Below are 144179 nucleotides of genomic sequence, written 5' to 3'. Positions count from 1 at the left end.
TAAACCTGGCAACCGTGTCAGCCCGGCCCGCCACAGGAGTCGCTAGTACGCAATGGGATGAGGACATGCCTGCCGGCCAAACCCTCCCCTAACCCGGACAACGCTGTGCCAATTGTGCGCCGCCCCGTGGGTCTCCCGGTTGCGGCCGGCTGCGACAGAGCCTGGGCTCGAACTCAGAATCTCTATTGGCCTTAGACCACTGCGCCACTCGGGAGGCCCTCAGCCTTGTAATCACACTTTCCTCCCTTCTCTCGACCTGATGACCTCCCTGCCCCCACTTTTTCCTGGATCTTATACAGGTGTCTTCCCTTTCCCTCCCTGTTGCACAACTGTTGCTATTTGTTTTTAAGCACAGTTTTTATCAACCTCTTGGCTTCTGCTTTTCTGATTGACATTTCCATTTCAACATTAGGATGTTTAAGAACCTGCTTGGCGATAACATCCACCTCCTCATTCCCCTCTACTCCCACATGAGCTGGTACACAGAGGAACATCACAAATACCCCCATCTGTCTCACCCTACAAGCACTGCAAAATCTCATACAAAACATCCTGTCCGCTCCGATACACAAATGAATTTAAGCTCATCAGTACTGCACAGGAGTCAGAGCAGATGTCTGGCCTCACATCCTCCACCTACTCTGCAAAAAAGATTATGGCCAGCAACTCCATTTTGTAAACAGATAAATGATTCGTTGCTCTTGTTGTCACTGCCACCTTAAACTCAGGAACACTAAAAGCTGCACCTGTCCTCCCTGTTTTAGGGTTCTTGGATCCATCAGTGAATATATTCCAGACAGCATAGTACTGAGTTCTTAAATGTTTACTTACAATATTTACTATATCTACTCCTTCTTCACCAGCTCTTACCCTGTCAAGCATGCAGCGTTGCCACTGGGAAGGTCCTGACTGTTCGACTACATATTCTTAGAGCTTGAGCCTGGATTACATCTAGCTTTTTTTAAAGATGTCGGAGCTGCTGATCCATATGCTACACTTCCATAGTCCAGTGATGACCTTGATAGCGCTATATAACGCTTTTAATGGCATTCTTCCCGCCACTCCATTCTCCCCGCCATTCCATTCTTCCTGCCACTCCATTCTCCCCGCCACTCCATTCTCCCCACCACTCCATTCTCCCCGCTACTCCATTCTTCCCGCCACTCCATCCTCCCCGCTACTCCATTCTTCCCGCCACTCCATCCTCCCCGCCACTCCATTCTCCCCACCACTCCATTCTCCCCGCTACTCCATTCTTCCCGCCACTCCATTCTCCCCGCTACTTCATTCTTCCCGCCACTCCATCCTCCCCGCTACTCCATTCTTCCCGCCACTCCATCCTCCCCGCCACTCCATTCTCCCCACCACTCCATTCTCCCCGCTACTCCATTCTTCCCGCCACTCCATCCTCCCCGCTACTTCATTCTTCCCGCCACTCCATTCTTCCCGCCACTCCATTCTTCCCGCCACTCCATTCTTCCCGCCACTCCATTCTCCCCGCCACTCCATTCTCCCCGCCACTCCATTCTCCCCGCCACTCCATTCTTCCCGCCACTCCATTCTTCCCGCCACTCCATTCTCCCCGCCACTCCATTCCTGACAGGCAATGCATTACATTCAATATGTTCTGTCCTTTGATAACTACTTTGTTAATATGTTCTGTCTTTTGTAATTTGTCAAACCAGAACCCCCAGAACCTAAACACTCACACCCTCTCCAGATTCCTCCCGTACAGCTTCAGGCATATTTCCTCCCCAAACCTACCTTCACTTCTTGAACTCTCCCGGCTGTATGGGGAATATTTCTCGCTCTCTTTCACAGCGCCCCTTCATCCAAAAACAATGACCTCCCAATATCTGGTCAGTCATAATAGAGAATAACAAAGGCCTAATCACACTTCCCTGGAGGGTACCATTCTCTACCTCATAACACTTCCCAGGAGGGTACCATTCTCTACCTCATAACACTTCCCTGGAGGGTACCATTCTCTTCCTAATCACACTTCCCTGGAGGGTACCATTCTCTTCCTCGTAACGTTTTGACATGGAGCTCCTCACCCTCACTTGTATTGATTGTCCAAAAAGTCCTTCATCCAGTTAAAAAAAGCCTTCCTCCAGGCCCCATGCTTTCCAGTTTGATATGCGGGCCCTCTTTCCACATATCATAGGCCTTTTCTACATCAAAGAAAATGGCTACCACCACCTCCTTATTTGCCTGTGCCTCCCATATAACTGACTAGAGTACAGGATCTATCGTTCCCCTGCCCAGGAGCTGTCGTTTCCCTGCCCAGGAGCTGTCGTTTCCCTGCCCAGGAGCTGTCGTTTCCCTGCCCAGGAGCTGTCGTTTCCCTGCCCAGGAGCTGTCGTTTCCCTGCCCAGGATCTGTCGTTCCCCTGCCCAGGAGCTGTCGTTCCCCTGCCCAGGATCTATCGTTCCTGAACCCATTTGAATTGGTGACATTAGGCCTCTGCTCTCCAGAAAGTATGTCAGCCTTTCTGTTATCATCCTTTCTATAAGTTTACAGACATGAGGTGTCAATGCTATTGGCCTATAACTTGATGGATTAGTAGGATTTTTCCCAGGTTTCCGTTTCGGCACCCCTACTGCCTGCTTCCAACTGTCAGGCAGCTTCCCTTCCTGCCACACCCTATTGTAAAAGCCTAATACTTTTGTCATTGCGGTGTCACTGAGATGAGCCATCATGATGTAACACATCTAATCCTTTCCAGTAAATGTTACCCCAGCTTTAGCTATCACTTTCAACATCTCATCCAATGTAAAAGGGGCATTGAATGCATCCTCCACCACCTCTCTCTGATCCAGAATCCCTGGACGCTCCCCTCTGACACTCTCTTGTGCACGCTGTCACTCTGTCAGATTATTTGAGCTGTCCATCTTCACAAATGCCTGGGGTAACGTCTTTGCCTTCTCCATGTCTCTCACTGCAACGGTCTCTACACTTTTCAGCACAGGGATATCCCAATCTCGTATGACCCCACTCATCCTCTCAATCATCCCCCATACCTCTCCCACAAGAGTAATCCTGCCTGTTTCCACAGAACCGACACCAATACTCCCTCTTTGCTGTCCTAATGGTTCTACTTAATTCTGCGTGAGCTTTTTTATACTGTATCAATTGCTGGTAGCTATCGGACCTTTTCAACATCTTGAAAGCCCTGTTCCTACTCTTCACAGCTTCTCTGCACTTCAGTCCACTAGGGAACTGCCTTCCTCCTTCTCCCCCTGTACCCATGGGTATCACCTGCCTTTCTCCTTCTCCCCCCTGTACCCATGGGTATCATCTTGCAGCCTTGCAGCCCCTACTATCGCTTCTTACTGCATCATTCACTGTTTCTATATCTGCACTGAGATCCACCTGCAGCAGCTCCTGTTCACTCAACTCCTGAAACTGACCCCATTCCGCTTTCCCAAAAATCCATCTCCTCATTTTTTTATTTTTTTTTTATTTCACCTTTATTTAACCAGGAAGGCTAGTTGAGAACAAGTTCTCATTTGCAACTGCGACCTGGCCAAGATAAGGCATAGCAGTGTGAACAGACAACACAGAGTTACACATGGAGTAAACAATTAACAAGTCAATAACACAGTAGAAAAAAAGGGGAGTCTATATATACATTGTGTGCAAAAGGCATGAGGTAGGCAAATAATTACAATTATGCAGATTAACACTGGAGTGATAAATGATCAGATGGTTATGTACAGGTAGAGATATTGGTGTGCAAAAGAGCAGAAAAATAAAAATAAATAAATAAAAACAGTATGGGGATGAGGTAGGTGAAAATGGGTGGGCTATTTACCAATAGACTATGTACAGCTGCAGCGATCGGTTAGCTGCTCAGATAGCAGATGTTTGAAGTTGGTGAGGGAGATAAAAGTCTCCAACTTCAGCGATTTTTGCAATTCGTTCCAGTCACAGGCAGCAGAGAACTGGAACGAAAGGCGGCCAAATGAGGTGTTGGCTTTAGGGATGATCAGTGAGATACACCTGCTGGAGCGCGTGCTACGGATGGGTGTTGCCATCGTAACCAGTGAACTGAGATAAGGCGGAGCTTTACCTAGCATGGACTTGTAGATGACCTGGAGCCAGTGGGTCTGGCGACGAATATGTAGCGAGGGCCAGCCGACTAGAGCATACAAGTCGCAGTGGTGGGTGGTATAAGGTGCTTTAGTGACAAAACGGATGGCACTGTGATAAACTGCATCCAGTTTGCTGAGTAGAGTGTTGGAAGCAATTTTGTAGATGACGTCGCCGAAGTCGAGGATCGGTAGGATAGTCAGTTTTACTAGGGTAAGTTTGGCGGCGTGAGTGAAGGAGGCTTTGTTGCGGAATAGAAAGCCGACTCTTGATTTGATTTTCGATTGGAGATGTTTGATATGGGTCTGGAAGGAGAGTTTAGAGTCTAGCCAGACACCTAGGTACTTATAGATGTCCACATATTCAAGGTCGGAACCATCCAGGGTGGTGATGCTGGTCAGGCGTGCGGGTGCAGGCAGCGAACGGTTGAAAAGCATGCATTTGGTTTTACTAGCGTTTAAGAGCAGTTGGAGGCCACGGAAGGAGTGCTGTATGGCATTGAAGCTCGTTTGGAGGTTAGATAGCACAGTGTCCAAGGACGGGCCGGAAGTATATAGAATGGTGTCGTCTGCGTAGAGGTGGATCAGGGAATCGCCCGCAGCATGAGAAACATCATTGATATATACAGAGAAAAGAGTCGGCCCGAGAATTGAACCCTGTGGCACCCCCATAGAGACTGCCAGAGGACCGGACAGCATGCCCTCCGATTTGACACACTGAACTCTGTCTGCAAAGTAATTGGTGAACCAGGCAAGGCAGTCATCCGAAAAACCGAGGCTACTGAGTCTGCCGATAAGAATACGGTGATTGACAGAGTCGAAAGCCTTGGCAAGGTCTATGAAGACGGCTGCACAGTACTGTCTTTTATCGATGGCGGTTATGATATCGTTTAGTACCTTGAGCATGGCTGAGGTACACCCGTGACCGGCTCGGAAACCAGATTGCACAGCGGAGAAGGTACGGTGGGATTCAAGATGGTCAGTGACCTGTTTGTTGACTTGGCTTTCGAAGACCTTAGATAGGCAGGGCAGGATGGATATAGGTCTGTAACAGTTTGGGTCCAGGGTGTCGCCCCCTTTGAAGAGGGGGATGACTGCGGCAGCTTTCCAATCCTTGGGGATCTCAGACGATATGAAAGAGAGGTTGAACAGGCTGGTAATAGGGGTTGCGACAATGGCGGCGGATAGTTTCAGGAATAGAGGGTCCAGATTGTCCAGCCCAGCTGATTTGTACGGGTCCAGGTTTTGCAGCTCTTTCAGGACATCTGCTATCTGGATTTGGGTAAAGGAGAACCTGGAGAGGCTTGGGCGAGTAGCTGCGGGGGGGGGGGAGCTGTTGTCCGAGGTTGGAGTAGCCAGGCGGAAGGCATGGCCAGCCGTTGAGAAATGCTTGTTGAAGTTTTCGATAATCATGGATTTATCGGTGGTGACCATGTTACCTAGTCTCAGTGCAGTGGGCAGCTGGGAGGAGGTGCTCTTGTTCTCCATGGACTTCACAGTGTCCCAGAACTTTTTGGAGTTGGAGCTACAGGATGCAAACTTCTGCCTGAAGAAGTTGGCTTTAGCTTTCCTGACTGACTGTGTGTATTGGTTCCTGACTTCCCTGAACAGTTGCATATCGCGGGGACTATTCGATGTTAGCGCAGTCCGCCACAGGATGTTTTTGTGCTGGTCGAGGGCAGTCAGGTCTGGAGTGAACCAGGGGCTATATCTGTTCTTAGTTCTGCATTTTTTGAACGGAGCATGCTTATCTAAAATGGTGAGGAAGTTACTTTTAAAGAAAGACCAGGCATCCTCAACTGACGGGATGAGGTCAATGTCCTTCCAGGATACCCGGGCCAGGTCGATTAGAAAGGCCTGCTCACAGAAGTGTTTTAGGGAGCGTTTGACAGTGATGAGGGGTGGTCGTTTGACTGCGGCTCCGTAGCGGATACAGGCAATGAGGCAGTGATCGCTGAGATCCTGGTTGTAGACAGCGGAGGTGTATTTGGAGGGCCAGTTGGTCAGGATGACGTCAATGAGGGTGCCCTTGTTTACAGAGTTAGGGTTGTACCTGGTGGGTTCCTTGATGATTTGAGTGAGATTGAGGGCATCTAGCTTAGATTGTAGGACTGCCGGGGTGTTAAGCATATCCCAGTTTAGGTCACCTAACAGAACAAACTCTGAAGCTAGATGGGGGGCGATCAATTCACAAATGGTGTCCAGGGCACAGCTGGGAGCTGAGGGGGGTCGGTAGCAGGCGGCAACAGTGAGAGACTTATTTCTGGAGAGAGTAATTTTCAAAATTAGTAGTTCGAACTGTTTGGGTATGGACCTGGAGAGTATGACATTACTTTGCAGGCTATCTCTGCAGTAGACTGCAACTCCTCCCCCTTTGGCAGTTCTATCTTGACGGAAGATGTTATAGTTGGGTATGGAAATCTCAGAATTTTTGGTGGCCTTCCTGAGCCAGGATTCAGACACGGCAAGGACATCAGGGTTAGCAGAGTGTGCTAGAGCAGTGAGTAAGACACACTTAGGGAGGAGGCTTCTGATGTTGACATGCATGAAACCAAGGCTTTTTCGATCACAGAAGTCAACAAATGAGGGTGCCTGGGGACATGCAGGGCCTGGGTTTACCTCCACATCACCCGCGGAACAGAGAAGGAGTAGTATGAGGGTGCGGCTGAAGGCTATCAAAACTGGTCGCCTAGGGCGTTGGGGACAGAGAATAAGAGGAGCAGGTTTCTGGGCATGGTAGAATATATTCAGGGCATAATGCGCAGACAGGGGTATGGTGGGGTGCGGGTACAGCGGAGGTAAGCCCAGGCACTGGGTGATGATGAGAGAGGTTGTATCTCTGGACATGCTGGTTGTAATGGGTGAGGTCACCGCATGTGTGGGGGGTGGGACAAAGGAGGTATCAGGGGTATAAAGAGTGGAACTAGGGGCTCCATTGTAAACTAAAACAATGATAACTAACCTGCACAACAGTATACAAGGCATATTGACATTTGAGAGAGACATACAGCAAGGCATACAGTAATCACAGGTGTTGAATTGGGAGAGCTAGCTAAAACAGTAGGTGAGACAACAACAGCTAATCAGCTAGCACAACAACAGCAGGTAGAATGGCGATTGATTAGGCAGAGAGGGTCGGATTAACTACACACAGAGCCTAAATGCGGCTGGGGCCGACAGATAAAACATAAACAAGCAGAATGGATTACCGTGAATTAATGGACAGTCCAGCATGCATCAGCTATGTAGCCAAGTGATCAGTGTCCAAGGGGCAGCGGTGGATGGGGCAGGGAAGCTGGACTGGCGAGTGTTATCCAGGTTAGAAAACTAACAATGACTAAATAGCTTGTAGCCAGTTAGCTGGTTAGCTTCTGAAGGTTCTTGAGTGTGTTCTAAAAATGTAAAGATAATAGCGGTTCCGTATCACATTGGGTGAGGCAGGTTACCGGAAGGTATAAACAAATAAAAAATCGAAAAGGGATAGAAAGTAAATATGGGTTCAGTGAGTGTTTGGGACGCGGCGATTCAGATGGTTAGCAGGCCTGTGCTAACAAGCTAACAGTTAGTAGACGGTGCTAAACACGGTAGCAGTTAGCGGACCGGGCTAAACAAGCTAGCAGTTAGCAGGCCGAATTTGCAAGCAAGGAGATAGCAAGGGCTAGAGAGTTAGCCTTTGGGGACGTCGCGATGGGGGGAGTCTGTTTATTCCTCTTCATGCGGTGACATCAATGGACCGGTCGTGGGTCTGGATATTGTAGCCCAGGAGCTCAAAATGTTCCGTTTGCGATGGGAATCCGGGGGTGAAAAATAAAAATAAAATAATAGATAGGTCCGTTATGCTCTGGTTAGAGTCGCGTTGTTCGAACTGGCGAGAGCTTTCCGAGCTAAAGGTTAGCTGATGACCGGTTAGCTGACCGGTTAGCTGAAGACCGCTAGCAATGTTTTGCTGAAGCTGGTAGTTAGTTTGCTAGTTGGCTAGCTTCAGTTGAGGGGTTCCAGATCCGAAGTAAATATAAATACTTTAGGAAAAAAAGCTACGTTGGGTGAGGCGGGTTGCAGGAGAGTATTTAGAAGAAGTTGAGGTTCAGCAAAAAGTTTTAAAGATATGTGAAGAAAACGAAACGAAAACAAACGATATATACAAGGAACACGACAACACGTCCTACTGCTACGCCATCTTGGAACGTCTCCTCCTCCTCATCCCATTTCCTGTTGTATCTTCCACCCTCATTGCCACAGTACACGTGTCACATTCTTGATAATGGACAGACCAAGGCAAAGCGTGTGTAGAGTTCCACATCTTTTTTTACAGTGAAAACTTCAAACAGAAAACTATCAACGAACAACGAAAACGTGACATCAGTGGTGCAACAAGCACAAACACAATATCCCACAAAGCAGGTGGGAGAAAGGGCTTCCCCCCCAAAGGTGTGGACTCTGGCCGCAAAACCTGAAACCAAATGGGGAGGGTAGGGGGGGATGACTAGTATCGGTGGCGGCTCCGGTGCGGGTCGTAGCCCCGCTTCCTCGGCACCGGCGCCGAGGAAGGCTCCGGCCATGGAGCTGGGTTGGTCGCCGTGCCTGGACTGGGCACCGGCGCAGATGAAGGCTCCGGCTGTAGAGCTGGGTTGGTCGCCGTGCCTGGACTGGGCACCGGCGCAGATGAAGGCTCCGGCTATAGAGCTGGGTTGGCCGCCGTGCCTGGACTGGGCACCGGCGCAGAGGAAGGCTCCGGCCATGGAGCGGGACTAGACGCCGTGCCTGGACTGGGCACCAGCGCAGAGGAAGGCTCCGGCCTAGGAGCGGGATTGGGGAGGCGCACTGGAGGCCTGGTGCGTGGAGCCGGCACAGGTGCCACCAGACTGGTGACACGCACTTCAGGGCGAGTGCGGGGAGCTGGCACAGGACGTAAAGGAATGGGGAGGAGCACTGGAGGCCAGATGCGTGGAGCCGGCACAGACTTCACCAGACTGCTGACAGGCTCTTCAGGTTGAATGTTGAGCAGAACACACCTGCAAAACATCTCTCTCCACTCTCTCTCAACTTCTCCATCGCCTCCCTGACGGTCTCTGGCTCTTCAGGGCGAATGCAAGGACCTGGCACAGATGGCACCGGACTGATGACCAGCTCTTCAGCACACCTACTACTCGCTAACTCTTCTCTCCGGTATCCCTCATTGCACTCCTCCATCGACTCCCATTCGGGCTCTGGCACTCTCCACTGCTCAGCCGGCCACTCCATGTGCCCCCACCCCAAAAAAATATTGGGGTTTCTGTGGCCGCAGCCCCCGGCGTCGTCACTGTCCTTCCCGATTACTCTGAGACTCCCGCCAAGGAAGTGTCTCGCAACCTCCCATTACCTCTTCCCAGGTCCAACTCACTTTTCCCTCCTTTGTACGCTGCTTGGTTCTTTCGTGGTGGGATATTCTGTCACATTCTTGATAATGGACGGACCAAGGCGCAGCGTGTGTAGAGTTCCACATCTTTATTAAGGTGAAAACTTCAAACAAAAAACAATAAACCAACAACGAAAACGTGACATCAGTAGTGCAACAAGCACAAACACAAACACAATATCCCACAAAGCAGGTGGGAGAAAGGGATTCCTAAATATGATCCCGAATTAGAGGCAACGATCAGGGCGTGACAACATGATTGGTTAGTGATCCCTACCAGTAGATTCCTCCCATACCTCCCAACTACAGTGCCTTGCAAAAGTATTAATCTCCCTTGGCATTTTTCCTATTTTGTTGCATTACAACCTGTAATATAAATATATTTTTATTTGGATTTCATGTAATGGACATACACAAAATAGTCCAAATTGGTGAAGTTAAATGAAAAAATAAATCTTGTTTCAAAAATGTTAAAAAGATACAAAACGGAAAAGTGGTGTGTGCACAGTCCGGAAACCTCCGATGATCCACAGTCCGGAACCTCCTACGACGGTCCACAGTCCAGAACCTCCTGAGATGGTCCATGTCCCGGACCCTCCTGAGACGTCCACGGTCCGGAACCTCCTGAGACGTCCACGGTCTGGAACCTCCTGAGACGTCCACGGTCCGGAACGGTCCGGAACCTCCTGAGACGTCCACGGTCCGGAACCTCCTGAGACGTCCACGGTCCGGAACCTCCTGAGACGTCCACGGTCCGGAACCTCCTGAGACGTCCACGGTCCGGAACGGTCCGGAACCTCCTGAGACGTCCACGGTCCGGAACCTCCTGAGACGTCCACGGTCCGGAACCTCCTACGACGGTCCACAGTCCAGAACCTCCTGAGATGGTCCACGGCTCGGACCCTCCTGAGACGTCCACGGTCCGGAACCTCCTGAGACGGTCCACGGTCCGGAACCTCCTGAGACGGTCCACGGTCCGGCAGAACCTCCTGAGACGGTCCACGGTCCGGCAGAACCTCCTGAGACGGTCCACAGAACCTCCTGAGACGGTCCACATAACCTCCTGAGACGGTCCACGGTCCGGCAGAACCTCCTGAGACGGTCCACAGTCCGGCAGAACCTCCTGAGACGGTCCACGCTCCGGCAGAACCTCCTGAGACGGTCCATGGTCCGGCAGAACCTCCTGAGACGGTCCACGGTCCGGCAGAACCTCCTGAGACGGTCCACGCTCCGGCAGAACCTCCTGAGACGGTCCATGGTCCGGCAGAACCTCCTGAGACGGTCCACGGTCCGGCAGAACCTCCTGAGACGGTCCACAGTCCCGGAACCACCATCAACGGTCCACAGGTCTGGAACCACCAGCGACGGTCGGCAGTCCAGAACCTCCAGCGACGGTCTGCGGTCCAGAGCCTTCGGGGGGGGGTTCCCAGTCCAGAGCCTCCTGCGAGGGTTCCCAGTCCTGAAACCTTCGGCGACGATCTACGGCCCGGTTCCTCCGGTGACGATCCACGGTCCGGCGCCTCTGGCGACAATCCACAGTCCAGTGCCTCCGGCGATGATCCACGGTCCGGTTCCTCCGGCGACAATCCACGGTCCGGTTCCTCTGGCGACGATCCACGGTCCGGTTCCTCCGGTGACGAGCCACGGTCCGGAGCTTCCGGAGACGATCCCCGCACCAGAGCCGCCATGGAAGTTGATGTATCTGCGAGCGGAGTGGGTACTTCGCCCCGCACCAGAGCTGCCCCCGACGGTAGATGCTCACCCGGACCCTCCTCTATTGAGTGAGGTTTTGCCGTCGGAGTCCGCACCTTTGGGGGGGGGTACTGTCACGCCCTGACCATAGAGAGCTGTTTATTCTCTATGTTTGTTGGGGCGTGACAGTGACTAGTGTGGGTTATCTAGGTGATTAATGATCTATGTTGGCCTGGTATGGTTCCCAATCAGAGGCAGCTGTTTATCGTTGTCTCTGATTGGGGATCATATTTAGACAGCCATTTCCCCATTGTGCTTTGTGGGATCTTGACTATGTATAGTTGGCTGTGAGGACTATTGCAGCTTTACGTTTCATTTTGCATTTATTGTTTTCAATGAGTTTTACTTCAAGGTAAAGAGGATGGAATCATACCAGGCTGCATCTTGGTCCACTCATTATAACGATCGTGGCAAAAGGTAACACTGCTCCCACTGCCAACCTATCTCTACAAACTGCAACGTAACCTTGTAATACAAAATCTAGAGTAGGTTTAAGCCATGTGTCCTGGAGACATATCACATCAGGCTTAGCTGGTAAATCCTCAAGAAACTGTTTATTGTTTCTTTCAACAATGACAAGCCACCAGGGTCTGAAAACTTGGATGAAAAAATTACTGAAGATAATAGTGGACAATATTGCTACCCCTATTTGCCATATCTTCAATCTAAGCCTACTAGAAAGTGTGTGCACTCAGACTTGGAGGGAAGCTAAAGTAATTCCGCTACCAAATTATAGTATAGCCCCCTTTACAGGCTCAAATAGCCAACCAGTCAGTCAGCCTGTTATCAACCCTTAGTAAACTTTTGGAAAAAATTGTGTTGGACCAGATACATGCTATTTTACTGTAAACAAATTGACAACAGACTTTCAGCACGCTTATAAGGACAATTCAACAAGCACATCACTTACACAAATGACTGATGATTGGCGAGACAATTATGATAAAAAGATTGTGGGAGCTGTTTTGTTAGACTTCAGTCCTGCTTTTTACATTATTTTTGGAAAAACGTATGTGTTATGACTTTACGCCCCCTGCTATATTGCAGATAAAGAGTTACCTGTCTAACAGAACACAGGGGGTGCTCTTAAATGGAAGCCTTTCCAAAAAAAACTCCAGGTAGAATCAGGAATTCCCCCAGGCAGCTGTCTAGGCCCCTTACTTTCTTCAATCTTTACTAATGACATGCCACTGACCTTGAGTAAAGCCAGTGTGGCTATGTATGCAGATAACTCAACACTATACACATCAGCTAGTGAAATCACTGCAACACTGAACAAAGAGCTGTAGTTACTTTCTTCAATCACATTCTGAAACTAAGGGGCCTAGACAGCTGCCTGGGGGAATTCCTGATTCTACCTGGAGTTTTTTTGTGGCAAGGAATAAGTTAGTCCAAAACATTTCAGAAACTAATAGCATTGTATTTGGGACAAATCATTCACTAAACCATAAACCTCAACTAAAACTTGTAATAAATAATGTGGTAATTGAGCAAGTTGAGGTTACTAAAGTGCTTGGAGTAACTATTGTTCAGTCGTGTGGTCAGGTGCCACAAAAAGGACCTCTGAAAATTACAACTGGCTCGGAAGAGGGCAGCACGGCTGGCCCTTAAATGTACACAGAGAGGTAACGTTAATCATATGCACATACTGTACATTTGTGGATCAAAGTGGAGGAGAGATTGACTTTATCATTACTTGTTTTTGTTAGAAGTGTTGACAAGCTGAATGTACCGAGGTGTCTGTTCAAACTATTAGCACACAGCTCGGACACCCATGCATACACCACAAGACATGCCACCAGAGGTCAAGAACAGACTATGGGAGGCTCACAGTACTACATAGAGCCATGGCTACATGTAACTCTATTCCACATAAGGTAACTGATGCAAGCAGTGGAATCGGAATTAAAAAAAAACATATATAAAAATACACCTTCTGGAACAGCATGGACTGTGAAGAGACACCCACAGGCACAGACACACATGCAAATGATAAAACACATACTCTACACACATGTACACATGGATGTTGTATTGTAAATAAGTGGTGGTGGAGTGGTGGTCTGAGGGAACACACTGAATGTGCTGGATAAGGTGTTATGGCATGTAATGCAAGTAGTATTTTAAACTGTATTTAACTGTCTTATGTTGCTGGACCCTGGGAAGAGTAGCTGTTGACAGTGTCGCGGTAGGGGATTTTGCTTTAGGACCGTTAAGGTACCCCCGTCGAGAGTGATACAAGTCGCCTCACTCAAGTTCTTATGTCACCCGGCTAACTGTTGACTCACAGATCCGCCGGACTGGCCTGGTTATGTATCCTGCCCTTTTATTCGGAGATTAGCCTTTGTGGTGCCGTTAGGCGTGTTTCGGGATCTTAGATAATATCAATCAGACCTCTTCCCTGTGGTACCTTTACCAGGCATCTTTAGTTCCCAAAGAGTAGACTCTTCAACTCGCCATTGTTCTATAGGATTCCCAAAGACTCTTGTATCTAGACAAACGATTTACGATTTAATGCCTATTTACCCTTTATAGAGTAGGCTCTTCAACTCGCCGTTGCTCTTATAGGGTTCCCAAAGAGTAGACTCTTCAACACGCTGTTGCTCTTATAGGGTTCCCAAAGAGTAGACTCTTCAACCCGCCGTTGCTCTATAGGGTTCCCAATCACTCTAGTATCTAGACAAACGATTTACGATTTAATGCCTAAACCCGTCGGTTAGTACTGCTTGAATATTAATACAGAGTAACTTTGCTTTTTACAATATAAATGAGTTGGCTGTTCAATCCTTTAAATTGTCTTTTGTGTAGAAACTAGACTTGTTCCACTAGAACGGGCGTGTCAGAGGCGTTCTCTCCCCTAGGGTTTTGGGTCTAGTTTCTACTTTTTATTCAATGTTTGCAAGTCACACAGTTTCTTCTTTGTCCTTAATCTATAACATCAACAATCATCAAAACACTTACTACTATTAATGTATTACAACAAGCGGTTAATTACCTTAGCGCAGGTTGACCTGGTTGGTCCCCAAAGAGTATGTTCTTCCACTCACAAATTCTCCAGAGGCTTATCCAATCACTCAGTATCTGTTTCTCCTACTAGAAGTTTGTACTATGATTTACTGATTAGTGAAGAGAACGGTTCTAGACAAAAAAAACTTATAACACCACTGTTGCTATTCATCCACTTCAGTTAGGAGGTGGATTTATTCCACACGAGGAGTGTGGAGGGTAGTTGTCTCAGTATGTCTCGTTCAGAAATCAGAAGTCAAGAGATACAATTGTTCTAGAGTATGAAAGTCAGATATGACCTTTTAGGTTGATGACAGTTGAAGTATCACGAGCTGCTTGAGTTTGAGAGCCTTCTCATGCTGTTTAGCATCACCACCACCAAACTTCCATCACAAAAACTCTTGGCAGACACAACTTCTCCTACTTTACTCTTCAAATCACAAGCCAATGCAATCAGACTTACCGCTGTGACTCCACCATTGTCCTTAAACTTCACCGACACCTTGAACTCCACGTCTCTCCATACAACACTGTGAACCAAACCTCCCTCATCACTACTCTCCCCTGAACAAAAGCTCCTCGGTCTTCCTCTTCTTCATATCTATTTGCCCTACTCTTCCTCCACCTTTTTCCCCTCCACCGCTACACTGCATCCAATCCTCCTCAACCCCTAACCCCTCCTAACTTTCCATCCATCTCTGCTACAGTCAAAGCCCGGTGTTACTCAACCGCGTCAACATTTAAAAAACCTGTGGTTTTCCAATCCGAATCATACACTGTTGATTCACAAACCTGACACCAATGTGATTTGTTGATTGCTTGCTTGCTAATAATCTTGTAGACCAGACACTTCCAGCCATGCACAATTAGGGGAGAAGGGTGCAATTGCAGCCCGCAATTCGGGGCACGCCTGCATTCCGGCATCTGAAGAACCTCTCTTTAAACTTCTATTGGTCGGGCCTCCTGGGTGGCGCAGTGGTTAAGGGCGCTGTACTGCAGCACCAGCTGTGCCACCAGAGACTCTGGGTTTGCGACCGGGAGGTTCGTGGGGCGACGCACAATTGGCCTAGCGTCGTCTGGGTTAGGGAGGGTTTGGCCGGTAGGGATATTGTCACGACTTCTACCGAAGTCGTTGCCTCTCCTTGTTCGGGCGGTGCTCGGTGTTCGACGTCACCGGTCTTCTAGCCATCATTGATCTATTTTTCATTTTCCATTGGTTTTGTCTTGTCTTCCCACACACCTGTTTTCAAACCCATTCATTAACTGTTGTGTATTTAACCCTCTGTTTCCCCTCATGTCTTTGTCAGAGATTGTTTTATTGTCAGTGTTGTTTATTTGTTATATTGGTGCGCGACGGGTCCTCGTACCCATGTTTTTTCATGTCTGTACTATTTAGTGTTATGGAGCATGTTCTGTGGACAGTTATTAAAAGACTCCATTTACACTCTATTTCGACTCTCCTGCGCCTGACTTCCTTGACACCTATACACACGGCGTTGACAGATATCATTGTCTCATCGCGCACCAGCAACTCCTGTGGCGGACCGGGCGCTGTGCACGCCAACCAAGGTTGCCAGGTGCACAGTGTTGCTTCAGTCTACTGTGTACTAGAGTAGCTAGCCGGAGGCGGTGGTGACTGGTAGACCGTGTCCTTCGGCCCCGCCTGTCGGGCACTGTTTTCCCGCAGTTCTGTTAACAGGTGAGAATGGCGCTGGAATGTATAGCGGATGTTTCAATTCAGCTATTTTGTGTATTTTTGTCCACCTTTCTGCCATTGTTTCCTATGACCAAAAATTGTTTTTGGACATCAGAGCATCACTAACCTCGATTTGGATGAAGATTTCTACTTCAATGAGTTGGCGGGACAGGACATACTCTCACCCCGGACCAGGCCTTAATCCCTGACACGTGGAAGAGAAAGAGATGGTGATATAGAAGCCGACGTGGGGGTACCCTGATGAAACTACGGAGGCAAGTAAATAATTTGCCTCCACCCTATTCTATTGGCGAATGTACAATCACAGGAGAACAAACTGAATGAGCTCCTTTTGAGAATGTCCTATCAACGGGACCTGAAGAACCACAATATCCTGAACAAGGACATGGATATTATTCTAGCTGGTTTTTCTATGCATCAGAAAGACTGAACGGCAGCGTCAGGTAAGCTCAAGGGTGGAGGTGTGTGTCTCTTTGGAACAGCTGGTGCGCAATCACTAATATTAAGGAAGTCTTGAGGTTCTGCTCGCTGCGTTAGAGTACCTTATGATAAGTTGTAACCATACTATTTACAAAGAGAGATGTCCTCCATATTTTTGTAGCTGTTTATTTACCATCAAAAAAGATGCTGGCACTAAGATCGCACTCAATGAGCTGTTTAGGACCATAAACAAACAAGACAATGCTCATCCAGAGGCGGCGCTCCTAGTGGCTGGTGAATTTAATGCAGGAAAACTGAAATCCGTCTTACCTCATTTCTACCAGCATGCCATGTGCAACTAGAGGTGAAAAAGCTCTATATCACCTTTTCTCTACACACAGAAATGCATAAAAAGCTCTCCCTCACCCTTCATTTGGCAAATATGACCGTAACTCTATCTTTCTGATTGCTGCTTACAAGCAAAACTCATACATGAAGTACCAGCGGTCAACACGGAAGTGATCAGATGAAGCCAAAGCTACAGGACCGTTTCGCTAGCACAGACTGGAATATGTTCGGGGACTCACTTGATGGCATTGAGGAGTTTACCACATCAGTCACCGACTTATTAATGAGTCCCCTCAGTGACCATACATACATATCCCAACCAGAAGCCATGGATTACGGGCGGCATCAGCGCTGTCGAGCGGGACACTAACCCGGACGCTTTTAAGAAATCCTGCTACGCCCTCCTACGAACCATCAAACAGGCAAAGCATCAATACAGGACTAAGATCGAATTCTACTACACTGGCTCTGACAATCGCCGGACGTGGCAGCGCTGGCAAACTATCACAGATTACAAAGGGAAACCCAGCCTCAAGCTTCCCAGTGACGCATGCCTACCGGATGAGCTAAATGCCTTCTATGCCCGCTTTGAAGGCAAGCAACACTGAACTTACATTTTTTATTTCACCTTTATTTACCAGGTAGGCCAGTTGAGAACAAGTTCTCATTTACAACTGTGATCTGGCCAAGATAAAGCAAAGCAGTGCGACAAATACAACAACACAGAGTTACACATGAACAAACATACAGTCAATAACACAACAGAGAAGAAAAAATAGAAACATCTATGTACAGTGTGTGAAAATGTAAAAGAGTATGGAGGTATGCAAAAAAAAGGCCATATAGGCGAAATAATTACAATTTAGCATTAATACTGGAGTGATAGATGTGCAGATGATGATGTGCAAGTAGAGATACTGGGGTGCAAAAGGGCAAGAGGGTAAGTAATAATATGGGGATGAGGTAGTTGGATGTGCTATTTACAGATTGGCTGTGTACAGGTACAGTGATCGGTAAAAAGCTCTGACAGCTGATGATTAAAGTTAGAGAGGGAGATATGATTCTCCAGCTTCAGTGATTTTTGCAATTCGTTCCAGTCATTGGCAGCAGAGAACTGGAAGGAAAGGCGGCCAAAGTAAATGTTGGCTTTGGGGATGACAAGTGCAATACACCTGCTAGAGCGTGTGCTACGGGTGAGTGTTGCTATGGTGACCAGTGAGCTGAGGTAAGACTAGCAAAGCTAGCTAGCAAAGACTTATAGATGACCTGGAGCCAGTGGGTTTGGCGACGGATATGTAGTGAGGGATAGCCAACGAGAGCATACAGGTAGCAGTGGTGGGTAGTATATGGGGCTTTGGTGACAAAACAGATGTCACTGTGATATACTACATCCAGTTTGCTGAGTAGAGTGTTGGGGGCTATTTTGTAAATTACATCGCCGAAGTAAAGGATCAGTAGGATAGTCAGTTTTACGACTGTATGTTTGGCAGCATGAGTGAAGGATGCTTTGTTGCGAAATAGGAAGCAGATTCTAGATTTAATTTTGGATTGGAGATGCTTAATATGAGTCTGGAAGGAGAATTTACAGTCTAACCAGACACCTAGATATTTGTAGCTGTCCACATATTCTAGGTCAGAACCGTCCAGAGTTGTGATGCTAGTCGGGCGGGAGGGTGCAGGCAGCACTCGGTTGAAGAGCATGCACTTAGTTTTACTAGCATTTAAAAGCAGTTGGAGGCCACGGAATGAGTGTTGTATGGTGTTGATGCTCATTTGGACCATGCATGAGAACACCAGCCATTCCTGACGACTGTGTGACCACGCTCCCTGTAGCCAATGTGAGTAATACAGTTGAAGTTTACATACACCTTAGCCAATTACATTTAAACTCAATTTTTCACAATTCCTGACATTTAATCGTAGTAAACATTTACTGTCTTAGGTCAGTTAGGGTCACCACTTTATTTTAAGAATGTGAAATAATACTAGTAGAGAGTGATTTTATTTAAGCTTTTATTTCTTTCATCACATAGGTCAGAAGTTTACATACACTCAATTAGTATTTGGTAGCATTGCCTTTAAATTAGTTAACTTGGGTCAAACGTTTCGGGTAGTCTTCCTTTTGGCACATTCCTCCTGACAGAGCTGGTGTAACTGAGTCAGGTTTGTAGGCCTCATTGCTCGCACACTCTGTTTCAGTTCTGCCCACACATTTTCTATAGGATTGAGGTCAGGGATTTGTGATGGCCACTCCAATACCTTGACTTTGTTGTCCTTAAGCCATTTTGCCACAACTTTGGAAGTATGCTTGGGGTCCTTGTCCATTTGGAAGACCCATTTGCGACCAAGCTTTAACTTCCTGACTGATGTCTTGGGATGTTGCTTCAATATATCCACATAATTTTCCTGCCTCATGATGCCATCTCTTTTCTGAAGTGCACCAGTCCCTCCTGCAGCAAAGCACCCCCACAACAAGATGCTGTCACCCCCGTGGTTCACGGTTGGGATGGTGTTCTTCAGCTTGCAAGCGTCCCCCTTTTTCATCCAAACATAACAATGGTAATTTTGGCCTAACAGTTCTATTTTTGTTTCATCAGACCAGAGAACATTTCTCCAAAAAGTACGATCTTTGTCCGCATGTGCAGTTACAAACCGTAGTCTGGCTTTTTTATGTCGGTTTTGGAGCAGTGGCTTCTTCCTTGCTGAGCGGCCTTTCAGGTTATGTCGATATTGGACTTGTTTTACTGTGGATATAGATAATTTTGTACCTGTTTCCTCCAGCATCTTCACAAGGTCATTTGCTGTTGTCCTGGGATTGATTTGCACTTTTCGCACCAAAGTACGTTCATCTCTAGGAGACAGAACGCATCTCCTTCCTGAGCGGTATGACGGCTGCGTGGTCCCAAGCTTCCAAAGCCATGACATCATTTTATAGAATTTTCCAAGTTTTTTAAAGGCACAGTCAACTTAGTGAATGTCAACTTCTGACCCACTGGAATTGTGATACAGTGAATTATAAGTGAAATAATCCTGTTGGAAAAATGTACTGGTCATGCACAAAGTAGATGTCCTAACCGACTTCCCAAATCTATAGTTTGTTAACACGAAATGTGTGCAGTGGTTGAAAAACGAGTTTTAAGTGTATGTATGACGACTTCAACTCTACCTTTAAACAGGTTAACATTCACAAGGCCGCAAGGCCAGACGGATTACCAGGACAGGTACTTAGAGTATGCGCCGACCAGCTTGCAAGCTTCCAAACCACCATAGATCCACAGATGACACAATCTCTATTGCACTCTAAGCGGCCTTTCCCACTTGGACAAAAGGAACACGACTTCAAAACCATTATTAAGTTTGCAGATGACACGGCGGTGGTAGGCCTGATCATCGATTACGATGAGACAGCCTATAGGGATGCGGTCAGAGACCTGGTGGTGCGGCGCCAGGACAACAACCTCTCCCTCAACGTCAGCAAGACAAAGGAGCTGATCGTGCACTATAGGACAAGGCTGTAGTGGAGCGGGTTGATAGCTTCAAGTTCCTCAGTGCCCACATCACTAAGGATCTATCATAGTCCTAAAACAGCAACACAGTCATGGAGAGGGCACGAAAATGCCTCTTCCCCCTCACGAGACTGAAAAGATTTGGCCTGGGCCCTCAGATCCTCAAAGATCTACATCCGATTGAGAGTATGTTGACTGCTGCATCACTGCTTGGTATGGCAAGAGCTTGCCATGCGACCGCAAGTCTCTACAGACGGTAGTGCGAACGAGCTCCCTGCCTACCAGGACCTCTATACCCGGTGGTGTTTGAGGAAGGCCCTAAAAATTGTCAAAGACTCCTGTCACCCAAGTCATAGACTGTTCTCTCTGCTATCGCATGGCAAGCGGTACTGATGCACCAAGTCTGGAACCAACAGGACCTTGAATAGATTCTGCCCCTCAAGCCATAAGACTGATAAATAGTTAGTCCGGGTAGCTATGTGTTTAACTATTTAACTAAACACAGCAAAAAAAGAAACATCTCTTTTTCAGGACCCCGTCTTTCAAAAATAATGTGTACAATTCCAAAGAACTTTACAGATCTTCATTGTAAAGGGTTTAAACACTGTATCCCATGTTTGTTCAATGAACCATAGACAATTAATGAACATGCACCTGTGGAATGGTCGTAAAGACACTAACAGCTTACAGACGGTAGGCATTTAAGGTCACAGTTATGAAAACTTAGGACACTAAAGAGGCCTTTCTACTAACTCAAAAGAAAGATGCCCAGTGTTCCTGCTCATCTGTGTGAACGTGCCTTAGGCATGCTGCAAGGAGGCATGAGAACTGCAGATGTGACCAGGGCAATAAATTGCAATGTCCATTCTGTGAGATGCCTAAGACAGGGCTACAGGGAGTTGGGACATACAGCTGATCGTCCTCGCAGTGGCAGACCACGTGTAACACCTGCACAGGATCGGTACATCCGAACATCACACCTGCGGGATAGGTACAGGATGGCAACAACAACTTCCCGAGTTACACCATGAATGCACAATCCCTCCATCAGTGCACAGACTGTCCACAATAGTCTGAGAGAGGCTGGACTGAGGGCTTGTAGGCCTGTTGTAAGGCAGGTCCTCACCGGACATCACCGGCAACAACGTTGCCTGTGGGCACAAACCCACCGTCGCTGGATCAGACAGGACTGGCAAAAAGTGCTCTTCACTGACGAGTCGTGGTTTTGTCTCACCAGGGTGATGGTCGGATTCGCGTTTATCGTCGAAGGAATGAACGTTACACCGAGGCCTGTACCGAGGCCTGTACGGGATCGATTTGGAGGTGGAGGGTCCGTCATGGTCTGGGGCGGTGTGTCACAGCATCATCGGATTGAGCTTGTTGTCATTGCAGGCAATCTCAACACTGTGCGTTACAGGGAAGACATCATCCTCCCTCATGTGGTACACTTCCTGCAGGCTCATCCTGACATGACCCTCCAGCATGACAATGCCACCAGCCATACTGCTTGTTATATGCGTGATTTCCTGCAAGACAGGAATGTCAGTTTTCTGCCATAGCCAGCGAAGAGCCCGGATCTCAATCCCATTGAGCCCATCTGGGACCTGTTGGATCGGAGGGTGAGGGCTAGGGCCATTCCCCCCAGAAATGTCCGGGAACTTGCAGGTGCCTTGTTGGAAGAGTGGGGTAACATCTCGCAGAAAGAACTGACAAATCTGGTGCAATCCACGAGGAGTACTCAATGTAGCTGGTGGCCGCACTGACTATTACTTTTCATTTTGACCCCCCCCCCCCCCTTTGTTCAGGGACACAGTATTCAATTTCTGTTAGTCACATGTCTGTGGAACTTGTTCAGTTTGTCTCAGTTGTTGAATCTTATGTTCATACAAATATTTACACATGTTAAGTTTGCTGAAAATAAACTCAGTTGACAGTGAGAGGACGTTTCTTTTTTTGCTGCGTTTATTTGCATTGACTCTTTTTGTACTAACTAAACTCATCACGTACGCTGCTGCTACTGTTTACTCTCTGTTACTAATACTAAGTATTCAGGACCCTTGACTTTTTCAGATTTTTGTTACGTTACAGCCTCATTCTAAAGCCTTATTCCTTGTCAATCTACACACAATACCCCAAAATGACACTGCGAAAACCTGTTTTTAGAAAATACAGAAATACCTTATTTACAAAAGTATTCAGACCTTTTGCTATGAGATCGAAATTGAGCTCAGGTGCATCCTGTTTCCATTGATCATCCTTGATGTTTCAACAACTTGATTGGAGTCCACCTGTCGTAAATTCAATTGATTGGACATGATTTCGAAAGGCACAAATCTGTCTATATAAGGTCCCACAGTTGACAGTGCATGTCAGAGCAAAAACCAAGCCATGAGGTCGAAGGAATTGTCCGTAGAGCTCCAAGACAGGATTGTGTTGAGGCACAGATCTGGAGAAGGGTACACAAAGATTTCTGCAGTATTGAATGTCCCCAAGAACACAGTGACCTCCATCATTCTTAAATGTAAGTGGTTTGGAACCACCAAGACTCTTCCTAGAGCTGGCCGCCCGGCCAAACTGAGCAATCAGGCGAGAAGGGCCTTGGTCAGGGAGGTGACCAAGAACCCGATGGTCACTCTGACAAAGCTCTAGAGTTCCTCTGTGGAGATGGGAGAACCTGTCAGAAGGACAACCATCTCTGCAGCACTACACCAATCAGGCCTTTACAGTAAAAGGTACATTGACAGCCTGCTTGGAGTTTGCCAAAAGGCACCTGAAGACTCTCAGACCATGTAAAACAAGATTCTCTGGTTTGATGAAACCAAGGTTTAACTCTTTGGCCTGAATGCCAATTGTCATGTCTGGAGGAAACCTGGCACCATCCCTACGGTGAAGCATGGTGGTGGCAGCATGTGGGAATGTTTTCCAGTGGCAGAGACTGGTAGACCAGTCGAGGGAAAGATGATTGGAGCAAAGTACAAGAGATCCTTGAGGAAAACCTTCTCCAGAGTGCTCAGGACCTCAGACTGGGGTGAGGATAACAACCCTAAGCACTCAGCCAAGACAACGCAGGAGTGGCTTTGAGACAAGTCTCTGAATGTCCTTGAGTGGCCCAGCCAGAGACCAGACTTGAACCTGATTGAACATCTCTGGAGAGACCTGAAAATAACTGTACAGCGACGCTCCCCATCCAACCTGACAGAGCTTGAATACACCCAAATACATGTGTGCCAAGCATGTAGTGTCATACCCAAGATGACTCCAGGCTGTAATTGCTGCCAAAGGTGCTTCAACAAAGTCCTGAGTTAAGGGTCTGAATATTTACGTAAATGTGATATTTCAGTTTTGTATATATTTTAAATTTGCAAAAATGTATGGGGTATTGTGTGTAGATTGATGAGGGATTTAATACATTTTAGAGTAAGGCTGTTGCGTAACAAAATGTGGAAAGAGTCAAGTGGTCTGAATCCTTTCCGAATGCCCTGTATCAATTACCTCGTATGTGCTCATCAACTCGGACTGGTACCCTTTGTATATAGCTAAGTTATGTTACACATGGTGTATCTATTAATCCTTGTCATTATTACGTGTCATTGCTTTTATATTATCTCTCTCTGCGTTGTTGGGAACGGACCGTAAGTAAGCATTTCACTGTTAGTCCACACCTGTTTTTACGAAGCATATGACGAAGAAAATTGGATCAAATGTTATTTTTATTTGACGGAGAGGGCAGGTATTCGGCAGAGGGGAGCGAAGGACACTGTGCTGTCCCTGTTGAGGACACCGGTACATGGGAGGCGGGGGCGAAAAAGTCTGCTAATACTTTTATTGAATCTTTTGACCAACAGGAATCACCGTATGCAGGAATGCCCCGAATTGCAGGCCACAATCACACACTATTGGATTAGGGGGGAAGAGACTTTAAGGACACTGCCGACCTGCAAAACAACTAACCAACATCGAGCTTTAGCCAAACCTTAACCAAGCTCCTAACCCGTGGCAGGTAGCCTAGCGGTTAAGAGCCCTGGGCCAGTAACTGAAAGGTCTCTCATTTTAATCCCTGAGTGCACTAGTTGAAAATAATAATATGTTGATGTGCCCTTGAGTAAGGCCCTTAACCCTAATTGCTACTGTAAGCCGCTCTGGATAAGCACGTCTGCTAAATAGCCTAAAATGGGACACTAACCTAATTTTATACAATTCTGAAATGAAATATCGGTTTGCAGGTCACGAGTGTCCATATATCATTTTCCAATTAGGGGACCAGGTTAGTTTAACGATGATGATGCTACACCCGGACACCATTTGGGGGACGGTACAAGATGGCTGTGTGAGTGGTCGCATTAAACAGAGCTCCTGAAAACCTTTTGTTTTTAAACAAGCCCTAATTTGATTTGATAACCTGGAAAAATAACAAATAAACTCCCTGTAATGTTTTCAAATACAACCAGCAGATGGTGCAATTGTTAAAGCAATTTGTTACGCTGCGACGTAAGGGACCTTGAGGAGTGATGCCTCCATAAAGCTGCCTCCGCTGATTTCAGTACAGTGTATATTTGGGAAACAGCAGGTGCCTACTTGCTATCAGAGTTTCCCACCAAAGTAAGTACAGGAAAGCTTTACCACATACAGAAGACTGAATAAACCTACTGCACAATAGTCCATGGTTTGTATTTCAATTACCATTATTGTTTTTTAAATTGAATAATTTTTGGGCTTAACCTATTGATATCATTTTTCTAATCTGATGTGACTAAATCAGATCAATTGCAAATATGATGAAAAAAAAGCTTAATTTACAGGGCTAGGTGTTTGTCCACCAGAGTGTGCTATTTACTTAGATTTGGAAGTGGGGTATTGTATTGATATTGGCATTTCTGAAGACAACTGTAGACTTATCTTATTCTATGTTTTGTTGTGTTTTGGAGTCAAGTGTTTTTTGTTGGTTAGTTTGGTTTTTAGAAAGCGATAGAGAGGTTATACAGGAGTAGTGGAGTGGAGGGGGACTAAGCGGACCAATGATTTTATGGGAGGAGGAGCTGTGTAGTCGGGGGAGGAACTGTGTAGTCAGGGAAGAGGAGTGGTAGAGCTTTAGGGAAAAAAAGAAAAGAGGCTGAGTTTGAGGAGGAGAAATGTGAGGAGTAAAATCACAATGTGCAATTACATTTTTTGAAAAATCTATATTTTTAATAACTATACAATTGGTTGGGCAATAGAAACATGGTTTTCAAACAGCAGCTTGTTTTCATTTATCTCTGCCTAACAGGATGCTGTTACTACATTTACAGCTAGGGTAACTGAGCTCTGTTTCCTGACTTTCTTTTTTTTCACCAAGATAATTAGTGTGTGTGTGTGTGTGTGTGTGTGTGTGTGTTACGGAGAGAGAGTGAGAGACAGTTCATGGAATGCTGTGATGTCATCAGCTCAGTCATACACAAAGGCAAGGAGGAGGACACACAAGCACACTCGCTCGAATAGTTACTCTGCTGTGGAGCATCTGCACCCCCACTGTGAGTACATCCTACTTAAATAACATATCCGTTCTCTCACACATTCTGCTGAATTGTCTATTACAGAATGCCTCTCCTTTTTTCCCCCCACTAAGCGTTGAGTAGAAAGAAACCAATGTGTTTGCCAGCAGTGACAGTTCTCAGTCTCCGGCTACCTTTGTCTCCCTCCAAATGTTGCTTATGCTGTTTCCATTGTTAATATGACCACCATGCCTAGTGAAGTACATTCAGCCCCTCTGCTACAACAGCGTTCTGCTCATGCTGTCCTGGGATGTGACCCTGTAGTTTGGTTACAGCCCAATAACGGCCATGTTGAAATGGAGCAGCTGTCTCTTGGGAGTTTGAAAAAAAGGAAGGGGGGTTGGAAAGGGATGTGTGTGAAGGAGGAGGAAAAAACCCACCCATTCCTTTGGAATCGGTTCCCACCCAGAGTCAGACACTCTCAGAGCCCTGACATGGCTTGAGTGAGGAAACCAGGGTTTGATGGAGGGAAAAATGGATAACTGAGATTACTAAGAAATGAAAAAGAAGACAGTAAGTAGTGACATCTTAAGAGGAGAACAGATAAAGAAAACCAAGGCAAGAAAAACTGTCTAGGATAACTAAAGATAGCAGTAGGATTAGCATACAGTAGGGACTAGGCAGTGCCAATCATCTGCAGTGCAGACAGATGTGATGTAGCATTTTCCCTGAAGCAGAGTCTCCCAGTGATGGCTGCCTGACGAGGGCTGACGACGAATGACGTGTGAGTGTCGAGGGAGGAGGAAGTGTCAGCTCAGAGGACGACAGAGGAAGCAGTCTTCAGCTTGTGTGTGTGTGTGTGTGTGTGTGTTTGTGACAGACGAGCCCCGATCTTCTTCTTCTCCTCATGAGGCTCGTTTAGAAACCAACTCATCTTCAGGAAACTGTTGGCTTAAGGAGTCAGGACAGTACCCCTCCACCTCCAGCCCACCACCGCCGCCACCATGCTGCAGCAGATCTTAAAGGACATGTACATTGACCCAGATGTGTTGGAGGCCCTAAATGAGGACCAGAAAAAGACCCTGTTCCTGAAGATGAGAGAGGAGCAGGTGCGGCGCTGGACAGAACGTGAGGAGAAAGAAGCGGACCATAGGCCAAAGTCAAAGACAGGTACCAGCTCCTCTCACTCACTCCTCTCTACCTTTTCTACTACATCTTCACATACTGGGGCTGACAGGAGCCATAGTACCTATGTGCCAGAAAGTATCATTACCTGCTTCTGAAATAAGCCTACAAACATGTTCCATTGAAACCTACCCACCTGGTCTTTCTGAAGCCAAGTACATTAGACAAGTCTTAGATACAGTGGGGAGAACAAGTATTTGATACACTGCCGATTTTGCAGGTTTTTCTACTTACAAAGCATGTAGAGGTCTGTAATTTTTACCATAGGTACACTTCAACTGTGAGAGACGGAATCTAAAACAGAAATCCAGAAAATCACATTGTATGATTTTAAGTAATTAATTAGCATGTCATTGCATGACATAGTATTTGATCACCTACCAACCAGTAAGAATTCCGGCTCTCACAGACCTGTTAGTTGTTCTTTAAGAAGCCATCCTGTTCTCCACTCATTACCTGTTTGAACTCATTACCTGTATAAAAGTCTTCCAGCATGACAACGACCCGAAACACACAGCCAGGGTAACTAAGGAGTGGCTCCGTAAGAAGCATCTCAAGGTCCTGGAGTGGCCTAACCAGTCTCCAGACCTGAACCCAATAGAAAATCTTTGGAGGGAGCTGAAAGTCCGTATTGCCCAGCGACAGCCCCGAAACCTGAAGGATCTGGAGAAGGTCTGTATGGAGGAGTGGGCCAAAATCCCTGCTGCAGTGTGTGCAAACCTGGTCAAAAACTACAGGAAACGTATGATCTCTGTAATTGCAAACAAAGGTTTCTGTACCAAATATTAAGTTCTGCTTTTCTGATGTATCAAATACTTATGTCATGCAATAAAATGCTAATTAATTACTTAAAAATCATACAATGTGATTTTATGGATTTTGGTTTTAGATTCCGTCTCTCACAGTTGAAGTGTACCTATGATAAAAATGACAGACCTCTACATGCTTTGTAGGTGGGAAAACCTGCAAAATCGGCAGTGTATCAAATACTTGTTCTCCCCACTGTATGTTGGTGTATTTTCTGCTGTGAGCTGCAAGCATGTGGTTTACCTCTGACAGACATCCTGTGATGATGCGTCTACTGAAAACGTTGTCAGTATCAACTGCTGCTTTTTGCAGGCCCTCTGTGTGGGTGTCTGCCTGCAAGGTTATGCACTTTGTTTCAATCAGATGGCATTACCTGTTTTATATTATGCTAAGCAGGCCTGAGAGTAGGTAATGGCTAAAAAGGCTACTTGTGTATTTTGTCAAATGACTACCTGCAGTTACCAGGGTTACCATTTACTGTCATAATAGGAACACTGGAGGCTATGAGGAAGTAGCCCTGCCTTGTGTAGCATCACTGGGGTGAGAGAAAGGAGGAGGTCTTCAACTCGGGTTTCTAGTCATTTCCAGTAACTATTTCTGAAAGAGTAGTCCTACTGCCAGATCAGGATGTGGCCCTGCTATCTCGTTTGAGGAAATTACATACTTACAGCTGACTCGCACACAATTGATTGAATCATTGGTTCAATAATCAATTGTTTTTAAAGGGGCCTTATCAGTGAACATAAAGCCCGTCTTAGTGTAAGACAACAAACATCCGAAACAGGTGCCATGCAGATCTGATACTCAACAACAACAACAACAGAGCAGAATGTCTAATCAGAATATGTCTGATCGTGTGTGTGTGTGTGTGTGTGTGTGTCTGTACAGGGCTTTGCTTTAGATTATTGTGTTCCCAGTGAAGGGAGAGGCCTGATGTCTGGAATGTGTGTGTGTCGGGAAAAGAAAGATAACAGAACAGAGGAACATGCGATAGACAGAAATAGTGGCAGCTAGTGTTTCACAGAGAGTAGACTGTTACTTTCTATGTTAGAGAGGAACTCAACTGTTCTTCTATTGTGTATTTCAGCTGCAATGAAAGGGTCATTACGCACACCGCTACAAACGTAGGCAGGCTGTAATTCTATCCTGAAACTGGTTTAGTGTAAGGCAAAATCTTGCCCGTCTGCATTTTCTTGGTTGCAAGTAGCCAGTCCCTGAGTGGGGAATTTGTGTGGTAATGATGACTCGGTTCACAATGTGCTTTACCTTGACATTCCACAGAAGGAATCTGAGATCACAAGACAAAGCTTATCATGAGAAGATTGAGAGAGAAAGAGAGAGAGACACGCAACAGTGGAGGAAAATGAGTCCATGATGGCTGGCTGTAGGTCACTGTAGCACATGCCAGTTTTTGCATTCATTCTGCTTGACGTGTGAATAGGATCAGGGGAAGTCTGGCTTTGGTGGCAATAGACATTTGACAACAAAGCACTGATTATCGAGCGTCTGAATGTCAGACAGGGAGGAGGGAGAACAGAGGCCTCTATATCGGCTAACAACCATGGCAGCTATTACGACAAGTCAATGGTCCCCCGATACACACTGGGTCGTTCCATGTCACCATCTCAGAATGTTCTGAAATCATTTCTATAGAAACAGATAAGATTAGCATTCCTGCATCATAATATTTTTGAAATATAGTTTGATCACTGCTGTGTAAACACACACACACACACCCTGATACACAGTGCAGTGTTACACACACCACTGGACCATAGGGTTAGAGACATGGAGTTTGGTTGTTATTGGTGTGAAGCAGAAGAAAATATGGGCCTGTTAAAGCGCCGGACCCAGGTGTCTGTGCAAAGCAGGAAGTGACTCCAGGCCCACTGGTCCATGCCTTCCAACAATGAAGTGTGAGCAGAGAAGGAAGCCTGCAGGAGGCATAAGGCCATGTGTGTTAATGGTTTAGTGTTATTCATCTGTTCAGTTATATTTAGGTCATTTAGTTTGGGGTGTATGTAGTTAGTGTGTTGCTGAATGTTTGTCCCTACATTTCTGTAGCATGTGTACATGCGTAATTTGTAACATGTAGGCTTTACAACTGGTATGACAGCTTTGCAGTACATGTTTTGGTGCTCATTCCGAGAGCACAGAGCGTGACAGACTGGTGACGTTTGCTAATGGCAGATGATAGAATGTAGTGCAGGTCGGGCCACCTTATTGCCACAGTAACTAAACCTGTCCTTCCATGAAGGTGCCACAGTATACCGGTTACGGTGCTGTATGTACTACATCGGAAATGGCACTGTTGGCTTTTCAATCTGTTCAATATGTGGAGGAATATGATTGAGGCCTGGCGTTTATGAGGGTCTTTAGAGAGGGGTGTGGTCAGAGTCAAGGGGTGATGTAACAGGAGTATTGTGACAAGGACATGGTTCCGAGAGTCAAGAGGGACACACCCACAAGTCCCACATGCCATTCATGTAAATGTCTTGCGTGTTGAGAAAATTGTCTGGTTTCAAATAAAATACAGTTAAATCAAATGTAATGGTATTTGTCACATGCACCGGATACAACAGGTGTAGACTTCACTGTGAAATACTTACTTAAGAGCCCCTTCCCAACAATGCTGAGTTAAGAAGTATGAACAAGAAATGTCAAATGAAATAGTAAAACAATAAAATAATGGGACTATATACAAGGAGTACGGGTACTGAGTCACTGTGCAGGGGTACGAGGAAGTAGAGGTAATTGAAGTAATATGTACATGTAGTTCAGGGCTTGTCGTCTGGGTTTGCCCCAGGCGGAATGCGGTGCCGTTGCCACAGGATGGGCTGGCAGAACCAGTTAACTGGTCTGCTCTGGAAGGGTGCCTCTCCTTGTTTTCAACCCAAACCCTCAGTTCAGATTCAGAAAACGTTTGTCAATGAGCCAATACATTTTTGCAGCAATCACAATACATACAGTACATACGAAAAACACATCTTTATAAACAACGAGAGAACAGCGAAGGGTATTTACAGTTAAGTAGGCTGAATACGTGCCTCTACTGGTCCTCGACTCTGTGTGTGTGTGTGTGTGTGCGTGTGCGTGTGTGTGCGCTGCTTTATTCCCATGAAGGAACATTTCTCAGCCTTTACCCAAAATGTTGCCATGTCATGCTATTTAAGGATGTGGTGACTTTTCTATTTTTTCCCCATCTCTTCCACTGCAGCCCATAAAAGGAGCCCAGCAATGTCTGTTTACCACAGAAACATAAATATAACAAATCATTGATTTTACTAGTTTGGCAAGAATGTCTCTTCTCTGTTGCTTCCAGTAATATAATTCCAGTGTGTTTTCGTCTCCTGTAGCCAACAGTAAGAAAGTGAGCTGGTTGCTGGGCAGGGACGGCGATGTGGCGGTCATGACGATTGGAGAGGTGGATGAGCTGAAGACCTCCAAACTCATCTGCACTGGGCCTGCGGAAAGAAGAGCACCACCAAGCCTGCACAATAACACACTGTACGGACACCTCAGCACCACAAGCAGGGATTTTACCTACAATTCTGTGGAGCTGTGATAATGGTATCAAATTGAGTGAGAGGTTAGTTTTTGAGTTTGACATTTTCGATCATTCCTTTTTGTTTTTCCTGTCTGTCTCTGCCTGGTCCTGTCTGGTCCTGCCTGGTCCTGCCTGGTCCTGTCTGGTCCTGTCTGTTCCTGCCTGGTCCTGTCTGGTCCTGTCTGGTCCTGTCTGCTCCTGCCTGGTCCTGTCTGGTCCTGCCTGGTCCTGCCTGTTCCTGCCTGTTCCTGCCTGGTCCTGTCTGTTCCTGCCTGGTCCTGTCTGGTCCTGCCTGGTCCTGTCTGTTCCTGCCTGGTCCTGTCTGTCTCTGCAGCCACCAGACAACTTCCCTGAAGAGCAACCTGGTAAACAGACCAGCCTCAGAACCTGTCAGAACTCGGAGAGAGGATCTGCCTCCCAAAACACAGTCAGGGATACAACTCAATTTAAAGGTGAGAGAGAGAGAGAGAGTGTGTGTGTGTGTGTGTGTGTGTGTGTGTGTGTGTGTGTGTGTGGAGGTGACCTTCTTGTTGCTGTCATTAATCTCGGGCACAGGCGAGGGCCAGTGAGACGCACGTTCTCCAGGGAGAGTCATCGCTCAGTGGCCAAATAAATCACACCTAGCTCTCCCTCTCCGGACTCTGATATCCCTTCATCTCTTTTTCCTTTTACTCTTCCTTATTGCCTTCAACAACAGCAAAGACCCTCTCCCTTGATCTTCTCTTTCCAACTCAACCACATCCTATCCATCCTTTCAATCACACCCTCCTCTCTTCTCTCCCTCTATCCCGTCTTTTCAATCACACCCTCCTCTCTTCTCTCCCCCTGTCCTTTCAATCAGACCCTCCTCTCTTCCCTCCCTCTATCCCATCCTTTCAATCACACCCTCCTCTCTTCTCTCCCCCTGTCCTTTCAATCAGACCCTCCTCTCTTCCCTCCCTCTATCCCATCCTTTCAATCACATCCTCCTCTCTTCTCTCCCTCTATCCCGTCTTTTCAATCACACCCTCCTCTCTTCCCTCCGTCTATCCCGTCCTTTCAATCACATTCTCCTCTCTTCCCTCCCTCTATCCCGTCCTTTCAATCACATTCTCCTCTCTTCTCTCCCTCTATCCCGTCCTTTCAATCACACCCTCCTCTCTTCTCTCCCTCTGTCCTTTCAATCACACCCTCCTCTCTTCCCTTCGTCTATCCCGTCCTTTCAATCACATTCTCCTCTCTTCTCTCCCTCTATCCCGTCCTTTCGATCACACCCTCCTCTCTTCTCTCCCTCTGTCCTTTCAATCACACCCTCCTCTCTTCCCTCCGTCTATCCCGTCATTTCAATCACACCCTCGTCTCTTCTCTCCCTCTGTCCTTTCAATCACACCCTCCTCTCTTCCCTCCGTCTATCCCGTCCTTTCAATCACGTTCTCCTCTTCTCTCCCTCTATCCCGTCCTTTCAATCACACCCTCCTCTCTTCTCTCCCTCTGTCCTTTCAATCACACCCTCCACTCTTCCCTCCGTCTATCCCGTCCTTTCAATCACACCCTCCTCTCTTCTCTCCCTCTATCCCATCCTTTCAATCATATTCTCCTCTCTTCTCTCCCTCTATCCTGTCCTTTCAATCACATCCTCCTCTCTTCTCTCCCTCTATCCCGTCCTTTCAATCACATCCTCCTCTCTTCTCTCCCTCTATCCTGTCTTTTCAATCACACCCTCCTCTCTTCCCTCCGTCTAACCCGTCCTTTCAATCACATCCTCGTCTCTTCTCTCCCTCTATCCCGTCCTTTCAATCACATCCTCCTCTCTTCTCTCCCTCTATCCCGTCCTTTCAATCACATCCTCCTCTCTTCTCTCCCTCTGTCCTTTCAATCACATCCTCCTCTCTTCTCTCCCTCTGTCCTTTCAATCACATCCTCGTCTCTTCTCTCCCTCTATCCCGTCCTTTCAATCACACCCTCCTCTCTTCTCTCCCTCTATCCTGTCCTTTCAATCACATCCTCCTCTCTTCTCTCCCTCTATCCCGTCCTTTCAATCACACCCTCCTCTCTTCCCTCCGTCTAACCCGTCCTTTCAATCACATCCTCGTCTCTTCTCTCCCTCTATCCCGTCCTTTCAATCACACCCTCCTCTCTTCCCTCCGTCTAACCCGTCCTTTCAATCACATCCTCGTCTCTTCTCTCCCTCTATCCCGTCCTTTCAATCACATCCTCCTCTCTTCTCTCCCTCTATCCCGTCCTTTCAATCACATCCTCCTCTCTTCTCTCCCTCTGTCCTTTCAATCACATCCTCGTCTCTTCTCTCCCTCTATCCCGTCCTTTCAATCACACCCTCCTCTCTTCTCTCCCTTTATCCCGTCCTTTCAATCACACCCTCCTCTCTTCTCTCCCTCTGTCCTTTCAATCAGACCCTCCTCTCTTCTCTCCCTCTGTCCTTTCAATCACATCCTCGTCTCTTCTCTCCCTTTATCCCGTCCTTTCCATTCTCTCCACTTTTTTGGTCCAATTCTTGTTAATCTCGCTGTCTCGCTCTCTCGCTGCCTCGCTCTCTCCCTGTCTCACTCTCTCGCTGTCTCGCTCTCTCGCTGTCTCGCTCTCTCGCTGTCTCGCTCTCTCGCTCTGTCACGCTCTGTCACGCTCTGTCTGTGTGAGTGTTGTCTGTCTGTCTGTCTGTCTGTCTGTCTGTCTGTCTGTCTGTCTGTCTGTCTGTCTGTGTGTCTGTGTGTCTGTGTGTCTGTGTGTCTGTGTCTCTGTGTCTCTGTGTCTCTGTGAGTCATTCATGTGTGTATATGCCAATTTGTATGTATAAATGAGCTGTTTTAATTAAATGTGTAGGAGGTAGAGGGATTTATTTCATTTTGTGTTATAAATTGAGAAGTGTGGTTGTCACATGTTTTGTGCACAAGTGTGTGTGAAGGAGGGGTTGTTGTTGTGGATGTGGGGGGGTTAACTCCGTTTTCACGCTATCTTAAAAAGAGGGAGAAGATTTCCTGCATTGTCATGGCAACCCTGTGCACATAGCAAGTGCGAGCCAGGGTGGACACTGTCTCACCTGCCCCTGATCCTCCACTCTGTAGAGCACAGTATTGACCATGATCCTCCACTCAGTAGAGCACAGTATAGACCATGATCCTCCACTCTGTAGAGCACAGTATTGACCCTGATCCTCCACTCTGTAGAGCACAGTATTGACCATGATCCTCCACTCTGTAGAGCATAGTATAGACCATGATCCTCCACTCTGTAGAGCACAGTATTGACCCTGATCCTCCACTCTGTAGAGCACAGTATTGACCCTGATCCTCCATTCTGTAGAGCACAGTATTGACCCTGATCCTCCATTCTGTAGAGCACAGTATTGACCATGATCCTCCACTCTGTAGAGCACAGTATTGACCATGATCCTCCACTCTGTAGAGCACAGTATTGACCATGATCCTCCGCTCTGTAGAGCACAGTATTGACCCTGATCCTCCGCTCTGTAGAGCACAGTATTGACCCTGATCCTCCACTCTGTAGAGCACAGTATTGACCATGATCCTCCACTCTGTAGAGCACAGTATTGACCATGACCCTCCACTCTGAGCACAGCATTGACCACTCAGATGTGGCTCCTTCCAGGAACCCACGGCTGATCCTTCAAACATAAGTTCACAAATGTTTATATACTGAACAAAAATATAAACGCAACATGCAACAATTTCAAAGATTTAACTGAGTTACAGTTCATATAAAGAAATCAGTCAGTAATATAAAAACAAATCATTAGGCCCTAATCATGGATTTCACACGCCTGGGAATACAGATGTACATCTGTTGGTCACAGATATATAAAACAAAGAGAAGAAGCTAGTTGCATGGAACAGGAAACCAGTCAGTATCTGGTGTGACCACCATATCACTCATGCAGCGCGACACATCTCCTTCTCATAAAGTTGATCAGGCTGTCGAGTCTGGCCTGTGGAAGGTTGTCCCACGCCTCTTCAATGGCTGTGAGAAGTTGCTGGATATTGGCGGAAACTGGAGCACGAGATCATGCACGTCGATCCATAGCATCCCAAACATGCTCAATGGGTGACATGTCTTGTGAGTATGCAGGACATGGAGGAACCGGGACATTTTCAGCTTCCAGGAATTGTCTACAGGTCCTTGCGACATCGGTATGTGTATTATCATGCTGAAACATGAGGTGATGGTTGCGGATGAATGGCACGACAATGGGCCTCAGGATCTTGTCACGATATGTCTGTGCATTCAAATTGCTGTCAAAAAAATGCAATTGTGTTGATTGTCCATATTTTGTGCCTGCCCATACCATAACCCCACCGCCACCATGGGGCACTCTGTTCACAACGTTGACACCAACAAACCACTCACCCACAAGACGCCATACACATGGTCTGCGGTTGTGAGGCTGGTTGGATGTCCTGACAAATTCTCAAAAACGATGTTGGAGGTGGCTTATGGTAGAGAAATAACATTTATATTCTATGGCACCAGCTCTGGTGGACATTCCTGCAGTCAGTATGCCAACTGCACACTCCCTCAAAACTTGAGACATCTGTGGCATTGTGTTGTGTGACAAAACGGAACATTTTTGAATGGCCTTTTATTGTCCACAGCACAAGGTGCACTTGTGTAATGATCATGCTGTTTTAATGATTATCCTGGCAAAGGAGAAATGCTCGCTAACAGGGATGTAAATACATTTGTGCACATTTTTGAGAATGTTTTGGGGCATACGTACAATTTCTGGGATCTGTTATTACAGTGAAACATGGGAGCAACACTTTACATGTTGCGTATATACGTGTTTTTGTTCTGTGTAGAATAGCCTGAATAAGCACATAAGAAATGAATCTAAATTAAATATGCCTATGTGGTCTTCAGCGTGCTTACATTTTTCTAAGTAAGAATACTGATTCAAAAAATGTCAAACACCTAGCAGGTTCTTGTCAGAAAATGTAAAGTGTGTTTTGAATCTGGCAGCTCAACTGACATGTTCCTGCTTTTCCAACAGGAGAACAGTGAGGAAGTGAAGACATTGCCCCCTCTACAGGTATGTTTGTGTACTGCACGTTACTGTCTGTGTCTTGGCTCTCTCTGTAATGCCTGTGTTTGTGTGTTCAACCCACAGGGGGCAGTGAGAGAGCAGCAGCCACCTGCAGCAGTGGAAAAAGTAAGTATTAGAACGGATTTCTAAGTTTGGGTTCTGTAAAGGGTTTATCTTATACTATTACATTATGAGGGCATTTGTTTTTATGATTCACTTTCTTTTAAAAGTTAGATATACTAGTGTGGTACCTCTTATGATGATTGCATAAACATACATGCTACATTAATTTAACACAGAGTTAAAGGGCCTATCCGGAGTTCAATAACAAGGTGGTCATTCCAGGACTTGTTTTAGTAAACAGCTGAGTGATGGGGCTTGAGACATATAACCACAAATTCATAGACAGAGCTATGGATAGAAGGACTGACCATCCATGATATCAAAATGATAGTTTTAGTCATGTTTTGAGTCTATAAAGTGTTTGTTTACAATAGATTTACTTGGTTTACAAACATTGGAGTAAAATAAGCTTATATTTTGGGCTCCGACAGTTTAAAAAAAAAAGTGTTATTGTCACACAGCGGATAGGTGCAGTGATCTGTGTTGTTTTTACAGGGTCAGCCATAGTAGGCATTTACAGTGGGGCGAAAAAGTATTTAGTCAGCCACCAATTGTGCAAGTTCTCCCACTTAAAAAGATGAGAGAGGCCTGTTATTTTCATCATAGGTACACTTCAACTATGACCTACAAAATTAGAAAAAAAAATCCAGAAAATCACATTGTAGGATTTTTAATGAATTTATTTGTAAATTATGGTGGAAAATAAGTATTTGGTCAATAACAAAAGTTTATCTCAATACTTTGTTGTATACCCTTTGTTGGCAATGACAGAGGTCAAATGTTTTCTGTAAGTCTTCACAAGGTTTTCATACACTGTTGCTGGTATTTTGGCCCATTCCTCCATGCAGATCTCCTCTAGAGCAGTGATGTTTTGGGGCTGTTGCTGGGCAACACGGACTTTCAACTCCCTCCAAAGATTTTCTATGAGGTTGAGATCTGGAGACTGGCTAGGCCACTCCAGGACCTTGAAATGCTTCTTACGAAGCCACTCCTTCGTTGCCCGGGCAGTGTGTTTGGGATCATTGTCGTACTGAAAGACCCAGCCACGTTTCATCTTCAATGCCCTTGCTGATGGAAGGAGGTTTTCACTCAAAATCTCACGATACATGGCCCCATTCATTCTTTCCTTTACACGGATCAGTCGTCCTGGTCCCTTTGCAGAAAAACAGCCCCAAAGCATGATGTTTCCACCCCCATGCTTCACAGTAGGTATGGTGTTCTTTGGATGCAACTCAGCATTGTTTGTCCTCCAAACAAGACGAGTTGAGTTTTTACCAAAAAATAATATTTTGGTTTCATCTGACCATATGACATTCTCCCAATCTTCTTCTGGATCATCCGAATGCTCTCTAGCAAACTTCAGACGGGCCTGGACATGTACTGGCTTAAGCAGGGGGACACGTCTGGCACTGCAGGATTTGAGTCCCTGGCGGCGTAGTGTGTTACTGATGGTAGGCTTTGTTACTTTGGTCCCAGCTCTCTGCAGGTCATTCACTAGGTCCCCCTCGTGTGGTTCTGGGATTTTTGCTCACCGTTCTTGTGATCATTTTGACCCCACGGGGTGAGATCTTGCGTGGAGCCCCAGATCGAGGGAGATTATCAGTGGTCTTGTATGTCTTCCATTTCCTAATAATTGCTCCCACAGTTGATTTCTTCAAACCAAGCTGCTTACCTATTGCAGATTCAGTCTTCCCAGCCTGGTGCAGGTCTACAATTTTGTTTCTGGTGTCCTTTGACAGCTCTTTGGTCTTGGCCATAGTGGAGTTTGGAGTGTGACTGTTTGAGGTTGTGGACAGGTGTCTTTTATACTGATAACAAGTTCAAACAGGTGCCATTAATACAGGTAACGAGGACAGAGGAGCCTCTTAAAGAAGTTGTTACAGGTCTGTGAGAGCCAGAAATCTTGCTTGTTTGTAGGTGACCAAATACTTATTTTCCACCATAATTTGGAAATAAATTCATTAAAAATTATACAATGTGATTTTCTGGATTTTTTTTCTCATTTTGTCTGTCATAGTTGAAGTGTACCTATGATGAAAATTACAGGCCTCTCTCATCTTTTTAAGTGGGAGAACACAATTGGTGGCTGACTAAATACTTTTTTGCCCCACTGTATATGTTATATTCTTCAAGAATATCATTCATTTAGAATTCATTTAGAAGTCCAAAAATGTATGTTGCAACTGAAGATTGCCCCTTTAAGGTATAACGAACGCTATGCACAGTTTCTGAGTAAGGTTGAGTTAGTGCCTGGAAAGGTATTTTATTGTCACTTCCTGAACAGTGATAATCATATCATCTGTGGCATACGATCAATTGTCATGTAAACAGGAAAGCACAATGTTAAACTCCTAGTATTTCTCGCCAGATATGGGGTTGAGAAAGTAACACATTACGGGCTACAGGTAGCCTAGTGGTTAGAGCATTGGGCCAGTAACCAAAAGGTTGCTGGTTCAATTCCCCAAGCCGACAAGGTGAAACATCTGTTGAACTGCCCTTGAGCAAGGCACTTTAATGTAATTTGCTCCAGGGGGGAGGTACTGCTATGGCCGACCCTGTAAAACTGCACATGAACAGTATGTGTGACGACAAATAAAAAGTAGTGGCAGGTTACAGCTTGAAAAGCTATCACGCATTGCTTCTGGACAGTGGCACCGGCCCTCTCTCTAACCTCTCTCTGCCTTTTCTACTGCCTCTCTCTAACCTCTCTCTGCCTTTTCTACTGCCTCTCTCTAACCTCTCTCTGCCTTTTGTACTGCCTCTCTCTAACCGCTCTCTGTCTTTTGTACTGCCTCTCTCTAACCTCTCTCTGCCTTTTGTACTGCCTCTCTCTAACCTCTCTCTCCCTTTTGTACTGCCTCTCTCTAACCTCTCTCTCCTGTCTCTCTAACATCTCTCTCCTGTCTCTCTAACCTCTCTCTCCTGTCTCTCTAACCTGTATCTCTAACCTCTCTCTCCTCACTCTCTAACCTGTATCTCTAACCACTCTCTCCTGTCTCTCTAACCTCTCTCCTGTGTCTCTAACCTCTCTCTACTGTCTCTCTAACCTCTCTAACCTCTCTCTCCTGTCTCTAACCTCTCTAACCCCTCTCTCCTGTCTCTTTAACCTCTCTCTCCTGTCTCTCTAACCTCTCTCTCCTGTCTCTCTAACCTCTCTAACCCCTCTCTCCTGTCTCTCTAACCTCTCTCTCCTGTCTCTCTAACCTCTCTCTCCTGTCTCTCTAACCTCTCTCTCATTGCTCTCTAACCTCTCTCTCCTTGCTCTCTAACCTCTCTCTCCTTTCTCTCTAACCTCTCTCTCCTTTCTCTCTAACCTCTCTCTCCTGTCTCTCTAACCTCTCTAACCCCTCTCTCCTGTCTCTCTAACCTCTCTCTCCTGTCTCTCTAACCTCTCTCTCCTGTCTCTCTAACCTCTCTCTCCTGTCTCTCTAACCTCTCTAACCCTCTCTCCTGTCTCTCTAACCTCTCTCTCCTGTCTCTCCAACCTCTCTCTCATTTCTCTCTAACCTCTCTCTCCTTTCTCTCTAACCTCTCTCTCCTTGCTCTCTAACCTCTCTCTCCTTGCTCTCTAACCTCTCTCTCCTTGCTCTCTAACCTCTCTCTCCTTGCTCTCTAACCTCTCTCTCCTGTCTCTCTAACCTCTCTAACCGCTCTCTCCTGTCTCTATAACCCCTCTCTCCTGTCTCTATAACCTCTCTTTCCTGTCTCTCTAACCTCTCTCTCCTGTCTCTCTAACCTCTCTCTCCTGTCTCTCTAACCTCTCTAACCTCTCTCCCCTGTCTCTCTGTTCAAGCCGTGCCTGGCCTCTCCGTCTCATCCCTATTTCTTTGTCTGTTTGGGGGAGCAGCTGAACTGTAGCGGCCCTCCAGTATGTCCGTCATCACTCTCTACCACAGGTTGCAATGGGACTGGGGTGGGACTGGGGAAAGGGGTTATTTTTAGTGTGTGTGTGTCTGTGTGTGTGTGTGTGTGTGTGTGTGTGTGTGTGTGTGTGTGTGTGTGTGTGTGTGTGTGTGTGTGTGTGTGTGTGTGTGTGTGTGTGTGTGTGTGTGTGTGTGTGTGTGTGTGTGTGTGAACTTACACACACTCCCCTGGAGCAGATGGTTATTAAACTTGATCAGGGAACTGAAACACCAGAGACGAGGAGTGCGTCAGTCACAGATGGATGGGATTGTGGGATTGTCTCCTGAGGTTTGGGCAGGGGAGCTCTCCTTTCCTCTCTTCTCCTAATTCAGCCAAGCTGAACCGCAGGACAAAACTCTCCCTCTATCACTTCATCCTTACCCAAGACTCATCGCAAACATGCCACTGCACGTCTCTGCCCAACCCATGTCAATGTCCCAATGCACAACCCCACACTTTTATTTCATCTGGTTGGACCAAGAGACAGAGATTCTATGTTTTAACAGATTATTTGTTTTGTAGAATTAAGGATTCAGAATTCTTAACATACAACGTAACGTACAAATAGCTCAGTGACTCAGACGTCTGGCAGTGGTTATTTGTGATTGATATTTGTTTGTGAGATCAGGAGAGTGGACTGATTAGGTACTGCTGATGTAGTTGTATTTGGTGCTGTTGCTACAGTGGGGGGGGGGTGTTGATGTCACTGTATATGTCCTGGAAGCATCCCATCAAACCTTCCAGTAACACAAAGACATTTGTTTCAGGTAGAAGAAGTGTTATATATATAAAATGATGCATATGAATCTGACTGTTCTTTCCTGTTCCCCCAGCAGGCTGAGTTGGAGCAGGATGTAGAAGTAGGTGGTCCACAGGAAAATCCAGTCCTCCTGTCCTACAGACCTCACCCCAGAGCTGGCCCTTCCAACCTGAGGCTGGGTACCACACTGTCCTCTATCCCCAAGACCATCACACCGTCCTCTGTACCAAGCTCCACTCCATCCCCTGTCCCCACTGACACACCGTCTCATGTCCCCAAGACCATAACCCCTGTCCCTACCATCACACCGTTTTCTGTCCCCAAAACCATCACACCGCCTGCTTTCCCTAGCATCATAACACCATCCCCTGTAACCAACAGTGTCATACCATCTCCTGTCCCCAGCAGCAGTGTCACACCGTCTCCTGTCCCCAGCAGCAGTGTCATACCATCTCCTGTCCCCAGCAGCAGTGTCACACCATCTCCTGTCCCCAGCAGCAGTGTCATACCGTCTCCTATCCCCAGCAGTAATGCCATCAGAGCTGCTCTAGAAAAGAGCACTGCCAAATCACACGCTTCAGAGAAGACCGTCACACTGTCCCCTGTCCCTAGTTCCATCACACTGTCCCCTGTCCCTAGCCCCATCACACTGTCCCCTGTCCCTAGCCCCATCACACTGTCCTCTGTCCCAAGCAGTGTCAAAACATCTCCTGTCCCCAGTGTCTCACCCTCCCCTGTCCCCAGTACCACTTGGTCCCCTGTCCCCAGTACCACTCGGTCCCCTGTCCCCAGTACCACTCGGTCCCCTGTCCCCAGTACCACTCGGTCCCCTGTCCCCAGTACCACTCGGTCCCCTGTCCCCAGTACCACTCGGTCCCCTGTCCCCAGTACCACTCGGTCCCCTGTCCCTAGCATCTATACACCATCCCCTTTCCACAGGACCGTCACTCCATCCCCTGTGGCTAGCAGCACGGCCATAAGAGAGGCTCTAAAGAAGAGCACCACCAAAACACATGCTCCAGAGAAGAACACTGTCGCACCGCTGTCCGCTTCAACCAGACTCCACCCCCAGGAGACGCCCAGCAGCAGAGGTAAGATAGTAGAGCAGCATGGGTGATTGAGTCCCCTCACATTACAACACTGAGCTGAATATATTGAGATTGTTGTGAATGATTATGGTGGGAGAAACAGATTCTGGCCTCAGAATCCGGAAGCATGTAGACACCAGGGCACCGGCACAGTTTTACTTCACACTTTCATACAATGTTAATGAAGTCATGACAGGCAGTTCTCTTCCCTGCCACCTGGGGGTTATGTGAGAATGGTTATCTGTCTTTGAAGCACTTTCACCTGGTGTGTTGTATAATGGACAGTTCATGGTTCGGCTGCAGACCCTTTCAGTGTAGGTTCTTACTGTGGTTAGTGAGGTGGGTTTATTTCCCAGCCCAGTGTCCTAGCCAACCATTGCCTCAACCCACTGGAGTCTTTATGAACTGGCAGACTAAAAGCAGGCCAGCCTTAGGGGGAGGAAACCAGTGTGATTGTGTCATGGTCACACAGACCCTCCTCTTTCTCCCTCTCCAACATCTCACTCTGTCTCTCCCTCCCTCTCCAACATATCTCTCTCCCTCCCTCCCTCCCTCCCTCCCTCCCTCCCTCCCTCCCTCCCTCCCTCCCTCCCTCCCTCCCTCCCTCCCCTTGTCTAGTTTTCCACAGTCCCTATAACATGACTTGTATCAGTGTATGATTGTGATAAGATATCTAATGTCTCTGCCCCTCACATATAGTTTTCATGGCTTTGCCCTTGTAGCTTAACTATGTTTCTTGTTGCAAGAAATGAGTTCATCTGATCAGGAAAAGGCTCGTAGTTTTGATAAGCTGCCCGCATCCCTGGCCCAGTTCACAAACCAGACCGACAGACAGGGGAGCTAGACCAGCACCACCCAGTGGAAGACTGATCACACTGCAGCCAGTCCTCCACCGGACATAGTAGGGGGAAAAAGTCAGCATCTATAGTCTCCCCGGGCTGGATATATACTAACCTTACAACGAGGTGAATGATTGTGTTTATTTGTCTTGGCTGAGGTACCTGTAATTCAGGTAATTCAGTACTTACCAGCATTTGTAACTTGAGTATGGCTCGTGCCATGAAGTGCTTTGAAAGGCTGGTCATGGCTCAAATCAACACCATTATCCCAGAAACCATAGACCCACTCCAATCTGCATACCGCCCCAACAGATCCACAAATTATGCAATCTCTATTGCACTCCACACTGCCCTTTCACACCTGGACAAAAGGAACACTTATGTGAGAATGCTATTAATTGACTACAGCTCAGCGTTCAATACCATAGTGCCCTCAAAGCTCATCAATAAACTAAGGACCCTGGGACTAAACACCTCCCTCTGCTACTGGATCCTGAACTTCCTGACAACATATACGCCACGCTGATCCTCAACACAGGGGCCCCTCAGGGGTGCGTGCTCAGCCCCCTCCAGTAATCTCTGTTCACTCATGACTGCACGGCCAGGCACGACTCCAACAACATCATTAAATTTGCCGATGACACAACAGTGGTTGGCCTGATCACCGACAACAACGAGACAGCCTATAGGGAGGAGGTCAAAGACCTGGCCGTGTGGTGCCAGGACAACAACCTCTCCCTCAACGTGATCAAGACAAAGGAGATGATTGTGGACTACAGGAAAAAGAGGACTGAGCATGAACCCATTCTCATCGATGGAGCTGCAGTGGAGCAGGTTGAGAGCTTCAAGTTCCTTGGTGTCCACATCACCAACAAACTAACATGGTCCAAGCACACCAAGACAGTTGTGAAGCGGGCATGACAAAACCTATTCGCCATCAGGACAATAAAAATATTTGTCATGGGGTCCTCAGAAGGTTCTACAGCTGCACCATCGAGAGCATCCTGGTTGCATCACTGCCTGGTATGGCAACTGCTCGGCCTCCGACCACAAGGCACTACAGAGGGTAGTGCGAATGGCCCAGTACATCACTGGGGCCATTCAAGCTTCCTGCCATCCAGGACCTCTATACCAGGCGGTGTCAGAGGAAGGACCTAAAAATTGTCATACTCCTGCCAGCCTAGTCTTAGACTATTCTCTCTGCTACCGCACAGCAAGCGGTACTGGAGTGCCAAGGCCAGGTCCAAGAGGCTTCTAAACAGCTTCTAACCCCAAGCCAAACGACTCCTGAACATCTAGTAAAATGGCTACACAGACTATTAGCATTTCCCCCCCCCCCTCTCCACACCACTCTCTCTTGTCATCTATGCATACTCACTTTAATAACTCTACCTAGCTTTACAGCTGAAGTCAGAAGTTTACATACACCTTAGCCAAATACATTTAAACAAAGTTTTTCACAATTCCTGACATTTCATCCTAGTAAAAATACCCTGTCTTAGGTCAGTTAGGATCACCACTTTATTTTAAGAATGTGAAATGTCAGAATAATAGTAGAGAGAATGATTTATTTCAGCTTTTATTTCTTCCATCACATTCCCAGTGAGTTAGAAGTTTACATACACTCAATTAGTATTTGGGTGCATTGCCTTTAAATTGTTTAACTTGGGTCAAACATTTCGGATAGCCTTCCACAAGCTTCCCACAATAAGTTTGGTGAATTTTGGCCCACTCCTCCTGACAGTGCTGGTGTAACTGAGTCAGGCTTGTAGGCCTCCTTGCTCGCACACACCTTCTCAGTTCTGACCACACATTTTCTATAGGATTGAGGTCAGGGCTTTATCATGGCCACTCCAATACCTTGACTTTGTTGACCTTAAGCCATTTTGCAACAACTTTGGAAGTATGCTTGGGGTCATTGTCCATTTGGAAGACCCATTTGCGACCAAGTTTAACTTCCTGACTGATGTCTTGAGATGTTGCTTGAATATATCCACATCATTTTCCGCCCTCATGATGCCATCTATTTTCTGAAGTGTACCAGTCACTCCTGCAGCAAAACACCCCCACAACATGATGCTGCCACCCCCGTGCTTCATGGTTGGGATGGTGTTCTTTGGCTTGCAAGCCTCACCCTTTTTCCTCCAAACATAACGATGGTCATTATAGCCAAAAAGTTATATTTTTGTTTCATCAGACCAGAGGTAATTTCTCCAAAAAGTACGATCTTTGTCCCCATGTGCAGTTGCAAACCGTAGTCTGGCTTTTTTATGGCGGTTTTGGAGCAGTGGCTTCTTCCTTGCCTTTCAGGTTCTGTTGATATAGGACTCTTTTTAGTGTGGATATAGATCATTTTGTACCTGTTTCCTCCAGCATCTTCACAAGGTCCTTTGCTGTTGTTCTGGGATTGATTTTCAGTTTTCGCACCAAAGTATGTCCATCTCTAGGAGACAGAACGCGTCTCCTTCCTGAGTGGTTTGACGGCTGTTTGTCCCATGGTGTTTATACCTGCGTACTATTGTTTGTACAGATGAACATGGTACCTTCAAGCATTTGGAAATTGCTCCCAAGGATGAATCAGAATCTACCAAAAAAAATTCTGAGGTCTAGGCTGATTTCTTTTGATTTTCACATGATGTCAAGCAAAGAGGCACTGAGTTTGAAGGTAGGCCTTGAAATACATCCACAGGTACACCTCCAATTGACTCAAATTAAATCAATTATCCTATCAGAAGCTTCTAAAGCCATCATTTTCTGGAATTTTCCAAGCTGTTTAAAGGCACCATCAACTTAGTCTATGTAAACTTCTGACCCACTGGAATTGTGATGAAGTGAAATAATCTGTCTGTAAACAATTGTTGGAAACATTACTTGTGTCATGCACACAGTAGATGTCCTAACCGACTTGCCAAAACTCTAGTTTGTTAACAAGAAATTTGTGGAGTGGTTGAAAAACAAGTATTAATGACTCCAATCTAAGTGTATGTAAACTTCCGACTTCAACTGTACATACTACCTCAACCAACCGGTGCACGCACATTGACTCTGTACCGGCACCCCCCTGTATATATTGCAATTTTTTTCACTGCTGCTCTTTAATTACTTGTTACTTTCATCTCGTATTCTTATCCGCATTTATTTTTAACTGCACTGTTGGTTAGGGGCTCGTAAGTAAGATTTTCACTGTAAGGCCTACACATGTAGTACTCGACGCAAGTGACTATAAAAATTGGATTTGATAATTATCTGTACAAAACAGTTCATACTTGTGGAATATAAAAATACTTACTTGATATGTTTTACAGTTTCTTGAAATACTTGGCAAATGCAACTTATTTCTATGTATGTTGTATTTATTATGGATCGCCATTAACTGCTGCCAAGGCACCAGCTACTCTTCCTGGGGTCCGGACAAAGTAAGGCAGTTCTAAATGTATTGTAATGTTTTTAAAATTGTATAACAGATTTCACAACACACTGTGTGCCCTCAGGCCCCTCTACTCCACTACCACATAACTCGTACACATAAAATCCATGTGTACGTATGTGTATAAAGCATATGTTACATGTGTGTGTATGTGTCTGTGCTAATGTTTGTGTTGCTTCACAGTCCCCACTGTTCCATGAGGTGTTGTTTTTTTAAATCTGATTCTACTGCTGCCATCAGTTACCTGATGTGGAATAGAGTTCCGTGTAGTCATGGCTCTATGTAGTACTGTGCACCTCCCATAGTCTGTTCTGGATTTGGAGACTGTTAAGAGACCTCTGGTGGCATGGCTTGTGTGGTATGCATGGGTGTCTGAGCTATGTGCTAACTGCTGCTCTTTGTTAAGTGTTGCAGTCATTTCAGTCACTGTGGTAGCTGACGTGTATAGTGTTGAGTCATCCGCATACATAGACACACTGGCTTTACTCAAAGACAGTGGCATGTCGTTAGTAAAGATTGAAAAAAGTAAGGGGCATAGACAGCTGCCCTGGGGAATTCCTGATTCTACCTGGATTATGTTGGAGAGTCTTCCATTTTAAGAACACCCTCTGTGTTCTGGTAGATGGGTAACTCTTTATCCACAGTATAGCAGGGGGTGTAAAGCCATAACACATGTTTTTCCAGCAGCAGACAGAAGGCAAAAGGCCTCCTGCGGGAACAGGGGCTCGGATTATAAATAACTATATTGGACAAACACGCATCACGACCAGAGAGAGACCACAACACTACATAAAGAGGGACCTAAGACAACAACATAGCATGGCAGCAACACATGATAACACAGCATGGTAGCAACAACACATGACAACAACATGGTAGCAACACAACATGGCTGCAGCACAAGATGCTAGCAGCACAAAACATGGTACAAACATTATTGGGCACAGACGACAGCACAAAGGCAAGATGGTAGAAACAACAAAACATCACGCAAAGCAGCCACAACTGTCAGATATAGTTACCCTTGAGTATGGTAGTCACTCTAATCACCTACTATGAAGCTCTGCTGTGCCCAGATATTTGTGTTCAAAATACACTTTTGTGGTAGAGTTTCTGTTACTGACATCAACCCAAATGGGTTATAAGATTGGTGAAATCCTTTTGCAAGCTGCTTGAACACACAGGCTTAAAATTAAAGCCATGGACTTTAAGTTGGAAGCATTTGTGGAAAACCCTACATGGGAGATGCTAGCTAAAAGTACAAAGGCGAATCTGCATGGCGTTTCAAAGCATTATGATATCAAGGTGGCACCTGGCGATCCAAAAGCAGTAGTCAGAGTTGATTGGTACTGCTTTGGTGGAGGAGGAAATCCTTCCACAGAGGGAGGTTGATGGAAAGGGTCCTACGGGGGGTAGAGTACACCCCTTAGACGTGCAACTGAGAGAGGTAGAACTAAAGGCAAAATTTAAGCAAAATAAATGAGCTTGAGCACAGGGAAAAACATCAGGAACGTGAGCATGCCATTCGCCTACAAGAGATACAGTGGATTCGGAAAGTATTCAGACCCCTTGACTTTTATACATTTTGTTACAGCCTTATTATAAAACTGATTAAATTACTTTTACACACAATACCACATAATGACAAAGCAAATGCAAGTTTAGAAATGTTTGCTAAGTTATAAAAAATATAAAACAGAAATTTAAGAATTCAAGACCCTGTATTATGTACTTTGCTGAAGCACCTTTGGCAGTGATTACAGCCTTGAGTCTTGTGTATGACGCTAGATTATCATAATTGTTTTAATCAATTTTATAATAAGGCTGTAACGTAGCAAAATGTGGAAACAGTCAAGGGGTCTGAATACTTCCCGAATGCACTGTAGATCTGGAAACAACAGCCGGTCGCAACAGTCGGCTTGTACCGCCTTTCAATGAAAAAGAGGTGGATGTATATTTTACTTTGAGCGAATTGCCACATGCCTAAAATGTCTGCGAGATAGTTGGTCACTGCTCCTCCGAAGTGTTCTTTTTGAGAAAGGTTCAGACAGTGTGCGGCGCTTTATCTCTTGAACAGAGTTCCGATTATGACACTGTTAAAGCTGCTATCCTTCAGGCTATCCTTCAGCCTATCCTTCAGCCTATCCTTCAGCCTATCCTTCAGCCTATCCTTCAGGCTTATGAGTTGGTCCCAGAGGCATTCAGACAACAGTTCTGTAAAATACAAAAGACAATCACAGAGCATGTTGAATTTGAAGGGAACAAGCATGGCTTTTTGATCGGTGGTGTGGTTCTCAAGAGGTCATGGACCTTGAGGATTTAAAGACACTCATAATTCTCAAGCAGTTAAGAAATTCCCTTCACGAAAGGGTGCAACCTACATTTATGTGCACAAGGATCTCACTCTTGAGAAAGCTGCAGTTCTCGCAGATTAGTTAAATGTTCAAACTACCTTCACTTACAACACATCCAGTAGTTATCCTTACACACAAACCAATCCAGAGAAGTCACCTCCTACTGCGAGGTTTCAGTCCATTTCTACAGTGCCCAAAGATAAAGATCGGCAGAAAACTGGATTTTCGTATCCGCCAGTTAGTCATTACAACCATGAGAAAGGACACATTGTCTCTGTGTCCTAAGTTGAAGCCAAAAAATGAGAGAGAAAAAGCCGTTTCTTCTTGTGGGAGCACTCCAGCCCATTAAGTCTCTGGTTGGGAGCAGTGTAACTCCTAAACAAGATTTTAGATCAGATGAACCCTTTGTTTCAAACGGGTTTGTGTCTCTGCAGAGTGGCGATGCTGTTAAGCAGCCAGTGAGAATCCTTCATTTTGGAGGGTGTTTTGCCTTTGTCTGACACTTCAGCAAATGGCTACAGTGTGTTAGTACAAGCATGGAGATAAGTTGCATGGAAGTTATTTTGTATAATATGGAACTCAAGTCTGATCTTTTTTCTGGTTCCGTTGAAGCCTAGCCTACCGATGAAGGGGTCTCATTAATTTTGGGAAACATTTTGGCTGGAGGGAAGGTCGTGCAAAATCCTGTCGTTTTGTAAGGAACCCAGAGAAGAGGAATTAGGTTATCAGTAAAGTACCCTAGAGTGTTCCCAACGTGTGCTGTTACACATGCTTTTTCTAAGAAAGTCGCCAGGATCAAGTCTATTGTTGAGGAGGATGTCAGCAATCTCACCATGGTCGAGCTGTCTAAGATATTTATGGGCCATCCTGATTTTGCTAAACCTGGGTTGACCTCTCCTTTGAAAACCCAAAAGATGTGTGAGTTTGTAGTACCGCTGAAGGAAGAGAGGGTGCCTAAAGTGGAAACTTCGATGTCTAGGATGCAGCTGATTGCGGAACAGTTTAAAGATGTTTCCCTCTCCCCTGTATTTGCTGAGATGCGCCCAGAGGAGGTGTTTGATAAAGTTTGTGTGGGTTAGTTTGACAGAGATGGCGTTCTCGCGCCACTTCTGGGCAAGACGATTGGCCCAGTGTATCTCAAATTGTCGTTCCAGTTACGCTCCAACTAGAGATACTGATGTTGGCTCACGATAGTAGTATGGCAGGCCATCTTAGTAGTATGGCAGGACAACCCCACCTGTTTTGTTTGGTTGTTGTCAGTGACTCTTTGGTAATTCCGGATTTTGTTTGAAATTCCATTTTTGCTGGGGAACATAAAAAAACTGAAATGGTCTCTTCATTCATTTTCCAATTTAGTAGACATTTATCCAGAGCAACTTACAGAAGTTTGCATTCATTTGTAATACTTTTTTGAACTGGTCCCCTATGGGAATTGAACCCACAACCCTAGCATTGCAAGCACCATGCTCTACCAACTGGGCTACATCATCACAAATCACTTGATGTCTCAATTAACTCAGTTACTGTGTTGTGCATTGTTTTTCTCCATGGTACATCTAGGTACAAACCTAGATGACCAGCCTATGTACAATACAGCAATGTACATTTACAGTGGCTTGCGAAAGTATTCACCCACCTTGGCATTTTTCTTATTTAGTTTCCTTACAACCTGGAATTAAAATAGATTTTTGGGGTGGTTGTATCATTTGATTTACACAACATGCCTACCACTTTGAAGATGCAAAATATTTTTTATTGTGAAACAAACAAGAAATAAGACAAAAAAAAAACAGAAAACTTGAGGGTGCATAACTATTCACCCCCCCAAAGTCAATACTTTGTAGAGCCACCTTTTGCAGAAATTACAGCTGCAAGTCTCTTGGGGTATGTCTCTATAAGCTTGGCACATCTAGCCACTGGGATTTTTGCCCATTCTTGAAGGCAAAACTGCTCCAGATCCTTCAAGTTGGATGGGTTCTGCTGGTGTACAGCAATCATTAAGTCATACCACATATTCTCAATTGGATTGACGTCTGGGCTTTGACTAGGCCAATCCAAGACATTTAAATGTTTCCCCTTAAACCACTCAAGTGTTGTTTTAGCAGTATGCTTAGGGTCATTGTCTTGCTGGAAGGTGAACCTCCGTCCCAGTCTCAAATCTCTGGAAGACTGAAACAGGTTTCCCTCAAGGATTTCCCTGTATTTAGCACCATCCATCATTTCTTCAATTCTGACCAGTTTCTCAGTCCCTGCCGATGAAAAGCATCCCCACAGTATGATGCCACCACCATGCTTCACTGTGGGGATGGTGTTCTCAGAGTGATGAGCGGTGTTGGGTTTGCGCCAGACATAGCATTTTTCTTGATGGCCAAATAGCTACATTTTAGTCTCATCTGACCAGAGTACCTTCTTCCATATGTTTGGGGAGTCTCCCACATGCCTTTTGGCGAACACCAAACGTTTTTTCTGGCCACTCTTCCGTAAAGTCCAGCTTTGTGGAGTGTACGGCTTAAAGTGGTCCTATGGACAGATACTCCAATCTCCGCTGTGGAGCTTTTCAGCTCCTTCAGGGTTATCTTTGGTCTCTTTGTTGTCTCTCTGATTAATGCCCTCTTTGCTTGGTCCATGAGTTTTGGTGGGCGGCCCTCTCTTGGCAGGTTTGTTGTGGTACCATATTCTTTCCATTTGTTAATAATGGATTTAATAGTGCTCCGGGTGCTGTTCAAATATATTTTTTTATAACCCAACCCTGATCTGTACTTCTCCATATCTTTGTCCCTGACCTGTTTGGAGAGCTCCTTGGTCTTCATGGTGCCACTTGCTTAGAGGTGTTGCAGAATCTGGGGCCTTTCAGAACAGGTGTGTGTATATATACTGAGATCATGTGACACTTAAATTGCACACAGGTGGATTTTATTTAACTAATTATGTGACTTCTGAAAGTAATTGGTTGCACCAGATCTTATTTAGTGTCACAGCCGTCTGAAGAAGAGGACCAAAGTGCAGAGTGGTGAGGGTACATATTCCTTTTTTTTAAATGACGCCGACAAAACAATAAACAATACAAAACAACCGTGAAGCTTAAGGGCTATGTGCCACAAACAAAGACAACTTCCCACACAGAAAGGAGGGAAAAGGGCTACCTACGTATGGTTCCCAATCAGAGATGACGATAGACAGCTGTCCCTGATTGAGAACCATATCCGGCCAAAACATAGAAACACAAAATCATAGAAAACAAAACATAGAATGCCCACCCCAAATCACACCCTGACCAAACCAAATAGATACATGAAAAGGCTCTCATTTAGGGGCTTCATAGAAAAGGGGTTGAATACATATGCACGCACCACTTTTCATTTTATTATTATTTTTGAATATTTTTTGAAACAAGTTATTTTTTCATTTCACTTCACCCCTTTGCTATTTTGTGTATGTCCATTACATGAAATCTAAATAAAAATCCATTTAAATTACAGGTTTTAATGCAACAAAATAGGAAAATTGCCAAGGGGGTGAATACTTTTGCAAGGCACTAAGTGGTTTGTAAGGATGGTAAATTAATACTTCACATAAAATGGTTGTTTTCCATGTTATTTGTTCAAGAAAAAATATTTAATTTGATGTTGGCTTGTCTTTGCCCATAACTTTATCTTTTGATGTAAATGTTTGAGTACACGGTTTTGTTCTTTCTGGAATCCATTAGAATGACAATCACAGAGAAAAGGAACAGCGTAACTCTAACAATTCCAGCTATTGAATCCTGCCAGATACTGTTCTTAACCCTTTAGAACCCAATAGAATTGTAGAATGCTGCTGTATATAACTGAGATATATAACTGATATAAAGCTAATTTTCTCACACATTTCAAACCCCAAATAACTTGCAATAGTAATTTGTTCTTGAGCTAACTTAGTTTTAAAGAGCACAATCTCTTCTTTAATATAACACCACATCCATGTCAACAGGAATAACCGTCTTTGTGTCTTCCGTTGTGTGAAGACACAGAAAAACTATTAAAACTTAACTAAAAGTATTTCAATTGTGGTAAATTTCACTAAATTACCCACCTAAAATGTACGAAGTATAACATATTATTATTTACATATAAATACAATTATCCAAAATGTGACCAGAAGACAATATTCAGAAAGTATTTCAAGTCCCACATAAGGTAAGCTATTTGACGAACAATGATTCTTACTTCTGTAAAAATGCAAACAAATATTCAGAGACTATTTTTAAAAAAAATTTAAAATTGTAAGACAAATTCCTATTTCACACTGTCACTTTAGTGTTTGCATTTAGCCTACAACATGTCATGGAACTTCTAAAAGCACGGCCCCATCTTGAAAAGGGGCACAGAACATGTCGAAGCACCCAAAGGAGGTTTCTACACATCTCCCACCCTTTCCCTGCGTCCACTCCAGATGCACACCACACACCCTCTCTTGCACCCTTCAAACTTCACCTGCTTTCAAATGAGTTCAAACTTGGTCACATGCCCTGGTGCCACACTCTTGGGAAGGGGCATCTGCAGGGTCCCCCACACAATGTACACATTTATGATGACAATGTTGAGCATCCCCCAAAACACACACTTCCACCATTTTCTGCCTGTGCGTCCAACATTGTAATTGCTCCTCAGTTGGTCAAGATGGTTACTTGGTGTGATCCATTACTAGTTCTGGAAAGGGTATAAGTTCCTACCACTTTTAAAAACAACCCCAAACCCCCTGCCATTGTCACTTTAGGCCCAGGTTGTGTGGTACAATGGTGAATGATGGGACTTAGGGCAGACACAAGCCATGGAAACATAGGCTCCCCTGTCGGGTGGGCTCTCCCTCTTCCCTCCCTCTTCCTCCTCTCCCTCTGCTTTCTCCTCTCGCTCTCTATTCTCCCTCCTCTTTCTCTCTCCCTCCATTCTCCTCTCTCCACTCCACATCTCTTTCCCTCCAATCATCTCTAACTCCTTTTCCTCTCTGCCTTTTGCTGCTGAGCCCTGATTCTCCACATCACTTCCTTTTCTTTCACTGACCTAGAGTAACAGAGGGAGAGGAGAGGAAAAACACATAGGATACAATTGTAGTCAGGAACATTCTCTCGCTCACTGTCTCTCTCACTGTCTCTCCCTCTCACTGTCTCTCTCCCACTGTCTCTCTTCCTTTCTCTCTTTCTTTTTCTCAACCATACACATACTCTTTTCCTAATGAGTGGTTTCCATAATAAATTGTGTGATAGTTACACGCCTCCCAATTACACGCACGCACACACTCACTCTCTCTCTCCTCCAATAAACTCTTCCTTTCTTGCCTGACAGACTAACTAAAGAGTTTGCCAATGTAAGCTGATTAGTTACGAAGCTGGGACAGATTAATTGCATCGGTAGAAACAGGACAAAACAAGTAACTTGTTAGCTGGCTATGTAAACAAATATCCAACTCATCATATGAGCTACATTGCATGGGCCTCTACTACCCTAACACGACAGCTAAGCTGTCAAACAAGAAGAAAACACGAGCTCTCGCCAAATTTGCTGCTAAACACAACTTTTTCTTGCCTAACAGACTGACTAGTTAACTAACAAGCTACAGCAAGCAGCCTGGGCCATTTCCATAGAAATGACATCAGTATAAACAAGACTAAACAACCAACCAGTTAGCTGCATATATACAGCTAAACACTACAACTATTTCCCTGAGACAGAGAACAATCATTCTAACTCCACCACTGATGTGCTTGCCTGTACCAAGCAAGTAATCATGACAGGACTTGCTAATCTGTGAGCTATTCCCCAAGTGTTACAGCATCAAACATTGACAACAACAAACATATAGTATCTGTTGTTTACTTATTTCACTTATTTCACTCGTGTCCGTATCACCAACCAGCATAGATAAAGCCTCTTTCACAGTGAAGTGATGTCTTCGGTGCTGTCATTTTTAGTAATGAATTGAAAAAAAATCTAATTCATTATACAACTACTTTTCCTGCCGAAGCAGATATGCTGAAACATTTTTTTGCCTGGGCTAAGTACAGTACATCTACAATGCATTTAGAAAGACCCCTTGACTTTCTCCATTTTGTTACGTTACAGCCTTATTCTAAAATGGACTAAATATTTTTTTCCCTCATCAATCTACACACAATACCCCATAATGATGAAGTAAAAACAGGTTTTTCTTAACTTTAAAACCACATTTACATAAGTATTCAGACCCTTTACTCAGTATTTTGTTGAGGCATCTTTGGAAGCAGTTACAGCTTCGAGCCTTCTTGGGTATGACGCTACAAGCTTGGCACAGCTATATTTGGGGAGTTTCTCACATTCTTCTGTGCAAATCCTCTCAAGCGCTGTCAGGTTGGATGGGGAGCGTCGCTGCACAGCTATTTTTAGGTCTCTCCAGAGATGTTGGATCTGGTTAAAACATCTTCGGGATCGTTATCCCTTCCACGGGACTGTTGAGCTAACGAAGACCAATGCGATTAGCATGCGGTTGTAAGTAACAAGAACATTTCCCAGGACATAGACATATCTGATATGGGCAGAAAGCTTAAATTCTTGTTAATCTCCCTGCACTGTCCAATTTACAGTAGCTATTTTTGTGAAATAATACCATGCTATTGTTTGAGGAGAGTGCACAATTTTAAACATGAAGAGTTATTAATAAACAAAATAGGCACATTTGGGCAGTCTTGATACAATATTTTGAACAGAAATGCAATGGTTGATTGGAACAGTCTAAAACTTTGCACATACACTACTTTGCACATCTAAATTGCACCTGGGCTGGAATAATACAATATGGCATTTCTCTTGCATTTCAAAGATGATGGTACAAAAAAATATACACAAGAACGTTGTTGTTTTTTCTTCTTTTGTATTATCTTTTACCAGATCTATTGTGTTATATTCTCCTACATTCCTTTCACATTTCCACAAACGGCAAAGTGTTTCCTTTCAAATGGTAGCAAGAATATGCATATCCTTGCTTCATTCAGGGCCTGAGCTACAGGCATTTCAATTTGGGTATGTCATTTTAGACGAAAATTGAAAAAATGGGGCATTCTCTGGCTGGGCCACTCAAGGAAATTCAGAGACTTGTCCCGATGCCACTCCTGCATTGTGTTGGCTGTGTGCTTAGGTTCATTGTCCTGTTCGAAAGTGAACCTTCGCCCCAGTCTGAGGTCCTGAGCGCTCTGGAGCAGGTTTTCATCAAGGATCTCTCTGTACTTTGCTCCAATCATCTTTCTATCGATTCTGGCCAGTCTCACAGTCCCTGCCCCTGAGAATCATCCCCACAGCATGATGCTGCCACCACCATGCTTCACCGTAGTGATGGTGCCAGGATTCCTCCAGACATGACGCTTGGCATTCAGGCCAAAGAGTTCAATCTTGGTTTCATCAGACCAGAGAATCTTGTTTCTCAACGTCTGAGAGTCCTTTAGGTGCCTTTCGGCAAACTCCAAGCGGGCTGTCGTGTGCCTTTACTGAGGAGTGGCTTTCGTCTGGCCATTGGTGGAGTGCGGCAGACATGGTTGTCCTTCTGGAAGGTTCTCCCATCGCCACAGAGGAACTCTAGAGCTCTATCAGAGTGATCATTGGGTTCTTTGTCACCTCCCTGACCAAGGCCCTTCTCCCCTGAATGCTCAGTTTGGTCAGGTGGCCAGCTCTAGGAAGAGTCTTGGTGGTTCTACACTTCTTACATTTAAGAATGATGGAGGCCACTGTGTTCTTGGGGACCTTCAATGCTTCCCTTCAGTTTACCCTTCCCCAGATCTGTGACTCGACACAATCGTGTCTTTGGAGCGCTACGGACAATTCCTTCGACCTCAGGGCTTGGTTTTTGCTCTGACATCAACTGTGGGACCTTATATAGACAGGTGTGCCTTACCAAGTCATGTCCAATCATTTGAATTTACCACAGGTGGACTCCAATCAAGTTGTAGAAACAACTCAATGATCAATGGAAACAAGATGCACCTGAGCTCAATTTCAAGTCCCATAGCAAAGGGTCTGAATACTTTTAAGTAGTTATGACTTTTAAATACTTATGAATACTTTTAAATACTTGTTAATTCTTTTCAATATATTTGCAAAAATGTCCAATCCTGTTTTCACTTTTCTTAATTTTTACTATTTTCTATATTGTAGATTAATAGTGAAGACATAACCTATGAAATAACACACATGGAATCAAATAGTAACCACAAAAGTGTTAAACAAATAAAAATATATTTTATATTTGAGATTCTTCAAAGTAGCCACCCTTTGCCTTGATCACAGCTGTGCGCATTCTCTCAAACCAGCTTCATGGGGTAGTCACAGTCTTCCACAGAGTTCCCACATATGCTGAGCACTTGTTGGCTGCTTTTCCTTCACTCTGCGGTCCGACTCATCCCAAACCATCTCAATTGGCTTGAAGTCAAGTGATTGTGGAGGCCAGGTCATCTGATGCAGCAATCCATCACTCTCCGTCTTGGTAAAATAGTCCTTACACAGCCTGGAGGTGTGTTGGGTCATTGTCCCGTTGAAAAACAAATGATAGTCCCACTAAGAGCAGACCAGATGTAATGGCGTATCGCTGCAGAATGCTGTGGTAGCCATGCTGGTTAAGTGTGCCTTGATTTCTAAATAAATCACCAGCAAAGCACCATCACACCATCACACCTCCTCCATGCTTCACGGTGGGAACCACACATGCGGAGATCATCCGTTCACCTATTCTGCAATTCACAAAGACACGGCGGTTGGAACCAAAAATCTCAAATTTGGACTCATCACAGCAAAGGACAGATTTCCACTGGTCTAATGTCCATTTCTCGTGTTTTTTGGCCCAAACAAGTCTCTTATTATTATTGGTATCCTTTAGTAGTGGTTTCTTTGCAGCAATTCGATTATGAAGGCCTGATTCACGCAGTCTCTTCTGAACAGGTGATGTTGCGATGTGTCTGTTACTTGAACTCTGTGAAGCATTTATTCATTTATCCTCTGTAGCAGAGGTAACTTGGGGACTTCCTTTCCTGTGGCGGTCCTCATGAGAGCCAGTTTCATCATAGTGCTTGATGGTTTTTGCGACTGCACTTGAAGAAACGTTCAAAGTTCTTGAAATTGTCCAGATTGACTGACCTTCATGTCTTAAAGTAATGATGGACTGTCCTTTCTCTTTGCTTATTTGAGCTGTTCTTTCCATAGTATGGACTTGGTCTTTTACCAAATAGGGCTATCTTCTGTATACCATCCCTACCTTGGCACAACACAACTGATTAGCTCAAGCGCATAAGAAGGAAAGAAATTCCACAAATTAACTTTAACAAGGCACACCTGTTAATTGAAATGCATTCCAGGTGACTACCTTATGAAGCTGGTTGAGAGAATGCCAAGCGTGTGCAAAGCTGTCATCAAGGCAAAGGGTGGCTACTTTGAAGAATCAGAAATTTAAAATATGTTGATTTTAACATTTGTGGGGGGTTACTACATAACTCCATGTGTTATTTCATAGTTATGATGTCTTCACTACATTGTGGAATAATAGTGACAATGTCAAAACTATGAAATAACACATATGGAATCATGTAGTAACCAAAAAAGCATATATTCAACTGTTCTCCAATGAGAGCTGGGCAAACAGAGAGAGACAGCTAGGGTTTAGTCTCTGTGTACATGCTGTGTTTATTTGGGGTTGTATTTACTATGACTGTGATATGTGGTTGTCCCACCTTGCTATCTTCAGATGAATGCCCTAATTGTAAGTCAGTCTTGATAAGAGCGTCTGCTAAATTACTAAAATGTCAAATGCTGTACATGTAGGTGCCCATGTTTTATGTATGGGATTTTACTGTATGTGTTTCCACAGGTTTTATTTGTGGGATTAATATGTGTTGATGTGTAAGATATGAGTGTGTTAATGAGTATATTGAGCTAGAGTCATGCCCGTCAATGGTGGGGGGGTTGGGATAGTTCATGCTAGTTCATACTTGTTCATACTCGTGCATGCTAGTGTATCAGTCTCCTGCAGCTGTTGGCTCGTGGAGTGTGGCTTTTTGTGCTCTTCTCCCTCGGCTTTCCTCTCCTCTCTTCACCTTCAGAGGGAAGGACACACATTCCAGTGCTACTTCCCGATTCTGGCCCTGGGCGACTGGCCCTGGGTGACGTTCGGCCGGAGCTGATAAGTTATGGGGCCCCCAGCCTCCACACAGCGCCATGCCGTACACCCTCCTCCTTCCCCCACCATCCCCCCTCCTCCTCCTCCTGACCCTGCCCCCCCCCCCCCCCCCCCCCCCCCCCCGCGGCCTGGCTCATTGCACAGACGAGCCACTCCGGAATTCTACCCTGTGCCCCACTTCTGCCCCGTCCCTCCCTGCCAGAAAGGAGGAGGTATTTAAAGAGATAGGCCTGCTTATATTTTGGTGCTGATGGGTGACAATGCAGCCCCCCTTCTCCTCCTACTCTTTGTATTGGTTGGGGTGGGCTGGGGTGTGAAGAGTGGCAGCGACCTGTCTCAGTGGTCACAGTGAGACAGACACAGTCACCGTTGTATTGACCAGTGGCTTGAGAGCAGAAGGAAAGTCATGCAACTGTGATCAGGTGTTGCCAAGGTTTTCTACAAATGGCTGCACAGTTAGTTAACCCGCGGAGCCGACTGCTTTCTTCCGCTCCGTTTGCATTGACAGAGCTGAGAGTTCACCGGCTTGATGTTTGGCTTTGGGTTTCAGGCAGAATATTTGGCCTGGGTTGGGGCAGTTTTTGGTTTGTTAAGACAGGTTAGTCTGGTGTTTAATTTCTACCTCCAGAGAGGTATCAGGTTAACCTTCCTCACATGGATATATACCCAGAGGGATGAAAATATAAATGAAAAAATAAAACATTTCAGCACATTGAACACTGGCACTCTCAAACACGTGCAAGTGCGCGTACACACACACACATATACTGTACATGTACTCCTTGCATTAAGCTTTCCACTCAGAACCAGTACCAAAACCCCAAGTGCAAAAAAGCCTCTGACCATGAATGTGTGTTACCCTGTGCCTGTGTGTGTATGCGAGCGTGTTTGTGTGTGCGTGCGTGTATGTGTGTCCGCCTCAATTGCTGGAGCCTATCCAGGGTTTCCGTGGCGACCACACAACACAGCGAGACAATCAGAAGCAGGCCCACGCAGCGCGGCGAGAGGACATTAACACAGGAACCGCGGGTCAGGGGGCTGAGGGAGAGGGGGAGAGACGGAGAGGAAGGGAGGGCGGCAGAGGAAGGCTGAGGGAGGGGGGAGTGAGAGAGGGCAAGCGAAGGAAAGTAGAAAAAACAACAAACGAAAAGGAAAACCTTTAAAGCTCGTTTAGGCCTCTCTCTTTCATGCCACACCGCTATCAAGTGTTCACTTCAAATCTTCTTTGGCCATAGAACTGACTGGCTGTCCTGGGCTGCATACAGAACTTCTACACGTGTGTCTGACTTTATGAGGTGGGGTTAGTCAGAGACGGGCGCATGCCTGACTGAGTCTGTGTGTGTGTGTGGTTATGCGTTTGTTGGAGAGAATGTGGTGTGAGCGACCATGTGTCTGACCAATCTATATGTGTTGTAAAATGAACGTGTGTGTGTGTATGTGTGTGTGTATGTGTGTGTGAGTGTGTATGTGTGTGTATGTGTGAGTGTGTGTGTGTGTGAGTGTGTATGTGTGTATGTGTGAGTGTGTATGTGTGAGTGTGTATATGTGTGAGTGTGTATGTGTGTGTGTATATGTGTGAGTGTGTATGTGTGTACACATCTGTGTTCCCCGGGGACGGCGCTAAAAATACTCTGCTCCTCAAGCCTTGTGGTGTCTGTCTGCTCTCCATCGTTGTCCCTGCAGCCCTCCTCCTCTCCTCTGCTCCTCAAGCCTTCTGGTGTCTGTCTGCTCTCCATCGTTGTCCCTGCAGCCCTCCTCCTCTTCTCTGCTCCTCAAGCCTTGTGGTGTCTGTCTGCTCTCCATCGTTGTCCCTGCAGCCCTCCTCCTCTTCTCTGCTCCTCAAGCCTTGTGGTGTCTGTCTGCTCTCCATCATTGTCCCTACAGCCCTCATCCTCTCCTCTGCTCCTCTGCTCCTCAAGCCTTGTGGTGTCTGTCTGCTCTCCATCGTTGTCCCTGCAGCCCTCCTCCTCTCCTCTGCTCCTCAAGCCTTGTGGTATCTGTCTGCTCTCCATCGTTGTCCCTGCAGCCCTCCTCCTCTCCTCTGCTCCTCAGCTCCCATCCCGCCATCCCTCAATTACACCCCCTCACAAACACTGTGGCCTCTCTCTCACAAACGCACACACTACACCCAGCTGCGTCCCTGCTCCACTTCCTCTGAGGATGGCCTCCAGTCTGGCAGACCACAGCCCAGAAAGAACGAGTTGGAGAGAAAGGGAGAACAGGAAAAGTGGGAGGAAGAGGGGTAGAGAGAAGGGAGAACAGGAAAAGAGGGAGGAAGAGGGGTAGAGAGAACAGGAGAAAGGGAGAGCAGGAAAAGAGGGAGGAAGAAGGGTAGAGAGAACGGGAGAAAGGGAGAACAGGAAAAGAGGGAGGAAGAGGGGTAGAGAGAACGGGAGAAAGGGAGAACAGGAAAAGAGGGAGGAAGAGGGGTAGAGAGAACGGGAGAAAGGGAGAACAGGAAAAGAGGGAGGTTGAGGGGTAGAGAGCGGGAGAAAGGGAGAGCAGGAAAAGAGGGAGGAAGAGGGGTAGAGAGAAGGGGAGAAAGGGAAAGCACAGAAATAGGTGGAGATGGAATCAGGGAGAATATTCCATGAATAATAGGTGAGGAGATGGAATCAGGGAGAATATTCTGTGAATAATAGGTGAGGAGATGGATTCAGGGAGAATATTTTGTGAATAATAGGAGAGGAGATGGAATCAGGGAGAATATTCTGTGAAAAATAGGTGAGGAGATGGAATCAGGGAGAATATTCTGTGAAAAATAGGTGAGGAGATGGAATCAGGGAGAATATTCTGTGAATAATAGGTGAGGAATAGGTGAGGAGATGGAATCAGGGACAATATTCTGTGAATAATAAGTGAGGAGATGGAATCAGGGAGAATATTATGTGAAAAATAGGTGAGGAGATGGAATCAGGGAGAATATTCTGTGAATAATAGGTGAGGAATAGGTGAGGAGATGGAATCAGGGACAATATTCTGTGAATAATAGGTGAGGAGATGGAATCAGGGAGAATATTCTGTGAATAAAAGGTGAGGAGATGGATTAAGGGAGAATATTCTGTGAATAATAGGTGAGGAGATGGAATCAGGGAGAATATTCTGTGAATAATAGGTGAGGAGATGGAATCAGGGAGAATATTCTGTGAATAATAGGTGAGGAGATGGAATCAGGGAAAATATTCTGTGAATAATAGGTGAGGAGATGGAGTCAGGGCCAATATTCTGTGAATAATAGGTGAGGAGATGGAATCAGGGAGAATATTCTGTGAATAATAGGTGAGGAGATGGAATCAGGGACAATATTCTGTGAATAATAGGTGAGGAGATGGAATCAGGGACAATGTTCTGTGAATAATAGGTGAGGAGATGGAATCAGGGACAATGTTCTGTGAATAATAGGTGAGGAGATGGAATCAGGGACAATATTCTGTGAATAATAGGTGAGGAGATGGAATCAGGGACAATGTTCTGTGAATAATAGGTGAGGAGATGGAATCAGGGACAATGTTCTGTGAATAATAGGTGAGGAGATGGAATCAGGGAGAATATTCTGTGAATAATAGGTGAGGAGATGGAATCAGGGACAATGTTCTGTGAATAATAGGTGAGGAGATGGAATCAGGGACAATGTTCTGTGAATAATAGGTGAGGAGATGGAATCAGGGAGAATATTCTGTGAATAATAGGTGAGGAGATGGAATCAGGGACAATGTTCTGTGAATAATAGGTGAGGAGATGGAATCAGGGACAATGTTCTGTGAATAATAGGTGAGGTTGATGGAATCAGGGAGAATATTCTGTGAATAATAGGTGAGGAGATGGAATCAGGGACAATGTTCTGTGAATAATAGGTGAGGAGATGGAATCAGGGAGAATATTCTGTGAATAATAGGTGAGGTTGATGGAATCAGGGACAATATTCTGTGAATAATAGGTGAGGTTGATGGAATCAGGGACAATATTCTGTGAATAATAGGTGAGGAGATGGAATCAGGGACAATGTTCTGTGAATAATAGATGAGGAGATGGAATCAGGGACAATATTCTGCGAACAATAGGTGAGGAGATGGAATCAGGGAGAATATTCTGTGAATAATAGGTGAGGAGATGGAATCAGGGAGAATATTCTGTGAATAATAGGTGAGGAGATGGAATCAGGGAGAATATTCTGTGAATAATAGGTGAGGTTGATGGAATCAGGAAGAATATTCTGCGAACAATAGGTGAGGTTGATGGAATCAGGGACATTGTTCTGTGAAAAATAGGTGAGGAGATGGAATCAGGGACAATGTTCTGTGAATAATAGGTGAGGAGATGGAATCAGGGACAATATTCTGTGAAAAATAGGTGAGGAGATGGAATCAGGGACAATATTCTGCGAACAATAGGTGAGGAGATGGAATCAGGGAGAATATTCTGTGAAAAATAGGTGAGGTTGATGGAATCAGGGACAATATTCTGCGAACAATAGGTGAGGAGATGGAATCAGGGACAATATTTTGTGATAAAAAGGTGAGGAGATGGAATCAGGAAGAATATTCTGTGAAAAATAGGTGAGGAGATGGAATCAGGGAGAATATTCTGTGAATAATAGGTGAGGTTGATGGAATCAGGGACAATGTTCTGCAAACAATAGGTGAGGTTGATGGAATCAGGGACAATATTCTGCGAACAATAGGTGAGGTTGATGGAATCAGGGACAATATTCTGCGAACAATAGGTGAGGTTGATGGAATCAGGGAGAATATTCTGTGAATAATAGGTGAGGAGATGGAATCAGGGACAATATTCTGCGAACAATAGGTGAGGAGATGGAATCAGGGACAATGTTCTGTGAAATTAGGTGAGGAGATGGAATCAGGGACAATGTTCTGTGAATAATAGGTGAGGAGATGGAATCAGGGAGAATATTCTGTGAGAAATAGGTGGATATGGAATCAGGGAGAATATTCTGTGAATAATAGGTGAGGAGATGGAATCAGGGACAATGTTCTGTGAAAAATAGGTGGAGATGGAATCAGGGAGAATATTCTGTGAATAATAGGTGAGGAGATGGAATCAGGGAGAATATTCTGTGAAAAATAGGTGAGGTTGATGGAATCAGGGAGAATATTCTGTGATAAATAGGTGAGGAGATGGAATCAGGGACAATATTCTGTGAAAAATAGGTGAGGATGATGGAATCAGGGACAATGTTCTGTGAATAATAGGTGAGGAGATGGAATCAGGGACAATATTCTGCGAACAATAGGTGAGGAGATGGAATCAGGGAGAGTATTCTGTGAATAATAGGTGAGGTTGATGGAATCAGGGACAATATTCTGTGAATAATAGGTGAGGAGATGGAATCAGGGACAATATTCTGCGAACAATAGGTGAGGAGATGGAATCAGGGAGAATATTATGTGAATAATAGTTGAGGAGATTGAATCAGGGAGAATATTCTGTGAATAATAGGTGAGGAGATGGAATAAGGGGCAATGTTCTGTGAATAATAGGTGAAGAGATGGAATCAGGGACAATGTTCTGTGAATAATAGATGAGGAGATGGAATCAGGGACAATATTCTGCGAACAATAGGTGAGGAGATGGAATCAGGGAGAATATTCTGTGAATAATAGGTGAGGAGATGGAATCAGGGAGAATATTCTGTGAATAATAGGTGAGGAGATGGAATCAGGGAGAATATTCTGTGAATAATAGGTGAGGTTGATGGAATCAGGAAGAATATTCTGCGAACAATAGGTGAGGTTGATGGAATCAGGGACAATGTTCTGTGAAAAATAGGTGAGGAGATGGAATCAGGGACAATGTTCTGTGAATAATAGGTGAGGAGATGGAATCAGGGACAATATTCTGTGAAAAATAGGTGAGGAGATGGAATCAGGGAGAATATTCTGTGAAAAATAGGTGAGGTTGATGGAATCAGGGACAATGTTCTGTGAAAAATAGGTGAGGAGATGGAATCAGGGACAATGTTCTGTGAATAATAGGTGAGGAGATGGAATCAGGGACAATATTCTGTGAAAAATAGGTGAGGAGATGGAATCAGGGACAATATTCTGCGAACAATAGGTGAGGAGATGGAATCAGGGAGAATATTCTGTGAAAAATAGGTGAGGTTGATGGAATCAGGGACAATATTCTGCGAACAATAGGTGAGGAGATGGAATCAGGGACAATATTTTGTGATAAAAAGGTGAGGAGATGGAATCAGGAAGAATATTCTGTGAAAAATAGGTGAGGAGATGGAATCAGGGAGAATATTCTGTGAATAATAGGTGAGGTTGATGGAATCAGGGACAATGTTCTGCAAACAATAGGTGAGGTTGATGGAATCAGGGACAATATTCTGCGAACAATAGGTGAGGTTGATGGAATCAGGGACAATATTCTGCGAACAATAGGTGAGGTTGATGGAATCAGGGAGAATATTCTGTGAATAATAGGTGAGGAGATGGAATCAGGGACAATATTCTGCGAACAATAGGTGAGGAGATGGAATCAGGGACAATGTTCTGTGAAATTAGGTGAGGAGATGGAATCAGGGACAATGTTCTGTGAATAATAGGTGAGGAGATGGAATCAGGGAGAATATTCTGTGAGAAATAGGTGGATATGGAATCAGGGAGAATATTCTGTGAATAATAGGTGAGGAGATGGAATCAGGGACAATGTTCTGTGAAAAATAGGTGGAGATGGAATCAGGGAGAATATTCTGTGAATAACAGGTGAGGAGATGGAATCAGGGACAATGTTCTGTGAAAAATAGGTGGAGATGGAATCAGGGAGAATATTCTGTGAATAACAGGTGAGGAGATGGAATCAGGGACAATGTTCTGTGAAAAAAAGGTGAGGAGATGGAATCAGGGACAATATTCTGTGAATAATAGGTGAGGTTGATGGAATCAGGGACAATATTCTGTGAAAAATAGGTGAGGAGATGGAATCAGGGACAATGTTCTGTGAATAATAGGTGAGGTTGATGGAATCAGGGACAATATTCTGTGAAAAATAGGTGAGGAGATGGAATCAGGGACAATGTTCTGTGAATAATAGGTGAGGTTGATGGAATCAGGGTCAATGTTCTGTGAAAAATAGGTGAGGAGATGGAATCAGGGACAATGTTCTGTGAATAATAGGTGAGGTTGATGGAATCAGGAAGAATATTCTGCGAACAATAGATGAGATGGAATCAGGGAGAATATTCTGTGAAAAATAGGTGAGGAGATGGAATCAGGGAGAATATTCTGTGATAAATAGGTGAGGAGATGGAATCAGGGAGAATATTCTGTGAATAATAGGTGAGGAGATGGAATCAGGGAGAATATTCTGTGAAAAATAGGTGAGGTTGATGGAATCAGGGAGAATATTCTGTGAAAAATAGGTGAGGAGATGGAATCAGGGAGAATATTCTGTGAAAAATAGGTGAGGTTGATGGAATCAGGGAGAATATTCTGTGATAAATAGGTGAGGAGATGGAATCAGGGACAATATTCTGTGATAAAAAGGTGAGGAGATGGAATCAGGAAGAATATTCTGCGAACAATAGGTGAGGTTGATGGAATCAGGGACAATATTCTGTGAATAATAGGTGAGGAGATGGAATCAGGGACAATATTCTGTGAATAATAGGTGAGGAGATGGAATCAGGGACAATGTTCTGTGAAAAATCAGTGAGGTTGATGGAATCAGGGAGAATATTCTGTGATAAATAGGTGAGGAGATGGAATCAGGGACAATGTTCTGTGAATAATAGGTGAGGAGATGGAATCAGGGACAATATTCTGTGAAAAATAGGTGAGGAGATGGAATCAGGGACAATATTCTGCGAACAATAGGTGAGGAGATGGAATCAGGGAGAATATTCTGTGAAAAATAGGTGAGGTTGATGGAATCAGGGACAATATTCTGCGAACAATAGGTGAGGAGATGGAATCAGGGACAATATTTTGTGATAAAAAGGTGAGGAGATGGAATCAGGAAGAATATTCTGTGAAAAATAGGTGAGGAGATGAAATCAGGGAGAATATTCTGTGAATAATAGGTGAGGTTGATGGAATCAGGGACAATGTTCTGCAAACAATAGGTGAGGTTGATGGAATCAGGGACAATATTCTGCGAACAATAGGTGAGGTTGATGGAATCAGGGACAATATTCTGCGAACAATAGGTGAGGTTGATGGAATCAGGGAGAATATTCTGTGAATAATAGGTGAGGAGATGGAATCAGGGACAATATTCTGCGAACAATAGGTGAGGAGATGGAATCAGGGACAATGTTCTGTGAAATTAGGTGAGGAGATGGAATCAGGGACAATGTTCTGTGAATAATAGGTGAGGAGATGGAATCAGGGACAATATTCTGTGAAAAATAGGTGAGGAGATGGAATCAGGGACATTATTCTGTGAAAAATAGGTGAGGAGATGGAATCAGGGACAATATTCTGTGAATAATAGGTGGAGATGGAATCAGGGAGAACATTCTGTGAGAAATAGGTGGATATGGAATCAGGGAGAATATTATGTGAATAATAGGTGAGGAGATGGAATCAGGGACAATGTTCTGTGAAAAATAGGTGGAGATGGAATCAGGGAGAATATTCTGTGAATAACAGGTGAGGAGATGGAATCAGGGACAATGTTCTGTGAGAAATAGGTGGATATGGAATCAGGGAGAATATTCTGTGAATAATAGGTGAGGAGATGGAATCAGGGACAATGTTCTGTGAAAAATAGGTGGAGATGGAATCAGGGAGAATATTCTGTGAATAACAGGTGAGGAGATGGAATCAGGGACAATGTTCTGTGAAAAAAAAGGTGAGGAGATGGAATCAGGGACAATATTCTGTGAATAATAGGTGAGGTTGATGGAATCAGGGACAATATTCTGTGAAAAATAGGTGAGGAGATGGAATCAGGGACAATGTTCTGTGAATAATAGGTGAGGTTGATGGAATCAGGGACAATATTCTGTGAAAAATAGGTGAGGAGATGGAATCAGGGACAATGTTCTGTGAATAATAGGTGAGGTTGATGGAATCAGGGTCAATGTTCTGTGAAAAATAGGTGAGGAGATGGAATCAGGGACAATGTTCTGTGAATAATAGGTGAGGTTGATGGAATCAGGAAGAATATTCTGCGAACAATAGATGAGGAGATGGAATCAGGGAGAATATTCTGTGAAAAATAGGTGAGGAGATGGAATCAGGGAGAATATTCTGTGAAAAATAGGTGAGGTTGATGGAATCAGGGAGAATATTCTGTGATAAATAGGTGAGGAGATGGAATCAGGGACAATATTCTGTGATAAAAAGGTGAGGAGATGGAATCAGGAAGAATATTCTGCGAACAATAGGTGAGGTTGATGGAATCAGGGACAATATTCTGTGAATAATAGGTGAGGAGATGGAATCAGGGACAATATTCTGTGAATAATAGGTGAGGAGATGGAATCAGGGACAATGTTCTGTGAAAAATCAGTGAGGTTGATGGAATCAGGGAGAATATTCTGTGATAAATAGGTGAGGAGATGGAATCAGGGACAATGTTCTGTGAATAATAGGTGAGGAGATGGAATCAGGGACAATATTCTGTGAAAAATAGGTGAGGAGATGGAATCAGGGACAATATTCTGCGAACAATAGGTGAGGAGATGGAATCAGGGAGAATATTCTGTGAAAAATAGGTGAGGTTGATGGAATCAGGGACAATATTCTGCGAACAATAGGTGAGGAGATGGAATCAGGGACAATATTTTGTGATAAAAAGGTGAGGAGATGGAATCAGGAAGAATATTCTGTGAAAAATAGGTGAGGAGATGAAATCAGGGAGAATATTCTGTGAATAATAGGTGAGGTTGATGGAATCAGGGACAATGTTCTGCAAACAATAGGTGAGGTTGATGGAATCAGGGACAATATTCTGCGAACAATAGGTGAGGTTGATGGAATCAGGGACAATATTCTGCGAACAATAGGTGAGGTTGATGGAATCAGGGAGAATATTCTGTGAATAATAGGTGAGGAGATGGAATCAGGGACAATATTCTGCGAACAATAGGTGAGGAGATGGAATCAGGGACAATGTTCTGTGAAATTAGGTGAGGAGATGGAATCAGGGACAATGTTCTGTGAATAATAGGTGAGGAGATGGAATCAGGGACAATATTCTGCGAACAATAGGTGAGGAGATGGAATCAGGGACAATGTTCTGTGAAATTAGGTGAGGAGATGGAATCAGGGACAATGTTCTGTGAATAATAGGTGAGGAGATGGAATCAGGGACAATATTCTGTGAAAAATAGGTGAGGAGATGGAATCAGGGACATTATTCTGTGAAAAATAGGTGAGGAGATGGAATCAGGGACAATATTCTGTGAATAATAGGTGGAGATGGAATCAGGGAGAACATTCTGTGAGAAATAGGTGGATATGGAATCAGGGAGAATATTATGTGAATAATAGGTGAGGAGATGGAATCAGGGACAATGTTCTGTGAAAAATAGGTGGAGATGGAATCAGGGAGAATATTCTGTGAATAACAGGTGAGGAGATGGAATCAGGGACAATGTTCTGTGAGAAATAGGTGGATATGGAATCAGGGAGAATATTCTGTGAATAATAGGTGAGGAGATGGAATCAGGGACAATGTTCTGTGAAAAATAGGTGGAGATGGAATCAGGGAGAATATTCTGTGAATAACAGGTGAGGAGATGGAATCAGGGACAATGTTCTGTGAAAAATAGGTGGAGATGGAATCAGGGAGAATATTCTGTGAATAACAGGTGAGGAGATGGAATCAGGGACAATGTTCTGTGAGAAATAGGTGGATATGGAATCAGGGAGAATATTCTGTGAATAATAGGTGAGGAGATGGAATCAGGGACAATGTTCTGTGAAAAATAGGTGGAGATGGAATCAGGGAGAATATTCTGTGAATAACAGGTGAGGAGATGGAATCAGGGACAATGTTCTGTGAAAAAAAAGGTGAGGAGATGGAATCAGGGACAATATTCTGTGAATAATAGGTGAGGTTGATGGAATCAGGGACAATATTCTGTGAAAAATAGGTGAGGAGATGGAATCAGGGACAATGTTCTGTGAATAATAGGTGAGGTTGATGGAATCAGGGACAATATTCTGTGAAAAATAGGTGAGGAGATGGAATCAGGGACAATGTTCTGTGAATAATAGGTGAGGTTGATGGAATCAGGGTCAATGTTCTGTGAAAAATAGGTGAGGAGATGGAATCAGGGACAATGTTCTGTGAATAATAGGTGAGGTTGATGGAATCAGGAAGAATATTCTGCGAACAATAGATGAGGAGATGGAATCAGGGAGAATATTCTGTGAAAAATAGGTGAGGAGATGGAATCAGGGAGAATATTCTGTGATAAATAGGTGAGGAGATGGAATCAGGGAGAATATTCTGTGAATAATAGGTGAGGAGATGGAATCAGGGAGAATATTCTGTGAAAAATAGGTGAGGAGATGGAATCAGGGACAATATTCTGTGATAAATAGGTGAGGAGATGGAATCAGGGAGAATATTCTGTGAATAATAGGTGAGGAGATGGAATCAGGGAGAATATTCTGTGAAAAATAGGTGAGGTTGATGGAATCAGGGAGAATATTCTGTGAAAAATAGGTGAGGAGATGGAATCAGGGAGAATATTCTGTGAAAAATAGGTGAGGTTGATGGAATCAGGGAGAATATTCTGTGATAAATAGGTGAGGAGATGGAATCAGGGACAATATTCTGTGATAAAAAGGTGAGGAGATGGAATCAGGAAGAATATTCTGCGAACAATAGGTGAGGTTGATGGAATCAGGGACAATATTCTGTGAATAATAGGTGAGGAGATGGAATCAGGGACAATATTCTGTGAATAATAGGTGAGGAGATGGAATCAGGGACAATGTTCTGTGAAAAATCAGTGAGGTTGATGGAATCAGGGAGAATATTCTGTGATAAATAGGTGAGGAGATGGAATCAGGGACAATGTTCTGTGAATAATAGGTGAGGAGATGGAATCAGGGACAATATTCTGTGAAAAATAGGTGAGGAGATGGAATCAGGGACAATATTCTGCGAACAATAGGTGAGGAGATGGAATCAGGGAGAATATTCTGTGAAAAATAGGTGAGGTTGATGGAATCAGGGACAATATTCTGCGAACAATAGGTGAGGAGATGGAATCAGGGACAATATTTTGTGATAAAAAGGTGAGGAGATGGAATCAGGAAGAATATTCTGTGAAAAATAGGTGAGGAGATGAAATCAGGGAGAATATTCTGTGAATAATAGGTGAGGTTGATGGAATCAGGGACAATGTTCTGCAAACAATAGGTGAGGTTGATGGAATCAGGGACAATATTCTGCGAACAATAGGTGAGGTTGATGGAATCAGGGACAATATTCTGCGAACAATAGGTGAGGTTGATGGAATCAGGGAGAATATTCTGTGAATAATAGGTGAGGAGATGGAATCAGGGACAATATTCTGCGAACAATAGGTGAGGAGATGGAATCAGGGACAATGTTCTGTGAAATTAGGTGAGGAGATGGAATCAGGGATAATGTTCTGTGAATAATAGGTGAGGAGATGGAATCAGGGACAATATTCTGTGAAAAATAGGTGAGGAGATGGAATCAGGGACATTATTCTGTGAAAAATAGGTGAGGAGATGGAATCAGGGACAATATTCTGTGAATAATAGGTGGAGATGGAATCAGGGAGAACATTCTGTGAGAAATAGGTGGATATGGAATCAGGGAGAATATTATGTGAATAATAGGTGAGGAGATGGAATCAGGGACAATGTTCTGTGAAAAATAGGTGGAGATGGAATCAGGGAGAATATTCTGTGAATAACAGGTGAGGAGATGGAATCAGGGACAATGTTCTGTGAGAAATAGGTGGATATGGAATCAGGGAGAATATTCTGTGAATAATAGGTGAGGAGATGGAATCAGGGACAATGTTCTGTGAAAAATAGGTGGAGATGGAATCAGGGACAATGTTCTGTGAATAATAGGTGAGGTTGATGGAATCAGGGACAATATTCTGTGAAAAATAGGTGAGGAGATGGAATCAGGGACAATGTTCTGTGAATAATAGGTGAGGTTGATGGAATCAGGGTCAATGTTCTGTGAAAAATAGGTGAGGAGATGGAATCAGGGACAATGTTCTGTGAAAAAAAAGGTGAGGAGATGGAATCAGGGACAATATTCTGTGAATAATAGGTGAGGTTGATGGAATCAGGGACAATATTCTGTGAAAAATAGGTGAGGAGATGGAATCAGGGACAATGTTCTGTGAATAATAGGTGAGGTTGATGGAATCAGGGACAATATTCTGTGAAAAATAGGTGAGGAGATGGAATCAGGGACAATGTTCTGTGAATAATAGGTGAGGTTGATGGAATCAGGAAGAATATTCTGCGAACAATAGATGAGGAGATGGAATCAGGGAGAATATTCTGTGAAAAATAGGTGAGGAGATGGAATCAGGGAGAATATTCTGTGATAAATAGGTGAGGAGATGGAATCAGGGAGAATATTCTGTGAATAATAGGTGAGGAGATGGAATCAGGGAGAATATTCTGTGAAAAATAGGTGAGGAGATGGAATCAGGGACAATATTCTGTGAATAATAGGTGAGGAGATGGAATCAGGGAGAATATTCTGTGAAAAATAGGTGAGGTTGATGGAATCAGGGAGAATATTCTGTGATAAATAGGTGAGGAGATGGAATCAGGGACAATATTCTGTGATAAAAAAGTGAGGAGATGGAATCAGGAAGAATATTCTGCGAACAATAGGTGAGGTTGATGGAATCAGGGACAATATTCTGCGAACAATAGGTGAGGTTGATGGAATCAGGGACAATATTCTGTGAATAATAGGTGAGGAGATGGAATCAGGGACAATATTCTGTGAATAATAGGTGAGGAGATGGAATCAGGGACAATGTTCTGTGAAAAATCAGTGAGGTTGATGGAATCAGGGAGAATATTCTGTGATAAATAGGTGAGGAGATGGAATCAGGGACAATGTTCTGTGAATAATAGGTGAGGAGATGGAATCAGGGACAATGTTCTGTGAATAATAGGCGAGGAGATGGAATCAGGGACAATATTCTGTGAAAAATAGGTGAGGAGATGGAATCAGGGACAATATTCTGTGAAAAATAGGTGAGGAGATGGAATCAGGGAAAATGTTCTGTGAATAATAGGTGAGGAGATGGAATCAGGGACAATATTCTGTGAAAAATAGGTGAGGAGATGGAATCAGGGACAATATTCTGCGAACAATAGGTGAGGTTGATGGAATCAGGGACAATGTTCTGTGAATAGTAGGTGAGGAGATGGAATCAGGGACAATGTTCTGTGAAATTAGGTGAGGAGATGGAATCAGGGACAATGTTCAGTGAATAATAGGTGAGGAGATGGAATCAGGGACAATATTCTGTGAAAAATAGGTGGAGATGGAATCAGGGAGAATATTCTGTGAAAAATAGGTGAGGAGATGGAATCAGGGATAATGTTCTGTGAATAATAGGTGAGGAGATGGAATCAGGGAGAATATTCTGTGAATAATAGGTGAGGAGATGGAATCTGGGAGAATATTCTGTGAAAAATAGGTGAGGTTGATGGAATCAGGGAGAATATTATGTGATAAACAGGTGAGGAGATGGAATCAGGGAGAATATTCTGTGAATAATAGGTGAGGAGATGGAATCAGGGACAATATTCTGTGAATAATAGGTGAGGAGATGGAATCAGGGACAATATTCTATGAATAATAGGTGAGGTTGATGGAATCAGGGAGAATATTCTGTGAATAATAGGTGAGGAGATGTAATCAGGGACAATATTCTGTGAAAAATAGGTGAGGTTGATGGAATCAGGGAGAATATTATGTGATAAATAGGTGAGGAGATGGAATCAGGGACAATATTCTGCGAACAATAGGTGAGGTTGATGGAATCAGGGACAATATTCTGTGAATAATAGGTGAGGAGATGGAATCAGGGACAATATTCAGCGAACAAAAGGTGAGGAGATGGAATCAGGGAGAATATTCTGTGAAAAATAGGTGAGGTTGATGGAATCAGGGAGAATATTCTGTGAATAATAGGTGAGGAGATGGAATCAGGGACAATGTTCTGTGAAAAATAGGTGAGGAGATGGAATCAGGGAGAATATTCTGTGATAAAAAAGTGAGGAGATGGAATCAGGAAGAATATTCTGCGAACAATAGGTGAGGTTGATGGAATCAGGGACAATATTATGTGAATAATAGGTGAGGAGATGGAATCAGGGAGAATATTCTGTGAAAAAAAGGTGAGGAGATGGAATCAGGGACAATGTTCTGTGAATAATAGGTGAGGAGATGGAATCAGGGACAATATTCTGTGAAAAATAGGTGAGGAGATGGAATCAGGGACAATATTCTGTGAAAAATAGGTGAGGAGATGGAATCAGGGAGAATATTCTGTGCATAATAGGTGAGGAGATGGAATCAGGGACAATATTCTGTGAATAATAGGTGAGGTTGATGGAATCAGGGACAATATTCTGTGAATAATAGGTGAGGAGATGGAATCAGGGACAATATTCTGTGAATAATAGGTGAGGAGATGGAATCAGGGAGAATATTCTTTGAAAAATAGGTGAGGAGATGGAATCAGGGACAATGTTCTGTGAATAATAGGTGAGGAGATGGAATCAGGGACAATATTCTGTGAATAATAGGTGAGGAGATGGAATCAGGGAGAATATTCTGTGAAAAATAGGTGAGGAGATGGAATCAGGGACAATGTTCAGTGAATAATAGGTGAGGAGATGGAATCAGGGACAATATTCTGCGAACAATAGGTGAGGAGATGGAATCAGGGACAATATTCTGCGAACAATAGGTGAGGAGATGGAATCAGGGACAATATTCTGTGAAAAATAGGTGAGGAGATGGAATCAGGGACAATATTCTGTGAAAAATAGGTGAGGAGATGGAATCAGGGACAATATTCTGTGAAAAATAGGTGAGGAGATGGAATCAGGGATAATATTCTGTGAATAATAGGTGAGGAGATGGAATCAGGGAGAATATTCTGTGAATAATAGGTGAGGAGATGGAATCAGGGAGAATATTCTGTGAAAAATAGGTGAGGTTGATGGAATCAGGGACAATGTTTTGTGAAAAATAGGTGAGGAGATGGAATCAGGGACAATGTTCTGTGAAAAAATAGGTGAGGTTGATGGAATCAGGGAGAATATTCTGTGAATAATAGGTGAGGAGATGGAATCAGGGAGAATATTCTGTGAAAAATAGGTGAGGAGATGGAATCAGGGAGAATATTCTGTGAATAATAGGTGAGGTGATGGAATCAGGAAGAATATTCTGTGAATAATAGGTGAGGAGATGGAATCAGGGACAATATTCTGTGAAAAATAGGTGGAGATGGAATCAGGGAGAACATTCTGTGAGAAATACGTGGAGATGGAATCAGGGAGAATATTCTGTGAATAATAGGTGAGGAGATGGAATCAGGGACAGTGTTCTGTGAAAAATAGGTGAGAAGATGGAATCAGGGACAATGTTCTGTGAATAATAGGTGAGGAGATGGAATCAGGGACAATGTTCTGTGAAAAATCGGTGAGGAGATGGAATCAGGGACAATATTCTGTGAATAATAGGTGAGGAGATGGAATCAGGGAGAATATTCTGTGAAAAATAGGTGAGGAGATGGAATCAGGGACAATATTCTGTGAATAATAGGTGAGGAGATGGAATCAGGGACAATATTCTGCGAACAATAGGTGAGGAGATGGAATCAGGGACAATGTTCTGTGAAAAATAGGTGAGGAAATGGAATCAGGGACAATGTTCTTTGAATAATAGGTGAGGTTGATGGAATCAGGGACAATGTTCTGTGAAAAATATGTGAGGAGATGGAATCAGGGACAATATTCTGTGAATAATAGGTGAGGAGATGGAATCAGGGAGAATATTCTGTGAATAATAGGTGAGGAGATGGAATCAGGGAGAATATTCTGTGAATAATAGGTGAGGAGATGGAATCAGGGACAATGTTCTGTGAAAAATAGGTGAGGAGATGGAATCAGGGAGAATATTCTGTGATAAAAAAGTGAGGAGATGGAATCAGGAAGAATATTCTGCGAACAATAGGTGAGGTTGATGGAATCAGGGACAATATTATGTGAATAATAGGTGAGGAGATGGAATCAGGGACAATATTCTGTGAAAAATAGGTGAGGAGATGGAATCAGGGACAATATTCTGTGAAAAAATAGGTGGAGATGGAATCAGGGACAATATTCTGTGAAAAATAGGTGAGGAGATGGAATCAGGGACAATGTTCTGTGAATAATAGGTGAGGAGATGGAATCAGGGACAATATTCTGTGAAAAATAGGTGAGGAGATGGAATCAGGGACAATATTCTGTGAAAAATAGGTGAGGAGATGGAATCAGGGAGAATATTCTGTGCATAATAGGTGAGGAGATGGAATCAGGGAGAATATTCTGTGAATAATAGGTGAGGAGTTGGAATCAGGGAGAATATTCTGTGAAAAATAGGTGAGGAGATGGAATCAGGGACAATGTTCTGTGAATAATAGGTGAGGAGATGGAATCAGGGACAATATTCTGTGAATAATAGGTGAGGAGATGGAATCAGGGAGAATATTCTGTGAAAAATAGGTGAGGAGATGGAATCAGGGACAATGATCAGTGAATAATAGGTGAGGAGATGGAATCAGGGACAATATTCTGCGAACAATAGGTGAGGAGATGGAATCAGGGACAATATTCTGCGAACAATAGGTGAGGAGATGGAATCAGGGACAATATTCTGTGAAAAATAGGTGAGGAGATGGAATCAGGGACAATATTCTGTGAAAAATAAGTGAGGAGATGGAATCAGGGACAATATTCTGTGAAAAATAGGTGAGGAGATGGAATCAGGGAGAATATTCTGTGAATAATAGGTGAGGAGATGGAATCAGGGAGAATATTCTGTGAAAAATAGGTGAGGTGATGGAATCAGGGACAATGTTCTGTGAATAATAGGTGAGGAGATGGAATCAGGGACAATATTCTGTGAATAATAGGTGAGGAGATGGAATCAGGGAGAATATTCTGTGAAAAATAGGTGAGGAGATGGAATCAGGGACAATGTTCTGTGAATAATAGGTGAGGAGATGGAATCAGGGACAATGTTCTGTGAAAAATAGGTGAGGAGATGGAGTCAGGGACAATATTCTGTGAAAAAAAAGGTGAGGAGATGGAATCAGGAAGAATATTCTGCGAACAATAGGTGAGGTTGATGGAATCAGGGACAATGTTCTGTGAATATTAGGTGAGGAGATGGAATCAGGGGCAATGTTCTGTGAATAATAGGTGAGGAGATGGAATCAGGGACAATCTTCTGTGAATAATAGGTGAGGAGATGGAATCAGGGAGAATATTCTGTGAAAAATAGGTGAGGAGATGGAATCAGGGACAATGTTCTGTGAATAATAGGTGAGGAGATGGAATCAGGGACAATGTTCTGTGAAAAATAGCTGAGGGGATGGAGTCAGGGACAATATTCTGTGAAAAAAAGGTGAGGAGATGGAATCAGGGACAATATTCTGTGAAAAAAAAGGTGAGGAGATGGAATCAGGAAGAATATTCTGCGAACAATAGGTGAGGTTGATGGAATCAGGGACAATGTTCTGTGAATATTAGGCGAGGAGATGGAATCAGGGACAATATTCTGTGAATAATAGGTGAGGAGATGGAATCAGGGACAATATTCTGCGAACAATAGGTGAGGTTGATGGAATCAGGGACAATGTTCTGTGAATAATAGGTGAGGTTGATGGAATCAGGGACAATGTTCTGTGAATAATAGGTGAGGAGATGGAATCAGGGACAATGTTCTGTGAAAAATAGGTGAGGAGATGGAGTCAGGGACAATATTCTGTGTAAAAAAGGTGAGGAGATGGAATCAGGGACAATATTCTGTGAAAAAAAGGTGAGGAGATGGAATCAGGAAGAATATTCTGTGAACAATAGGTGAGGTTGATGGAATCAGGGACAATATTCTGTGAAAAATAGGTGAGGAGATGGAATCAGGGACAATATTCTGTGAAAAATAGGTGAGGAGATGGAATCAGAGACAATATTCTGTGAAAAAAAGGTGAGGAGATGGAATCGGACAATATTATGTGAAAAAAAGGTGAGGAGATGGAATCAGGAAGAATATTCTGCGAACAATAGGTGAGGTTGATGGAATCAGGGACAATGTTCTGTGAATAATAGGTGAGGAGATGGAATCAGGGACAATATTCTGTGAATAATAGGTGAGGAGATGGAATCAGGGAGAATATTCTGTGAAAAATAGGTGAGGAGATGGAATCAGGGACAATGTTCTGTGAATAATAGGTGAGGAGATGGAATCAGGGACAATGTTCTGTGAAAAATAGGTGAGGAGATGGAGTCAGGGACAATATTCTGTGAAAAAAAAGGTGAGGAGATGGAATCAGGAAGAATATTCTGTGAATAATAGGTGAGGAGATGGAATCAGGAAGAATGTTCTGCGAACAATAGGTGAGGTTGATGGAATCAGGGAGAATATTCTGTGAATAATAGGTGAGGAGATGGAATCAGGGAGAATATTCTGTGAATAATAGGTGAGGAGTTGGAATCAGGGAGAATGTTCTGTGAATAATAGGTGAGGAGATGGAATCAGGGACAATGTTCTGTAAAAATAGGTGAGGAGATGGAGTCAGGGACAATATTCTGTGAAAAAAAAGGTGAGGAGATGGAATCAGGAAGAATATTCTGCGAACAATAGGTGAGGTTGATGGAATCAGGGACAATGTTCTGTGAATATTAGGTGAGGAGATGGAATCAGGGGCAATGTTCTGTGAATAATAGGTGAGGAGATGGAATCAGGGACAATCTTCTGTGAATAATAGGTGAGGAGATGGAATCAGGGAGAATATTCTGTGAAAAATAGGTGAGGAGATGGAATCAGGGACAATGTTCTGTGAATAATAGGTGAGGAGATGGAATCAGGGACAATGTTCTGTGAAAAATAGCTGAGGGGATGGAGTCAGGGACAATATTCTGTGAAAAAAAGGTGAGGAGATGGAATCAGGGACAATATTCTGTGAAAAAAAGGTGAGGAGATGGAATCAGGAAGAATATTCTGCGAACAATAGGTGAGGTTGATGGAATCAGGGACAATGTTCTGTGAATATTAGGCGAGGAGATGGAATCAGGGACAATATTCTGTGAATAATAGGTGAGGAGATGGAATCAGGGACAATATTCTGCGAACAATAGGTGAGGTTGATGGAATCAGGGACAATGTTCTGTGAATAATAGGTGAGGTTGATGGAATCAGGGACAATGTTCTGTGAATAATAGGTGAGGAGATGGAATCAGGGACAATGTTCTGTGAAAAATAGGTGAGGAGATGGAATCAGGGACAATGTTCTGTGAAAAAAAGGTGAGGAGATGGAATCGGACAATATTATGTGAAAAAAAGGTGAGGAGATGGAATCAGGAAGAATATTCTGCGAACAATAGGTGAGGTTGATGGAATCAGGGAGAATATTCTGTGAAAAATAGGTGAGGAGATGGAATCAGGGACATTGTTCTGTGAATAATAGGTGAGGAGATGGAATCAGGGACAATGTTCTGTGAATAATATTTGAGGAGATGGAATAAGGGACAATGTTATGTGAAAAATAGGTGAGGAGATGGAATCAGGGAGAATATTCTGTGAATAATAGGTGAGGAGATGGAATCAGGGACAATGTTCTGTGAATAATATTTGAGGAGATGGAATCAGGGACAATGTTATGTGAAAAATAGGTGAGGAGATGGAATCAGGGAGAATATTCTGTGAATAAAAGGTGAGGAGATGGAATCAGGAAGAATATTCTGCGAACAATAGGTGAGGTTGATGGAATCAGGGACAATGTTCTGTGAATAATAGGCGAGGAGATGGAATCAGGGAGAACATTCTGTGAAAAATAGGTGAGGAGATGGAATCAGGGACAATGTTCTGTGAGTAATAGGTGAGGAGATGGAATCAGGGACAATATTCTGTGAAAAATAGGTGAGGAGATGGAATCAGGGACAATATTCTGTGAAAAATAGGTGAGGAGATGGAATCAGGGACAATATTCTGTGAAAAAAAAAGTGAGGAGATGGAATCAGGGACAATGTTCTGTGAAAAAAAGGTGAGGAGATGGAATCAGGGACAATGTTCTATGAAAAAAAGGTGAGGAGATGGAATCAAGTACAATATTCTTTGAAAAAAAGGTGAGATGGAATCAGGAAGAATATTCTGTGAATAATAGGTTAGGAGATGGAATCAGGAAGAATGTTCTGCGAACAATAGGTGAGGTTGATGGAATCAGGGAGAATATTCTGTGAAAAATATGTGAGGAGATGGAATCAGGGACAATATTCTGTGAATAATAGGTGAGGAGATGGAATCAGGGACAATGTACTGTGAATAATATTTGAGGAGATGGAATCAGGGACAATGTTATGTGAAAAATAGGTGAGGAGATGGAATCAGGGAGAATATTCTGTGAATAGAAGGTGAGGAGATGGAATCAGGAAGAATATTCTGCGAACAATAGGTGAGGTTGATGGAATCAGGGAGAATATTCTGTGAAAAATAGGTGAGGAGATGGAATCAGGGACAATATTCTGTGAATAATAGGTGAGGAGATGGAATCAGGGACATTGTTCTGTGAAAAAAAGGTGAGGAGATGGAATCAGGGAGAATATTCTGTGAATAAAAGGTGAGGAGATGGAATCAGGAAGAATATTCTGCGAACAATAGGTGAGGTTGATGGAATCAGGGACAATGTTCTGTGAATAATAGGCGAGGAGATGGAATCAGGGAGAACATTCTGTGAAAAATAGGTGAGGAGATGGAATCAGGGACAATGTTCTGTGAGTAATAGGTGAGGAGATGGAATCAGGGACAATATTCTGTGAAAAATAGGTGAGGAGATGGAATCAGGGACAATATTCTGTGAAAAATAGGTGAGGAGATGGAATCAGGGACAATATTCTGTGAAAAAAAAAGTGAGGAGATGGAATCAGGGACAATGTTCTGTGAAAAAAAGGTGAGGAGATGGAATCAGGGACAATGTTCTATGAAAAAAAGGTGAGGAGATGGAATCAAGTACAATATTCTTTGAAAAAAAGGTGAGATGGAATCAGGAAGAATATTCTGTGAATAATAGGTTAGGAGATGGAATCAGGAAGAATGTTCTGCGAACAATAGGTGAGGTTGATGGAATCAGGGAGAATATTCTGTGAAAAATATGTGAGGAGATGGAATCAGGGACAATATTCTGTGAATAATAGGTGAGGAGATGGAATCAGGGACAATGTACTGTGAATAATATTTGAGGAGATGGAATCAGGGACAATGTTATGTGAAAAATAGGTGAGGAGATGGAATCAGGGAGAATATTCTGTGAATAGAAGGTGAGGAGATGGAATCAGGAAGAATATTCTGCGAACAATAGGTGAGGTTGATGGAATCAGGGAGAATATTCTGTGAAAAATAGGTGAGGAGATGGAATCAGGGACAATATTCTGTGAATAATAGGTGAGGAGATGGAATCAGGGACATTGTTCTGTGAAAAAAAGGTGAGGAGATGGAATCAGGGACAATGTTCTGTGAAAAATAGGTGAGGAGATGGAATCAGGGACAATGTACTGTGAAAAAAAGGTGAGGAGATGGAATCAAGTACAATATTCTGTGAAAAAAAGGTGAGATGGAATCAGGAAGAATATTCTGTGAAAAAAAGGTGAGATGGAATCAGGAAGAATATTCTGTGAATAATAGGTGAGGAGATGGAATCAGGAAGAATATTCTGCGAACAATAGGTGAGGTTGATGGAATCAGGGAGAATATTCTGTGAAAAATAGGTGAGGAGATGGAATCAGGGACAATATTCTGTGAATAATAGGTGAGGAGATGGAATCAGGGACAATGTTCTGTGAATAATATTTGAGGAGATGGAATCAGGGACAATGTTATGTGAAAAATAGGTGAGGAGATGGAATCAGGAAGAATATTCTGCGAACAATAGGTGAGGAGATGGAATCAGGGACATTGTTCTGTGAAAAATAGGTGAGGAGATGGAATCAGGGACAATGTTCTGTGAATAATAGGTGAGGAGATGGAATCAGGGACATTGTTCTGTGAAAAATAGGTGAGGAGATGGAATCAGGGACAATGTTCTGTGAATAATAGGCGAGGAGATGGAATCAGGGAGAACATTCTGTGAAAAATAGGTGAGGAGATGGAATCAGGGACAATGTTCTGTGAGTAATAGGTGAGGAGATGGAATCAGGGACAATATTCTGTGAAAAATAGGTGAGGAGATGGAATCAGGGACAATATTCTGTGAAAAATAGGTGAGGAGATGGAATCAGGGACAATATTCTGTGAAAAAAAGGTGAGGAGATGGAATCAGGGACAATATTCTGTGAAAAAAAGGTGAGGAGATGTAATCAGGGACAATGTTCTGTGAAAAATAGGTGAGGAGATGGAATCAGGGACAATGTTCTGTGAAAAAAAGGTGAGGAGATGGAATCAGTGACAATATTCTGTGAAAAAACGGTGAGGAGATGGAATCAGGAAGAATATTCTGCGAACAATAGGTGAGGTTGATGGAATCAGGGAGAATATTCTGTGAAAAATAGGTGAGGAGATGGAATCAGGGACAATGTTCTCTGAATAATAGTTGAGGAGATGGAATCAGGGACAATGTTCTGTGAAAAATAGGTGAGGAGATGGAATCAGGGAGAATATTCTGTGAATAATAGGTGAGGAGATGGAATCAGGGAGAATATTCTGTGAAAAATAGGTGAGGAGATGGAATCAGGGAGAATATTCTGTGAAAAATAGGTGAGGAGATGGAATCAGGGAGAATATTCTGTGAAAAAAAGGTGAGGAGATGGAATCAGGGACAATATTCTGTGAAAAAAAGGTGAGGAGATGGAATCAGGGACAATGTTCTGTGAAAAATAGGTGAGGAGATGGAATCAGGGACAATGTTCTGTGAAAAAAAGGTGAGGAGATGGAATCAGGGACAATATTCTGTGAAAAAAAGGTGAGGAGATGGAATCAGGAAGAATATTCTGTGAAAAATAGGTGAGGAGATGGAATCAGGGACAATATTCTGTGAAAGAAAGGTGAGGAGATGGAATCAGGGACAATGTTCTGTGAAAAATAGGTGAGGAGATGGAATCAGGGACAATATTCTGTGAAAGAAAGGTGAGGAGATGGAATCAGGGACAATATTCTGTGAAAAAAAGGTGAGGAGATGGAATCAGGGACAATGTTCTGTGAAAAATAGGTGAGGTTGATGGAATCAGGGACAATGTTCTGTGAATAATAGGTGAGGAGATGGAATCAGGGAGAATATTCTGTGAAAAATAGGTGGAGATGGAATCAGGGAGAATATTCTGTGAGTAATAGGTGAGGAGATGGAATCAGGGATATTGTTCTGTGAAAAATAGGTGAGGAGATGGAATCAGGGACAATATTCTGTGAATAATAGGTGAGGAGATGGAATCAGGGACAATATTCTGTGAAAAATAGGTGAGGAGATGGAATCAGGGACAATGTTCTGTGGAAAAAAAGGTGAGGAGATGGAATCAGGGACAATATTCTGTGAAAAAAAGGTGAGGAGTAGGAATCAGGAAGAATATTCTGCGAACAATAGGTGAGGTTGATGGAATCAGGGAGAATATTCTGTGAAACATAGGTTAGGAGATGGAATCAGGGACAATATTCTGTGAATAGTAGGTGAGGAGATGGAATCAGGGAGAATATTCTGTGAAAAATTGGTGAGGAGATGAAACCAGGGAGAATGTTCTGTGAAAAATAGGTGAGGAGATGGAATCAGGGACAATGTTCTGTGAATAATAGGTGAGGAGATGGAATCAGGGACAATGTTCTGTGAATAATCAGACTTCTATCATTAGCATTCACCAGTTACAGGGTGGCTTTGCAACTGACTAAGACATAGTAACTAACACACCAAGACATAGTAACTAACAAACCAAGACATAGTAACTAACACACCAAGACGTAGTAACTAACAAACCAAGACATAGTAACTAACACACCAAGACGTAGTAACTAACACACCAAGACGTAGTAACTAACACACCAAGACGTAGTAACCAACACACCAAGATGTAGTAACCAACACACCAAGACGTAGTAACCAACACACCAAGACGTAGTAACTAACACACCAAGATATAGTAACCAACACACCAAGATATAGTAACCAACACACCAATATATATAAACCAAGACATAGTAACCAACACACCAAGACGTAGTAACCAACACACCAATACATATAAACCAAGACATAGTAACCAACACACCAAGACGTAGTAACCAACACACCAAGACGTAGTAACCTAAACACCAAGATGTAGTAACCAACACCCCAAAATGTAGTAACCAACACACCAAGAAGTAGTAACCAACACACCAAGATATAGTAACCAACACACCAAGACATAGTAACCAAGACATAGTAACCAACACACCAAGACGTAGTAACCTACACACCAAGACGTAGTAACCAACACACCAAGACGTAGTAACCAACACACCAAGACGTAGTAACCAAGACAAAGTAACCAACACAACAAGACATAGCAACCAAGACATAGTAACCTACACACCAAGACATAGTAACCAACACACCAAGACGTAGTAACCACCACACCAAGACATAGCAACCAAGACATAGCAACCAAGACATAGTAACCAACACACCAATACATAGTAACCAACACACCAAGACATAGCAACCAAGACATAGCAACCAAGACATAGTAACCAACACACCAATACATAGTAACCAACACACCAATACATAGTAACCAAGACATAGTAACCAACTCACCAAGACATAATAATCAACACACCAAGACATAGCAACCAAGACGTAGTAACTAACACACCAAGACGTAGTAACCAAGACATAGCAACCAAGACGTAGTAACCAACACACCAAGACATAGTAACCAAGACATAGTAACCAAGACATAGTAACCAACACACCAAGACATAGTAACCAACACACCAAGACATAGTAACCAACACACCAAAACGTAGTAACCAACACACCAAGACGTAGTAACCAAGACATAGTAACCAACACACCAAGACGTAGTAACCAAGACATAGTAACCAACACACCAAGACGCAGTAACCAACAAACCAAGACGTAGTAACCAACACACCAAGACGTAGTAACCAACACACCAAAATATAGTAACCAACACACCAAGACGTAGTAACCAACACACCAAGACGTAGTAACCAACACACCAAGACATAGTAACCAACACACCAAGACATAGTAACCAACACACCAAGACATAGTAACCAAGACATAGTAACCAACACACCAAGATATAGTAACCAACACACCAAGACGTAGTAACCAACACACCAAGACGCAGTAACAAACACACCAAGACGTAGTAACCAACACACCAAGACGTAGTAACCAACACACCAAGACGTAGTAACCAACACACCAAGACGTAGTAACCAACACACCAAGACGTAGTAACCAACACACCAAGACGTAGTAACCAACACACCAAGACGTAGTAACCAACACACCAAGACGTAGTAAACAAGACATAGTAACCAACACACCAAGACGTAGTAACCAACACACCAAGACGTAGTAAACAAGACGTAGTAACCAACACACCAAGACGTAGTAACCAACACACCAAGACGTAGTAAACAAGACGTAGTAACCAACACATCAAGACGTAGTAACCAACACACCAAGACGTAGTAACCAACACACCAAGACGTAGTAAACAAGACATAGTAACAAACAGACCAAGACGTAGTAACCAACACACCAAGACGTAGTAACCAACACACCAAGACGTAGTTACCAACACACCAAGACATAGTAACCAACACACCAAGACGTAGTAACCAACACACCAATACATATAAACCAAGACGTAGTAACCAACACACCAAGACGTAGTAACCATAGTCCGCTTCAGCTCTATTAGTTGATGCAAGACACCTCTAACCGTTCATCTGTTTCTCTCTCTTTTTCTGTTTTTCTCTTTCCCTCTCTGTCTCCCCCCTGTCTCCCCGCCTGTCTGTCTCCCCCCCCCCTGTCTGTCTGTCTGTGTCTTTCTCTCTTTCTTTCTTTCTGTCTCTTTCTTTCTGTCAATCTCTCTTTCTTTCTTTTTTCTTCCTCTCTCTTTCTGTCTCTGTCTACCTCTCCCAGATATCCGTGTGATGGCAGCCTCTCGTAGGACCATGTCTGAGGATGTGGTGTCTGATGGGGGCGGGGACACCTGTACAGGGCGTGGCCGGGTGGCTCAGCTCATGAAGACCTTCAGTGTGACATGCCCCACCCCCTCCACACAGACCCCTCTCCCCCACGGCAACAAGCCCTCCATCCCCACCAAACCCAGCCACCTGCGTCTCGTTGCCAGCCCCTCACTCAGGTAATCCACAGGACAGGACCAGACAACCAGGCCCACCCCCTGTCCCCCATTCCATCCCCACCCAGGCCCCACTGGACATTGCTGGACATCCAGCCTGGGGCCTCAGCCACTGGGGACAGGCATGCAGGCCACATGAGTCTCTCAGGAACACAACCAAACGTTTGACTCGATTGCTATTACTCCAAAAGCAATGCAATGGTATAGAGATTTTAAAATGTTTACTTTTGTTTACTTTTTAAAAATGTTTACCATGTTTTATTTTAAATTGTACAGTACTGTAAATTCTCTCTGTGGGAAAGGCAAACCAATAGCGTTGATCGTAAACAGCATCTTCCTTTGTATCCTGCTTTTGCCTTTTTATATTCACAAAGGTATTGGGTGGTTCCACTAATTAGATGCCTTTTGAGTAGTGTAACTACATTTTAGAATTATATGTCACCTCATTTTAACATTCGGTCAATGTTCAACTTAATAAAAAACATGTTTTCCCATCTCAAGAGGTAAAAGAAAATGACTATAGTAAGGCCTATTAAGTGCTGAATAAAGTAACAGGGTTGACGACTTCATCTTAAATCAGCCATAACTCCCCTTGTGACAGAGGAATGGAAGCTGTTTGTGTGCAACAGGGACGGCCAATTGAATGCAAGCTTCACAATTTTATATTTTTTGTTGCCGTCCAATGCAGCTGTTTTTAATCTCAATATCAAATCATTTCTGGGTAACAGTGAAGTACCTTAATGTGATATATTTCAATTGAAATGGTCAACAAGGAAACAAAAATAGCTTCTTAGCAAAGAACAATTTCTCAAGCAAGAATTTTGCTAGGACTGTCTGGGAGTGGTCTGAGTAGGCTGGGGAGAATGTAAACCTAGCCGCAGAGAGGTTTGGAACTCTCTTTCTTATTGGTCTATTAACAAATTTACCGGTGATGTCACCAGGCAGGCCAGAACGCCATTCCACCAAAACAGGCAGACATTTTAGGTGTTTTTTTTTTTTCTTCAAACATTTCTTATACTAAAATGGCACTTATCATCTTTTTCACGGTTTCACAGTATTATTCCATCCTCAAAGTGTGGAAATATAAATAACATCACGTTTTGGACTGCACCAGGCCTCTAAAATATTTAGAGCCTGTCTGTCTATAGGTAACAGGGTTGATGCTCGACCTGCTCAGTTCTCCACCACAAAACACCAGAAAATGGCCAATGACCATTAGATTTTCAAAGTTTCTAAAACAATTTTTTTTTTTAAAGAATAGTTTTAGCATATTAAAATGAGATTTCAGTTCATGTAACAGACTTGACCTTAAAATGGACAGGTTTTCTTGACCTTTTAAAATGAATAACTAATCACATGAAATAAATAATAATCTTTAGAAATGACTTTATCAAAGCAACAAAATAACTAGGGCTTAGGGTTACGTGGGTTAAAGTCTAGAAGTTACAATCAAAGCAAGCAATGCAGATGTAGAAGCACAGTGGCTAGAGGGTGCATAGAGAGACATGTCAAAATGCAGAATGCAGAGAGCAATTTAGCAAGTCTTTTATTCATATTGGATTTATTGACTTTTCCATGTGGTCTATATTAAAAGGCACATCATTTAATATAACCGGCTTTTAAAGTTCATTATTTGTGCACAATTCCTTAAAATATCCCTTATTTCATGGAACAACCCTATCATTGACCATATCATACCATGTATTCATTCACCTGTTGATATTGTTTCTGAAATATTATCATGTACAAATCCTACTTCATTGATACACTTATCATACAATACATTCACAAAGCCTGTACAATGCTATCAAGGTCATAACCTGTACTTGTGATCCCCAAAAGGTATGACAAATGTAAACTTGAATGACATAGTACATGCAGTAATATTTGTTTCTTCGTTATGAGGTGTTGGCTACTATATAGAGAGAAACTGTGCTCATGTTGACAGGGCCAAATAGCTCATACATAGCTGTCATGACCAAGGAGATGGGTGGATTACAGTATGGACAGACCGGTAGAACAGGATCAGTGAGGTGGTTCCTCCTTGATCCCTGGGAAGAGCCCTCTCCGCTCGTTTACTGCCACTTCTCCCATGACTTTAACCTGGCCAAAGCAGCACGGTGTGCGACTTACCTACCTGAGATGGAACAATGACTGTGTCAAATGCCTCCTCTCTGTGTCCCAGTGGACCAAACACTGGCAAGCCACACGGGCCATGCCAAATAATACTCCTCAGTTCTGGCAAGCCACACGGTCCATGCCAAATAATAATCCTCAGATCTTTGTTATTATTCTCTCAGTTTTCTGATTGGTTGCACTCTTTGTTGTTTTTTTACTGTGTTTATGGGGATGATCTATGTTGTCTTGTGTGATGAGTGTTGTCCTACATGGTGTGTGCTGCACTTTGTGTGTGATCTCAGGCCTGTGTGGCACAATCACAGCAGAACAATAAAATCATTTGACTCATCCAGGCGCTGGTGATGTATGTTTTCTCAGAAAATGTGTGTGTGTGTGTGTACTACAGAATTCTCTCTCTTCATCCACTTTATAACCACCATTTTTTGGTGGCACAGAAATATCCACCCAGTAAACTTTTGTTCCTTTTAGATTCCAAAAGTGAAATTCAGAGCCAGAGTAGAGGAGAAACTCCCTATAGGCTTTCCCTCACAGCTCCCTATTTTGGTAGTTAATATAAAACATAACTTGCCTCATTTAACCTCTCTTGGCTGCCCCCTGCTTGCCAGTCAAAGCAAAGCATTATACCTCTGAGGAGACGCAGTGCCCGCCAGAGAGGAAAAGAGTAGCTTTAGGACAGAGAGGAGGAGAGGGACACGGGCAGAGAGGAGAATATGGACATGTACATAGAGGAGAGGGACACGGACAGAGAGGAGGAGAGGGACACGGACAGAGAGGAGGAGAGTAGCTTTAGGACATAGAGGAGGAGAGTAGCTTTAGGACAGAGAGGATGAGAGTAGCTTTAGGACAGAGAGGAGGAGAGGGACACGGACAGAGAGGAGGAGAGGGACACGGACCGAGAAGAGGAGAGGGACACGGACAGAGAGGAGGAGAGGGACACGGACCGAGAAGAGGAGAGGGACATGGACCGAGAAGAGGAGAGGGACACAGAGAGAGAGGAGGAGAGTAAATGAGTCTGTAACCTCAGTGTGGTAAATGAGTCTGTAACCTCAGTGTGGTAAATGAGCCTGTAACCTCAGTGTGGTAAATGAGCCTGTAACCTAGGTGTGGTAAATGAGCCTGTAACCTCAGTGTGGTAAATGAGCCTGTAACCTCAGTGTGGTAAATGAGCCTGTAACCTCAGTGTGGTAAATTAGTCTGTAACCTCAGTGTGGTAAATGAGTCTGTAACCTCAGTGTGGTAAATGAGCCTGTAACCTCAGTGTGGTAAATGAGCCTGTAACCTCAGTGTGGTAAATGAGCCTGTAACCTCAGTGTGGTAAATGAGCCTGTAACCTCAGTGTGGTAAATGAGCCTGTAACCTCAGTGTGGTAAATTAGTCTGTAACCTCAGTGTGGTAAATGAGCCTGTAACCTCAGTGTGGTAAATGAGCCTGTAACCTCAGTGTGGTAAATGAGCCTGTAACCTCAGTGTGGTAAATGAGCCTGTAACCTCAGTGTGGTAAATGAGCCTGTAACCTCAGTGTGGTAAATGAGCCTGTAACCTCAGTGTGGTCCTTCTTCTTCAGACCCAAGTGTTTGATTACTCATCCAGACAGAGTGGAGGTAGTTCTATTGTTAGGGAGGATGAGGAGGAGTGATGTCAATTTTTACGAGGAGGCAGCACGGCCTTGTGATGTCACGCAAGGTTTGATCTCGACACAGTCAGGGGGATGAGGCTCTTTGGAAGTCCACACATCAGCCTTGTGGAGAATGTTCACACATCCCACGCACACACATTCACATAGTAAAACACGCTTGTGCACACACGGACACTCACACTGAAACACACACACACATACTGACACAGCCATGCATGCAGACACTCACACACAGAGAGACACACAACTATGAGACGGCACCTAACTAGATCTCTCTCCCTGTGAGCGTAACAATGGCTGTTCTCTGACGCACAGAGACGTCGCTGAGCAATTTCCAGGCGAGTGCAGAAGCCCCCCCCCCCCCCCCCCCACACACTCACACACACACAATTCTCATCCCACCCCCCACCATCAGGGCCCTCGATGAGAGATAAAAAAAAAGGGACTGTTGTTGTTGACAGGAGAGATGGACGCCTCTGTTTTCCTCCTCCTCTGCCTCAATCTCCTGATGCCCACAGAATGAGAAGTTAAAGATTAAAAGGTGAGGAAGAAAAGCACTGCGTTATGAAGGCGTTCCCCTGATCTCTACCTCCCTCTTCCCCTGACCTCTACCTCCCTCTTCCCCTACCAGCCCCGCTACCACCCCCCTCTTCCCCTACCAGCCCCTCTACCACCTCCCTCTTCCTCTACCAGCCCCTCTACCACCCCCCTCTTCCTCTACCAGCCCCTCTACCACCTCCCTCTTCCCCTACCAGCCCCTCCACCACCCCCCTCTTCCCCTACCAGCCCCTCTACCACCTCCCTCTTCCTCTACCAGCCCCTCTACCACCCCCCTCTTCCTCTACCAGCCCCTCTACCACCTCCCTCTTCCCCTTCCAGCCCCTCTACCACCTCCCTCTTCCTCTTCCACCTCCCTCTTCCTCTACCAGCCCCTCTACCACCTCCCTCCTCCCCTACCAGCCCCTCTACCACCTCCCTCTTCCCCTACCAGCCCCTCCACCACCCCCCTCTTCCCCTACCAGCCCCTCTACCACCCCCCTCTTCCCCTACCAGCCCCTCCACCACCCCCCTCTTCCCCTACCAGCCCCTCTACCACCCCCCTCTTCCCCTACCAGCCCCTCTACCACCTCCCTCTTCCTCTACCAGCCCCTTTACCACCCCCCTCTTCCCCTACCAGCCCATCCACCACCCCCCTCTTCCCCTACCAGCCCCTCTACCACCCCCCTCTTCCCCTACCAGCCCCTCCACCACCCCCCTCTTCCCCTACCAGCCCCTCTACCACCTCCCTCTTCCCCTACCAGCCCCTCTACCACCCCCCTCTTCCCATACCAGCCCCTACCAGCCCCTCCACCACCCCCCTCTTCCCCTATCAGCCCCTCTACTACCTCCCTCTTCCCCTACCAGCCCCTCCACCACCCCCCTCTTCCCCTACCAGCCCCTCCACCACACCCCTCTTCCCCTACCAGCCCCTCCACCACCCCACTCTTCCCCTACCAGCCCCTCCACCACCCCCCTCTTCCCCTACCAGCCCCTCTACCACCTCCCTCTTCCCCTACCAGCCCCTCCACCACCCCCCTCTTCCCCTACCAGCCCCTCCACCACCCCCCTCTTCCCCTACCAGCCCCTCCACCACCCCACTCTTCCCCTACCAGCCCCTCCACCACCACCTATCTTCCCCTACCAGCCCCTCTACCACCACCTCTCTTCCTCTACCAGCCCCTCCACCACCCCCCTCTTCCCCTACCAGCCCCTCTACCACATCCCTCTTCCCCTACCAGCCCATCCACCACCCCCCTCTTCCTCTACCAGCCCCTCTACCACATCCCTCTTCCTCTACCAGCCCCTCCACCACCCCTCTCTTCCCCTACCAGCCCCTCTACCGCCTCCCTCTTCCCCTACCAGCCCCTCTACCACCTCCCTCTTCCCCTACCAGCCCCTCTACCACCCCCCTCTTCCCCTACCAGCCCCTCCACCACCCCCCTCTTCCCCTACCAGCCCATCCACCACCCCCCTCTTCCCCTACCAGCCCCTCCACCACCCCACTCTTCCCCTAGCAGCCCCTCCACCACCCCCCTCTTCCCCTACCAGCCCATCCACCACTCCCCTCTTCCCCTACCAGCCCCTCCACCACCCCCCTCTTCCCCTACCAGCCCCTCCACCACCACCTATCTTCCCCTACCAGCCCCTCTACCACCATCTCTCTTCCTCTACCAGCCCCTCCACCACCCCCCTCTTCCCCTACCAGCCCATCCACCACCCCCCTCTTCCCCTACCAGCCCCTCTACCACATCCCTCTTCCCCTACCAGCCCATCCACCACCCCCCTCTTCCTCTACCAGCCCCTCTACCACATCCCTCTTCCTCTACCAGCCCCTCCACCACCCCCCTCTTCCCCTACCAGCCCCTCTACCGCCTCCCTCTTCCCCTACCAGCCCCTCTATCACCTCCGTCTTCCCCTACCAGCCCCTCTACCACCCCCCTCTTCCCCTACCAGCCCCTCCACCACCCCCCTCTTCCCCTACCAGCCCCTCCACCACCCCCCTCTTCCCCTACCAGCCCATCCACCACCCCCCTCTTCCCCTACCAGCCCCTCCACCACCCCACTCTTCCCCTACCAGCCCCTCCACCACCCCCCTCTTCCCCTACCAGCCCATCACCACCCCCCTCTTCCCCTACCAGCCCCTCCACCACCCCCCTCTTCCCCTACCAGCCCCTCCACCACCACCTATCTTCGCCTACCAGCCCCTCTACCACCACCTCTCTTCCTCTACCAGCCCCTCCACCACCCCCCTCTTCCCCTACCAGCCCCTCCACCACCCCCCTCTTCCCCTACCAGCCCCTCCACCACCCCCCTCTTCCCCTACCAGCCCATCCACCACCCCCCTCTTCCTCTACCAGCCCGTCTCCCCCACCATCACCCCCCCACACACACCATCTCCCCCCCAACCACCCTCTCTTCCCCCACCAGCCCCATTCCCAGCACCCCAGCCCTGAGGAGTGGAGCATAGCAAGGAAAGAGTGGGGGTCCGGGGCCATGTGATACGGCTTCACCCCCAGGCAGAGCGAGCAGGGGCCTGCTATGTCTCTCTTGCATGATTAATCTGTCTGAGGGGCAGGAGGACTGCCACAGCCCTGCCTGACTGGTTAACTCCCTGCTAACCATGTCTTCACACTCACTCACACTAGCACACAGCACACACTGGCACAGACGCGGAGATGTGCACCTAAACAATCACAGGATCTCACACCTCGGAGTATAGTTGGAGACTACTGTAGGTGGATTCACCTGTATAGAGTCTCACATTCAGCAACTCTGATGTCCTACTGTACTGTAGCTTTTCTTAAGCCAGCCTAAAGGCACAAGTCCTCCAAAGTCATTCACGGCGTAACACACAGTATATCCAATGACACTGGTACTGTTGTTTCTACCTACAGAATAGGCTCCCACGCATGGCCTTAGACATGCCTGGGAGAATAAAGAATAGAATTAAGAATAGAATAAAGAAGCTAATGAAAGTCTATCTATGGGCTGGATAGGACTATATACTGATACTATGACGTGGATAGGAACCTCAGAGGGACCATGTGATTGGCCTCCAGCTCTGTGACCATCATCTCCTCGTGAGGGTGTTTTTCTGTCTAATTCACCTGAGGCAGACAGAGAGATGTGTCATACTGCTCCTTATCTCTCAGACAGGGGGCTCCAGTTATGTCATGGTCAAATCCCAATGACAGAAACCCAGCACCGAGGCAACATAATGTTGTCCTAAAAAGTGACTCAGATATTCACCAACTTGACATGACACATACACACGATACAAACACAATACGCATACAATACAAATAATCACATTCTTACATACAGTGTCCTATATTTGGCCACTGGTTCATTATGGTGATGTCCAGCCCTGGTGTTAAGGTGTCTTCAGGTTGGTTGAGGTGCTTAGCACAGCACGAGGCCAGTGACCAGGCAGCCAGCCAGCCAGGCAGGGAGGCAGGCAGGGAGGCAGGCAGGGATAGGGTTAACATCCTGCAGTCCGCTCCGCATTAACTGGAAAGGAATGAAGTGTCAAGCGTGTTCTCACCGCAGTGAGACGGTCTAAACCCCGCCTCCTCCCAGCCGTCCCTCCACCAACCTCACCCCCCCACCCTGCCCGTCTGCCCCCAGCAACCTCCCACAGCCGTGACCAAATTATTTTCTAGCCTCCCGAGATTCGCCTCGCCAGACAAAAATCTTCAGCACAGTCCTGATTCAGTGCACAAGCACGCAGCCTCCCTCTTCTGTCAACGCCTCTCTGCCGCCACTTTAAAGAAAATAGGCGTCCTTTTTTTATTTATTTTTATAAAGGGCCTCCACACAAAACAACTCCCCTCTCACAAGGTCCATACTCTCTCTCCCCTCTCACTTTTTCTCTCACTCTCTCACACCGTGTTTTAGGTTACCATGATTTTTAGAATGTTGTGTCAAAAAGTTGGTAGTGTCACGGTTAGTGTCTCGGTCTAAAAAGTGTAAGAGGAGAGTCAAGTGCAGAAGGGAGAATAAGGGAAACTGATGGACACCTCATGATCAAGAGGAGAGAAGGGGGGAGAGAGTAGACAGAGAGAGGTGTAGAGGGAGGGAGAGAGTAGGCAGAGAGAGGTGGAGAAGGGGGGAGAGAGTAGACAGAGAGAGGTGGAGAGGGAGGGAGAGAGTAGACAGAGAGAGGTGGAGAAGGGGGGAGAGAGTAGACAGAGAGAGGTGGAGAGGGAGGGAGAGAGAAAATAAGCCCCACCAGCGAGCAGGCCGTACAGCCCTGCCAAACTGCTAGAGGAAAAAAATTGGTTTTATTTATAGTGCGCTGTATCCATGGCAACCGGAGAGGTCAGGCAAGCTGGGCCTGCGCTTCACCCCGCTCTGGGGATTAGGATTTCACAGAGGTTCTCAGATGTGCGGAAGGTGGGCTTGAGCGGCTCGCCAACGCAGGCAGCCCTTCTGCCTAGTGGGAAAGCTGGGCCCTCCGAGGGAAGAGGGGGGGAGCAGCCAAGAGTCCAGGGAATTCTCTGGGAATAGCGATTTGGTGGTGGGGGGGGGGGGGGGGGGGTAGACTCACACGCATGGAGAGAGGTGTGGAGACAGCTTTAATGAGCTAGCCCCTGTTCCATGGGGGGCTCGCTGGAGTTTATCTGTTTGGCTTTGTTTTTCACTCTCCTTTTCACCCAAATATAAGAACAACAAAGGGTCAGGCAGGGTCAGGGAACACATTTTCTCTTTTTACATTATCAAACCCTCAAAATCACCTTATAAATAATGAACACAGACCTTAATGTACCCCTGGAAGGATACCAATCCTGGCACTCTGTACAAAGCATGGGTACAAAACACAGCAGAAATGAAAAGGAAGACAAAACAGTCCTGAATCGGGGTGAAATAATATTCTTCCTCAGTGTGATCTAATATAGGATTGAAAATTGGAAGACTAAACTGATATTGTGATTCTCAGCATCATCTGGGAGGGTCATCTGGGAGGGTCATTATCCAGTGATCCTGAGAGACCAACTGTGTTGGAGAGACGGTGCATCATCATTACTGCATGTCCAACCAGAAGAAGGCTCTGTGAGGCTCTGTGAGGCCCTCTGAGGCTCTGTGAGGCTCTGTGAGGCAGGGAGGGACATTGTTTTGGCCTTGTTATTTTCATGCAGAGGACTGTGTGAGAGAGTCCTTCCAAATCCTGGCGTGGGAGCCAGTTGGAGTAGACCAGCGTGAGGGAGAGGGGGAGAGAAAGTAGCAGAGAGAAAGAGTCACGGAGAGAGGGGGGGTGAGAGAAGGGGAGGGGGGATGTGGGTGACAGGGGGTGAGGGTTTGACTTGCCCTCCAAGAACTGCACCATGTGAGCGGTAGTATACAGACCACCAGATTCCTCCTGGGGCAGGGGACGCAGCCAGGGGACGCGATCATCGTTGCTAGGAGACAGGCATTGGGGCTAGTGTTGCCATGCTGAGGGTCTAATGTGGAACAGGGATGGGACTCTACTACACACTGTCTAGGAGCCCATGTGACAGGAAAACAAGCAGCTCAAGATATATGGGTGGTTTCCCAGACAGTGTTGGAGGGTGTAGTGTCTCTAGGGGGCACCATCAGCACCAGCAACACCTGCGGCTGCGTCAATTGGCTGGCTCAGCCAACATGGCCTCTGTGAGCTGTGACCACTCCAATCATTGTGGTTGCCAGGATACCGTAGATGTTGCAAGCACATGATGGCTGTTATTGCCTGTGGGGTGGTCGGTATGGCGTTCTGGGATGGTCACAGTTACAGGGGGGAGGGGGAAGAGTTGGAGTAAGAGAGAGTGTCCATGTTGCTAGGAGGTGAGCTCTGCCAGTGATGGCTGCGTGTTAGGTTGTTAGAGTGAGTGAGAGCGAGTGTAGATTGCCAATCAAGTTCATTAGGCATGTCAGTCCAGAGCATGGCGCTCAGGTCAGGGTTGTGCTGATTTCAGTCCTCACCAACGCTGGCTCAGGTTACAGTGAGATTGACTGACAGGGAACAGTGAAATATGTGAGGAACTCAGAGGGTTTGTGTAACTGTGGCCCATCCCCAGGCGACAGAGAGAGAGCCCGGCCACGCCAGTGCAGACCATTCTATCCTCTTTATGGAAGAGGACACAGCAGGAAGACATTTATCTGTATCCTGGGAACAAAGACCACACACAACCAGATCACACATGCACACATATGTACAGTACACACACATATACACACACATGTACACATACAGTGGGGCAAAAAAGTATTTAGTCAGCCACCAATTGTGCAAGTTCTCCCACTTAAAAAGATGAGAGAGGCCTGTCATTTTCATCATAGGTACACTTCAACTATGACAGACAAAATTAGAAAAAAAATCCAGAAAATCACATTGTAGGATTTTTAATGAATTTATTTGCAAATTATGGTGGAAAATAAGTATTTGGTCAATAACAAAAGTTTCTCTCAATACTTTGTTATATACCCTTTGTTGGCAATGACAGAGGTCAAACGTTTTCTGTAAGTCTTCACAAGGTTTTCACACACTGTTGCTGGTATTTTAGCCCATTCCTCCATGCAGATCTCCTCTAGAGCTGTACATGCTCCTCCCACCTTCCTCTTCTGACACACACGCCTACACACAGAGTCCATTAGCCATTCAGACTACACTGAGCACACAATGATACATACTGTACAAACACGCATGCACAATACACACACACACAGATTCTCCAAGATGTGTCTTTCAGTTTAGACATACGATAATGAAGTCATTTTCAAATGTGACCCGATTCAGGAAACTAGGCGTATATCGCAAGTCACGACTTCACAGGAGAGCTGTTTGAACGGGAAAATAAAAAGGTGTATTTTGGCAGAAATGCCTTCACAAACATATGTCATGTGCCTTATTAATATCAAACTTGTATGCAAATTACAGTAAACCAGTTTAAAATCGGAATGTTGTAATAATTACAGATTCCTTAGTTTGACCAAAGATGATCCATTATTTTGACAAGATAGCCGAGTGACCGCTCTAACAATGGACATACATGTCCTCAATGATTGAAGGCATGCGAGATCAGGTGGGACCATTCTAGACAATGAGAGGGCAGATAAACTTGTGAACAACAGGCACAACTAAGTATTTCTTCTCAAAGTTGCCGGAATGCCACGTGCATCCACTTATATCAGTACATTTGTAACAGCCTAAACATTGCAAAACTTCTATTCGATCAAATAAACCTGACGTATTTCGACACTCTCTCATAGTGTCCCATACAAAAAAGGGCTTATCTCACGTGGACAGATTTTGGGCAGTGGAGATCCTCTTGTTTTGCCTTTAATTTGACAAAGTGCTTTCAATTGTAATACTATTTCCTGGTTCCGGTCATCTGCTCTCTGCCAGTAGCTGGAGGGTATAAATGCTTAGGAATTTAGGTTTATGGTAGGTTGAAATTTAAAATGACCGCCTGTCCCTTCAAGGGTTGATTACATTTGTTGTGAGTCCTAGGGGCTAGTCAGGCTGATCTTCAGTCTTAATATTAATTTGAATAGTTTTTAACAGTTCAATAATTTACCTTGAGCCTTGTCCAGTATCTTGTTGGATTATTTGTATATTTTGTAAATACTAGCACTTGTTTCGAGAGACATGAAGTAAAAACCATGCACTGGATATTCTGCTTCCTGCCTCTCCTTGCCTATTCTTGCTCACCAACACCAGCCAGACAGCTCCAACCATCCAGGGCAACTAAGGGACATACCAACCATCTGTCTGGTCGTGTTGGGGTGTCTGTCTGATAGTGTTGGGGTGTCTGTCTGGTAGTGCTGGGGTACCTGTCTGGTAGTGATGGGAAGGTAATCAGGGAGTGACACATATAGGGAAGGTGATCAGGGAGTGACACATATAGGGAAGGTAATCAGGGAGTGACTGACACATATAGGGAAGGTGATCAGGGAGTGACACATATAGGGAAGGTAATCAGGGAGTGACACATATAGGGAAGATAATCAGGGAGTGACACATATAGGGAAGGTAATCAGGGAGTGACAGATATAGGGAAGATAATCAGGGAGTGACACATATAGGGAAGGTAATCAGGGAGTGACACATATAGGGAAGGTAATCAGGGAGTGACACATATAGGGAAGGTAATCAGGGAAGTAATGGAGTCCAGGTGAGTCTGACAACACGCAGGTGCACGTAACAATGGTGACAGGTGTGAGCAGCCTGGTGACCTAGAGGCCGGAGAGGGAGCACACGTGACACATTCACCCAGTTCAATGTGACATTTAGGCTACTATATGATACTCTAATTTTCCGTGTACCCATCATGAGGTTGTTACAACCTAGCCTATGAATGAAAGTTGACAACATGGGTGCACAGATCGAGAGAAAAATTTGGTAATCAAGGTGACAGACAGTGAACCATTCAGTACCGCTTTGCAGACTCTCGACTGCATCTAGCTGATCTAGGGTGTAATCATTAGTCCAACAGTTACAAACAAGAGTTTCTATTGGACAAATACAGCTATGTTCATCCCCATTTTGTTCCAGTTGCTTCCGTTTAAGAAACGTTATTCAACAGAATCGGCAGAATGAATACACCCCTGATCACAAGCAAACACAGTTGCCACATACAAATAGCATGATCATTTTGCTCGCAGTAGAATTCCTTCTTCCATCTACGCTCTCTACTCCTCTCACCTTTTCCCTTTGCTTCTGGACTTTAGTGCACAACACATCAGCTGTCTGTGACCAGGCAAAGAAAACGTTCTACATAGTTGTCACCATATTAGCTAATGTCATAGTCCACATAATTACTAGAACTAACGCATTAGTAAACCCACTACAATCATGCAGTACAGTGTACAATCAGCAAGCTGTTTAGCAGTTACACCAACAGGCCCCGGTTGCAATAAATTAATAAAACCAAAAGCTTACCTTGACTTGGAAGAGGTCCAGTGTTCGATAGTCATAGCCAGCTAGTTAACATAACATGCCTCAATCTGTTTGAGCTGGGTGTTTGAGTAGGCTAAACTATCTAGCTGCATTCGCTAGCTAAGTGAAAGTGAGAAAAAATGTAGCAAAATATAGCTAGCTCTCTCTCGCGCGTCTTCTTCATTTTTAAAGAAATTAATTTGTTCAAAACGTTTGAACCGTTGTCTTTCTCTCTCTTTGAGTTAACTACTCACCACATTTTATGCACTGCAGCGCTAGCTAGCTGTAGCTTATGCTTTCAGTACTAGATTTGTTCTCTGATCCTTTGATTGCAGTTCATGCTGCAAGAGCTCTGATAGGTTGGAGGACCTCATAATTACTGTGCAAGTCTATGGAAGAGTGTGAGAACCATGAGCCTCAAGTTCTGTATTGAAAGCAATGTATGCAGAGAAAGACAGAAACTAGCTCTCCTCCGGATACACCATGGTGCTACCCTAGCTGTTGAGGCTACTGTAGACCTACATTGCAAAACAATGTGTTTTAATAAATTATTTGGTGATATGAATATATTTAGTTCAGTTATCTAAAACTGGACGGGAGATTCCGGCAGCGCCGGAGTGACGGGCGATTCCGGCAGCTCCGGAGTGAAGTGCGATTCCGGCAGCATCGGAGTAACGGACTTCTCTGGCAGCTCCTGACTGCCCGGCAGCTCTGGCAGACGGGTGACTCTGGCAGCTCAGGACAGACGGGCGACTCTGGCAGCTCAGGACAGATGGGCGACTCTGGCAGCTCAGGACAGACGGGAGACTCTGACAGCTCAGGACAGACGGGCGACTCTGGCAGCTCAGGACAGACGGGCGACTCTGGCAGCTCAGGACAGACGGGAGACTCTGGCAGCTCAGGACAGACGGGCGACTCTGGCAGCTCAAGACAGACGGGCGACTCTGGCAGCTCTGGACAGGCGGGAGCACCTGGAGGAAGGAGACGGAGAGACAGCCTGGTGCGTGGGGCTGCCACCAGAGGCCTGGTGTGTGGAGGAGGCACCGGATAGACTGGACCGTGGAGACGCACTGGAGGTCTCGAGCACCGAGCCTGCACAACCCTACCTGCCTGGATACTCCCCGTAGCCAGGCCAGTGCGGCGAGGTGGAACAGACCGCACTGGGTTGTGCTGGTGAACCGGGGCCACCGTGCGTAGGGCTGGTGAGCTCTCCAGAGGGTGGTGAGGTCTGCACAACGCATCACCGGGGGCAAACTACCTGCCCTCCAGGACACCTACACCACCCGATGTCACAGGAAGGCCATAAAGATCATCAAGGACATCAACCACCCGAGCCACTGCCTGTTCACCCCGCTATCATCCAGAAGGCGAGGTCAGTACAGGTGCATCAAAGCTGGGACCGAGAGACTGAAAAACAGCTTCTATCTCAAGGCCATCAGACTGTTAAACAGCCACCACTAACATTGAGTGGCTGCTGCCAACACACTGACACTGACTCAACTCCAGCCACTTTAATAATGGGAATTGATGGGAAATGATGTAAATATATCACTAGCCACTTTAAACAATGCTACCTTATATAATGTTACTTACCCTACATTATTCATCTCATATGCATACGTATATACTGTACTCTATATCATCGACTGTATCCTTATGTAATACATGTATCACTAGCCACTTTAAACTATGCCACTTTGTTTACATACTCATCTCATTTGTACATACTGTACTCGATACCATCTACTGTATCTTGCCTATGCTGCTCTGTACCATCACTCATTCATATATCCTTATGTACATATTCTTTATCCCCTTACACTGTGTACAAGACAGTAGTTTTGGAATTGTTAGTTAGATTACTTGTTGGTTATTACTGCATTGTCGGAACTAGAAGCACAAGCATTTCGCTACACTCGCATTAACATCTGCTAACCATGTGTATGTGACAAATAAAATTTGATTTGATTTGATTTGATTTGGTGCCATGTACCCCGGCCCGAGGAGACGCACTGGAGACCAGATGTGCAGAGCCGGCTTCATGGCACCTGGCTCGATGCCCACTCTAGCCCGGCCGATACGAGGCGCTGCGATGTAACTCACCAGGCTATGCCTGCGCACCGGGGACACTGTACACCTCACGGCATAACACGGTGCCTGCCCGGTCCACCTCTCTCCACGGTAAGCACGGGGAGTTGGCTCAGGTCTCCTACCTGACTTAGCCACACTCCCGGTGTGCCAGCCCCCAATACATTTTTGGGGCTGCCTCTCGTTCCAGCCGCGCTGCCGTGCTGCCTCCTCATACCACCGCCGCTTAGCTTTCGCTGCCTCCAGCTCTGCCTTGTGGCAGCGATATTCCCCAGCCAATGCCCAGGGTCCTTCTCCGTCCAGAATCTCCTCCCATGTCCATGAGTCCAGAGATTTCTGTTGCTGCCCGATACCACGCTGCTTGGTCCTTTTTTGGTGGGTGATTCTGTCACGTTCGTTATAGCGATGAGACCAAGGCGCAGCGTGATGTGAATACATCTTCTATTTTAAAGAAACGAAGAACACTTCAACAAACTTACAAACTTAGAACAAAACGAACGTGAAGCTATGTAGAATAAGTGCAGTCCAAGGCAACTAATACATAGACAATCACCCACCCCATCTCACGCCCTGACCATACTAAAACAAAGACAAAACAAAGGAACTAAGGTCAGAACGTGACAAAAACGTAAAACTTTTTTAATGTTTCACTATTTTTATTTGTATGAAATTCATTGAGGAGGATGGTCATCCACTTCCTCCTCCGAGGAGCCTCCACTCATTGTGGTACATGTTGGGGTTGGGGTATCTACTTGGTGTTGATGGGGTGTGGTAGTGTTGTTGTGTGTCTAGTGGAGTTGAGCTGTGCGTCTGCTATAGTGTTTAGCATCTTAGAGGCTGCTGTCCTACATACTGTACGTAGACTTGAAATCACTGGGCACTAATGGAACACTGGTCACTTTAATAATGTTTACATATTTTGCATTACTCATCTCATACTGTATAGATTGTATTCTATTCTATTCTACTGTATTTTAGTTTATGCCACTCCGACATTGTTGGCCAAATATTTATATATTCTTAATTCCATTCCTTTAGTGTAGATGTATGTGTATTGTGTGTCTTATTGTGAAATTGTTGGATATTCCTAGTTAGATATTACTGCACTGTTGGAGCTAGAAACACAAGCATTTCGCTACACTCGCAATAACATCTGCTTAACATGTGTATGTGACCAATACAATTTGATTTGATATAGCTGTGTGTCTAGTGGAGTTGACCTGTGTGTCTAGTGGAGTTGAGCTGTGTGTCTAGTGGAGTTGAGCTGTGTGTCTAGTGGAGTTGAGCTGTGCGTCTAGTGGAGTTGAGCTGTGTGTCTAGTGGAGTTGAGCTGTGTGTCTAGTGGAGTTTAGCTGTGTTTTCTAGTGGAGTTGAGCTTTGTGTCTAGTGGAGTTGAGCTGTGAGTCTAGTGGAGTTGAGCTGGGCGTCTAGTGGAGTTGAGCTGTGCGTCTAGTGGAGTTGAGCTGTGTGTCTAGTGGAGTTGAGCTGTGAGTCTAGTAGAGCTGAACTGTGCGTCTAGTGGAGTTGAGCTGTGTGTCTAGTGGAGTTGAGGTGTGTGTCTAGTGGAGTTGAGCTGTGAGTCTAGTGGAGTTGAGCTGTGTGTCTAGTGGAGTTGAGCTGTGTGTCTAGTGGAGTTGAGCTGTGAGTCTAGTGGAGTTGAGCTGTGGGTCTAGTGAGTTATGTGTCTAGTCTTAAGAAGCCAGAGCAGATAGGCGGCTTGGGGCTCTGGTTATCAGGAGGTACAGACACAAAGGCCTGTGTGTTCCTCAGTAATTGGATCTGCTCCACCCTGGTGCCCCCAAGACCCTAACCCACCCCTCTTCCTCCTCCTCCTCCTCCTCCTCCTCATCTGTTTCCTCCTCCTCCCCTTCCTCCTCCTCGCCTCCCTCCTCCTCCTCTTCCTCTGTTTCCTCCTCCTCTGTTTCCTCCTCCTCCTCCCCCTCCCCTCCATCCTCCTCCTCCTCTGTTCCCTCCTCCTCCTATTCCTCCTCCTTCCCTTCCTCCTCCCATTCCTCCTCCTCCCTACACACAACCCCTTCATACGCAACACCACACCAATTACATGACACACACAATAGATCTGAGGGGTTGTGCATCATGAGTTCAGTATTAACACCCTCTAACTAATTTTGTGCATCAGTGTTTTCCTTATTTGTTTTGATCCGCATCATCATTGGAAATGTGTTTGTGTCATGCTTATTCCTGGCTTTAGGGGTACTTTATTAGGTTTAACTTAAAACTTAACCGGAGACTCTTTAGTTGAAAAAGAATTTGAGAAATACAATTTATAGTTATATAGTTATATTTATATATTTGTTTTACCTTTATTGAAGGCAGGGAGTCATACTGAGATCACGGTCTCTTCTGCAAATGAGCCTTGCATGAACACATCAATAAACAACAATTATACAATATATATCTATATATACATCAAATACACTATACATATCTATATATACATCAAATACACAATACATATCTATTTATACATTAAATGCACAATACATATCTATATATACATCAAATACACAATACACATCTATATATACATCAAATACAGAATAGATGAAAAGCAAAACACAATCATATGAAGAAAACACATTTTTCAGTCAAAAGGCCCTCTTGAATGGCCTAGAGGCACCAACTCCACCAACTTTAAAGAATTTTGGAGATCATTCCACATGAGAGGCGCAAAAAAAACTAAAAACAGATTTACACAACACGGTGGCGCTTGAAGAGACTCCCAGGGTTAGTCATCCCTGAGTCCGGGTATGGTAATTTATACGTCTGAAGGTTAACAATGAGGTAAAGTATGGCAGTAGTTTATGCAAGAGGGCTTTATAGACAGAAACATTGAAACACATCAAACTACGAGACTTCAAGAAAGGCCAACCTACTTTCTGATACAAAATGCAAAGATGTGTACTGAACCTATCGCCGTAATAAAGTGCAATGTGCTATGATGATAACCTGCTTCCAATGGCTTCAATAGAGTGGCAACTGCATAGAGGATATCGCCATAGTCAATAACTGAATGTTGACAATGATTTGCTATTTAACGAAAGACCGGACCTGTTCCTATTCCAGAAGTTTACATACACCAAATTGACTGTGTATGAGCTTGAAAAAAATCCAGAAATAATGTCATGGCTTTAGAAGCTTCTGATAGGCTAATTGACATCATTTGAGTCAATTGGAGGTGTACCTGTGGATGTATTTCAAGGCCTACCTTCAAACTCAGTGCCTCTTTGCTTGACATCATGGGAAAATCAAAAGAAATCAGCCAAGACCTCAAAAAAAATATAGACATCCACAAGTCTGGTTCATCCTTGGGAACAATTTCCCAACACCTGAATGTACCACGTTCATCTGTATAAACAATAATAACAAAAATAGCGTGGGAAAACGCAGCTGCCATACCACTCAGGAAGGAGACGCGTTCTGTCTCCTAGAGATGAACATACTTTGGTGCGAAAAGTGCAAATCAATCCCAGAACAACAGCAAAGGACCTTGCAAAGGACCCAGCAAACGACCCTGCTGGAGGAAACAGGTACAAAGTTTCCTGAAAGGTTGCTCAGCAAGGAAGAAGCCACTGCTCCAAAACCACCATAAAAAAGCCAGACTACGGTTTGTAACTGCACATGGGGACAAAGATTATACTTTTTGGAGAAATGTCCTCTGGTCTGATGAAACAAAAATAGAACTGTTTGGCCATAATGACCATCGTTATGTTTGGAGGAAAAGGGGGAGGCTTGCAAGCCGAAGAACACCATCCTAACCGTGAAGCACGGGGGTGGCAGCATCATGTTGTGGGGTTGCTTTGCTGCAGGAGAGGCTGGTGCACTTCAGAAAATAGATGGCATCATGAGGCAGAAAAATTATGTGGAAATATTGATGCAACATCTCAAGACATCAGTCACAAAGTTAAAGCTTGGTCGCAAATGGGTCGTTCAAATGGACAATGACCCCAAGCATACTTCCAAAGTTGTGGCAAAATGGCTTAAGGACAACAGAGTCAAGGTATTGGAGAGGCCATCACAAAGCCCTGACCTCAATCCTATAGAAAATGTGTGGGCAGAACTGAAGAAGCGTGTGCGAGCAAGGAGGCCTACAAACCTGACTCAGTTACACCAGCTCTGTCAGGGGGAATGGGCCAAAATTCACCCAACTTATTGTGGGAAGCTTGTGGAAGGCTACCCAAAAAGTTTGACCCAAGATAAACAATTTAAAGGCAATGCTACCAAATACAAATTGAGTGTATGTAAACCTCTGACCTACTGGGAATGTGAAAGAAATAAAAGCTGAAATAAATAATTATCTCTACTATTATTCTGACATTTCACATTCTTAAAATTAAGTGGTGGGAATTTTTACTAGGATTGAATGTCAGGAGTTTTGAAAAACTGAGTTAAAATGTATTTGGCTAAGGTGTATGTAAACTCCGACTTCAACTGTAAGTATTCAGACCATTTACACAGTACGTTGTTGTAGCACCTTTGGCAGCGATAACAGCATTGAGTCATCTTGGGTATGACTCTACATCCTTGGCACAGCTGTATTTGGGGAGTTTCTCCCATTCTTCTCTGCAGATCCTCTCAAGCGCTGTGCAGCAATACTCCCCATCCAACCTGACGTTGGATGGGGAGTATTGCTGCACAGCTATTTTCAGGTCTCTCCAGAGATATTCGATCAGGTTCAAGTCCGGGCTCTGGCTGGTCCACTCAAGGACATTCGGAGACTTCTCCTGAAGCCACTCCTACATTGTTTTGACTGTCCTGTTCGAAGGTGAACCTTCGCCCCAGTTTGAGGTCCTGAGCCCTCTGGAACAGGTTTTCATCCAGGATCTCTCTGTACTTTGCTCCGTTCATCTCAATCCTGACTAGACTCCCAGTCCCTGCTTCTGAATAATATCCCCACAGCATGATGCTGCCACTACCATGCTTCACCGTAAGGATGGTGCCAGGTTTACTCCAAACAAGACGCTTGGTATTCAGGCCAAAGAGTTCAATCTTGGTTTCATCAAACCTGAGAATCTTGTTTCTCATGGTCTGAGTCTTTAGGTGCCTTTTGGCAAACTCCAAGCAGGCTGTCATGTGCCTTTAAATGAGGAATGGCTCCGTCTGGCCATTCTATCATAAAGGCCTGATTGGTGGAGTGCTGCAGGCATGGTTGTCCTTCTGGAACCCTTCCCCAGATCTGTGCCTCGACACAATCCTGTCTCTGAGCTCTAGGGACAATTCCTTCGACCTCATGGCTTGGTTTTTGCTCTGACCTCCACTGTCAACTGTGACACCTTATATAGCCAGTAGTGTGCCTTTCCAAATCATGTCCAGTCAATAGAATTGACCACAGGTGGGCTCCAATCAAGTTGTAGAAACAGCTCAAGGATGATCAATGGAAACAGGATGCACCTGAGCTCAATTTCGAGTCTCATTGTAAAGGGTCTGCTTACTTATGTAAATAAGGTATTTCAGGTTTGAATTTTTTATAACTGAGCAAAAATTTCAAAAAAACTGTTTTCACTTTGGCACTATTGGGTATTGTGTGTAGATTGCTGAGAAAAAAAATATATTTAATACATTTTAAAATAAGACTATAACGTAACAAAAACTATTAAAGGGGTCTGAATACTTTCCAATGTCACTGTACATCACAGAAGACATAAAACATTGGATTTTCAGATGGTTTTTGAAATAATCTTTTAATTATGAAATTAACAAAAATAGCAATAACTTTCCAACCATGAGGCCACTACTTCATTGGACTGCAGGAAAGGACCTTGTACCAATTTCAGTTCAACAAATGCTTTCTACAGGGCAAAAAATACAAATTGAAGCTCTGACAGAGCCTGGTCAGCTGTCTGGGCAAAAGCATACGCCACAATGTCATCTGCATACAGGTTAATTTAAATAAAAAAATTACAGATAAACTAATATTGTTCATGTAAATTGTTAAAATAACCTGACCAAGAACCCATCCCTGTGGGACACCCATGCTTGGGAATACTTGGGAACAGATTTCCTAAATTAAAATCACCTGAAGCTGATTTCCTGGTGTTTCTAGATCATTTTATGTCCAACAATGAAAATCCTAAGTAATAATAATAATAATATACAGTGCCTTGCGAAAGTATTCGGCCCCCTTGAACTTTGCGACCTTTTGCCACATTTCAGGCTTCAAACATAAAGATATAAAACTGTATTTTTTTGTGAAGAATAAACAACAAGTGGGACACAATCATGAAGTGGAACGACATTTATTGGATATTTCAAACTTTTTTAACAAATCAAAAACTGAAAAATTGGGCGTGCAAAATTATTCAGGCCCTTTACTTTCAGTGCAGCAAACTCTCTCCAGAAGTTCGGTGAGGATCTCTGAATGATCCAATGTTTACCTAAATGACTAATGATGATAAATACAATCCACCTGTGTGTAATCAAGTCTCCGTATAAATGCACCTGCACTGTGATAGTCTCAGAGGTCCGTCAAAAGCGCAGAGAGCATCATGAAGAACAAGGAACACACCTGGCAGGTCCGAGATACTGTTGTGAAGAAGTTTAAAGCCGGATTTGGATACAAAAATATTTCCCAAGCTTTAAACATCTCAAGGAGCACTGTGCAAGCGATAATATTGAAATGGAAGGAGTATCAGACCACTGCAAATCTACCAAGACCTGGCCGTCCCTCTAAACTTTCAGCTCCTACAAGGAGAAGACTGATCAGAGATGCAGCCAAGAGGCCCATGATCACTCTGGATGAACTGCAGAGATCTACAGCTGAGGTGGGAGACTCTGTCCATAGGACAACAATCAGTCGTATATTGCACAAATCTGGCCTTTATGGAAGAGTGGCAAGAAGAAAGCCATTTCTTAAAGATATCCATGAAAAGTGTTGTTTAAAGTTTGCCACAAGCCACCTGGGAGACACACCAAACATGTGGAAGAAGGTGCTCTGGTCAGATGAAACCCAAATTGAACTTTTTGGCAACAATGCAAAACGTTATGTTTGGCGTAAAAGCAACACAGCTGAACACACCATCCACACTGTCAAACATGGTGGTGGCAGCATCATGGTTTGGGCCTGCTTTTCTTCAGCAGGGACAGGGAAGATGGTTAAAATTGATGGGAAGATTGATGGAGCCAAATACAGGACCATTCTGGAAGAAAACCTGATGGAGTCTGCAAAAGACCTGAGACTGGGACAGAGATTTGTCTTCCAACAAGACAATGATCCAAAACATAAAGCAAAATCTACAATGGAATGGTTCAAAAATAAACATATCCAGGTGTTAGAATGGCCAAGTCAAAGTCCAGACCTGAATCCAATCGATAATCTGTGGAAAGAACTGAAAACTGCTGTTCACAAATGCTCTCCATCCAACCTCACTGAGCTCGAGCTGTTTTGCAAGGAGGAATGGGAAAACATTTCAGTCTCTCGATGTGCAAAACTGATAGAGACATACCCCAAGTGACTTACAGCTGTAATCGCAGCAAAAGGTGGCGCTACAAAGTATTAACTTAAGGGGGCTGAATAATTTTGCACGCCCAATTTTTCAGTTTTTGATTTGTTAAAAAAGTTTGAAATATCCAATAAATGTCGTTCCATTTCATGATTGTGTCCCACTTGTTGTTGATTCTTCACAAAAAAATACAGTTTTATATCTTTATGTTTGAAGCCTGAAATGTGGCAAAAGGTCGCAAAGTTCAAGGGGGCCGAATACTTTCGCAAGGCACTGTATATTTCTCAGTAATGATGCCAGTCTGACACAACTTGCTTAGGCAGGGAATGAGAGGAATGTCCACGCTTCAGTGCATTCATTGTTTCTCCAAAATGTAGACGTATCACCAACAGTCTGAGATAGATCTTGGTTGGTTGAGCTTTGTTGAGGATGTGCATCTATTACTCAATTGCCTGAAATTATGCCAGTCAGTTTTTCTAGTCTTGGCCCAGGCCTGATTTCTCATCATAAGATCTGAGAGTTCTTTTTAGAATCAAGGATTTGATTTGTTCCATTTTTAATCTAAGGCAGGTATTCCCAAACTGGGGTACGCAATGTCGTCGGGGGTACGCCAAATAAAAATGTGATTCGCATTTAAAAAAAACATCTCTTCACATTTTCAAACAATCCATTTATATTTTCCAACGGGGCTATACATTTGGGTGAGTTTTTTTTTCTCGCTTGAGTAGCCTCGTTTCACTGCCAAAAATAAAAATAAACCATTTAGTGTTCCGCAAAATAACAACACAATGTCAAATAGAGGTTTCCCAGTCAAATAATTAACATCCAATCACATTAACCGTTACTCTTGTTGGTATCTGAGTTGGTATCTGTATGGAGCCAAACGTAGCTGCTGCTCATGTTGGTATCTGTACTGATGGCGCAAAAGCCATGACAGGGAGACATAGTGGAGTGGTAACGAGTGTGTAAGCAGTTGCTCCCAACGCCACTTGGGTACACTGCAGCATCCACCGAGAGGCTCTTGCTGCCAAGGAGGAAATGCCTGACATCTTGAAAGACGTTTTGGACACTACAATGAAAATGGTTAACTTTGTTAAAGCAAGGCCCCTGAACTCTCGTGTATTTTCTGCACTATGCAATGATATGGGCAGCGATCATGTAACGCGTTTACAACATACAGAAGTGGGCTGGTTATCAAGGGGCAAAGTATTGACATGGTTTTTTGAATTGAGAGACAAGCTTAAAGTTTTCTTTACTGACCATAATTTTCACTTGTCTGACCGCTTGCATGATGACGAGTTTCTCACACGACTGGTCTATCTGTGTGATGTTTTTTCTCGCCTGAATGATCTGAATCTAGGATTACAGGGACTCTCCGCAACTATATTCAATGTGCGGGACAAAATTGAGGCTATGATTAAGAAGTTGTAGCTCTTCTCTGTCTGCATTATCAAGGACATCACACAGGTACAGTATTTCCATCATTGTATGATTTTTTGTGTGCAAATGAACTCAAACTTACGGACAATGTCAAATGTGATATAGTGAAGCACCTGAGTGAGTTGGGTGTGCAATTCCGCAGGTACTTTCCTGAAACGGATGATACTAACAACTGGATTGGTTATCCCTTTCATGCCCTGCCTCCAGTCCACTTAACGATATCTGAACAAGAGAGCCTCGTCGGAATTGCAACAAGCGGTTCTGTGAAAATGTAATTTAGTCAGAAGCCACTGACAGATTTCTGGATTGGGTTGCGCTCAGAGTATCCTGCCTTGGCAAATGGCGCTGTTAAGACACTGATGCCCTTTGCAACCACATACCTATGTGAGAGTGGATTGTCGGCCCTCACTAGCATGAAAACTAAATACAGGCACAGACTGTGTGTGGAAAATGATTTAAGACTGAGACTCTCTCCAATACAACCCAACACTGCAGAGTTATGTGCATCCTTTCAAGCACACCCTTCTCATTAACCTGTGGTGATAAATACGGGTTTATATGTAAGATGGTTAAATAAATAGCACAATTATTGATTATTATTATAATATTATTTGTTTCCTGGTCCTACAAGAGCTCTTTGTCACTACCCACAAGCCGGTTTGTGACAAAAACTCACATTCAATCTTATGCTTAATAAATGCATCGTATAGTGTGTGTGTGGCAGGCTTACAATGATGGCAAAAAAACATAATTTGAGAGTGCGCTGACCCTGGTGCTAGAGGGGGTACGCAGCTGGAGGTTGAATGTTTGAAGGGGTACGGGACTGTGAAAAGGCTGGGAACCACTGCATGTAGAGGTTAAAAGGCCAACATAACGCATTATTAGCCAATTCATTTCCAGCAATATTGCCCAAGTGCTAACCTCTAAACTCTGACATTTTCGACTAGCTAACTGGTTGAAAATACAAAAAAGTTGTCTATTTAAAAGCTAGGAAAAAAAATGTATGAGTAGCTTGCGACGTGCTTCATCATTTAAAAGTAGTTCTCATGCTAGAAAAGGTTGGAGACCCCTGCTCTAATACATGCAATAGAACAGTGATCACTAAGATCATCAGCAAAGATACCACTGGACTTGTGGGGGCTATTTGTTAGAATTAGGGAGGATCAGGGAGTGCTGGATTTTTTACATTAATCCGTGTGGGTTTTGCATTACTTGGGTCAGGTTAAAGTCAAGACATATTCTTAAAATGGTCTGAGGCCGGGGTAAGCCAGTTGGGGGGGAGGGGGGGAGTGATATTTAGAGAACATCATGCAACAAGAGTTGATTTCACACATATAGTCTCCCTAAAATATATATTTTTATTTCACCTTTATTTAGCCATTTAGGCCAGTTGAGAACAAGTTCTCATTTACAACTGCGACCTGGCCAAGATAAAGCAAAGCAGTGCGACACAGTCAACAACACAGAGTTACACATGGAATAAACAAACATACAGTCAATACCACAGTAGAGAAAAAAAAAGTCTATATACAGTGTGTGCAAATGAGGGGCTCGTGTCATGCACCCATATATCAAGATGGTCCATATTTGACATCAAACTTTGTTCGTTGATATGCAACAGCCCAAGCCCTCATGATTTGAAGACAGCAGGGATATCCATATTTGTGATATTTTAAATAATAGCACAGGGCGAGCTTACCACAGTGGGCTTCACTATTGGGCCAACAGTAATAGAGCTAACAGTGGAATTCAACTTTATGTCAAAAGATTATTACTGTAGCAGTACGATGATAACGCTGTGAAATAGTGGGAATAGGATGAGTTACCTGAGCACAGGTTTTTGAGTCAAGGTTTTATAAGAGCCTCTTCTATGTTGGCAGAGAGAACCCAGGTTACACAAAACTGGCTCCGTTGCCAAACCTGTGATTCCTCAACGTTTAGTTTTGTTTTGCTCAACACTTCAGGATCCAGTCTTTACCCACCACCCGGAGGTTATCGACCCAAAGATTGGGAAACAATTCTAAACACACTCTTCATATTGCTGTTCAGCATGCACTCTATGTGGATCATGTATTTGTCTTGGATGTTTCTCTGATTTGGTTTGAACGCCATAATTCAGATGTTCTAAAACATATTTTGAGGTGTGCAGCTAGAAATTATGACTTATTAAAGTCTAATTATTTTGTATTGGACTTTATTTTATATTGCGATGGTGTATGGTTACACATTGTCCTCTTAAAATGGCTGCCATTTTCTGTGAGAATGCCGTGTCCCCTTTCTCTGCCGTAGCTTTGGCCCTGTCCCTCTCTGTTTTCTCTCTCTCTCTATCTCTCTCATTCGTATTGTCCAACGATTCTGTTGACGTCTCTCTTTTATTTGTTCCTCGTTTCTCTTTTCCCCATCCAACACAATGAACAGCGCCCAACAGAAGCACAGGGTGTTTGGCGCCAGGCAGGCATCTCCGCTCCATGGCTCCAGAGAGACAGGCTCCAGCTAGCACTGTGAGAGAGGAACTTGGTTATGCTCCGGTTCTGGTGCTGACTCACCGGCAGGCCCCCGCGGCGTCGGTCCCGCTCCAGGACGGGTGGCAGCAGAGTGGACAATGGAACTCAGTCTATACAGGGGGTGTTGGGGGGGACTGGCTAGTCCAGCAAGAAGGTCTTATCCTCCCAGGGCAAATGCACACCACCAGCTGCTGGCCCCTTCCTATGCTTTCATTAAAACAGCCTCCCTCCCACTCTTCTGGGTAATCCAGCCAGTTTAAAATAAAAGCAGCCATCCCTTTCTCCCTCTATATCTGTATATCTCACTTCGTTCCCGGGTCCGTCTCTGGCCCCCTCCCTCACTTCTCTTTCCTCCTGGTCTCTCTTTCCTCCTGGTCTCTCTTTCCTCCCTCACTTCCCTCTTTCCTCCTGGTCTCTCTTTCCTCCCTCACTTCTCTCTTTCCTCCTGGTCTCTCTTTCCTCCTGGTCTCTCTTTCCTCCCTCACTTCCCTCTTTCCTCCTGGTCTCTCTTTCCTCCTGGTCTCTCTTTCCTCCCTCACTTCTCTCTTTCCTCCTGGTCTCTCTTTCCTCCTGGTCTCTCTTTCCTCCCTCACTTCTCTCTTTCCTCCTGGTCTCTCTTTCCTCCTGGTCTCTCTTTCTTCCTGGTCTCTCTTTCTGGATCTCTTCCTCCTCCACTCCTTATCTCTCTTTCTCCCTCTCACAGTGCAGGGGCCAGAGCAGTGAGAGGTGAGAGTAGCCAGCTGAACATGCTTCTTCCTCTGCATCATTACTGCACACTGAAATATCTGTGTGTGTGTGTGTGTGTGTGTGTGTGTGTGTGTGTGTGTGTGTGTGTGTGTGTGTGTGTGTGTGTGTGTGTGTGTGTGTGCGTGCGTGCGTGCGTGCGTGCGTGCGTGCGTGCGTGCGTGTGTGTGTGTTGCGGTGGTGGACAGCAGTCCGTTCCATTGTGTGTCCATGGATCCTGTCAGAGCCTCACTGTTTCCAGCGCTCAGCCCAAAGCCAAGCTGAAGCCAGGCACTGCCAGAGGGAGCAAGTGCAATGTAGGGCGCCCGGCAAGCTGGACGCAGGCAGAATATCAACGCTGCCCGCAAGCCAGCCACTCCTCCTCCCAGCAGCCCACCTGCCGACTTGCGTGCTGAAAGCGGAGGGGGTAGGATGGGGTGGGGGGACAGGCTGCAGGAAATTGCCAGGTAGTTTCCAGACCCACTTCCCCGTGTCGCGCCCAATTAATCAGAGCTGCATCCGTTCTGGATGGACCCCTACCTCCAGGACGGGGGTGGGGTGGGGGCCGGTGCTGATGTATACATGTGTGAGGGGTGTCAGAGAAGAAAGAGTGCGGAGGTGAGAGTATGTTTTGGTGTGTATGTGCATGTGTGTGTGTGGTGTGTATGTGCATGTGCATGTGTTGGTGTGTTTGTATGAGATCGAGGGAGAGAGACAGAGAGAGGGAGAGGGGAAGAGAGGATAAGAGCAAGAGAGAGGGGAAGAGAGAGTGTGAAGGGGGTGGGGGTTGTCAGTGCTGGGTTGACTCCAGACTCACAGTCAGAACTACAATCATGGGCGGCCTCTGGCCCGCTGCTCTCCTCCTCTTCCAGAGACCTCTCTATGTTCCAGGATGGATCAGCCTGCCTCTCTCGCTCCCTGCTGGGATTCTCTATCTCCCCGGGCACAGGATCAGTTTTCAGCAGCACCTGTATAGCTCAGCACCTCTATGTTTACTCCCCCGTAGCTCCTACCACACCTGGACTCAGGCTACCCCACCCCCTTTGATCTCTCCTCTCGGCTTTTCCTTCGCTTCTACTCTGTGGTCCCCTGAGTGCCTGGATGTTGGTGCTCTTATTTCACCAAGTTCTCATTCTCTATTTTCATTTTCCTGAGCAATAATGTTGTTACCTGTGAGTGAATGAGTGTTGGTGGTTGGGGCGGTGGATAATGCATTTATTTGTGTGTGTGCTTGTGTGTGTGTGTGCAGGTGGCAGGCATGTGTGTCTGTGTATGTGTGTGTGGCAGGTATGTGTGTGTGTGTGTGTGTGTGTGTGTGTGTGTGTGTGTGTGTGTGTGTGTGTGTCTGGCATGCCCGTGTGTGTTCATGCGTGTATGTATGTGCGCAATGTGTGTGAGCACGGTGCTGCGTGGAGGCACGGTGTGGTGCGGTGCAGAGCGGAGCAGGGAGACAGCTGCCCTGACAGATGCCGGGAGGCAGGACCCCACCAGGGAGCAGAGGGGGGTGGGGGGGGGGGGGGGGGGGGACTGGCACTCTCTCACCCCAACGGAAACACCACAGGCTGCAGAGGAAGTGGGCAGGGGGACAAACCAGGGGACCCAGTGTGTGTGTGTGTGTGTGTGTGTGTGTGTGTGTGTGTGTGTGTGTGTGTGTGTGTGTGTGTGTGTGTGTGTGTGTGTGTGTGTGTGTGTGTGCACATTTGTGCGTGTGTTAATTTGAAAGTAAATCTATATCGCTGGTACTGTATCTTCATTATATGCTCTGTTACGATTGGTAGGATTAATGGTGGTGCTAGTACAGTACGTCACCACATTACTAGCAGCTTTTGCAGGAGTAGAAAGTATGGTATTAGTACTACTACTACAGTATTCATAGAGACAGTGGAAGTGGTGAGGGTTTTAGAGGAATAGTCCATCCCCAAATCTAAGTTTGACAGTCGTATGCATATGCCTCAAAAGTGCCATAGTCAAGCCAAATTCCACTCCACCTGTTTATAGATCCTGTTACATGTAATAGGAGAACTCTGTAGGTTTTCATCCCAAATGACTGGGAGAGATTGGCACCTTCTAATTCCAGCCATCTACTCTACATCCATCTAAAATGTCCACATGACTGGTTCATTCTTTCATTGTCACAACTTTATCATTTCATCAAGCAAACTACTGATAAATAAAATAAAATAAAATTGTATTGGTCACATGCACATATTTAGCAGATGTTATTGCGGGTGTAGCGAAATGCTTGTGTTCCTAGCTCCAACAGTGCAGTAGTATCGAACAATACACAACAATACACACAATACACACACATTTAAAAGTAGGAGAATGGAATTAAGAAATATATAAATATTAGATTGAGCAATGTCTGAGTGGCATTGACTAAAATACAGTAGGACAGAATACATTATATACATATGAGATGAACATAGCAGTATGTAAACATTATTCATATATTACTTAACCATTAAGATAAGCTGAACAAAATAATATACAATTGTATTTGTCACATGCTTACTTACGGGCCCTTACCAACAATGCAGAGAGAAAACTAATAGTGAAATGTTTACTTATGGGCCCTTGCCAACAATGCAGAGAGAAAACTAATAGTGAAATGTTTACTTACGGGCCCTTCCCAACAATGCAGAGAGAAAAATAATAGAAAGATAACATGAGGAAAAAATACACAATGAGTAACGATAACCTGGCAATATACAGTGCATTCGGAAAGTATTCAGCCCCTTCACTTTTTCCACATTTTGTTACGTTACAGCCTTATTCTAAAATTGATTAAATTAATGTTGTCCCTCATCAATCTACACACAATACCCCATAATGACAAAGCAAAACCATTTTTTGAAATTTGTGCAAATGTATAAAAATTAGAAAACAAAAATATCACATTTACATAAGTATTCAGACCCTTTACTCAGTACTTTGTTGAAGCACCTTTGGTAGTGATTACAGCATTGACTCTTCTTGGGTATGACATTCCAAGCTTGCCACACCTGTATTTGGGGAGTTTCTCTTATTCTTCTCTGCAGATCCTCTCAAGCTCTGTCAGGTTGGATGGGGAGCGTCGCTTTCATCAAGGATCTCTCTATACTTTGCTCCGTTCATCTTTCCCTCGTTCCTGACTAGTCTCACAGTCCCTGCACCGGAAAAACATCCCCACAGCATGATGCTGCCACCACCATGCTTCACAGTAGGGATGGTGCCAGGTTTCCTCCAGACGTGATGCTTGACATTCAGGCCGAAGAGTTCAATCTTGGTTTCATCAAACCAGAGAATCTTGTTTCTCATGGTCTGACAGTCCGTTGCCTTTCGGCAAACTCCAAGCGGGCTGTCATGTGCCTTTACTGAGGAGTGGCTTCCGTCTGGCCACTTTACCATAAAGGCCTGATTGGTGGAGTGCTGCAGAGATGGTTGTCTTTCTGGAAGGTCTCCCATCTCCACAGAGGAACTCTGGAGCTCTATCAGAGTGACCATAGGGTTCTTGGTCACCTCCCTGACCAAGGCCCTTCTCCCCCGATTGCTCAGTTTGGCCGGGCGGCCAGCTCTAGGAAGAGTCTTGGTGGTTCCAAACTTCTTCCATTTAAGAATGATGGAGGCCACTGTGTTCTAGGGGACCTTCAATATGCAGAAAGAGGGGTTGTCATGCCTTCTTTACAACTGTGTTTGTGTGTGTGGACAATGATAATTCCTTAGTGATGTGGACACCAAGGAACTTGAAGCTCTCTACCCGCTCCACTACAGCTCCGTCAATGTGGATGGGTGCGTGCTCGGCCCTCTGTGTCCTGTAGTCCACTATCAGCTCCTTTGTCTTGCTGACATTGGGGAGAGGTTGTTGTTCTGGCATCACACTGCCAGGTCTCTGACCTCCTACCTGTAGGCTGTCTCATCGTTGTTGGTGATCAGGCCAACCACCGCAATGATGGTGTTGGAATCGTGCGTGGCCATGCAGTCGTGAGTGAACAGGGAGTACAGGAGGGGAATAACCACGCACCCCTGAGGGATCCCTGTGTTCAGGGTCAGCCATAGCAGCGGGAAGTAGGGGTCTGCAGCACCCCCTGAAAAATCTGATGTATTTTTTATATAATAATAATAATATATACAGTGTGTGTGTGTGTGTGTGTGTGTGTGTGTGTGTGTGTGTGTGTGTGTGTGTGTGTGTGTGTGTGTGTGTGTGTGTGTGCGTGTGCGTATGCGTATGTGTGTGTATGAAGAAAAAAAATATCTCACGCAAATTTTACTAGTCCTGTATTAGCAGACCGATATAGCCGTCTGTAGTGCAGGCAAAAATAAGAATTCTCATTTGCCTCTCTTGCGCCGTCTCTTCCTCTTTCGAGCCCTGGGGTTGAGGACCTTGTCCGGAATGAGCAGTCCATCCCCAGTAGACATCTTCATCCAAATAAAGATGATCGCTTTTCTGATGTCCAGAAGTTGTATACGCTCATAGGAAATGATGCCGGCAATATTATGCACAAAAAAAGTTACGTTATATCCACAACATCATGGTGAATTTAAATGAACTGTCGTCCTGCAATTAGATGGTGCAGTAGGCCTACAAACTATCATTTCAAGTTAATCAAAGTTTCATGTATTCAACTTCTCAGATGCTTTCAGATTCAGTTCTCTAAATGTACATTTAAAAACCAGAGACAACATCCTGGTACTTTTCCAGCCAGGAAAAGAAATGGAGAACAGATTGAATCCTTGTTTCTGAAACCATTGTGGCATGTTGACTACATTTTCTTCCTATGAATTTGTCTCTAATATTTTAACTGTTTTGGCTATCAGCTATTATGAGTGAGAAAGTTAGACACACAAATATCATACCCCCGAGACATGCTAACCTTTCACCATTACAATAATAGGGGATGTTTGTGTTTTTTGGGGGGTATTATATTTATGCCTCTGTAACTTTCTCACTCATCATTATTCAGGATTCATTCAATATTATATTTAATCATGGTAGCATCCACATTCATGTAGAAGTGTTTAAAACATATTGTATTCTTATTTTCAATAAAAATGACTCCAAAATGACAAAATACATTATTTACCATTCATTTCTATTGTGCACAAAATCATCTGAAACACATTTTAAGTGGGCTAACACGGTCTTGTGCCATGCGCAATACTTGTTTTGAACACAGTCAGTCACAAGAGCAAGTTTCAATAGGGAGTGGAAAGGCTATCGTTAGTAGGGCTATGACAGGGCTTTTCAACTATATTCTTATGGGGGACAAAGTGTTTTTGTGACACTCCCTTCTAAAACAGCCTGAGATCATCATAGAAAGTCTTAGCTTTTAGGAATGGGGTCATAATAGCTCATAGCCAAAACGGTTCAATTGCTACAGCCAAATTCATTGGAAAAAATGAATTTCATTGGAAAATATATTAAACACGCCACATTTGCACATCTGTTGTCTTCTACCTTTCCTGACTGCAAAAGTGCCAGGATGTTGTCTCTGGTTTTGAATCTGAATTTAGAAAACTGAATCTGAAAGCATCTGAGAAGTTGAATATATTAACCTTTGATTAACTTGAAATGATAGTTTGTAAACTTAATACACAGACAATGAATGCAATAGTGATGGCTGTTCAACAGTCTGATGGCCTGGATATAGAAGCTGTGTTTCAGTCTCTCAGCCCCGGCTTTGATACACCTGTGCCGTCTTTGTCTACTAGAAGGTAGCAGAGGGAACAGACTGTGGGACTGGTGGCTGAGGTCTTAGATGATCTTCTTGATTTAGGGACTGCAAAGATAATGTATTGATCTACTGGGATCTACTAACGTTCTGTTTTCTTCTTGGACTCAAGAGATAAGTATGTTTGCGTTAATCTTGTTGCCGGCAGTCATGCTCTTTTGATTAATGCTTTTGCAATTTTGAAGGTAGAACATAGTTTTGATGAATGTTTTTATGTTTTGAGAAGCCAGCTACATTTTGAAAAAAACATTTACTGTTTTGCAAAAGATCAGAGTTCTGTGTCTTCTGGACTCTGTTTTTACATCAACAACATTTTTCCAATAATTGCTTGTAAGCGATTGAGAAAAACTGTAATTGAAAAAGCCATGAGATGTTCTGATAGTGACCTTAACAAAGGTGCCAAAAGATAAGGAAAGATTTTACTGATGGGTAAAGAGTAAAAAACAACATACCAACAGTCGCTGGGGGAAGCCAAGCCAGAATAAAAAGCCATATTACAACCTATGTGTTGTGATAATTGCATTGCTCTATTACCTGTCAGTCCATAAGCCTTGCCACTGTGATATAAAGGCCTAAGGCCGAGACAATAAGAAGACACAAACCACGTTTCCATACACACTTTTTATGCAAGTAAGTCATACCATATAAAAAAAAAATCACAACAGTTGTGTTGGAAACCATTTTAGAAATGCCGATAGATCATTTGCTCATTCGACATCTTTTTTGTGTCGGTAAAATTAATTATGTGCAAATATTGATATAAAAACCATCAAATCGAAGTAAACTTGGAGTCACGCGATAATATGGTGTGTGGTCCTTCCACTATGACTTGGGAAACAATGCAGTTTATTAGGCTACAAATGAAATAAATGATGATGAATTTCACAGGGTGGTGAAAGTTTGACAAATATTCTCGCTCTTATCCATAATAATCTCATCATGTAGGCTAGCCTACCCGCACAGCCTACCCCACAGCCTACCCGGATGGCCTATCCGGACGACTACCCCGACGGCCTACCCCGACAGCCTACCCCGACAGCCTACCCCGACAGCCTACCCGGACAGCCTACCCCGACGGCCTACCCTGACAATCTACCCCGACGGCCTACCCCGACGGCCTACCCGGACGGCCTACCTCGACAGCCTACCGCGACAGTCTACCCCTACAGCCTACCCGGACTGTATCTGCAAGCTGTTGGCTAGAGTACACATGACAAGACCAGAGTAGACACATTTGCTTTATAAGGCAGTAGAGTTGAAAATGCAATGGAAACACAATGAACTTTAGATTTTAATTCGGTACATGAAAACTTAAGTTATATTTAGTATATTTAGTGTATTCGCATCAAGATCTGTCGCCAATTGGATGGAAACTTAGCAGAATAAATTCGACCACACCTTTGTTTCATCACAAAACCGGAGAACAACCTCAACTAAACAACTATTGATGTAGAACCACAGAGTTACCACAAGTCGCAAAGAAGACAGGAGCTGCCTCCCTCCACTATTCCAGCAACATTTCAACTTCAACATTTCAACATCATTAAAACACCTACACCTAGTCTAATACAGTAGCAACTAAAAGATACCAAAAACTATTTAGTCCAATAATTATCAGCTAAAAATGATGTGGATGTCCATGGTACTGCTTTCTGTCTGTCTGTCTGTCTGTCTGTCTGTCTGTCTGTCTGTCTGTCTGTCTGTCTGTCTGTCTGTCTGTCTGTCTGTCTGTCTGTCTGTCTGTCTGTCTGTCTGTCTGTCTGTCTGTCTGTCTCTCTGTCTGTCTGTCTGTCTGTCTGTCTGTCTGTCTGTCTGTCTGTCTGTCTATCTGTCTGTGTGTGCAAGTAGAAAAAACATGTTGACCCATCCTACTTGTAGAGAAATACCAATGCCATCCTCCTTTCTTTCATGTTGACGAAATGGTCTATGACCCTGTCATACAGTACACGCTTTTAGTTTTGTTGTCCTAGGCTACCTTGCTAAAATGCTTGCTCACTAGCCTAACTTCCTTTCATGGGCTACATATTAAACTTCCATCCTCTCAGGCCAGGTGCACAATCATTTATGGTTGGATCAGAATCACCGTTATAATCATTGACCAATACGGAGAATTAAGTAAAACCACAATTCCAACTCCCGGTCTCCATCCATGGCTCATTTAGGGATGATTTTAGCTAGCTAGCTATCCACCGGAGGACAACAACACAATGAGATGCAACAATTCAAGTTGTTTCTGTCAATGACGTATCTATCTCAATGTGATATGATAGGAGTGAAGCCAAACCCAAACTGGCTTCTCTTGACACTCTTTTTTGGGGTGTGCCAGGACCATTCACAGCTTGGCACACAAATGCTTGCTTGCTTCCCTTGCATTCAATGCTATGGGTGGCAAACAATGTCATACTCTTTTTTGACCAGACAGCATCAGATAGATGGGCTACACATACTGAGACAGAGCAAGATACAAACACAGAGAGATGGAAGATACATGATTTATATGTTTTTTTCTTGGGAAGTCTGACTTCCCTTGGCTTCTATGAATACACGCCACAGCAGGCCAAGAATCTTTGAGTCAATTTATGCACCTGCTTTACCCTTCTCTCTTCTTTACACCGAGCATGTTCACCAACACACACAGAGTACAACTCATCATGCTAACGTCAAGCTAATGTCTACATGTATGAGTATAGGACCTACTGGAAGATACAAGGTGTATCTCTGTAGATAGTGTGTGAGCTCTGCAGCATTCTCATCATACCAAACTTACTGTAAGTTCCTGGAGTATGCAAATGGTGTGTCTGTTTTCAGATGCACATCAGAGTGTGTGTGTGTGTGTGTGTGTGTGTGTGTGTGTGTGTGTGTGTGTGTGTGTGTGTGTGTGTGTGTGTGTGTGTGTGTGTGTGTGTGTGTGTGTGTGTGTGTGTGTGTGTGTGTGTGAAAGCGAGAGAGAGAGAGAGAGAGAGAGAGAGAGAGAGAGAGAGAGAGGGGCTCCAGGCCTGGTTAACATGCAGTGCGCAGGCGGCTGATACAGCTGCAGGGCCTGCGCAGTGGGAAATGTTGCCATGGTGAGGCAGGCTGTCAGGGCCAGAGAGACCCTGGCCCACTGCAGCTGTCCCTGCAACATGTGTCATCAACGTGTGAGTGTGTGTCACTAAGCACTAAGTGTGTCACTAAGCATCTTTAGCATAATACATACAATACTCTCCACAACGATACAACAGCTCTCTCTCCTTCTCTCTCTCTCTCTCTCTCTCTCTCTCTCCTTCTCTCTCTGTCTCTCGCTCCTCTCACTCTCTCCCCCCCCACTCTCTCTCTCTCTCTCTTTGTTAAGGGCAAGGTTTTTTTTTAGTAATTTATAGACTTTTAGTTACTACTAAACCTATCATTATAAATCCGTAATAAAATAAGACAATAATTGTGCTTGAAGTATGGAGCCATTGCAAACAAGGCAACAGTAAACATGTCGTCCCCACGAATGACGCAGCGCCGCCCCTTGGCCAATTGAGATATCGCGTGTGACTAACAAATGTCAGTTATCGTGTGTGACCACATAGATTATCCATTATACTGACTCCATTCACCCAAGTTATAGACTGTTTTCTCTGCTAGCGGTACAATTTACATTGACCCCCCCCCCCCCCCAATTGACCTGCATAGTCACTTCGCCCCCACCTACATGTACAGATTACCTCAACTAGCCTGTACCCCTGCACACTGACTAGGTACCAGTGCCGCCTGTATAAAGCCTCGTTATTGTTATTCTTATTGTGTTACTTTTTATTTTAGCCTACTTGGTAAATATTTTCTTCTTTTTGAACTGCACTGTTGGTTAAGGGCTTGTAAGTAAGCATTTCACGGTAAAGTCTACAGTTGTTGTATTCGGCGCATGTGGCAAATAAAGTTTGATTTGATTTGAGATACTCAAGTGGCCTCTCTAACAATGGAAGGAAAAAAACGTACCCGTATCTTCAGCCAATCCACTCGCTGTACTCCACTTCATGTGCCCAAGGCAATGACAAGGAGTGAAATGTTAGCTAAAGAAACTGGTACTCAAACTAAAAGGCAGTCGGGTGGAGGCAAGATCAGGTAGGACCATTCTGGCCAATTAGGAAAATACAAAATTCCTTGCTTGGTAAAGCAGGAAAAAAATCAAAAAATGTAACCTGCTGGAGAAGACAAGGGAAGCAAGACATCCCTCTAACTTCACCTCTTCCTCTCTGGTGTGACTCACAAATTTCACTTAATTACTATAGCTCCCGCCTCGGATCAATCCGTTTTATTTTGTAAATGTTGGATCTCTATCGAAAGACGCATCATTCACCCAAGTTTCGTCAGAATCTGACAAGGGCTGTCTGAGATATCGTGTGTGAATAACGTACAAACGGATGGAGGCCAATCCACAGTCCCCTACACGATTTCATATTGGGGGACAATAAGATTGCATCATTGTCAGGGTATGGTTATCCCTAACCCTAACCCTAAGTTCAATTCCTCACCCCGGCTCAACCCTAAACCTAACAACCCTAAACCTAACCCTAACCCAAACCCTAAGTTCATGTCCTCACCTCGGCTCAACCCTAAACCTAACCCAAACCTGAAGTTCATGTCCTCACCCCGGCTCAACCCTAAACCAAACCTTAACCCGAACCCTAAGTTTATGTCCTCACCACGGCTCAACCCTAAACCAAACCAAACCCAAACCTTAAGTTCATGTCCTCACCCCGGCTCAACCCTAAACCTAACCTTAACCCAAACCCTAAGTTCATGTCCTCACCCCGGCTCAACCCTAAACCTAACCTTAACCCGAACCCTAAGTTCATGTCCTCACCCCGGCTCAACCCTAAACCTAACCTTAACCCAAACCTTAACCCGAACCCTAAGTTAAAGTCCTCACCCCGGCTCAACCCTAAACCTAACCCAAACCCTAAGTTCATGTCCTCACCCCGGCTCAACCCTAAACCTAACCCAACCCTAAGTTCATGTCCTCACCCCGGCTCAACCCTAAACCTAACCCAACCCTAAGTTCATGTCTTCACCCCGGCTCAACCCTAAACCTAAACCTAACCCAAACCTTAAGTTCATGTCCTCACCCCAGTCAACCCTAAACCTAACCTTAACCCAAACCCTAAGTTCATGTCCTCTCCCCGGCTCAACCCTAAACCTAACCTTAACCCGAACCCTAAGTTTATGTCCTCACCCCGGCTCAACCCTAAACCTAACCTTAACCCAAACCCTAAGTTCATGTCTTCACCCCAGCTCAACCCTAAACCTAACCCAACCCTAAGTTCATGTCCTCACCCCGGCTCAACCCTAAACCAAACCTTAACCCGAACCCTAAGTTTATGTCCTCACCCCGGCTCAACCCTAAACCAAACCAAAGCCAAACATTAAGTTCATGTCCTCACCAACGGCTCAACCCTAAACCAAACCCAAACCCAAACCCAAACCTTAAGTTCATGTCCTCACCCCAGTCAACCCTAAACCTAACCTTAACCCAAACCCCAAGTTCATGTCCTCACCCCAGTCAACCCTAAACCTAACCTTAACCCAAATCCTAAGTTCATGTCCTCTCCCCAGCTCAACCTTAAACCTAACCCTAACCCAAACCCTAAGTTCATGTCCTCTCCCCGGCTCAACCCTAAACCTAACCCAACCCTAAGTTCATGTCCTCACCCCGGCTCAACCCTAAACCTAACCTTAACCCAAACCGTAAGTTCATGTCTTCACCCCAGTCAACCCTAAACCTAAACCTAACCCAAACCTTAAGTTCATGTCCTCACACCAGTCAACCCTAAACCAAACCTTAACCCGAACCCTAAGTTTATGTCTTCATCCCAGCTCAACCCTAAACCTAACCCAACCCTAAATTCATGTCCTCACCCCAGCTCAACCCTAAACCAAACCTTAACCCGAACCCTAAGTTTATGTCCTCACCCCGGCTCAACCCTAAACCAAACCAAAACCAAACCCTAAGTTCATGTCCTCACCCCAGTCAACCCTAAACCTAACCTTAACCCGAACCCTGAGTTCATGTCCTCACCCCGGCTCAACCCTAAACCTAACCTTAACCCAAACCCTAAGTTCATGTCCTCACCCCGGCTCAACCCTAAACCTAAACCAAACCCAAACCCTATGTGCATGTACTCACCCCGGCTCAACCCTAAACCAAACCCAAACCCAAACCCAAACCTTAAGTTCATGTCCTCACCCCAGTCAACCCTAAACCTAACCTTAACCCAAACCCTAAGTTCATGTCCTCTCCCCGGCTCAACCCTAAACCTAACCCAACCCTAAGTTCATGTCCTCAACCCAGTCAACCCTATACCTAACCTTAACCCAAACCCTAAGTTCATGTCCTCTCCCCGGCTCAACCCTAAACCTAACCCTAACCCAAACCCTAAGTTCATGTCCTCTCCCCGGCTCAACCCAAAACCTAACCCAACCCTAAGTTCATGTCCTCACCCCGGCTCAACCCTAAACCTAACCTTAACCCGAACCCTAAGTTTATGTCCTCACCCCGGCTCAACCCTAAACTTAACCCAACCCTAAGTTCATGTCTTCACCCCAGTCAACCCTAAACCAAACCTTAACCCAAACCTTAAGTTCATGTCCTCACACCAGTCAACCCTAAACCAAACCTTAAACCGAACCCTAAGTTTATGTCTTCATCCCAGCTCAACCCTAAACCTAACCCAACCCTAAATTCATGTCCTCACCCCAGCTCAACCCTAAACCAAACCTTAACCCGAACCCTAAGTTTATGTCCTCACCCCGGCTCAACCCTAAACCAAACCAAACCCAAACCCTAAGTTCATGTCCTCACCCCAGTCAACCCTAAACCTAACCTTAACCCGAACCCTGAGTTCATGTCCTCACCCCGGCTCAACCCTAAACCTAACCTTAACCCAAACCCTAAGTTCATGTCCTCACCCCGGCTCAACCCTAAACCTAAACCAAACCCAAACCCTATGTGCATGTACTCACCCCGGCTCAACCCTAAACCAAACCCAAACCCAAACCCAAACCTTAAGTTCATGTCCTCACCCCAGTCAACCCTAAACCTAACCTTAACCCAAACCCTAAGTTCATGTCCTCTCCCCGGCTCAACCCTAAACCTAACCCAACCCTAAGTTCATGTCCTCAACCCAGTCAACCCTATACCTAACCTTAACCCAAACCCTAAGTTCATGTCCTCTCCCCGGCTCAACCCTAAACCTAACCCTAACCCAAACCCTAAGTTCATGTCCTCTCCCCGGCTCAACCCAAAACCTAACCCAACCCTAAGTTCATGTCCTCACCCCGGCTCAACCCTAAACCTAACCTTAACCCGAACCCTAAGTTTATGTCCTCACCCCGGCTCAACCCTAAACTTAACCCAACCCTAAGTTCATGTCCTCACCCCGGCTCAACCCTAAACCAAACCTTAACCCGAACGCTAATTTTATGTCCTCACCCCGGCTCAACCCTAAACCAAACCTTAACCCAAACCCTAAGTTCATGTCCTTATCCCGGCTCAACCCGAAACCTAACCCAACCCTAAGTTAATGTCTTCACCCCAGTCAACCCTAAACCTAAACCTAACCCAAACCTTAAGTTCATGTCCTCACCTTAGTCAACCCTAAACCTAACCTTAACCCAAACCCTAAGTTCATGTCTTCACCCCAGCTCAACCCTAAACCTAACCCAACCCGAAGTTCATGTCCTCACCCCAGCTCAACCCTAAACCAAACCTTAACCCGAACCCTAAGTTTATGTCCTCACCCCGGCTCAACCCTAAACCAAACCAAACCCAAACCTTAAGTTCATGTCCTCACCCCGGCTCAACCCTAAACCAAACCAAACCCAAACCTTAAGTTCATGTCCTCACCCCGGCTCAACCCTAAACCTAACCAAACCCAAACCCTAAGTTCATGTCCTCACCTCGGCTCAACCCTAAACCTAACCCAAACCTGAAGTTCATGTCCTCACCCCGGCTCAACCCTAAACCAAACCTTAACCCGAACCCTAAGTTTATGTCCTCACCACGGCTCAACCCTAAACCAAACCAAACCCAAACCTTAAGTTCATGTCCTCACCCCGGCTCAACCCTAAACCTAACCTTAACCCAAACCCTAAGTTCATGTCCTCACCCCGGCTCAACCCTAAACCTAACCTTAACCCGAAACCTTAAGTTCATGTCCTCACCCCGGCTCAACCCTAAACCTAAACTTAACCCAAACCTTAACCCGAACCCTAAGTTAAAGTCCTCACCCCGGCTCAACCCTAAACCTAACCCAAACCCTAAGTTCATGTCCTCACCCCGGCTCAACCCTAAACCTAACCCAACCCTAAGTTAATCTCCTCACCCCGGCTCAACCCTAAACCTAACCCAACCCTAAGTGTATGTCCTCACCCCGGCTCAACCCTAAACCTAACCCAACCCTAAGTTCATGTCTTCACCCCGGCTCAACCCTAAACCTAAACCTAACCCAAACCTTAAGTTCATGTCCTCACCCCAGTCATCCCTAAACCTAACCTTAACCCAAACCCTAAGTTCATGTCCTCTCCCCGGCTCAACCCTAAACCTAACCTTAACCCGAACCCTAAGTTTATGTCCTCACCCCGGCTCAACCCTAAACCTAAACCTAACCCAAACCTTAAGTTCATGTCCTCACCTCACCCCAGCTCAACCCTAAACCAAACCTTAACCCGAACCCTAAGTTTATGTCCTCACCCCGGCTCAACCCTAAACCAAACCAAACCCAAACCTTAAGTTCATGTCCTCACCCCGGCTCAACCCTAAACCAAACCAAACCCAAACCTTAAGTTCATGTCCTCACCCCGGCTCAACCCTAAACCTAACCAAACCCAAACCTTAAGTTCATGTTCTCACCCCGGCTCAACCCTAAACCTAACCAAACCCAAACCCTACGTTCATGTTCTCACCCCGGCTCAACCCTAAACCAAACCAAACCCAAACCTCAAGTTCATGTCCTCACCCCGGCTCAACCCTAAACCAAACCAAACCCAAACCTTAAGTTCATGTCCTCACCCCGGCTCAACCCTAAACCAAACCTTAACCCAAACCTTAACCCAAACCCTAAGTTCATGTCCTCACCCCAGTCAACCCTAAACCTAACCCTAACCCAAACCCTAAGTTCATGTCCTCACCCCGGCTCAACCCTAAAGCTAACCCTAACCCAAACCCTAAGTTAATGTCTTCACCCTGGCTCAACCCTAAACCTAAACCTAACCCAACCCTAAGTTCATGTCCTCACCCCGGCTCAACCCTAAACCTAACCCAACCCTAAGTTCATGTCCTCACCCCAGTCAACCCTAAACCTAACCTTAACCCGAACCCTGAGTTCATGTCCTCACCCCGGCTCAACCCTAAACCTAACCTTAACCCAAACCCTAAGTTCATGTCCTCACCCCGGCTCAACCCTAAACCTAAACCAAACCCAAACCCTATGTGCATGTACTCACCCCGGCTCAACCCTAAACCAAACCCAAACCCAAACCCAAACCTTAAGTTCATGTCCTCACCCCAGTCAACCCTAAACCTAACCTTAACCCAAACCCTAAGTTCATGTCCTCTCCCCGGCTCAACCCTAAACCTAACCCAACCCTAAGTTCATGTCCTCAACCCAGTCAACCCTATACCTAACCTTAACCCAAACCCTAAGTTCATGTCCTCTCCCCGGCTCAACCCTAAACCTAACCCTAACCCAAACCCTAAGTTCATGTCCTCTCCCCGGCTCAACCCAAAACCTAACCCAACCCTAAGTTCATGTCCTCACCCCGGCTCAACCCTAAACCTAACCTTAACCCGAACCCTAAGTTTATGTCCTCACCCCGGCTCAACCCTAAACTTAACCCAACCCTAAGTTCATGTCTTCACCCCAGTCAACCCTAAACCAAACCTTAACCCAAACCTTAAGTTCATGTCCTCACACCAGTCAACCCTAAACCAAACCTTAAACCGAACCCTAAGTTTATGTCTTCATCCCAGCTCAACCCTAAACCTAACCCAACCCTAAATTCATGTCCTCACCCCAGCTCAACCCTAAACCAAACCTTAACCCGAACCCTAAGTTTATGTCCTCACCCCGGCTCAACCCTAAACCAAACCAAACCCAAACCCTAAGTTCATGTCCTCACCCCAGTCAACCCTAAACCTAACCTTAACCCGAACCCTGAGTTCATGTCCTCACCCCGGCTCAACCCTAAACCTAACCTTAACCCAAACCCTAAGTTCATGTCCTCACCCCGGCTCAACCCTAAACCTAAACCAAACCCAAACCCTATGTGCATGTACTCACCCCGGCTCAACCCTAAACCAAACCCAAACCCAAACCCAAACCTTAAGTTCATGTCCTCACCCCAGTCAACCCTAAACCTAACCTTAACCCAAACCCTAAGTTCATGTCCTCTCCCCGGCTCAACCCTAAACCTAACCCAACCCTAAGTTCATGTCCTCAACCCAGTCAACCCTATACCTAACCTTAACCCAAACCCTAAGTTCATGTCCTCTCCCCGGCTCAACCCTAAACCTAACCCTAACCCAAACCCTAAGTTCATGTCCTCTCCCCGGCTCAACCCAAAACCTAACCCAACCCTAAGTTCATGTCCTCACCCCGGCTCAACCCTAAACCTAACCTTAACCCGAACCCTAAGTTTATGTCCTCACCCCGGCTCAACCCTAAACTTAACCCAACCCTAAGTTCATGTCCTCACCCCGGCTCAACCCTAAACCAAACCTTAACCCGAACGCTAATTTTATGTCCTCACCCCGGCTCAACCCTAAACCAAACCTTAACCCAAACCCTAAGTTCATGTCCTTATCCCGGCTCAACCCGAAACCTAACCCAACCCTAAGTTAATGTCTTCACCCCAGTCAACCCTAAACCTAAACCTAACCCAAACCTTAAGTTCATGTCCTCACCTTAGTCAACCCTAAACCTAACCTTAACCCAAACCCTAAGTTCATGTCTTCACCCCAGCTCAACCCTAAACCTAACCCAACCCGAAGTTCATGTCCTCACCCCAGCTCAACCCTAAACCAAACCTTAACCCGAACCCTAAGTTTATGTCCTCACCCCGGCTCAACCCTAAACCAAACCAAACCCAAACCTTAAGTTCATGTCCTCACCCCGGCTCAACCCTAAACCAAACCAAACCCAAACCTTAAGTTCATGTCCTCACCCCGGCTCAACCCTAAACCTAACCAAACCCAAACCCTAAGTTCATGTCCTCACCTCGGCTCAACCCTAAACCTAACCCAAACCTGAAGTTCATGTCCTCACCCCGGCTCAACCCTAAACCAAACCTTAACCCGAACCCTAAGTTTATGTCCTCACCACGGCTCAACCCTAAACCAAACCAAACCCAAACCTTAAGTTCATGTCCTCACCCCGGCTCAACCCTAAACCTAACCTTAACCCAAACCCTAAGTTCATGTCCTCACCCCGGCTCAACCCTAAACCTAACCTTAACCCGAAACCTTAAGTTCATGTCCTCACCCCGGCTCAACCCTAAACCTAAACTTAACCCAAACCTTAACCCGAACCCTAAGTTAAAGTCCTCACCCCGGCTCAACCCTAAACCTAACCCAAACCCTAAGTTCATGTCCTCACCCCGGCTCAACCCTAAACCTAACCCAACCCTAAGTTAATCTCCTCACCCCGGCTCAACCCTAAACCTAACCCAACCCTAAGTGTATGTCCTCACCCCGGCTCAACCCTAAACCTAACCCAACCCTAAGTTCATGTCTTCACCCCGGCTCAACCCTAAACCTAAACCTAACCCAAACCTTAAGTTCATGTCCTCACCCCAGTCATCCCTAAACCTAACCTTAACCCAAACCCTAAGTTCATGTCCTCTCCCCGGCTCAACCCTAAACCTAACCTTAACCCGAACCCTAAGTTTATGTCCTCACCCCGGCTCAACCCTAAACCTAAACCTAACCCAAACCTTAAGTTCATGTCCTCACCTCACCCCAGCTCAACCCTAAACCAAACCTTAACCCGAACCCTAAGTTTATGTCCTCACCCCGGCTCAACCCTAAACCAAACCAAACCCAAACCTTAAGTTCATGTCCTCACCCCGGCTCAACCCTAAACCAAACCAAACCCAAACCTTAAGTTCATGTCCTCACCCCGGCTCAACCCTAAACCTAACCAAACCCAAACCTTAAGTTCATGTTCTCACCCCGGCTCAACCCTAAACCTAACCAAACCCAAACCCTACGTTCATGTTCTCACCCCGGCTCAACCCTAAACCAAACCAAACCCAAACCTCAAGTTCATGTCCTCACCCCGGCTCAACCCTAAACCAAACCAAACCCAAACCTTAAGTTCATGTCCTCACCCCGGCTCAACCCTAAACCAAACCTTAACCCAAACCTTAACCCAAACCCTAAGTTCATGTCCTCACCCCAGTCAACCCTAAACCTAACCCTAACCCAAACCCTAAGTTCATGTCCTCACCCCGGCTCAACCCTAAAGCTAACCCTAACCCAAACCCTAAGTTAATGTCTTCACCCTGGCTCAACCCTAAACCTAAACCTAACCCAACCCTAAGTTCATGTCCTCACCCCGGCTCAACCCTAAACCTAACCCAACCCTAAGTTCATGTCCTCACCCCGGCTCAACCCTAAACCTAACCTTAACCCAAACCCTAAGTTCATGTCCTCACTCCAGTCAACCCTAAACCTAACCTTAACCCGAACCCTAAGTTCATGTCCTCACCCCGGCTCAACCCTAAACCTAACCTTAACCCAACCCCTAAGTTCATGTTCTCACCCCGGCTCAACCCTAAACCTAAACCAAACCCAAACCTTAAGTTCATGTCCTCACCGCGGCTCAACCCTAAACCTAACCTTAACCCAAACCCTAAGTTCATGTCCTCACCCCGGCTCAACCCTAAACCTAACCTTAACCCGAAACCTTAAGTTCATGTCCTCACCACAGCTCAACCCTAAACCAAACCAAACCCAAACCTTAATTTCATGTCCTCACCCCGGCTCAACCATAAACCTAACCTTAACCCAAACCCTAAGTTCATGTCCTCACCCCGGCTCAACCCTAAACCTAACCTTAACCCGAAACCTTAAGTTCATGTCCTCACCCCGGCTCAACCCTAAACCTAAACTTAACCCAAACCTTAACCCGAACCCTAAGTTAAAGTCCTCACCCCGGCTCAACCCTAAACCTAACCCAAACCCTAAGTTCATGTCCTCACCCCGGCTCAACCCTAAACCTAACCTTAACCCAAACCCTAAGTTAATGTCCTCTCCCCGGCTCAACCCTAAACCTAACCTTAACCCGAACCCTAAGTTTATGTCCTCACCCCGGCTCAACCCTAAACCTAAACCTAACCCAAACCTTAAGTTCATGTCCTCACCTCACCCCAGCTCAACCCTAAACCAAACCTTAACCCGAACCCTAAGTTTATGTCCTCACCCCGGCTCAACCCTAAACCAAACCAAACCCAAACCTTAAGTTCATGTCCTCACCCCGGCTCAACCCTAAACCAAACCAAACCCAAACCTTAAGTTCATGTCCTCACCCCGGCTCAACCCTAAACCTAACCAAACCCAAACCCTAAGTTCATGTTCTCACCCCGGCTCAACCCTAAACCTAACCTTAACCCGAACCCTAAGTTCATGTCCTCACCCCGGCTCAACCCTAAACCAAACCAAACCCAAACCTCAAGTTCATGTCCTCACCCCGGCTCAACCCTAAACCAAACCAAACCCAAACCTTAAGTTCATGTCCTCACCCCGGCTCAACCCTAAACCAATCCTTAACCCAAACCTTAACCCAAACCCTAAGTTCATGTCCTCACCCCAGTCAACCCTAAACCTAACCCTAACCCAAACCCTAAGTTCATGTCCTCACCCCGGCTCAACCCTAAAGCTAACCCTAACCCAAACCCTAAGTTAATGTCTTCACCCCGGCTCAACCCTAAACCTAAACCTAACCCAACCCTAAGTTCATGTCCTCACCCCAGCTCAACCCTAAACCTAACCCAACCCTAAGTTCATGTCCTCACCCCGGCTCAACCCTAAACCTAACCTTAACCCGAACCCTAAGTTCATGTCCTCACCCCGGCTCAACCCTAAACCCAACCTTAACCCAACCCCTAAGTTCATGTCCTCACCCCGGCTCAACCCTAAACCTAAACCAAACCCAAACACTAAGTTCATGTCCTCACCCCGGCTCAACCCTAAACCTAACCTTAACCCAAACCCTATGTTCATGTCCTCACCCCGGCTCAACCCTAAACCAAACCCAAACCCAAACCCAAACCTTAAGTTCATGTCCTCACCCCAGTCAACCCTAAACCTAACCTTAACCCAAACCCTAAGTTCATGTCCTCTCCCCGGCTCAACCCTAAACCTAACCCTAACCCAAACCCTAAGTTCATGTCCTCACCCCGGCTCAACCCTAAACCTAACCTTAACCCGAACCTTAAGTTCATGTCCTCACCCCGGCTCAACCCTAAACCTAACCAAACCCAAACCCTAAGTTCATGTCCTCACCCCGGCTCAACCCTAAACCTAACCTTAACCCGAACCCTAAGTTCATGTCCTCACCCCGGCTCAACCCTAAACCTAACCCTAACCCAAACCCTAAGTTCATGTCCTCACCCCGGCTCAACCCTAAACCTAGCCATAACCCAAACCCTAAGTTCATGTCCTCACCCCGGCTCAACCCTAAACCAAACCCAAACCCTAAGTTCATGTCCTCACCCCGGCTCAACCCTAAACCTAACCTTAACCCGAACCCTAAGTTCATGTCCTCACCCCGGCTCAACCCTAAACCTAACCCTAACCCAAACCCTAAGTTCATGTCCTCACCCCGGCTCAACCCTAAACCTAACCCTAACCCAAACCCTAAGTTCATGTCCTCACCCCGGCTCAACCCTAAACCTAACCCTAACCCAAACCCTAAGTTCATGTCCTCACCCCGGCTCAACCCTAAACCTAACCTTAACCCGAACCTTAAGTTCATGTCCTCACCCCGGCTCAACCCTAAACCTAACCAAACCCAAACCCTAAGTTCATGTCCTCACCCCGGCTCAACCCTAAACCTAACCTTAACCCGAACCCTAAGTTCATGTCCTCACCCCGGCTCAACCCTAAACCTAACCCTAACCCAAACCCTAAGTTCATGTCCTCACCCCGGCTCAACCCTAAACCTAGCCATAACCCAAACCCTAAGTTCATGTCCTCACCCCGGCTCAACCCTAAACCAAACCCAAACCCTAAGTTCATGTCCTCACCCCGGCTCAACCCTAAACCTAACCTTAACCCGAACCCTAAGTTCATGTCCTCACCCCGGCTCAACCCTAAACCTAACCCTAACCCAAACCCTAAGTTCATGTCCTCACCCCGGCTCAACCCTAAACCTAACCCTAACCCAAACCCTAAGTTCATGTCCTCACCCCGGCTCAACCCTAAACCTAACCCTAACCCAAACCCTAAGTTCATGTCCTCACCCCGGCTCAACCCTAAACCTAGCCATAACCCAAACCCTAAGTTCATGTCCTCACCCCGGCTCAACCCTAAACCTAGCCATAACCCAAACCCTAAGTTCATGTCCTCACCCCGGCTCAACCCTAAACCTAACCCTAACCCAAACCCTAAGTTCATGTCCTCACCCCGGCTCAACCCTAAACCTAGCCATAACCCAAACCCTAAGTTCATGTCCTCACCCCGGCTCAACCCTAAACCAAACCTTAACCCAAACCTTAACCCAAACCCTAAGTTCATGTCCTCACCCCGGCTCAACCCTAAACCTAGCCATAACCCTAACCCTAAGTTCATGTCCTCACCCCGGCTCAACCCTAAACCTAGCCATAACCCTAACCCTAACAATAGCTTCATGCCCACACCCAGGACCATATCCACACTTTATATACAAATCTAAACGCTGCACTCAATCTAATTAATAGCTGATATTATCAGTACAAATAAAGACACCTTGTTTACTGTAGCTTCATCTCATGTGTACATGATAACATATCATGTCCTCTATGCCCATCAGCCCTGAGGTTCTAGTCCAGCTGTCCTGAGGGGTGTGTCACTGTCCTGTCCTTCAACCCTCCATACAGCCAATCGATCTCATAGGACCATAGGGGACTGTAGGACGACCTTGTCCCTGCTCTCCCATACTTCCTATCCCAGTGGCAGGAGTGGAGCTGGGCCTCTCTGCTCTCGACAGGAAGAAGGGAGTGGGGGTCTTTGTGCGTGTCCTTTACTTTGCCTGTCACAAAAAGCCCCTGGCCGCCCAATGACAGAGGAAGGATATCTGGTGGAGAGCAAACAGTGTGTGTTTGGGGAGGCTACTGCCCCATCCCACTGAAACAGCAACGCAGAGCCATTGTTGTTCACGGAGACCATGTTCATGGAGACAGTGTCCATGGAGATAGTGTCCATGGAGACAACACCCGTATCCCACTGTGTCAAAGTACAAAGTGTCTATTATGGTTGCCCATGTGTGACAGGCTGTGGATGGAAGGAGCAGCTTATATGTGTGACAGTGTACTGGGGGGGTGTACACACGATAGACATTACAAAGGCTATGACATCACCAGGGAGCACATATTTGTACATTTGAGAGGAAAGTGTAAGATAATACGTCTACCCTGCATTATATTATATTACATTATGATATATTATATTATATTACATTATATTACGTTACATTACATTACATTGACAACAATCCTCACCTGTCCGCTCCACTGAGGGCCATTGCTTTGGTGAATTCATTGTTTCATACTCATTTGTTGCAGAACCCCTCCAAATATGGAGTGTTCATCCTTTCCATCTTCAGGTAAATAACTAATCATAGTGCCTAATTCAGCAGCTGATGATTACTGCTAGCTAAACATAGCAGTGTAACCGTTGAGAATGCAGGTCTGGCGTGTTAGTAGAGGCCTGTCTGTATTCACGGTGTTGGAGGGTCACATCCCTCCTCCTCCTCCTCCTCCTCCTCCTGGGGGAGAATCCTTTCACTGCCAAACACACACCATAGCCTGAGGGGCAGAGTGACCGCTCAGGCAGCGCCTGCCACAGGAAACACACACATATACACACACAAACACACATTCATGAAACCACACACACACACCATCCACTGATTCTAGATTCAGTTCTGATTCTGTACTGTTAATGATTAGCAACAAGCAGTTTGAGTTAAACCTTTCTGAAATGTGTGGAATTTGTTGAGTTAATTTAATGTATGTGTCAAACCAAATTGAACTATTGACCAATCGTTTAACAGTTCTAAATATCAGAGAAGGGATTATGTGAGAGCATTACTTGTCCATTTTCTTTATGCTAAATTAGTCTTTTTTCTAACTATGTCTGAATTCTGAAGAGGTCAAAACAGGAATCTTATTTTTTTATATTGGTGTGTTTGAGTGTGGATGTCTTGGGCGTTTAGGACTGGGTGAGGTCTGTGTTGAGCTGCAGAGGCCAGTTTCCCTGCACCCCTAATGAACAGATCCACACCTGAGACGCAACACCTGACACTCACTCTGACTGGCATTACCACTTCTCTCACTCAGCCTCCCTCCCTCCAACCTATCCCTTTTTTTTACCTCCCTACTCTCTCTCAGCCTCCCTCCCTCCAACCTATCCCTTTTGTTTTACCTCCCTACTCCCCCTCAGCCTCCCTCCCTCCAACCTATCCCTTTTGTTTTACCTCCCTACTCTCCCTCAGCCTCCCTCCCTCCAACCTATCCCTTTTGTTTTACCTCCCTACTCTCTCACACCCCTTTCTTGCTCTATTACCTCCTCTTTCTATCTCTTCCACTCTCTCCACCTCTACCTCCCCCCTCTGTCCCTCACTCTGTCCTGCCTCCCTCTCCCTGCAGTCTCCCTCTCTCTAGGGGCCTTGTGCCTGACACTGTTGCCCCCCCGACATGCTCCACTTCATTTTAGGAGCAGGAAGAAAGAAGAAAAACTCCACTAAAAAAGAGAGTGAGGCTAGCCTAGGAGGGGGGGTGGGTGTGTGGGTGTGTGGTGGGTGTGTTGCGCGTGTGTATGTGTGTGTGTGTGTGTGTATGTGTGTGTGTGGTGGATATAGGAGGGAGAAAAAAGTGAATGTTTTCCATGGAGAGGGAGAGTAGGGTAAATTAGAGGAAGAAGGAGAGTGTGAGGAAGAGAGGAGAGAGGAGAGAGGGGATAGAATGAACCAGAGAGAGGGAAGTTTACGCATTTAGTCTGGAGTTTGTTAATAATTAATGTGTCGCGGGTTTGCAGGATTGCCTGGCGCTCTCTTTCCCCCACCCACCCTTTTCCACCTCTCTATCTCTATCTCTCCATCCCTCCATCTCTCTCTCCTTCCCTCTACAGAATATATAGTCAGCTTGGCTCCCAGGTGTATTGGAGAGGAGAGCAGAAACACAGAGGTAAAAAAAAACACGGGGGAGAGACCAGATGGACAACAAGCTCTGCCTTTTATCACATCCAAGATGGCCGCCCTGACTCTCCAGCCCTACTAGACCAGGACGAACACAGAGTGGACAGTGTTATTGATAGCCTCAATGGTACATGGCCTATTGGAATCTACCAAAACAATAAAATGGGAATGTGAACACACAGATTTCCTTACATAGGACAAAGGCACAGAGACAGTTAATCATACACGCTGGATAGACTATTTTATCAAACTTGTAAAAATAAAAAAACACGATGAAAATGCGTTACCTAATTAGAGTGAGGTATTTACTTGACAGTTGGTTGACTGATAGTCACATGCCCCACACTTGACCAACTCCAACCATGCTCTTGTCTGTGACCTCTCATCTGTCTGGTGAATATTAACATCCGTCAAATACACATGTTTATGCATACACACATACAGAGACTTCAGTCTCTGAATATTGAATCACATTTTACATCTAAGTCTCCATATACGTGTGGTGACCAGTTTGCAGTATAATTCAGTTATCCCTTTCTCTCTCTCTCTCTCTCTCCCTCATTCCCTCTCTCGCCGCAGTGCCCGTCACTATGCCAGCCGGCTGGCGCTTCAGGGCACTGGACTGCGCGGGCGGCAGGTGACACGGATTTCAATAAAAGGGATTATAGATGTGGGGACTGCAGAGAGCAGGAGAACACACACACACAGGCATAGTTGGAAATGTATAGATACTTCCATGCTCATATAGATACTGCCATGCTCATATAGATACTGCCATGCTCATTTAGATACTGCCATGCTCATATAGATACTGCCATGCTCATTTAGATACTGCCATGCTCATATAGATACTGCCATGCTCATTTAGATACTGCCATGCTCATATAGATACTGCCATGCTCATATAGAAACTGCCATGCTTATATAGATACTGCCATGCTCATATAGAAACTGCCATGCTCATATAGATACTGCCATGCTCATATAGATACTGCCATGCTCATATAGAAACTGCCATGCTTATATAGATACTGCCATGCTCATATAGATACTGCCATGCTCATATAGAAACGGCCATGCTTATATAGATACTGCCATGCTTATATAGATACTGCCATGCTTATATAGATATTGCCATGCTTATATAGATACTGCCATGCTCATTTAGATACTGCCATGCTTATATAGACACTGCCATGCTGATATAGATACTGCCATGCTTATATGGATACTGCCATGCTTATATAGATACTGCCATGCTTATATAGATACTCACAAATTGCAGTCATTTATACACATATTTAGTCACTATACAAACAATGACTATTAGAGAAATACATTCTGAAGAATCATTACAGAAAATTATTTATTGAGTCCATAATGACACTTTATTAATGTATCTCAGGGATTTTTGAAATTCGGGACAATCCTTGTGCAGCAGGAAAACTTTATTTTTTATAGGTGAACAAATGTGCATTATTTGAGCATATCATTCAGGGCAATTTTATAAGGGGAAAGACTTCAAAATATTTTCAAAATGATTCATTAACATGTCTGCTCTAAGTTTGGAAATACCCTTGTCCACAGCAAATGATCCCAGTTTCTTATGACATTTTTTGGGAGGGATCTTACGGCACCTAGTATTCCCAGGTGGTCTCCCGTCCCAGTGCTAACCATGAACAGGCGTGTTCCGGGTGGTATGGCCACAAGCGTCATTTTTTACCCTGTTTTCAAATTATCCCAGTTTCAAACTCTCCCAAGAAAGTGTCAAAAACGTTGCATGAATAATAACTGAAATATGTCATTTCTTGCAATAGCCCTCTCTGACTTCATGTAATATTTATCTTAAAACTGAGATTCCTAAAAATTTGTCCGGAGATTTGGTCAACTACATCAGATTTGTCTAAAATCCTAAATGAAAGAGGAATAAGAAGATACAGCTATACCATCAGGACCCCTTATTCAGGTCCTCATTACTTGTAGTGCAACAAGACCACTAATGGTCTGTAAAGTTCTCTACTTTTGATATATTTAAACAAACAGTATTGTAATCACCATGGTCACAACCATGAACTGTCTTCTCCATCTCCCTGATAGAATATGACTTTTGGTTCAAATATGTTTTATTTTGATTAGGTTTTAGAGTCATAAAACAACTGAGGAAAATCAAAATGGCTGCGATGTATACCACTTAAATGAAGAAGAAAAATGCACATTTTGTCAAAACATGAACTCAGATCGTTGTCTAATTTCAACTGTCAGAGTGCTCAAAGATCTGATAAAATGGCAATCGTTTTGTGGTTTTTCAAATGAATCATTTTCTATATTTTACCATTTTTTTGTATTGAACTTCTATTTTTAGAGGCAAAAATATATCTGTTTTGAATATTTGTTGTCAACTCTGTCACTGTTGGCTAACCCCCTTAAAGGAAAACTCAATATTTGGTATTTGTTTCATTAGTCCATTCTTGATATCGTCCCAAAATGTTTTGCATGTCAGCAGTCAAGATTTCAAAATGTATAACTTTCAAAATACAGCAAGGTAAAGTTATCAATTGCGCTTTGGATAGTGCATCAATACACTCAGTCACTACAAAGATAGAGGCGTCCTTCCTAACTCAGTTGCCGGAGGCCATTGGTGATTTTAAAAACAGTTACAGAGTTTAATGGCTGTAATAAGAGCGAACTGAGGATGGATCAACAACATTGTAGCTACTCCACAATAATAACCTACATGACAGAGGAAAACAAGGCAGCTTGTACAGAAGAAGAATATTCCAAAACATGTATCCTGTTTGCCTAAGTAATACCGCAAAAAAGTGGCAGAGAAATACATTTTTGTCCTGAATACGAAGTGTTATGTTTGGGGCAAATCCAACACAACATATCACTGAGTACCACTCTTCATCTTTTCAGGCATGGTGGTGGCTGCATCATGTTATGGGTCTCTTGGTGGCTGCATCATGTTATGGGTCTCTTTGTGGCTGCGTCATGTTATGGGTCTCTTTGTGGCTGCATCATGTTATGGGTCTCTTGGTGGATGCATCATGTTATGGGTCTCTTGGTGGCTGCATCATGTTATGGGTCTCTTTGTGGCTGCGTCATGTTATGGGTCTCTTTGTGGCTGCATCATGTTATGGGTCTCTTGGTGGCTGCATCATGTTATGGGTAGCTTTGTAGCTGCATCATGTTATGGGTCTCTTGGTGGCTGCATCATGTTATGGGTCTCTTTGTGGCTGCATCATGTTATGGGTCTCATGGTGGCTGCATCATGTTATGGGTAGCTTTGTGGCTGCATCATGTTATGGGTCTCTTGGTGGCTGCATCATGTTATGGGTCTCTTTCTGGCTGCATCATGTTATGGGTCTCTTGGTGGCTGCATCATGTTATGGGTCTCTTTCTGGCTGCATCATTTTATGGGTCTCTTGGTGGCTGCATCATGTTATGGGTAGCTTTGTGGCTGCATCATGTTATGGGTCTCTTGGTGGCTGCATCATGTTATGGGTCTCTTTGTGGCTGCATCATGTTATGGGTAGCTTTGTGGCTGCATCATGCTATGGGTCTCTTGGTGGCTGCATCATGTTATGGGTCTCTTTCTGGCTGCATCATGTTATGGGTAGCTTTATGGCTGCATCATGTTATGGGTCTCTTTGTGGCTGCATCATGTTATGGGTAGCTTTATGGCTGCATCATGTTATGGGTCTCTTTGTGGCTGCGTCATGTTATGGGTCTCTTTGTGGCTGCATCATGTTATGGGTAGCTTTATGGCTGTATCATGTTATGGGTCTCTTTGTGGCTGCATCATGTTATGGGTCTCTTTGTGGCTGCATCATGTTATGGGTCTCTTTGTGGCTGCGTCATGTTATGGGTCTCTTTGTGGCTGCATCATGTTATGGGTAGCTTTATGGCTGCATCATGTTATGGGTCTCTTGGTGGCTGCATCATGTTATGGGTAGCTTTATGGCTGCATCATGTTATGGGTCTCTTGGTGGCTGCATCATGTTATGGGTCTCTTTGTGGCTGCATCATGTTATGGGTCTCTTGGAGTCTGCATCATGTTATGGGTAGCTTTGTGGCTGCATCATGTTATGGGTAGCGCAAGTCCTTTAGGATAAAAATAAACTTAATTTAAATCCTAGAGGAAAGCCTGGTTCAGTATGCTTTCCAGCAGACACTGGCAGATAAATTCACCTTTCAGCAAGACAATAACCTAAAACACAAGACCAAATGTGTACTGGAGTTGCTTACCAAGAAGAGTGAGTGAATGTTCCTGAGTGGCCTACTAAACGATATCATAACCGCCATCGATAAAAGACAGTACTGTGCAGCCGTCTTCATCGACCTTGCCAAGGCTTTCGACTCTGTCAATCACCATATTCTTATCAGCAGACTCAGTAGCCTCGGTTTTTTGGATGACTGCCTTGCCTGGTTCACCAATTACTTTGCAGACAGAGTTCAGTGTGTCAAATCGGAGGGCATGCTGTCCGGTCCTCTGGCAGTCTCTATGGGGGTGCCACAGGGTTCAATCCTCGGGCCGACTCTTTTCTCTGTATATATCAATGATGTTGCTCTTGCTGCGGGCGATTCCCTGATCCACCTCTACGCAGACGACACCATTCTATATACTTCCGGCCCGTCCTTGGACACTGTGCTATCTAACCTCCAAACGAGCTTCAATGCCATACAACACTCCTTCCGTGGCCTCCAACTGGTCTTAAACGCTAGTAAAACCAAATGCATGCTTTTCAACCGTTCGCTGCCTGCACCCGCACGCCTGACCAGCATCACCACCCTGGATGGTTCCGACCTTGAATATGTGGACATCTATAAGTACCTAGGTGTCTGGCTAGACTGCAAACTCTCCTTCCAGACTCATATCAAACATCTCCAATCGAAAATCAAATCAAGAGTCGGCTTTCTATTCCGCAACAAAGCCTCCTTCACTCACGCCGCCAAACTTACCCTAGTAAAACTGACTATCCTACCGATCCTCGAATTCGGCGATGTCATCTATAAAATTACAGTGACATCCGTTTTGTCACTAAAGCACCTTATACCACCCACCACTGCGACTTGTATGCTCTAGTCGGCTGGCCCTCGCTACATATTCGTCGCCAGACCCACTAGCTCCAGGTCATCTACAAGTCCATGCCTTATCTCAGTTCACTGGTCACGATGGCAACACCCATCCGTAGCACGCGCTCCAGCAGGTGTATCTCACTGATCATCCCTAAAGCCAACACCTCATTTGGCCGCCTTTCGTTCCAGTTCTCTGCTGCCTGTGACTGGAACGAATTGCAAAAATCGCTGAAGTTGGAGACTTTTATCTCCCTCACCAACTTCAAACATCTGCTATCTGAGCAACTAACCGAGCGCTGCAGCTGTACATAGTCTATCGGTAAACAGCCCACCCATTTTTACCTACCTCATCCCCATACTGTTTTTATTTATTTACTTTTCTGCTCTGTTGCACACCAATACAAGACCATCTGATCATTTATCTGCAAAATTGTAATTATTTGCCTACCTCCTCATGCCTTTTGCACACAATGTATATAGACTCCCCTTTTTTTTCTACTGTGTTACTGACTTGTTAATTGTTTACTCCATGTGTAACTCTGTGTTGTCTGTTCACACTGCTATGCTTTATCTTGGCCAGGTCGCAGTTGCAAATGAGAACTTGTTCTCAACTAGCCTACCTGGTTAAATAAAGGTGAAATAAAAATAAAAAAATGAAATAAAGTTTTTACTTAAATCAGCTTGAAGATCTATGGCAAGACTTGAAAATGGCTGTCTAGCAATGATCAACAACCAACTTGACAGAGTTTGAAGAATTTGAAAACAGAATAATAGGCAAATATTGTACAATCCAGGTGTGCAAACTGGATTAGAGACTTAGAGACCCCATAAAACACAGCTATAATCCTTGACAAACAGCTTCAATTCATTGGAGGTGGAGTGTGAAAAACCCAGCAGTGTTGCAGTCCTTGACACAAACCGGTTTGCCTGGCACCTATGACCATACCCCATTTAAAGGCACTCTTTTGACATAAATCCAGTTAGTTGGATTTAAAAAATAAATAAATAAAGATTTAAGAT

The 144179-nt window shown here is 45.0% G+C and overlaps 1 protein-coding gene across 2 annotated transcripts; it reads left to right on the top strand.

Annotated features, from left to right (window-relative positions):
• Positions 1-25320: 25320 nt before the first annotated feature.
• Positions 25321-88996, top strand: zgc:100829 (uncharacterized protein LOC445149 homolog). 2 transcript variants are annotated; one of them, XM_036968303.1, is made up of 8 exons: positions 25321-25745; positions 26587-26876; positions 31055-31205; positions 31580-31697; positions 36248-36286; positions 36365-36406; positions 41140-42157; positions 86309-88996. In XM_036968303.1, exons 2-8 carry the CDS (start codon positions 26711-26713, stop codon positions 86533-86535), a joined length of 1761 nt encoding a protein of 586 aa, XP_036824198.1. In that variant the 5' UTR covers positions 25321-25745; positions 26587-26710; the 3' UTR covers positions 86536-88996. The 2 variants fall into 2 exon arrangements, with proteins under 2 accessions (XP_036824198.1, XP_036824197.1); XM_036968302.1 differs by having other exon boundaries at positions 26444-26876.
• Positions 88997-144179: the final 55183 nt, after the last annotated feature.

Source organism: Oncorhynchus mykiss, chromosome Y (assembly GCF_013265735.2).
Source record: "Oncorhynchus mykiss isolate Arlee chromosome Y, USDA_OmykA_1.1, whole genome shotgun sequence".
Taxonomy (NCBI): Eukaryota; Metazoa; Chordata; class Actinopteri; order Salmoniformes; family Salmonidae; genus Oncorhynchus; species Oncorhynchus mykiss.
This window is presented reverse-complemented; position numbering and strand designations above follow the sequence as displayed.

Excerpts from the sequence above, each read along its gene's own strand:
- zgc:100829 (XM_036968303.1), top strand. The coding sequence starts at position 26,711 with ATGCTGCAGCAGATCTTAAAGGACATGTACATTGACCCAGATGTGTTG. Across the intron at positions 26,877-31,054 it reads TAGGCCAAAGTCAAAGACAG|CCAACAGTAAGAAAGTGAGC; the intron begins GTACCAGCTCCT and ends CGTCTCCTGTAG. Across the intron at positions 31,206-31,579 it reads AGCCTGCACAATAACACACT|CCACCAGACAACTTCCCTGA; the intron begins GTACGGACACCT and ends CTGTCTCTGCAG.